General features: G+C 43.4%; 3 protein-coding genes and 1 pseudogene across 6 annotated transcripts; 2 read left to right on the top strand and 2 right to left on the bottom strand.

Moving 5' to 3' along the window:
* The first annotated feature begins 5,543 nt into the window (after positions 1-5,543).
* LOC116582262 lies at positions 5,544-9,818 on the top strand (annotated as a pseudogene).
* A 28,939-nt stretch (positions 9,819-38,757) lies between these two features.
* Positions 38,758-98,157, bottom strand: GNL3L (G protein nucleolar 3 like). 4 transcript variants are annotated; one of them, XM_032331825.1, is made up of 16 exons: positions 98,058-98,157; positions 62,791-62,856; positions 56,837-56,877; positions 55,799-55,906; positions 54,737-54,853; positions 53,894-53,977; positions 53,379-53,514; positions 52,362-52,465; positions 50,509-50,653; positions 47,513-47,600; positions 46,843-47,017; positions 46,613-46,755; positions 46,155-46,291; positions 44,295-44,422; positions 40,664-40,883; positions 38,758-39,093 (listed from the first exon to the last, which is right to left on the bottom strand). In XM_032331825.1, exons 2-16 carry the CDS (start codon positions 62,807-62,809, stop codon positions 39,023-39,025), a joined length of 1,716 nt encoding a protein of 571 aa, XP_032187716.1. In that variant the 5' UTR covers positions 62,810-62,856; positions 98,058-98,157; the 3' UTR covers positions 38,758-39,022. The 4 variants fall into 4 exon arrangements, with proteins under 4 accessions (XP_032187716.1, XP_032187715.1, XP_032187717.1 ...); XM_032331824.1 differs by lacking the exon at positions 98,058-98,157 and adding an exon at positions 65,092-65,228; XM_032331826.1 differs by lacking the exons at positions 55,799-55,906; positions 98,058-98,157 and adding an exon at positions 65,092-65,229.
* Positions 97,049-138,728, top strand: FGD1 (FYVE, RhoGEF and PH domain containing 1). Its single transcript, XM_032331823.1, has 18 exons — positions 97,049-98,132; positions 114,794-114,967; positions 115,274-115,451; positions 115,579-116,017; positions 117,315-117,404; positions 118,100-118,248; positions 119,669-119,825; positions 119,931-120,069; positions 129,061-129,119; positions 129,257-129,403; positions 129,773-129,865; positions 130,032-130,111; positions 134,113-134,143; positions 134,627-134,728; positions 135,102-135,227; positions 135,416-135,577; positions 136,902-137,045; positions 137,574-138,728. The coding sequence occupies exons 1-18, from the start codon at positions 97,826-97,828 to the stop codon at positions 137,877-137,879; spliced, it is 2,883 nt and encodes a 960-aa protein (XP_032187714.1). The 5' UTR covers positions 97,049-97,825; the 3' UTR covers positions 137,880-138,728.
* On the bottom strand, positions 138,458-143,903 carry TSR2 (TSR2 ribosome maturation factor). The gene is made up of 5 exons (XM_032331828.1): positions 143,595-143,903; positions 143,342-143,432; positions 140,512-140,603; positions 139,738-139,908; positions 138,458-139,507 (listed from the first exon to the last, which is right to left on the bottom strand). The coding sequence occupies exons 1-5, from the start codon at positions 143,901-143,903 to the stop codon at positions 139,373-139,375; spliced, it is 798 nt and encodes a 265-aa protein (XP_032187719.1). The 3' UTR covers positions 138,458-139,372.
* Positions 143,904-144,179: the final 276 nt, after the last annotated feature.

Below are 144,179 nucleotides of genomic sequence, written 5' to 3'. Positions count from 1 at the left end.
TCAAAAAGGTTATTAATGAGGTGCAATCAAAAATGGGGTTTCTACTCCTGCAGTGTTGGTGGGAATGCAAACTGGTGTAGCCACTCTGGAAAACAGTATAGAAGTTCCTCAAAAGGTTGAAAATAGAGCTACCCTACAACCCAGCAATTGCACTACAGGGTGTACATGCATGTGCACCCAAATGTTTATAGCAGCAATGTCCACAATAGCCAAACTATAGAAAGAACCTAGATGTCCATCAACAGATGAATGGATAAAGAAGAGGTTGTATACTAGCCATTAGGGAGATTCAAATTAAAACCACATTGAGAAAAAAGAAACCACATTGAGATACCATCTTACACACCGGTTAGAATGGCCAAAATTAGCAAGACAGTAAACAACATGTGTTGGAGAGGATGTGGAGAAAGGGGAACCCTCTTACACTGCTGGTGGGAATGCAAGTTGGTACAGCCACTTTAGAAAACAGTGTGGAGATTCCTTAAGAAATAAAAATAGAGTTGGGGCGCCTGGGTGGCTCAGTGGGTTAAAGCCTCTGCCTTCGGCTCAGGTCATGGTCCCAGGGTTCTGGGATCAAGCCCCACATTGGGCTCTCTGCTCAGCGGGGAGCCTGCTTCCTCCTCTCTCTCTCTGCCTGCCTCTCTGCCTACTTGTGATTTCTGTCTGTCAAATAAATGAATAAAATTTAAAAAAAAAAGAAATAAAAATAGAGCTTCCTATGATCCTGCAATTGCACTACTGGGTATTTACCCCAAAGATAGAGATGTGAAAAGAAGGGCCATCTGTACCTCAATGTTCATAGCAGCAATGGCTACAGTCACCAAACTGTGGAAAGAACAAACATACCCTTCAACGGATGAATGGATAAAGAAGATATGCTCCATATATACTTTGGAGTATTATGCCTCCATCAGAAAGGATGAATACCCAACTTTTGTATCAACATGGACAGGACTGGAAGAGATTATGCTGAGTGAAATAAGCCAAGCAGAGAGAGTCAATTATCATATGATTTTGCTTATTTGTGGAGCATAAGGAGTAACATGGAGGACAATGGGGAGATGGAGAAGAGAAGGCAGTTGGGAGAAATTGGAGGGGGAGATGAACCATGAGAGACTATGGACTCTGAAAAACTATCCGAGGCTTTTGAAGGGGTGGGGGTGAGAAGTTGGGTGAGCCTGGTGGTGGGTATTATGGAGGGCATGTATTGCATGGAGCACTGGGTGTGATGCATAAGCAATAAATTCTGGTACACTGAATATAAATTTAAAAAATTAAAAATTTTCCAGAACAGATCACATCCTGGGCCATGGATCAGGCCTCAACCAGTTCCAAAAGACTGGGCTCATTCCCTGCATGTTTTGAGACCACAATGCTTTGAAACTAGAACTCAATCATAAAAGAAAAGATGGAAAGAACTCAAACACATGGAGGCTAAAGAACATCTTACTGAAGAGTGAATGGGTCAACCAGGAAATTAAAAAAGAATTTAAAAATTTCATGGAAACAAATGAAAATAAAAACATAATTGTTCTGAATTTTTGGGATGCAGCAAATGTGGTCCTAAGAGGAAAATATATAGCAATACAAGCCTTTCTCAAGAAACAGGAAAGTTCTCAAATACACAGCCTAATGCTACACCTAAAGGATCTGGAGAAAGAACAGAAAAGAAAGCCTAAACACAGCAAGAGAAGAGAAATAATGAGGATCAGAGCAGAAATCAATGAAATAGAAACCAAAAGAAGAGTAGAAGATATCTACAAAACTAGGAGCAGTTTCCTTGAAAGAATTAATAAGATTGACAAACCCCAGCCAGACTTATCAAAAAGAAAAGGCAAAGGACCCAAATGAATAAAATCATGAATGAAAAAGGAGAGATCACATCCAACACTAAAGAGATACAAACAATTTTAATAACATATTATGGGCAACTATATGCCAGCATATTAGACAATCTGGAAGAAATGGATGCATTCCTAGAGACATATAAACTACCAAAACTGAACCAGAAAGAAATAGAAAACCTGAACAGACCCATAACCAGTAAGGAAATTGAAGCAGTAATCACAAATCTCAAAAAGTTGAAAATAGAGCTACCCTATGACCCAGCAATTTCACTGCTGGGTATTTACCCCAAAGATACAAATGTAGTAATTGAAGGGGCACATGCACTCGAATATTTATAGTAGCAATGTCCACAATAGTCAAATTATGGAAAGAACCTAAATGCCCATCGGATAAAGATGATGTGGGAGATATATATATATATATATATATATATATATATATATATATAACAGCCATCAAAAAAAAAATCTTGCCATTTGCAACAATGTGGATGGAACTAGAAGGTATTATGCTAAGTGAAATAGGTCAATCAGAGAAAGACAATCATCATATGATTTCACCAATATGAGGAATTTGAGAGGCAGCATGGGGGGTCGTAGGGGCAGGGAGGGGAAAATGGAACAAGATGGGGCTGGAGAGGGAGACAAACCATAAGAGATTCTTAATCTCAGGAAACAAAACTGAGGGTTGCTGGAGTGGAAGAGGGTGGCAGGGATGTGGTGATTGGATGATGGACATTGGAGAGGGTATGAGCTATGGTGAGTGCTGTCAATTGTGTAAGACTGATGAATCACAGACCTGTACCCCTGAAACAAAAAATACATTATATGTTAACTTTAAAAATCTCCCAACAAACAAGAGCCCAGGGTCAGATGGCTTCCCAGGGAAGTTCTACCAAACATTTAAAGAATTAATACCTATTCTCCTGAAACTGTTCCAAAAAATAGAAATGAAAGGAAAGCTTCCAAACTCATTTTAGAGGACAGAACTACCTTGATCCCAAAACCAGACAAAGACCCCACTGAAAAGAAGAATTACAGACCAATATTCCTGGTGAACATGGATGCAAAACCTCTCACCAAAATACTAGCCAATAGGATCCAACAGTACATTAAAAGGATTATCCAAACAATCTGAAGAGTTTGAAGTGGCGGGGGGGTAGGAGGTTGGGGTACCAGGTGGTGGGTATTATAGAGGGCACGGATTGCAAGGAGCACTGGGTGTGATGAACAAATAATGAATATTGTTTTTCTGAAAATAAATAAATTGAAAATATTAAAAAAAAATAATAAATTAATTAATTAATTAAAAAATTAAAAAAAGAAAAAAGAAAATTCCTATGTCTAGTATAAAAAAAAAAGGATTATCCACCACAACAAAGTGGAATTTAGTCCTGAGCTGCAGGGTTGGTTCAACATCCGCAAATCAACCAATGTGATACCATACATTAATAAAAGAAAGAACAAGAACCATATGATAATCTCAACAGATGATGAAAAAGCCTTTGGTAAAGTACCGCATCCATTCTTGATCAAAACTCTTCAGAGTGTAGGAATAAAGGGTACATACCTCAATATCATCAAAGCCATCTATGAAAAACCAACAGCAATTATCATTCTTAATGGGGAAAAACTGTTTGCCCTAAGGTCAGGAACACTGCAAGGGCTGTCCACTATCACCACTGTTATTCAATATAGTACTAGAAGTCCTAGCCTTAGCAATAAGGCAATAAAAAGAAGTAAAAGGCATCCAAATCAGCAAAGAAGTCAAATTCTCGCTCTGAAGATGGTAATATATATGTGGAAAACCCAAAAGACTCCACACAAAAACTGTAGAACTCATACAGGAATTGAGTAAAGTGTCAGGATGTAAAATCAATGCACAGAAATCAGTTGCATTTCTATACACCAACAATGAGACAGAAGAAAGAGAAATTAAGGAGTGGATTCCATTTACAATTGCACCCAAAACTGTAAGATATCTAGGAATAAATCTAACAAAGAGGCAAAGAATCTGTACTAAGAAAACTATAGAATATTTATGAAAGAAATTGAAGAAAACTCAAAGAAATGGAAAAATGTTCCATGCCCATGGATTGGAAGAACATATATTGTGAAAATGTCTAAGCTACCTACAGCAATCTACAGATTTAATGCAATCCCCATCAAAACACCAACAACTTTAACTTTTTGAGGAACCTCCATACTGTTTTCCAAAATGGCTGTCCCAATTTGCATTCCCACCAACAGTACAAAAAGTTTCCTTCTCCACATCCTTTCCAACACTTGTTGTTTCCTGCTTTGTCAATTTTTGCCATTCTAACTGGTGTAAAATGGTATCTCAATGTGGTCTTGACTTGAATTTCCCTAATGACTAATGATGTTTAATATTTTTTCATGTGCCTGTTAGCCAATTATATGTCTGCTCATGTCTTCTGCCCATTTTTTGACTTGATTATTTGTTTTTTGGGTGTTGAATTTGAGAAGTTCTTTATAGATCTTGGATACTGGCTCTTTATCTGTAGTGTCAAAACTTTATATATATTATTATACATAAAAATTTTTATATATATTATGTCAAAAACTTTATATATATATTATTATATGCTCATCACATGTAGCTACCATCTGTCACAACACTATTACAATATCATTAACTAGATTCCCTATATTGTACCTTTTATTCCCTAATTTATTCATTCCATAGCTGGAAACTGTATCTCCCACCTCCCTTCTACCCATCCCTCCAACTCCTTCCCGTCTGGCAACCATCAGTTTGTTCTCTGTGTTTATAGGTCTTATTCCTCTTTTTGTTTATTAATTCATTTGTCTTGCTTTTTTAGATTCCACGTGTAAGTAAAATCATAAGTAATCATAAGTAAAATCATAATCATATTTGTCTTTCTCTGACTGACTTATTTTACTTAGCATAATATCTTCTAAGTCTATCCATGTTGTTGCAATGACAAGATCTCATCCTTGTTTGTGGCTGTGTAATATCCCATTGTGTCCATATACCACATCTTCTTTACCCTTTTGTCTGTCAGTGAACACTTAGCTTGCATCCATGTCTTGGCTATTGTGAGTGACACTGCAAGAAGCATAGGGGTGCATGTATCTTTTCAAATTAGTGTTTTAATTTTCTTTGGGTAAGTCACTTTGAGTGGAATTAATCATGTGGTAATTCTATTTTTAATTTTATGAGAAATCTCCATACTATTTTCCACAGTGAGTGTACCAATCTACACTCCAACCAACAGTGCACAAGGGTTTCTTTTTCTCTACATCCTCAACAACATTTGTAATTTCTTGTGTTTTTTTTATTTCAGCCATTCAGACATGGGTAATATCTCATTGTAGTTTTGATTTGCATTTCCCTAATGATGAGGGATGCTGAGTATCTTTTCATGTGTCTGTTGGCCATCTGTATGTTTCCTTTGGGAAAATGTCTATTCAGGCCCTCTGTTTTTAAAATGAATTGTTTTGTGTGTTGAGTTGTATAAGTTCTTTATATATATTGGATGTTAACCCCTTACCAGAAATACTGTTTCTAAATATCTTTTCCCACTTAGCAGGCTTCCTTTTTATTGTTGTTGGTGATTTCCTTCACTGCACAAAAGCCTCTTATTTTGATATAGTCTCAAAAGCTTAATTTTGCTTTCAAAGATGTTTGAAAATATTTAGAAAAATATTGCTATGACTGATGTCAAGGTAATTACTGCCTGTCTTCTCTTCTAGGACTTTTTATGGTTTTAGGTCTTACATTTAGGTCTTTAATCCATGTTAAGTTTGTTTTTGTGCATAGTGTTAAAAAGTGACCAGTTTCATTCTTTTATACATATCTGTCCAATTTTCCCAGCACCATTTATTGAAGAATCCATCATTTCTCCATCATATATTCCTGCCTCCTTGTTGTAGATAAATTGCCAATATAGTTGTGGATTAGTTCTGGAATCTTTCTCTGTTCCCTTGATCTACGTGTGTATTTTCATGCCAGTGCTATACTGTTTTGATTTCTCTATCTTTGAGTTTATCTTAAAATACAGATCTGGAATTGTGATACCTCCAGCTTTGATCTTTCTCAAGAGTTCTTTGGCTCTTCAGAATCTTTTGTGGTTCTACACAAATTCTGTTCTGTTAAAAAAAAAATGCTCTTTTTATTTTGATAAGGATTGCATTGAATCTGTAGATTGCTTTGGGTAGCATGGACATTTTAATAATATTAATTTTTCCAACCAATGAATATTGAATATCTTTCCATTTGTTTGTGTCATATTCAATTTCTTTCATCAATGTTTTATAGTTTTCAGAGCAAAGGTCTTTTACCTTCTTGGCTAAGTTTTTCCCTAGGCAAAATTTTTAGCACAATTATAAATGAAATTTTTTGGGTGGTCCTGGGTGGTACAGTCAGTTAAACATCTGACTCTTGGTTTCAGCTCAGGTCCTGATCTCAGGGTCATGGGATTGAACCCTGTATCGGGCTCCTTGCTCAGTACAGAGTGTGTTTGAGACTCTCCTCCCCCTGCTCACTCTCTCAAATAAATAAATAAATATTTTTAAATGAAATAAAAATTAAAAATAAATGAAATTGTTTTCCTAATTTCTCTTTATGCTATTTCATTATTAGCATATAAAAACATTACTGGGGGCACCTGGGTGGCCCAGTCAGTTAAGTGTAGGACTTTTGGTTTCAGCTCAGGTCATGATCTCAGGGTAGTGTGATCAAGTCCACATTGGGCTCCACACACATCATGGAGTATGCTTGTCTCTCTCCCTCTGCCCCTCCCCATGCCCAAACTCTCTCTTCTCTCTCTCTCTCTCTCTCTTTAATAAAATAAATAAATAAAATCTTTTTAAAAAGAAACATTACTGAATCTCTGTATTAATTTTGTATCCTGAATCTTAACTGAATTCACTTATTACTTTCAATCATTTGGTGGGGGAGTGAAGTCTTTAGGATTTTCTATGTAGAGTATCATATCATGTGCAAATAGTGGCAGTTTAACTCATTCCTTATCAAAATGGCTGCCTCATTTTCTCCTTGTCTGATTGAGTTCATATCTTTAAAACATAAAGAATCATTTTTTATTGAAGCATAATTAACATATGGTGCTATATTAGTTTCAGATGTACAATATAATAATTCTACAATTCTGTTCATTCCTCAGTGCTCAATAGCATAAGTGTACTCTAAATCGCTTTTATCTATTTGTCTGATCCACCTACCCACCTCCATTCTGATGACCACCAGTTTATTCTATGCATTTAAAAGTCTGCCATGGGGTGCGTGGGTGACTCAGTCAGTTAAGTGTCTGCCTTTGGTTCAGGTCATGATCTCAGGGTCCTGGGATTGAGCCTTGTATCAGGATCCCTGCTCAGTGGGGAGTCTGCATCTCCCTCTCCCTTGCCCTCATTCATGCTCTCTCTCACTATCTCTCTCTCTCTCTCTCAAATAATTAAATATAATCTTCTAAAAAATAAAAGAAAAATATAACTCTGGAGTGTCTGGGTGGCTCAGTCATTAAGCACCAGCCTTCACCTCAGGTCCTTGGATTGAGCCCCATGTCAAGCTCCCTGCTCCATAGGGAGCCTGCTTTTCTCTCTCCCACTCCCCCTGCTTGTGTTTTCTCTCTATCTTTCTCTCTCTTTTTCTCTGTCAAATACATAAATTAAATATTTTAAAAATATAAAAAATAAAAGTCTGTCTTGGTAGGAATATGGGGACACCCAGGGTCTGGCTGGGAGCAGTGGAGAGAGTGGAGGTAGTGGAGAGTCATCAGGGGACTCAGAAGTGGAGGTGGTGCTTCCTTCCAACACTGCCATATCCACCCTTCCATGCCATCAAGGAGCCACTCTTCTGTTTGTAAAGATGAGCCAAGGGAAAGAAAAAAACACAAGGGTTTTAATCCTTCTCAGCCTGTAGAGATTGAAAAGACTGTGATTTTTTTCCAGTGGGAAGATGAAAAGTTGTCAGAGGCTAGATTTGCTGCCCAAGAAGCTCATAACCAAAGATGTCAGACTCCTCTATCCTGAGCACAGTGTGGGGAAAGTTACATGAAGTTTGTTGGGTTACCCTTGTCTCAGAGAAAGTTTTGTCAAAGATGTCAGCAGTTGCTTTTGCCAGATGATTGAGAAGAGCATCATGAGCATCAGGTAGTAGGTGATATTTCTATCACCCAATTGAAAACACACAGTCAACTTTGTTATCCATTGAAAAACAGAAAGACAAATACCCAGTATTTGTTTGCTGATAGGAGCTTTCAGTTCTTAATAGAGCTACTTTCTACCCTTGGATTCAGAAGAGTACTATGAGTTGGAACACCCAGATTGCATGAGCTGATCATGTTGAAAGCATCAGGTGACAAGAAGTCTAACATTAGGGGCACCTGGGTGGCTCAGTGGGTTAAAGCCTCTGCCTTCAGCTCAGGTCATGATCCCAGGGTCCTGGGATCGAACCCCGAGTCGGGCTCTCTGCTCATCGGGGAGCCTGCTTCCTCCTCTCTCTCTGCCTGCCTTGTGATCTCTTTAAAAAAAAGAAGTCTAACATTAAAAGCCTTTTATTGGATGCTGATTTTTATATTCATAGTTTCTAGTGGAAGATAGGTTTTGCCATTATAGCATGTATTTTTTTTAAATTTTTAATTGTTTTTATTTTTTATTTTTTATAAACATATAATATATTTTTATCCCCAGGGGCACAGGTCTGTGAATAGCCAGGTTTACACACTTCACAGCACTCACCAAAGCACATACTCTCCCCAATGTATACAGCCATCAAAAGAAATGAAATCTTGGGGCGCCTGGGTGGCTCAGTGGGTTGAGCCGCTGCCTTCAGCTCAGGTCATGATCTCGGGGTCCTGGGATCGAGTCCCACATCGGGCTCCTGCTCAGCGGGGGGCCTGCTTCCCTTCCTCTCTCTGCCTGCTTCTCTGTCTACTTGTAATCTCTGTCTGTCAAATAAATAAATAAAATCTTAAAAAAAAAAAAAGAAATGAAATCTTGCCATTAGCGACAATGTGGATGGAACTAGAGCATATCATGCTTAGCGAAATAAGTCAAGCGGAGAAAGACAACTATCATATGATCTCCCTGATATGAGGAAGTGGTGATGCAACATGGGGGCTTAAGGGGGTAGGAGAAGAATAAATGAAGCCATTATAGCATGTTTAACAATCATGTCTTTGATAGAAAGACTGCCTTTGAAGTATGAAGAACATTTTCATGGGAAGATAAAGGTGAGGGAGTCATTATGGTGACAGATCCTCCTTTTGGTGGTTTTGCTGAACCTCTGGTTATTACATTCAAGAAATAAATTGCTCTGTGGAAAGAAGATCAAAACCAAGAAAACCAACCACCCATATTCTGGATTTTTCCCCTAATTTTTTCAATCCCAAAGTTGTCTGTTTTTTCCAAGCTCCTGCATGCTGAATTACCAGATAGATTATGATAATTGTATACCTTATACACATGGAAAGACAGGTTGAAAACAGTCTCCTGTGCATATTTTCACCAATATTCCAACCAGCAAAATAATCCTTCCTATTGAAGAAGGGTACAGATTTTGCCTCTGTGTTAATGATGTTTCCTAGAAAATCAACACTGTGAGCACTGTAATCCTTATACATCCAAGGATGGCAAGAATGGAACCATTGCTTTTCCTGCATAAAGTGTCTAAAACCTTTCTGGATCCACTGTAGCATTTGCAGTCATTGTGCTCTTCCAGATCATTCTCACATGGGCCCCAAAGATGGCTGCTTTATTTGTGGTGAATTAGGTAATAAAAGTAGTACTTGTCCTAACATCTCTACATCTAAGAAAGTGAACAAAGCTATCAACATGCAGAAGCAAAGAAAAAGTAATAAGATGAAAATGGAGACCACTAAAGGACAATCCATGAATCATACATCTGTTACAAGGAAGAAAAAAAGGAGAGAAAGAGCCCATCTATCTTTGCTCTTAAATGTCCAGTGACTTGAGAATAAAGAAAGATTTAAACTCCAATCTTTGATGCCATTTTCTGAAAGTGCCACACTAGACTTAAATTCTGTCACTTTCAAGGGTATGCCTTTCAGAGGTATGCATCTTCCTAAGTGAGATAATAAGCAGGTAGTATTTGCTGGTTTATGGCCCACTCAGCAACCTCTATGATGACTTGGAGAGTTGTTCCATTCTTAGCTGGTTTACCATCTCTCTGTGTGTGCCTTTTTTCTCTCCTTAAATCTCTCCCAATCATATTATTTTGGCCTCTTTTGAAAAATGGCCATACAGCATTCTTTTGCAGAAAGTATCAGAAGAAAAATAAAAGTGAAAACTTAAGGTTTTGTTTACATTGAACAAGAGTATGTTGAATTAGATACAGAAATGTTTTTTTTTAGATACAGAAATGTTTTAACTTAAACATCAAAATATTGTATGATGACTTAAAACTCACTTTCAAAGAAAAGTATAATGAATAATTATTTATAGACAAAATCTAAAGATGATAGAAAGAATTTTGGCAAAGGTAGTCTAAAGATATAAAGCTTATAACTATGGTTTTATTATTAAACATTTGTTTTTCAAAAAAGGCTGTTTGTCTTTTTTGTTTTCTTTGTTCAATTGTTTTCTTAAATCCCATGGTATGGGAGTTACTAAAAAAATTTTTCTAAAAATAGGGGCCCTTGGGTGGCTCAGTCAGTTAAGTGTCTGACTTCATTCGGCTTGGGTCATAATTACAGGGTCCTGGGATTGAGGCTAAAGTTGGGCTCTCCATTCATCAAGGAGTCTACTTCTCTCTGTCTCCCTCTACCCCTCCCTCCACTCATGCCCCCTTTCTCTCTCTCTCTCCCACCCTCAAATAAATAAATAAAATCTTTTAAAAGTTTTTAATAGAATTATCAAATATTCTGAAAATTCCATTACTGGTTATTTCTCCCAAAGAAAATAAAAACACTAATTCATAAAGATATATGCACCCCTATGGTTATCATAACATTATTTACAATAGCCAAGATATGGAAGAGCTCAAGAGCTCCTCAATAGATGAATAGATAAAAAAATAAAAAAATAAAAAAAAGATGTGGATATATTGGGGCACCGGGTGGCTCAGTGGGTTAAAGCCTCTGCCTTCAGCCCAGGTCATGATCCCAGGGTCCTGGGATCAAGCCCCACATCAGGCTCTCTGCTCCACAGGGAGCCTGCTCCCCCCCTCTCTCTACCTGCCTCTCTGCCTACTTGTGATCTGTCTGTCAAATAAATAAATAAAATCTTAAAAAAAAAGATGTGGATATATACATATACAAAGGAATATTACTCAGCATAAAAAAATGTAAGATCTCACCATTTTCAAAATTTAGATGACCTAGAAGGTGTAATGCTAAGTGAAGTAACTCAGTCAGAAAAATAAACAGACCGTATGATTTCACTCATATGTGGAATTCCAGAAACAAAACAAATGAGCAAACAAAGGAAAAGAAAGGAATCTTTTTAATATAACCACCATACTGTAGCATATCTAAAGATTTAACAATAATTTTAACATAAATCCAAACTATTAAAATTTCCCCATTTTTTCACAATTTTTAATATTTTTTTTTTACTTGAAAGAAGGGTTTTTTCAGTTTTTATTTAAATTCCATTAGTTAAAATATAACATAAGATTAGTTTCAGGTATACAATTTAGTGATTCCACGCTTTGATAAAATACCCAGTGCTCATCACAGGAAGTGCACTTGTTAATCCCATCACCAATTTAACCATTCCCCCACCCACTGATACTCTGGTAACCATAAGTCTGTTCTCTATAGTTAAGAGATATGTTGACAAATTCTCCCTCTAAAGCTACTTTTTTGAGAGTTTTTTCATGAATGGATGTTATACCTTGTCAAATGCTTTTTCTGCATCTATTGAAATGAGCATATGGTTCTTATCCTTTCTCTTATTAATGTGGTATATCACACTGATTTCTTTTTGTGAATATTGAACCACACTTGCAAGCTAGGAATAAATCCCACTTGATCCTGGTAAATGATTCTTTTAATGTACTGTTGGATTCAGTTTGCCAGTATTTTATTGAGAATTTTGCATACATGGGGCATTTCAGTGGCTCAGATGGTTAAGCATTTGACTTTTGATTTCAGCCTAGGTCATGATCTCAGAGTGGTGTGATCAAGCACCACATCAAGCTCTGCACTAGGTGTGGATCCTGCTAAGATTCTTTCTCTCCCTTTCTTAAAAAAAGGTGGGGAGGGCTATGTAGCAAGATGGTTGGAGAGTAGAGGGACTTCATTTCATTGGGTCACTTAAATTTAGCTAGGTAACTGTCAAACCATTCTGAACACCCATGAATTCAGCCTGATATGTAAGAAAAAATATCTGGAACTCTACAAGTAGAAAACCAACCACTTTTTGCAAGGTAGGAGGTGTGAAGTAGTGAATCTGAGGGATATATTGGAAAATAAACAGAGGGGGGAGGGACCCTCCATAAGCTGGCTACTGGAAAGTGATATAGCCCCAGAGGGCAAAATTGAAACCCTTAGAAATCTGCCCCAGTGAGAGACATCCCTGCCTGAAAGGTGCTCAGGTGGTGAAAAGTTGAAGTCTAGGTGGGTCAGTGCGGTGCCAGGATAAGTGGAGTCACAGAAATACCGAGAGTGCTTGAGCCAGTGGAGTTCCCAAGCATTGAAGCCAGGAAACTGGTTAAGGTAGGGGAACCCTAGTGGGGGCTTTCAGCTCTGTTCATCTTTTTACTCTGGGTAAAGGCCTCCCGGATGTCTTCCACTCTTTTCTCAATCCAATTGAGTGTCCTTACAATTGTTGGTTTAAATTCTCCATCAGACATGTTACTTATATCTGTTTCACTTAGATCTCTGGCCATGGCCTTATCTTTTTCTTCATTTAGAATGAATTCCTCCATGTTCATATTTTGTCTAAGTCTGTGCTCTCTTCTCTGTGTTAAAAAAAAAAAAGCCATATATGTTTCCCACTCCTCATAGTAATGGCTCTATGTAGAAGAGTTCCATAGTGCCCCAGGCCTAGTGCTTCAGGGAGTGTCTCTGGTGTGTGTTGTGTTGTGTTTTGCAGCTCTATTTTTCAGGTCAGTCATCCACAGAGGTTCCTCTTGCCTGTAGTGGGCAGTTTTGGGTTCTTGCCCAGAATGTGGTGAGGGTTTTTTGTTGTTGTTGTTGTTGTTGTTTGTTTGTTTGTTTGTTTTAAATTAAATTTATTTATTTTCAGCATAACAGTATTCATTATTTTTTCACCACACCCAGTGCTCCATGCAATCCGTGCCCTCTATAATACCCACCACCTGGTACCCCAACCTCCCACACCCCCGCCACTTCAAAGCCCTCAGATTGTTTTTCAGAGTCCATAGTCTCTCGTGGTTCACCTCCTCTTCCAATTTCCCCCAACTCCCTTCTCCTCTCTAACTCCCCATGTCCTCCATGCTATTTGTTATGCTCCACAAATAAGTGAAACCATATGATAATTGACTCTCTCTGCTTGACTTATCTCACTCAGCATAATCTCTTCCAGTCCCATCCATGTTGCTACAAAAGTTGGGTATTCGTCCTTTCTGATGGAGGCATAATACTCCATAGTGTATATGGACCACATCTTCCTTATCCATTCGTCCGTTGAAGGGCATCTTGGTTCTTTCCACAGTTTGGCGACCGTGACCATTGCTGCTATAAACATTGGGGTACAGATGGCCCTTCTTTTCACAACATCTGTATCTTTGGGGTAAATACCCAGGTGTGCAATTGCAGGGTCATAGGGAAGTTCTATTTTTAATTTTTTGAGTAATCTCCACACTGTTCTCCAAAGAGGCTGCACCAACCTGCATTCCCACCAACAGTGGAAGAGTGTTCCCCTTTCTCCACATCTCCTCCAAGACATGTTGTTTCCTGTCTTGTTAATTTTGGCCATTCTAACTGGTGTAAGATGATATCTCAATGTGGTTTTAATTTGAATCTCCCTGAAGGCTAGTGATAGTGAACATTTTTTCATGTGTCTGTTAGCCATTTGAATGTGGTGAGTTTTAACTAGGTTTGCTCTGGTCCACTTGTTAAACAAGTCTTCATACTACTTCCACTAGAACTGAAGCCCTGCAGAACACTCTTGTTGGGAGACATGGTGTGGGCAGGTTTTGTGCATCATCTGGGGAAGAAGTCAGCTGCACTGGGACTGAGGCAAGCTTAACTGAGAAAAGCAATACCACCACAGGGCAGGGGGTGGGAATTGGCATAAAGAATTTAGACAGCCTGTGTGGACACTGTGCTGTTTCCCACAGGTGGCTCTGTGTTATGCTGAGGGAGAGAGAAATGGCACCAACCAGCTCCTTTGTTCCTGGAGAGGTGTCTCCATGAGTGCTGTCTCTCAGCGATGCACTCTGAGAAGAGCAAACTATCCTTCCACCCCCACACAGTGTGCCCCAAGAGTTCTTCAAATTGGTTACCACACCACTTGCCCACGGGTTTTTTGCCTGCCTTCTCTCCAGGAGTAGGGCAGTGCCCTCAGGGCTCTATCTCAGCCAAGCCTGCTGACCTTTAAAATTTCAGACTTTAAGGCTCACTTTTTGCAAGAACCCACAAAAATGAGCCCTTCTGGTTTGCCCAGCTAATGGCTAGGAGAGATGTTTTCCTTCTTTGTTCCTCTGTGTGATTTATACTCTCTCTTGCCCTTCTCTTCAACTACATCTCCCTCCTCTATAGCCCCCCAACCCATTTTTCCCCTAAACCACATCTCTGCACTTAACTTTTTTTCTCAGCTACTTTTGTTTTTATTTTTTTCCAAGTTTTTATTTAAATTCAAGTTAGTTTACACACACTGTAGTACTGGTTCCAGTAGAATTTAGTGACTCATCACTTATATATAACACCCAGTGCACATCACAAGTGTCCTCATTGATGCCCAACATCCGTTTAACACATCCTTCACCCACCTCCCTTCCAGCAACCTTAACTTTGTTCTGAATAATTAAAAGTGTCTTATGGTTTGCCTCCCTCCCTACTTTTATCTTATTCTATTTTTCCTTCCCTTCCCCTATGTTCATCTGTTTTGTATCTAAAATTCCACATATGAGTGAAATCATATAGTGTTTGTCTTTCACTTAACATAATACACTCTAATTCCATCCACGTCATTGCAAATAACAAAATTTCATTCTTTTTGATGGCTGAATAATATCGAATTGCATATACATATATACCACATCTTGTTTATCCACTTATCAGTAATGGACACTGGGGTTCTCCACATAGTTTAGCTACTGTTCACAATGCAGCTATAAACATTAGGGTGCATGTATCCTTTTGAATCTATATTTTTGTATCCTTTGGATAGATACCTAGTAGTAAAATTGCTGAATCATACAGCAGTTCTACTGTAACATTTTTAAAAGATTTTATTATTTATTTTTTTATTTATTTGAGAGAGAGAAAGAGCATGAGTGGGGGAAGGGTCATAGGGGGATGGAGAGTGAGGAGAAGAAAGAATCTCAAGCAGACTCCACCATGAGCACAGAGGCTAACACAGGGCTCGACTGACATGTCCCTGAGCCCATGACCTAATCCAAAACCAAAAGCTGGACACTTAATATAGTGAGTTATCCAGGTACCTCTACTTTTAACTTTTTCAGGAACCCACATACTGTTTTCTAAAGTTGCTACAACAGTTTTCATTCCCAAAACAGTCCATGAGGGCTCCCCATTTCTCTTCATCCTCAACCAACACCTGTTGTTTCCTGTGTTGTTAACTTTAGCCATTCTGAAGGGTATGTGGTGGTATCTCATTTTGGTTTTGGTTTGTATTTCTCTGATGATGAGTGATGTTGAGCATCTTTTTATGTGCCTGCTAACCATCTGGATGTCTTCTTTAGAAAAATGTATGTTCATGTCTTCTGCCCATTTCTTAACTGGATTATTTGTTTTGGGGGTGTTGAGTTTGATAAGTTCTTCATAGGTTTTGGATACTAACCCTTTATCAGACATGTCATTTGCAAATATTTTCTCCCATTCTGAAAGCTGCCTTTTAGTTTTGTGGATTGTTTCCTTCACAGTGCAGAAGATTTTATCTTGATGAAGCTCCAATAGTTCATTTTTGCTTTTGTTTCCCATGCAAGTAGCAATATGTCTAGTAAGAATTTGCTGCAGCTGAGGTCAAAGAGGTTGCTGCCCATGTTCTCCTCTAGAATTGTGATGGATTTCTGTATCACATTTATGTCTTTCATTTATTTTGAATTTATTTTTGTTTGTGTGTAAAAATGTGATCCAGTTTCACACTCATGCATGTTGCTGTCCAGTTGTCCCAACACCATTTGTTGGAGAGACTGTCTTTTTTCCATTGGATATCCTTTCCTGCTTCATTGAAGGTCAGTTGACCATATAGCTGTGGGTCCATTTCTGGATTCTCTATTCTGTTCCATTGACTTATATGTCTGTTTTTGTGCCAGTATCATGCTGTCTTGATGATTACAGCTTCGTACCATAGCTTAAAGTCTGGAATTGTGATGTCTCCAGCTTTGGTTTGTAACATTCCCTTGGCTGTTTGGGGTCTTTCGTGGTTCTGTACAAATTGTAGGGTTATTTGTTCTAGCTCTGTGAAAAATGCTGGTGATATTTTGATAAGGATTGCATTTAATGTGTAGATTAATTTGGGTAGTATAGACATTTTAACAGTATTTGTTCTTCCAATCCATAAGCATGGAATGTTTTTCCATTTCTTCGTGCCTTCCTCAATTTCTTTCATAAGTGTTCTGTACTTCTCAGCACACAGATCCTTTACTTCTTTGGTTAAGTTTATTTCTAGGCATCATGGTTTTTGGTGAAATTGGGAATGGGACTGATTCCTCAATTTCTCTTTCTGCTGCTTCATTATTGTTGTATAAAAATGCAACAGACTCCTCTACATTGATTCTATATCCTGCAACTTTGCTGAAATCCTGTACCAGTTCTAGCAATATGTTGGTGAAGTCTTTGGGGTTTTCTACATAAAGCATCATGTCATATGCAAAGGGTGAAATTTTGGCTTCTTCCTTGCTGATTTGGATGCCTTCTATTTCTTTTTATTACCCGATGGCTAAGGCTAGGACTTCCACTACTATGTTGAACAAGTGGTGAGAGTGGACATCATTGTCATGTTCCTGACATTAGGGGGAAAGCTCTCAGTTTTCCTCACTGACAGTGATTTAGCTGTGGGTCTTTCATATAAGGCCATATAAGGTACGTTTCTTCTATCCTTACTTTCTTAAAAGTTTTTTATCAAGAGAGAACGCTGTACTTCATCAAATGCTTTTTTTCCTGCATCTATTGAGCCAATCATACAGTTCTTGTCCTTTCTTTTATTAATGTGGTGTATCACACCAATTGATTTGCAGATTTTGAATGACCACTGCAGCCCAGAAATAAATCCCACTCAGTAATTGGAATAATTTTTCTAATGTACTGTTGGACTAGATTTGCTAGTATCTTGTTGAGAATGCTTGAATCCATGTTCATCAGGGATATTGGTCTATAGTTTTCTGTTTTAGAGGGGTCTTTGTCTGCTTTGGAATAAATGTAATGCTGGCCTCATAGAATGAGTCTGGAAGTTTTCTTTCCATTTCATTTTCTTTTTCTTTTTCTTTTTCTTTTTTAAGAGTTTGAGAAGAATAAGTATGAACTCTTCTTTAAGTGTCTGGTAGAATTTCCCTGGAAAGCCATTCAGTCTTGGACTCTGGTTTGTTGGGAGATATTTGATTACTGATTCAATTTCTTTGCTGGTTATGGGTCTGTTCTATTTTCTATTTCTTCCTGTTTCAGTTTTGGTAGTTTATATATTTTGAAGAATTCATACATTTCTTCCAGATCACCCAATTTGTTGGCATATAATTGCTCATACTGTTCTCTTATAATTGTACTTCTGTGGTGTTGGTTTTGATCTCTCCTCTTTCATTCTTCATTTTATTTATTTTTTTTTATTCATTTTATTTATTTTATTCATTCTGCATTTTATTTATTATTTTCTTTTTGATAAGTCTGGCTAGGGGGTTATCAATTTTATTTGTTCTTTCAAGGAACAAGCTCCTAGTTTCATTTGACAGTTTTTTTAAATTTCTATATCATTTATTTCTGTTCTAATCTTCATTATTTCCCACCTTCTGCTGTTTTTAGGCTCTATTCACTCTTCTTTTTCCAGCTTCTTTGGTGGATGGTCAGGTTGCATATTAGAGCCTTTTTTTTTTTTTTTTTTTTTTTTTTTTTTTGCTTCTTGAGGAAGGCCTGTATTACTATGTATTTCCCTCATATGATTGCCTTTTGTGCATTCCATGGGTTTTGGACTACTGTTTTATCATTTTCATTTGCTTCCATGTATTTTTTTAATTTCTTCTTTAATTTCCTGGTTAACCTCTTCATTCTTTAGTAGGATGTTCTTTAACCTTCATGTATTTGTGGGCCTCCCATATTTTTTCTTGTGGTTGACTTCAAGTTTCATAGGATTGTAGTCTGGAAATATGCATGGTATGATCTCAATCTTTTTTTTATGTATTGAGCCTGATTTGTGACCCAGTATGTGACATGTTCTGGAGGATGTTCCATGTGTACTGGAAAAGAATGTGTATTCTGCTGCTTTCTGAGGAAATATTATGAATATAACTTTTAAGTCCATCTGGTTTCAGTGTGTCATTCAAAGTAATAGTTTCCTTATTGATTTTCTGCTTAGATCATCTGTCCATTGCTGTGATTGGGGTGTTATTGGATCATTATCAATGACTTTCTTTACATTTGTTCTTAAATGATTTATATATTTGGATGTTCCCAAATTAGGAGCATAAGTGTTTACAATTGTTAGATCTTCGTGTTGGGTGGGCCACTTTATTATGATATAGTGCCCTTCCTCATCCCTTATTACAGTCTTTAGTCTAAAATCTAGTTTGTCTGACATAAGTACAGCTACTCCAGGTGACTTTTTTATGTCCATTAGCATGATAAATTGTTCTCCATCCCCTCACTTTCAATCTGGAGGTGACTTCGGGTCTAAAATATGTCTCTTGTAAAGGTTAAAGTTAACAAGTCAGGAAATGATAGATGTTGGTGAGGATGCAGAGAAAGGGGAACCCTCCTACACTCTTGGTGGGAATGCAAGCTGGTGCAGCCACTCTGGAAAACATTATGGTGGTTCCTCAAAAAGTTGAAAATAGAGCTACCCTATGACCCAGCAATTGCACTGCTGAGTATTTACCCCAAGGATACAAATGTGATCTGAAGGGGCACGTGCACCCCAATGTTTATAGTAGCAATGTCCACAATAGCCAAACTGTGGGAAAAGTGTAGATGTCCATCAACATATGAATGGATCAAGAATATGTGAGGTAGACAAACACACATACAAACACTGGAATATTATGCAGCCATCAAAAAGTGAAATCTTGCCATTTGCAACGATGTGGATGGAACTAGAGGGTATTATGCTCAGTGAAATAAGTCAATCAGAGAAAGACAATTATCATATGATCTCCCGTATATGTGGAATTTGAGAAACAAGGCAGAGGAGCATAGGGGAAGAAAGGAAAAAATGACAAGATGATACCAGAGAGGGAGCCAAACCATAAGAGACTCTTAATCAGGAAACAAACTGAGGGTTGTTGGAGTGGAGGGGGGTGGGAAGGATGGGATGAATGGATGATGGACAGTGGGGAGGGTATGTTATATGGTGAGAGCTGTGAATTGTGTAAGACTGATGAATCAGAGACCTATACCCGTGAAAGAAATACTACATTATGTGTTAATACAAAAATGAAAATGTAAAATAAAATAAAATATGTCTCTTGTAAGTAACATATGATGGGTCTTGCTTTTTTTTAGATCCATTCTGATATCCCATGTCTCTTGATTGAAGCATTTAATCCATTTACATTCAGAGTAATTATCGATAAATATGAATTTAGTACCATTGTATTACCTATAAAGTTGCTGTTCCTGTAAATTGTCTCTGTTCCTTTCTAGTCTGTGTTGCCTTTGGTCTCTCTTTCCTGCTCAGAAGGTCCCCATTAATGTTTATTGTACAGCTGGTTTAGTGTTCCCGAACTCCTTTAGTTTTTTGTTTGTCTTGGAAACCTTATATCTCTCCTATTCTGAATGACAACCTTGTTGGATAAAGTAATCTTGGGTTCATATTGTTCCTAGCACAATTTAGCACATTGAATATATCATGCCACTCTCTTCTGGCCTTCCAAGTTTCTGGAAACAGAATTGCTGCTAACTTTATGTGTCCACACTTGTAGGCTAAGGGTCTTTTCTCTAGCTTCTTTCATAATTCTCTCTTTATCTTCATACTTTGCAAGTTTCCCTATGATATGTTGTGGTGTTAACCTGTTTTTGTTGATTTTGAGGGGAGTTCTCTGTGTCTCTTAGACTTGAACGCTATTTCTTTTCCCAGCTTAGGGAGGTTCTCAACGATAATTTGTTGAAATTAAACTTCTGCCCCCTTTTTCTTGCTCATCCTCTTCTGGGACTCCTGTGATATGGCTATTTTGCTTTATGGAATCTCTAAGTTCCCTATGTCTATATTCATAATCTAATGGTTCTTTCCCTCTTGTTTTCAGCTTCACTGTTTTCCATAATTTTATCTTCTATATCACCTATTCTCTCCTCTGCTTCTTCAATCCTCATTATGATTATATCCAATCAGTCTTGCATCTCAGTTATACCTTTGTTTAATTTCAGCTTGAGTGGTTTTCCAGTCTTTAAGGGTAGCAAATGTTTCTCTGGTGTCTCCTACGCTTTTTTCAAGCCCAGCTAGTAGTTTTATGACTGTTGTTCTAAATTCTTGTTCAGATATAATGCTTCTATCTGTTTTGAGAAAATCCTTGGCTATGTTTTTTTACATTTCTTTTGGGGAGAATTCCTCTGTCTTCTCATTTCATCTAGGTTTCTGTCTTCTGCGTGTTATGAAAGTTTGTCATGTTTTGTGTTCCCAGGAGTAACGCTATATTAAGAAGGGGCCATATACTGTCCAAAGACTGGCACTTCAGAAGTGTTTCTAGTGTATTCTGTGTGCAGTCCACTATTGTGTCTTAGTAGCTCTTTCCCACAAGTCAGTCTTCTGCAGAATCCCTTCTTGCTTGTAGTGGGGAGTGTTTGGACCTTTAAATAGGTGTGCTTTGATTTGTTTGTAAAAATAAGCCTGGTAAAAGAACAAAAAAGTATGATCCAAAAGAGATAAAAGAGAAAGGAACAAAATAAGCAAATAATGAAACAGACCAAAAAACTATAAGCTTGACTCCAAAGAAAGAAAGAAAACAAACCCTGGTCTTATTTTCACCAGAACTGAAGCTGATGGCTTCAATCACTCTATGATCAGAAGACTTGATGCATGTGGTGGGCCTATGCTGATCCTCTGAGGGAGAGGCCCATTGGACTGGCTTACCGTGAGATCTGCCCTATTAAAGACACCATTGGCGGGGAGGGTGATGTAAGTCCCTCCAGTCTCCACTGGAAGCACTGTGTTACTAATGGGGAATGGGGAGGAAGATGGTGTCACCTTGCTCTCTCGTCCCCATAGAGGGGAATCTCATGACCACTGCTGTTCAGTAAGACTTCACAGAAAAACAAACAACTTCTCCTCTTGTGTCCCCAGCTTCTGTCAGTTCCATGCCCTCGTCCTGGTTATGTCTAGACCATTGGAACGACTGAAACCACATTTCTCCTGTGTTTTATCTCTGGCACATTGCTGGAATACAAAACTTCAAATTTTAAAGAACTCAGCAATGTGCAGACATGCTCCCCTCTCCTCCCCATGTTAGCCTCACAGCATTGTGTTAGGTGCTTTATTGTCACAGAAAAGCAGTCGCATAGCTGTGCAGGTGCTGTGCAGGTGCTTAGAGTTCATGGTGAAATACAGCAAAAAGCTGCCACCAGGGTATCTGCCCTTTGCCCCACACTTATGTCCCTTGTTGATGGATGGATGCTTAGTGGCACTCAGTGGGTCTTTTCTCCTTGGAGAAGCAGTACACCCTCTTCCAAATGTATTCCAGGAAGGGGAATGTTCTCTTCTAGTGTGACCCAAAAGCTCCTTACACCATGCTGTCCACTGCCCTTTTCTGGGGATCCACCCTCCCTCTCTCCAGGAGCCCCACTGCCCACCACGCTTGACTCTAGCAAATAGCATGGGCTTCTAAAACCTCGGAATTTGGGGCACCTGGGTGGCTCAGTGGGTTAAGCCACTGCCTTCGGCTCAGGTCATTATCACAGGGTCCTGGGATCGAGCCCCACATTGGGCTCTCTCCTCTGTGGGGAGCCTGCTTCCTCCTCTCTGCCTGCCTCTCTGCCTACTTGTGATTTTCTGTCTGTCAAATAAATAAATAAAATCTTTTATAAATAAATAAATAAATAAATAAATAAATAAATAAATAAAAACCTCGGAATTTGAACTCCATGGTTTGTAAAAACTTACAGTAGTCAATTTCTCTCAATTCCCCCAGTAAATGACTTTGGGGAAGTGTTTTTCTCGTGCAAACCCAATGTTCTGCTCTCTCCCCTTTTCTTTATCTCTGTCTTCTCTCCATCAAAAGGGTCTCACCTCTGTGGTAGTCATCTCTGTGATACCACAGCTTTTCTCTCCCCCAGTTCACATCTCACCACCTGCCATGATCTCTCCCTCTAATTGTGCAAGTTGTTCTCTCAATCCTCAGATCAATTTCCTAAGTGTTCAAAATGATTTGATGTTGATCTAGCTGTGTTTGAGGGATGAGACAATCCCAGGGTCCCCCTACTACCAGAAGGGAACCATCTTAACTCCCTTCTCCTTCATAACCCCTTTTATATGGCTTTTCTCTCCCTTTAGTTGTGGAGTTTTTTCTCTCAGTCTTCAGGTTGATTTCTGCAATATTTAGAATGATTTCATACTTACCTAGTTGTGTTCATGGAATGAAACAAAGTATATGGTCCTCCTACCTTGCCACCATCTTCTCTTCAATGTAAATTTATTACATTTTTTGCACAAATAAGAACTAAGATATGGAACATACCTTTAAAGAAAATATATTTTGTTAATCAAAATTTCACTAAAGTGTCTTTTTTCTCGGGACACCTGGGTGGCTCAGTTGGTTAAGTGGCTGCCTTCAGTTCAGGTCATGATCCCAGAGGCCTGGAATTGAGTCCCACACTGGGGTCCTTGCTTGGCAGGGAGCCTGCTTCTCCCTCTGCCTCTGCCTGCCACTCTGTCTGCCTGTGCTTGCTCGCTCTCTCTCCCTCTCTCTGACAAATAAATAAATAAAATCTTTTAAATAAAAGTGTCCTTTTTCTCTTAATTTGACTGCAAACTAGCAAAAAATTTGTCAAACAAGCAAAAACTTTATAACTAGCTGGTGTACAAGACTAATTATTAAAGACAAAGACAAACTGGTATTGGGAAAAAGTGGCATAATATTCACTCACTCAGCAATAAATAGTGTCAGATATCTATATCTACATATATGTAGAGATATATATATCTGATACTTTATGGTAGGCACAAGATAAACAAAACAATTATAGTTCTTGTACTCCTGGACCTAATATTCTAATAAAGTAAATAGACAATAAACAAGTCAACAAATAAATCCAGAAATATATCCAGAATAATATTAGGGTTATGATAAGTACAATGAAAAAAATGAATAAAGAAGATTAAGGAAATAAAAAGTGCTGGAGGCAGGATGTCAGCAAAGTGGTGAAGTAGGCAGCTTCAACCTGTTATTCTCCTGCAGAAATACTGAACACCAAGCAGAAACTAGCAGAACCAGCTTCGTCAGAACTCTGGAAAGCAGTCAAATGTTTACAATAACTGAGGGACTGCTGAATCAAAAAAAAAAAAAAAGACAACTCCAAAGTGTTAATAAAGCTTTGTGGTATTTTCACTTCTCTTGGCCTGCACCATCTCCAGTGAAGTGGTGATCTTATACAAGAAAGCCCATATCCCCATGTGGGACCTGGTTGATAGATTTGGAAGGAACAGAATAGACCATATGTGCAAATTATCAAGTATGTATATTCTAACCTGTCTGGGGTCTACCTGAAAGACTGACACAAGGCATTCATCTCAGTTTTATCTAACTCAGAACTCAAGTTGTAAAAGCAGTAGACATGGGTCAAAATCAATTCAAGCAGAAGTAGCAATATGCAGATTCCTGGAGTAAGAGTATGGTTGGAACATAAAATAGAATATCCCAGACATGGAAGAAAAAGCTGGTGAATGTTTCCTTGATAAATTAGGACATTCAAAAGCAGTCATGTATGTGGGAGAATTTATAAAGACAAGTACAAGCCTCATGCAAGAAACATGATCAGGAAAATCTTGAGAAGACACTAAATTTTCACAACAGTCTGATATCTAGGTTCAGTGGAAGTTAGTGTTGAAAGAGTGCCCTAGAACAAAGTGATTCTGCAAAGATGGGGAAGTAGAGCTTTTGTTTGTTTGATCGTTTTAGTTTTGGATTTTTGTGGGCATTTTTTTCCAAGGAAAACTAAAAACACTACCCAAGGGGGAGGAGTCAAGATGGCGGAGGAGTAACAGGCTGAGATGACATCAGGTAGCAGAAGATCAGCTAGATAGTTTATCAAACCATTCCAAACACCTATAAATCCAACAGGAGATCAAAGAGAAGAAGAACAGCAATTCTAGAAACAGAAACAGAAAATCAACCACTTTTTGAAAGGTAGGACATGCGGAGAAGTGAATCCAAAGCAACGGGAAGATAGACCGCGGGGGAAGTGAATGGCTCCCAGCAAGCAGTGGAACAACAGAGCACAAAATCAGAAATTTTATAAGTCTGCTCCATTGAGGGACATCACTCCAGAGCCTAAGCCGGGGTGAAGCCCACGCAGGGACAGCATAGTCTCAGGTCCTGTGGGGTCACAGAAGGATCGGTGGTGTCTGAGTGTCACAGAGCTTGCAGGTATTAGAGCAGGGAAGCTGGCTACAGAGATGGAGCCGAGGAGTGAGCTCTCAACTCAGGGTTACCTTAAACTGAGATCCGTGGCACAGTCAGACCACTGCTCTTTGAGCAGGGACCCCACAAGATTCAGGGAGACACCCCTGGAAGAGCACAGAGATCTACTGGGTTTGGAGACTCCAGGCAGGTCTGTGTGCCAGAGACAGAGAAGCTTGGTCACAGGCTGGGTGAGCTTGGAGCGCAGCTGGGAGCCAGCTTGGTTTACCTATAGGGGTAGTATTGATTGGGAAAAGGGGATTACTTTGAAGTTTAACTCCATATGAATATTAGAAAATTTTAAAAAAGGAATAAACTAGACTGAACTAAACTAAAATTTAAAAAAAAGAAATTTAAAAAATAGAAATGCAAAAGAAAAACACAGGTGTATGTATCAAAAAGTTCAGGTTAGAAGGTTATTATGGAATTTGATGTACTGGACATCTCACTCTGATGGTAAATAGGTTAAAAAAATATCTATATAAAAAAAATGAGCCAGAATAGTGGGAACGAGTTAAAAATAAAAGCTGTCCTATGAAGTAGTGGTGGTTGTTCTCTTGTATTCTTTTTTTTTTTTTCTTTCCTGGTTGGTTTTCTGGGGGAGGGGCCTGCCACGTGGGTTTTCAGTCAATGATGTTCCCTGAGTTAAGTCCTCCCGCCCCCCTCAAGGGGGTGAGCTCTGAGGAAACCGGTTTTTTCAGGCTTTTGTTCTCTGGAGGTTTTAATGTTTGTTCACTTTTTTTTTTTTCTCTCACCTTGACTGCTTTTGATGGTTTTTGTAGGTTTAGAGGAAAGCAAACTGCACCCTGAACTCCCTCTCAGAGAGAAGCCTCAGTTTACTCTCCTGTGGGTGCTGCAGAGCCCATATAAATTCCCCCTTGGCCGCTGGCAGAGCAGGTTCCAAGTCGTGGTCCCTGGGGATGCAGGATCTTCTGCTTATACCCAAAACCACAGCAGCAGAGGCTGTCTGGGTAGCTCCAGACTGCCAGAGAGGTTCCAAGCAGCAATCGCACACTGAGATTTTCCTGCTGGCCTGGGCTGGGAGTGCCTGGTCTTTCTGGTCTAAGAGCGATGGGCTTACGCGCACCTCTCGCAGGGGAGGCTGTGGGTCGTGTGTGCATCTCAGGCTCTGAGAGCAGGGCACGGGTCTGAGAGCTCCATCCTGGGCCTTCACGCACCTCTCTCAGGGGAGAGTTTAGGGCGCCCACGCATCTCAGGCTCTGAAACAATGGCGCGGGTCTAAGAGCACCAGGTGGGCCTTCACGCACCTCTCTCAGGGGAGGGTGAGGGGCGCGCATATCTCAGTCTCTGTAGCATGGCTCGGTGTTCTGCCATCTGGCGAGTCTCCCAGCCCCTCACAGGAGCCGGACTCCATGCAATCTCGGGCGCGCTGGTGGCTCGGGGACCAAGACCTGGTTTCTCCACCGCACTCTCTCTGGCTCAGCACCAGGGGAGGCTGTCCTGGGTGCGGGGACTAAATCCCCTGTCCCTAGCCACCCCGATTTCCACAGATTCCCCCCCCCACGATCCTTTACTCTTTCTGAGTGCTTTCAACCAGTCTCCAAGTTAATGCTGGTCCCCAGATGCAGGGCACTCTCATATTGGGGGTATTACTTTCCAATTGGTCACCTCTGGTGGCTCCTTCCCTCTTTTGTTTATCTTCCGATATCAGTAGGACATTCCCACTCTGCTTTACCTGCCCACTGGCGTCTTCTGCCCCTGTAGAGATCCAGACGTGTATAATTCTGATCTCAGGCTGATTTCATGGATGATCGGAGTTCTTTGGTAGGTGATCAGCTCACTTTAGGGTACAGGATGAAAAGGTGCCTCCTCCTACTTCCCCGCCATCTTGTCTCCCTATTTTTTTCTTTTTTAAATCATTTTTTTCTGAACTTCTTTTTACCCCCTTTCTTCCCCTCCATGATTTGGGATCTCTTCTGATTTGGTTAAAGCACATTTTCCTAGGGTCTTTGCCACCCTTTTAGTATTTTATTCTCTCCTTCATATATTCTTATCTGGATAAAATGACAAGGCGGAAAAACTCACCACAAAAAGAAGAAGAAGAAGAAGAAGAAGAAGAAGAAGAAGAAGAAGAAGAAGAACAAGAAGAAGAAGAACAAGAGGCAGTACAAGGCAGTACAAGGCCAGTTCAAGAGGCAGAACAAGGCTAAGGATCTATTCAATATGGACATTGGTAATATGTCAGATCTAGACTTCAGAATGATGATTCTCAGTGTGCTAGCTGGGCTCAAAAAAGGCAAAGAAAATAGTAGAGAAACCTGTCTGGAGAAATAAAAGCCCTTTCTGCAGAAATAAAAGAACAAAATCTAACCAAGCTGAAATCAAAAAAGTTATTAATGAGATGCAATTAAAAATGGAGACCTTATTTACCCCAAAGATACAGATGTCATGAAAAGAAGGGCCATCTGTACCCCAATGTTTATAGCAGCAATGGCCACGGTCGCCAAACTGTGGAAAGAACCAAGATGCCCTTCAACGGACGAATGGATAAGGAAGATGTGGTCCATATACACTATGGAGTATTATGCCTCCATCAGAAAGGATGAATACCCAACTTTTGTAGCAACATGGATGGGACTGGAAGAGATTATGCTGAGTGAAATAAGTCAAGCAGAGAGAGTCAATTATCATATGGTTTCACTTATTTGTGGAGCATAACAAATAGCATGGAGGACAAGGGGTATTAGAGAGGAGAAGGGAGTTGGGGTAAGTTGGAAGGGGAGGTGAATCATGAGAGACTATGGACTCTGAAAAACACTCTGAGGGGTTTGAAGTGGTGGGGGTGTGGGAGGTTGGGGTACCAGGTGGTGGGTATTATAGAGGGCATGGATTGCACAGAGCACTGGGTGTGGTGAAAAATAATGAATACTGTTTTTCTGAAAATAAATAAATTGAAAAAAATTTTTTTAAAATGGAGACCTTTACTGCTAGGATAAATGAGGCAGAAGAGAGAATTCAGTGACATAGAAGACGAAATGACAGAGAATAAAGAAGCTGGGCAAAAGAGAGACAAACAGGGTGCCTGGGTCGCTCAGTGGGTTAAGGACTCTGCCTTTCGCTCAGGTAATGATCCCAGGGTCCTGGGATTGAGCCCCACCTCAGGATCTCTGCCTACTTGTGATCTCCGTCTGTCAAATAAATAAATAAAATCATTTTTAAAAATAAATTAATTAATTTTAAAAAAAGAGAGAGACAAACAACTACTGGACCATGAGGGGAAAATTCAAGAGATAAGTGATACCATAAGACAAAACATTAGAATAATTGAGATTTCAGAAGAGGAAGAAAGAGGGGAACAGAAGACATATTGGAGTGAATTATTGTAGAGAAGTTCCCTAATATGGCAAAGGGAACAATCATCAAACTCCAGGAAGCAGAGACCCCCCTCCCCAAAATCAATAAGAATGGTCCATACCCTGTCATATAAAAGAAAAATTTACAAGTCTTAGTGACAAAGAGAAAATACTGAAAGCAGCCCGGGACAAGAAGTCTGTAACATACAATGGTAAAAATATTAGATTGGCAGTGGACTTATCCACAGAGACCTGGCAGGCCAGAAAGAACTGGCATGATATATTCAGAGGACTAAACGACAAAAACATGCAGCCAAGAATACTAGATCCAGCTAGGCTATCATTGAAAATAGAAGGAGAAATTTTTATTTCAGGACAAACAAAAACTAAAAGAATTTGTAAACACCAAACCAGCTCTACAGGAAATACTGAAAGGGGTGCTCTAAGCAAAGAGAAACCCTAAAAGTAGAAGAACAGAAAGGAACAGAGACAATATACAGAAACAGTCACCCTACAGGCAATACAATGGCAATAAATTCATCTGTCTCAATAGTTACCCTTAATGTAAATGGGTTAAATGCCCCAGTCAAAAGACACAGAGTATCATAATGGATTAAAAAAAAAAGACCCATCAATATGTTCTCTACAAGAAACTCATCTTAGACCCAAAGACACCTCCAGATGTAAATCGAGGGGGGGGGGCATTTTACCATGCTAATGGACATCAAAAGAAAGCTGGGGTGGCAATCCTCACATCAGATCAATTACATTTTAAGCCAAAGACTATAATAAGAGATGAGAAAGGACACTATATCATACTCAAAGGGTCTGCCCAACAAGAAGATCTAACAAGTTTAAATATCTATGCCCCTACCATGGGAGCAGCCAATTATATAAACCAATTAATAACAAAATCAAAGAAACACATCAACAATACTACAATAATAGTAGGGGACTTTAACACCCCCCTCACTGAAAAGGACAGATCATCCAAGCAAAAGATCAACAAGGAAATAAAGGCTTTAAATGATACACTGGAAAAGATGGACATCACAGATATATTCAGAACATTCCATCGCAAAGCAACAGAATATACATTCTTCTGGAGTACACATGGAACATTCTCCAGAATAGATCACATCCTGGGTCATAAATCAGGTCCCAACCGGTATCAAAAGATTAGGATCATTCTCTGCATATGTTCAGACCACAATGCTCTGAAGCTAGAACACAATCACAAGAGGAAAGTTGGAAAGAACCCAAACACATGGAGACTAAAGAACATCCTTCTAAAGAATGAATGTGTCAACTAGGTAATTAAGGAAGAATTGAAAAATATCAAGGAAACAAATGATAGTGAAAACACAACAGTTCAAAATCTGTGGGACACAGCAAAGGCCATCCTGAGAGGAAAATATATAGCGATACAAGCCTTTCTCAAGAAACAAGAAAGGTCTCACCAATAATCTGATTTACATAGACATAGGAATCTCAGAAGAAGAGAGAAAAAAAGAATATTTGAAGGAATGATGACCAAAAACTTCCCAAACTTCAGGAAAGACATGAATCTATGAATTTAAGAAGCTCTAACTCCAATAGGACCCATCCAAAGATATCGACACCAAAATACATTATAATCAAATTGCTGAAAGACAAAAACAGAATCTTGAAAGCAGTAAGACTAGTCACATAAAATGAATTCTCAAAAGTTTAACAGCTGATTTTTCAACAAGAACCCATGGAGACCAAAACAAGTAATAACATGAATTCCGCAATTCACATGATATAAAATCAGTGCTGAGAAGGCAGTTGCATTTCTATACACTAATAATGAAACAGAAGAAAGAGAAATCAAGGAATTGATCCCAGTTATAATTATACCAAAACCCATAAGATACCTAGGAAAAAAACCTAACCAAAGAGGTAAAGGATCTGTACTCTGAAAACTATAGAACACTTATGGAAGAAAGTGAGGAAGACACACAAAAATAGGAAAACATTCCATGATCTTGGAATAGAAGAAAAAATATTTTTAAAATATCTATGCTACCCAAAGCAATCTATACATTATATGAAATCCCAAAAAAATACTGTCAGTATTTTTTACAGAGCTAGAACAAACAATCTTGAAATTTGTATGGATTCAGAAAAGACCCCAAATAGACAAAGGAATGTTGAAAAAGAAAACCAAATCTGGAGGCATCACAATTCTGGGCTTCAAGGTCTATTACAAAGCTATAATCAAGACAGTAAGGTACTGGCACAAAAACAGACACATAGATCAATGGAACAGAATAGAGAACCCAGAAATGGATCCTCAACTCTATGGTCAACTAATCTTTGACAAAGTAGTAAAAAATATCCAACAGAAAAAGTCTTTTCAACAAATGGTGTTGGGAAAATTGGACAGCCACACGCAAAACAATGCAATTGGACCACTTTCTTAGACCATACACAAAAATAAATTCAAAATGGATGAAAGACCTCAATGTGAGACAGGAATCCACCAAAATGCTAGAGGAGAACACAGGCAGCAACTCTTTGGCCTCAGCTGCAGCAACTTCTTTCTAGGCACATCTCTAAAGGCAAAAGAAACAAGAGCAAAAATGAATTATTGGGACCTCATCAATGAATCTTGGAACACTGAAAAAAAATTTAAAAAAAAAAGATAAAATTCTTCTGCACGGCAAAGGAAACCAACAATACTAAAAGGCAACCTAAGGAATGGGAGAAGATACTTGCAAATGATAAATCATATAAGGGACTAGTATCCAAAACTTATAAAGAACTTATTGAACTCAATATTCAAATAACAAAAAGTCCAGTCAAGAAATGGGTGGAAGACATGAACAGACATTTCCTCAAAGAAGACATACAAATGGCCAACAGACACATGAAAAAAATACTCACCATCATTGGCATCAAGGAAATATAAATCAAAACCACAATGAGATACCACCACATACCCATTAGAATGGCTAAAATTAACAGCACAGGAAACAACAGATGTTGGTGAGGATATGGAGAAAGGGGAACACTCTTACACTGATGGTAGGAATGCAAAGTGGTGCAGCCACTGTAGAAAATAGTATGGAGGTACCTCAAAAAGTAAAAAAGACCCTATGACCTAGCAATTGCACTTCTAGTTATTTATTCAAAAGATACAGAAATTGTGATTCAAAGGGGCACATGCACTTCAATGTTTATAACAGCAATGTCCACAAGAGCCAAACTGTGGAATCAGTCCAGACATACATTGGCAGATAAATGGATAACATCGTGGTATATATAGATAAACAATGGAGTATTACTCAGCTATCAAAAGGAATGAAATCTTGCCATTTGGAAGGATATGGATGGAACTAGAGGGTACTCTTCTAAGTGAAATAAGTCAGTCAGAGAAACACAAATACCTATGATTTCACTCATATGTAGAATTTAAAAGATGAAACAGATGAACATAGGGTAATGGAAAGAAAAATAAAATGAAATGAAAACAGAGAGGGAGGCAAACCAAAAGTGACAATGAACTCTAGGAAACAAACTGAGGGTTCCTGGAGGGGAGGTAACTGGGTGATGGACATTAAGGAGATGTAATGAGCACTAGGTGTTATATGCAACTGAAGAATCACTAAATTCTACCCCTGAAACTAGTAATAATGTGTGTGTGTATACTAAATTGAATTTAAATTTAAAAACTTATAAGAGGCAAAGAAGAACAATATATATTGATTAAAAAATAAATTTATCAAGAAGATATTATAAGAGGGAGTCTGGGAAGGTAGCAAAGGATGATGACCCTAAGCTCACCACATCTAGATAACAACCACATAAGTACAACTAACACAGAAAATGAACCAAAGCCTGGCTGAATAGATTCATGGTTAATCATAGAGAAGAGGTCACATTGAAAATGGTAGCAAGGACAGAGTCCCAGTTGGGAACCAAACTACAGCCAAAACTAACCACGAATGAGAGGGACACCACAAGCATGGAGAAGGGAGAATTACAGACCCCACACCAGGCCCCCTAGACATGGTGGACCTGCACTGGGTAGATGAGTCCCCATAACATTTGTCATTGAAAACTAGAGGACTTTAACACCATGATTTTTACAGTTAGTGGAGCATAACACCAGGAACATTAAATATTATCAAGTTTGACCCCAGGAGAGCCAGAGGACAATATGGAACTGAGTGTCCCAACCTAAAGAGGTGGGATAACATTCATCCCCACCAAGACACAGCAGAGAAGCAGAAGGTTGAAAAGCACCTGGGGCACATGAGAATGATATCTATTTACTAATATCATAATATGCACTGGAGGGGCAGGGATCTTTAGGAAACTTCTCCAAAAACAAAAGACCTAGAGGGTATCATTTCTCCTCCTACCCTCAGCTTAGATACCGGAACACCTATGGTACACACCACAAACATTTTCAATAAAGCTTGCTAATATAGCACACCTTGCTCCCGTGTTTTCCTGCTTAATCTTCCCTATCCAACCCACCCCATTCAACAGGAGTCCCTCAAAAGTCCCTCAAAATCTTCATTCTGCAAGCAGCCCCAACAGTGATCAGTACAATTGTAATTTCACTCTTGTCCCTGGAGGAAAGGAAGATAACCACACATACGTTCACCTGCAGCCCCAGCAGTGAGCTAGGGGAAGACATCTGATCTGACTGCTGACCCCACCCACCAAATAAAACCGCACAGAACCAACACGAGGAGAGAGCCCTATAATTCAGGGTTACCACAGCACTGACAACTGGAGGCAGATATCAGGTCTGACCACATTCCCTCTCCAACCAACAAAATCATCTCAGGGGCCAACACAGAAATGACCCTGCAGTTCAACCCAACTGCAATCCTAATAAATCAGTTGAGGGCAGGCATCTGGTCTGACCCAACTACAAGTCCAAGGTGGCCCCACACTGGGCCCTTAACTGCACAAGGACCAAAGCCTGCTCACAACACTCAAAGAAGAACATGTCAGGCAACTAAACTGAAGGGAAACATGGTTCAAACACAACAGCAGGACACATAAAACTTATATAAGAGATACCCAAAATGCTTTTTCTGCATTAGTTGAGAGGACCAGGTGGTTCTTCTCTCTTATTGATTTGTTCTATCACATTGATTGATTTGAGAATGTTGAACCACCCTTGCATCCCAGGGATCAAACCCACCTGGTCATGGTGGATAATCTTTTTAATGTACTGTTGGATCCTACTAGCTAGGATCCTGTTGAGAATCTTGGCATCCATATTCATCAGGGATATTGGTCTGAAATTCTCCTTTTTGATGGGGTCTTTGCCTGGTTTGGGGACCAGGGTAATGCTGTCTTCAAAAAAAGAGTACAGAAGTTTTCCTTCTGTTTCTGTTTCTTTGAAACAGCTTTGGGAGAATAGGTATTATTTCTTCTTTGAATGTAAACATTCAAACATCTGAATCCATCAGATCCTGGGCTCTTGTTTTTTGGGAGGTTTTTGATCATGTCTTCAATCTTGTTACTAGATATTGGCCTATTCAGGTTGTCAATTTCTTCACGTTTCAGTCTTGGAAGTTTATAGGTTCCCAGGAATGCATCCATTTCTTCTAGGTTGCTTAACTTATTGGCATAATAATTTCTGATGATTGTTTCTATTTCCTTGGTGTTGGTGGTGATCTCTGCCCTTTCATTCATAATTTTATTAATTTGGGTCCTCTCTCTTTTCTTTTGGATTAGTTTGGCCAGTGTTTTATCGATCTTACTGATTCTTTCAAAGAACCAGCTTCTAGTTTCGTCGATGTGTTCTACTGTATCTCAAGTTTCTAACTCATTGATCTATACTCTGATCTTGATTATTCCCCTTCTTGTGCGTGGGGTTGGCTAAATTTGTCATTGATTTTTCAGTCCTTTAAGGTATAAAGAGAGTTGTTGTATTTGGGATTTTTCAATTTTTTTGAGCGAGGATTGGATGGCTATGTATTTCCCCGTTAGGACCGCCCTTGCTATATCCCATACGTTTTGGACCAATGTATCTTCCTTCTCATTGGTTTCCATGAATTGTTTAAGTTCTTTGATTTCCTGGTTGATCCAAACATTCTTGAGCAGGATGGTCTTTAGCTTCCAAGTGTTTGAATTCCTTCCAAACTTTCTCTTGTGGTTGAGTTCCAGTTTCAAAGCATTGTGCTCTGAGAACGCCCAGAGAATAATCTCAATATTTTGGTATCAGTTGAGCCTTGATTTGTGACCTAGTATGTGGTCTATTCTGGAGACAGTTCCATGTGCACTCGAGAAGAATGAGTATTGTTGTTTTAGGGTGGAATGTTCTGTAAATATGTATGAGGTACATCTGCTCCAATGTGTCATTCAAAGCTCTTGTTTCTTTATTGATTTTCTGCTTCGATGATCTATTACTGAGACTGGCATGTTAAGATCCCCCACAATTAATGAATTCATATCAATATGACTCTTTATTTTGATTTAACAGTTAGCTTATGTAGTTGGCTGCTCCCATATTGAGGACATATTTACAATTGTTAGATCTTCTTGGTGGATAGACCCTTTAAGAATGATGTAATGCCCTCCTGTATCTCTGACTACAGTCTTTAGCTTAAAATCTTTTTTTAAAGACTTTATTTATTTATTTGACAGACAGAGATCACAAGTAGGCAGAGAGGCAGGTAGGAAGAGAGGAAGGGAAGCAGGCTTCATGCTGAGCAGAGAGCCGGATGCAGGGCTCAATCCCAGGACCCTGGGATCATGATCTGAGCCGAAGGCAGAGGCTTTAACCCACTGAGCCACCCAGGTGCCCCTTTAGCTTAAAATCTAATTTATCCGATACGAGAATTGCTACCCCAGCTTTCTTTTGAGGCCCACTGGCATGAAAGATGATTCTCCATCCCTTCACTTTCACTCTGGATGTATCTTTGGGTTCCAAATGTGTCTCTTATAGAAAGCATATGGACAGATCCTCTTGTTTTGTCCAGTCTGCAACCCTGCACCATTCACCACTGTTGTTCAACATTGTACTAGAAGTCCTAGCGACAGCAATCAGACAACAACAACAAAAATAAATAAATAAAAGGTATTCAAATTGGTGAAGAAGTAAAACTCTCTCTTCGCAGACAACATACTTTATATGGAAAACCCAAAATACTCCACCCCCAAACTACTAGAACTCATACAGCAATTCAGTAGTGTGGCAGGATATAAAATCAATGCACAGAAATCAGTTGCTTTCTTATACATTAACAATGAAAATACAGAAAGGGTAATTAGAGAATCAATTCCATTTACTATGGCACGAAGAACCATAAGATACCTGCGAATAAACCTAACCAAAGAGATAAAGGATCTGTACTCGAGGAACTACAGAACACTTATGAAAAGAAATTGAAGAGGACACAAAAAGATGGAAAAGCATTCCATAGTCCTGGATCAGAAGAATAAACATTATTAAAATGTCTATACTGCCCAGAGCAATCTACACTTTCAATGCTATCCTTATCAAAATTCCACCGGCATTCTTCAAAGTGGTGGAACAAACAATCCTAAAATTTGTATGGAACCAGAAAAGATCCTGAATTGCTAAGGAAGTGTTGAAAAAGAAAAACAAAACTGGGGGCATCACATTGCTTGATTTCAAACTTCACAACAAAGCTGTGATCTTGACCAAGACAGCATGGTACTGGCACAAAAACAGATACATAGATCAGTGGAACAGAGTATAGAGTCCAGATTTGGACCCTCAACTCTACGGTCAAATAATCTTCGACAAAGCAGGAAAAAATATACAGTGGATAAAAGACACTCTCTTCAATAAATGGTGCTGGGAAAATTGGACAGCTATGTATAGAAGAATGAAACTAGACCATTCTCTTATACCATACACAAAGATAAACTCAAAAAGGGTAAAAGACCTCAACATGAGGCAGGAATCTATTGAAATCCTAGAGGAGAACATAGGCAGTAACCTCTCTGACATCGGTCACAGCAACTTCTTTCAAGATATGTCTCCAGGGGCGCCTGGGTGGCTCAGTGGGTTAAAGCCTCTGCCTTCTGCTCAGGTCATGGTCTCAGGGTCCTGGTATCGAGCCCCACATCAGGCTGTCTGCTCAGCAGGGAGCCTGCTTCTCCCTCTCCCTGCCTCTCTGCCTACTTGTGATCTCTCTCTGTCAAATAAATAAAATCTTAAAAAAAATATATGTCTCCAAAGTCAAAGGAAACAGAAGCAAAAATGGGATGTCATCAAGATCAAAAGCTGCTTCACAGCAAAGGAAACACAAAGAGGCAACCCACGGAATGGGAGAAGATATTCGCAAATGACGCTACAGACTAAAGGCTGATAGTCAAGACCTATAAAGAACTCCTCAAATTCAACACACAAAAAACAAATAATCACATCAAAAAATGGGCAGAAGACATGAACAGACACTTCTCCAAAGAAGACATACAAATGGCTATCTGACACATGAAAAAATGTTCATCATCACTAGCCATCAGGGAAATTCAAATCAAAACCACACTGAGATACCACCTTACCCCAGTTAGCATCACAAAAATTAACAAGACAGTAAACAACGTGCGTTGGGAGAGGATGTGGAGTAAGGGGAACCCTCTTACACTGTTGGTGGGAATGCAAGTTGGTGTGGCCACTTTGGAAAAGTGTGGAGGTTCCTTAAGAAATTAAAAATAGAGCTACCCTAGTACCCCGCAATTGCACTACTGGGTATATACAAAGATACAGATGTAATGAGAAGGGCCATCTATACACCAATGTTCATAGCAGCAATGGCCACAATCGCCAAACTGTGGAAAGAGCCAAGATACCCTTCAACAGATGAGTGGATAAAGAGGATATGGTTCATATATACAATGGAGTATTTTGCCTCCATCAGAAAGGATGAATACCCTACTTTTGTATCAACATGGATGGGACTGGAGGAGATTATGCTGAGTGAAATAAGTCAAGCCGAGAAAGTCAATTATCATAGGATTTCACTTGTGGAACGTAAGGAATAGCAGGAGGACATTTGGAGCAGGAAAGGAAAAGTGGATTGGGGGAAATAGGAGGGGGAGATGAACCATGAGAGACTATAGACTCTAAGAAACAAACTAAGGGTTTTTGGAGGGGTGGGGGGGTGGGGGCATGGGTGAGCCTGATGGTGGGTATTAAGGAGGGCATGTATTTCATGGAGCACTGGGTGTGGTGCATAACCAATGAATCTGGGAACACTGAAAAAATAAATTTAAAAAATTCAAAAAATAAGAAAACTATACCATCATGAACAGTGGAGGTGTGGGAATAGCAGTATAAGAATTAAGGGATTTAGTTGACAATAAAATGAAATTAAATGTGAAAAAAACTGAAAAAAGAGTGTATTTAAAGGGCTTGATAATAGAGGCTGGCACACAGTAGGTGCTTAATCAATGTTAAGGTGACAGTACAATGCAGAGGAAAGAATCTGCACATAGCTTTTTATCACATCTGGGTTCCAATCCTGGTACCAACATTTAATGTTTTGGTTATGTCCAAACAGCTTCCTGAGCCTGTTTGTCTTTCATATGGGGAAACTAATCCCTGGGAGAACTGTATTGAGGGTTAAAGGAGCTAACAGGTTTTTGGGGTTTGGTGCAATTTGTGCTCAAGTAGTACTTAATTCTCTTCTTTGGCTGCCATAGAATGCAGGAGTGGGCTGCACTTCCCTGCCAATCAGCCTGCAGCCAAGTGCTCCAGTCCATCATGTGGTTCTGATTTTAGAATTTGAACAGGTAGAACACCTGGGTTGCTCAGACAGAAGCATCTGCTTTTAGCTCAGGTCATAATCCCAGAGTCCTGGGATCCAGTCCTGCATTGGGATCCTTGCTCAACAGGGAACCTGCTTCTTCCTTTGCTTGCCGCTCCCCCTGCTTGTGCCTGTGCTCTCTCTGACAAATAAAGTCTTTTTAAAAATTGAATAGGTAAATTAGCAGTGACATCATGAGTAAAGAGTAAGATGATGTGGACGTTTGGAGTAGGGGGAAAGAGTAAAGTGATCTAACAGCCACTCCCTTCAAATGTGCTCAGTTTCAGTTAGATTATGTCAGCTAACGCACCCCAATACAGAAGTTCCCTTGAGGATGTAGGCTGTGAATAAATGGTACCAGAACCCTTCTGAATCATGGAATTCAAACACTGGTCCTGGATGAGAAGTGGTCATGGAAGGGTGGGGCCCAGCCAGAGTGCTTCAGTTCAAGGGCTCCTCCAACCCAATGTGCCTAAAAATGCCCCAAGGTATGATTTGCCCCTAACACATCTAGCCACAATACCAACACACACCTTGTTTTCCTTTCATGCAAACACCGTAGCACTTACAACAACCAGCCAGCCTTGTTTTCTTCCCTCTATCCCTGCCCCAGGCCCTTTTAGAGACAAGGCTCATCACTATTCCCCCTACCATCACTGCCACCCAGATGGGGACCTGCAGACTTGGTGGAAGATGTATAGCCTACAGCCCATCACAGGAATGTCTTGCCACTGAGATCTGTTGCACACTGATAAAGAAATAATCACCCTGCCAGGGAATCCCCCCACCCAGGTCTACCAGCAGCCTCGCCTCTAGTTGTACATTTAACTGTCCAAGACGGTTTTGTGAGAGTTACTCCTCAAACCAGACCAACCTACAGGATGAGGGACAAATCGTTAGCATCAGGGATCTGATGGTAATTTTATTTCTCTTGTAAAACAGAGTAGGGGTTAAATAAAGGATATGGGGTTTGCTAGTCCAGTGACTCTGAACTCTTTTTTTCTTTGAACAATGAAAGGGACAGTGAGAAGGGGCATGGTGGATGAAGAGGTTTTTTTTTAATATGCAGGTATTTCAGGGAGACGCACACCATTCCATCTGTATTCCCCCATCCCACTGGAACTGGTGCTTGGAGGGACAAGAGGGGGTGAGACTAGTTGATCAGTCATCAGTGTTGCCAGAGAGGTCGAGGACAGACATCATGGAATCAGACAACTTGCTGGCGAGTTTATCTGCAGATGGAGAAATACAGGTAGTCACTTGGTGGCTGGCTTGCCAACAGAACGCCCACAGGAGCTGGCCTAGAGCTACCCTGGTCTATATCAAACTCCCAAACTGGCTCACTTACTCCCAAGACCAAACAACAAAACAACTGGGTGGGGGGTATTAGCAGCCAGCATGCAATCTCACAGGTAGACCCATCTGCCTACCTGTGAAATGCTCACCCCAATATAGCTTCTATATCAGAGTGTCAGACTCACTGGTCTCCCAAGTATTTTTATCCCTTCCTAGTATCCAAACAGCAATTTTCTTTTACTGCGTTGAACTTAGCACTCTGTCATTACCCTTAAAGCTCTCATAGCAAAGGGGCAGCATGGAAGTAGGGACTTTAAGCCTAAATGCTCACCTCCCATCCTCTAGCCATACCCTACTGTCCCTCAGGGTTCCCCTCAGACATAACCTCCTCCAGGAAGCCCTCTCTGATCACCCCTACCCCACCACAATCCAGGTTAGGTTCACCAGGATGAGTTAGGTTTCCTCACTCTGCTTTCTGTGTCTGTGAATACTCCGTGTTGCCAATGTCTGTTTTCTTATTTCCTCCTCACTCTCTTATAGCAAGACCAGGAGTTCAAGGGTAATTCATCTCTGGATTTCCAGTACTCAGTGTGAAACCAGGCCAAGGGCAAAGAATTGGACTTCTGTGGTCAATGCTACGTTTACATTTTGGCTCCATTAAATAGCAGTTGTTTTACCTTGAGTGTGTCAATTAATGTCTCTGGGCCACAGTTTTCTCACATACCAAATGGGGATAATACTTGCAGTGAGTTAAAGATTAGTGGAACATGAAGACCTAAGTTAGCCAACTACACAACAGACCACCATTAAAATGAAGGAGGAAGTTCTTTTGTGAACTGCCATTAAATGGAAACATGATGTGGCAAAACTGTATGTTCAGGTGACTAGTGTTTGCATAGAAACAGAGGACAAAAAATATAGATATAGAGATATTTGCCTGTGTACCTATCTCAGAAATGAGATAGAAGAAATTAACTGGTCACTCTGTGAAGAGGTCTAGATGACTGGGAGATTGGGAGGAGAAAAACATTTTGCTGTATATCCCTTTGTACCTTTTGAATTTTGAGTATATCACCTAAGGATATAGTAAACATAACATAGAACCCGTAAGCTTCCCAACATAGAGAAAGCAGCTAAGAAATAAATGGTGGCTATTTGACACATAGACTAGGCCAATGGTTCTCCAAGTATGGTTCCCAGAAAAGCAAATCAGCATCAATCAGGAACCAGTTAGCAACACAAATTCTTGGGCCCAATGGCCAACATACTCAATCAGAAACTCGGGGGGGGGGGGTGCTCAGAACTCTGTGTTTTAACAAGCCATCTAGGCAATTCTAATAATGAGTAAAGTCTGAGAACCACTATGCTAGTAGGTGAGTCCCCTAACCCATCCCTGTCCCTTAACTAGGGTTAGCCTGGCACTGGACACATTCAGGAGCTCCTAATCGGGCCCAAGTGGGCGCTTTTTGGAGCATGCGAAGGAGGGGTATGATCAGATGTCCCCACCGGTACGCTTCTGCATCTTCTTCTTATTCTTCAGGGCAGAAGCAAGAGCCTGGCCCTGCTGCAGGGGATCGGTCTCCATGATCCTCTGCAGCACTGGGCGGCGGTCCACAGGGCAAATGTCCACTGTGCTACTCTTCCTGGGGTAGTGATCCACATTGCGTTTCGCCCACCCCATCTGATGTCGGTTCGGATTGGTGCAATACCCAGTGAGATCTCCAATCTGGAGAGAGAGAGGACAACAGTTAGGTCTGGGCCCCTAGAGTACCGCCAAGACTTCTGCAGAGGAGACAGGTTTGGTTAAGAATAGGAAGCCTAGAGCCACACAGAACTAAGCTCCAAGTGTGGCTCCATCACCAACTAGAAGGTGCTTAGTTAATTTCTCAGCTGTAGCTGGCTCATCTGTCAAATGGGGTAGACAATGGGTAGCTTACATGGCTTTTGCAAGAATAAAGTAAAGAAGCAGGGTTACTTGATCAATGACGGTTGGTATTATCCTTTTCTCAAGTGACCCTACAAAGTCTTACTCAATTTAAAAGTATTTTCCATTTTTCTCTCATTGAGTAAATTTATTTACTTATTTATAATTTTATTGTTATGTTAGTCACCATACAGTGCATCATTAGTTTTTGATGTAGTGTCTCATGATAGTATTTTCTGATGCCTATTCTGTGCCCAGCTCTATGTGGGGAAATGGAGAAACGAGTCAAATGCAGTCCCATCTTTGAGAAGCAACCAGTCTAAAGAGGATACAACCAACCAATACCACAAACCAAGTTAGAGTTTGTTAAGTGCACACCAGAAAGACACAGCGTTAAGTGGCAGAGGTTTTAGAGAAGGCGGTGATCAATATGCTTCTACTGATGGGAAGGTCATTCCTGACCATGAACAATGGAAAAGCACAGAAAATAGCTGGGCATGCAAAAGGGTGCCTGTCTGGCTGGAGTACATGTGGGTACACATGGATGGTAAAAGCAAACATTGATAGAAAGTTCACGGTGTCCATATATATGGACACATATACAAACTCATTACTTCTGCAACAGTGCTATGACAAACAAAGCACCTAAGGTCACAGAGCTAGCAAACAGGAATAAGTAAGAACCCTAGCAGTGAGGCTTATACTAATGTATGGCTACTCATTACACTATGATGGGGAAAAGGCAAGGCTACCACACTATACAACTCTGGGGCTGCAGCAGAGAGCACCATTCACAATATGGCACACCTAAATGGTTATCTCTCAGAGTTGTACAAGGAAGTGGCCCTGCTCAGGTTCCCTGAACCTGAGTCTGGAACCTATAGCATAGAGCGGGGAACTACTCTAGGTCCCTAAGGAAAAACGGTATGCTCTGGGGCTTATGGGATCACTGAGAAATACTACCAGACAGACTTAAGCACACAACTTTACACTGGTTTTCCTGTAAGCACCAGGGGAATCTTGAAAACTATGAGAATGAGAATGGCATGTCACCACCACACTGCAGGCTTCATCATCTTGCACAGAATATAGGGTGACAGTTTCCTTCCTATGCACCCCCCCACCTCCACCCCAGTCCCTTTCTTCCCAACCTGATTTTTACTGTGGCTGCCAGAGTGAAAGTGCCTTTTTTTTTTTAAGATTTTATTTATTTATTTATTTATTTATTTATTTGAGAGACAGAGAGAGAGCAAGCATGAGTCTGGGGGGAGGGGGAGGAGGATAGAGGGAAAGGAAGCCTGATATAGAACGCTATCCCAGGACCCCAGGATCATGACCTGAGCCACAGGCAGATGCTTAACTGACTAAGCCACCCAGGAGCCCCCTGAGTGTGTGTTCTAATACATGATGACTATGTCGTTTCCTTGCTTAAGAAAGCCTTCCAGATATTGTGGAACCATCAAAAATAAAGGATGGCTCTTCAGTAATCATGGGGCACAATCTACAAGATAAATTTGTAAGTGAAATAAGCAAAGTGCTGAATACAACTAGCATGCTATTATTTGAATTAAAATAGATCTATCTCTGTATAAGTATATATGCATGTGCATGAAAGAAAGAATAGCTATGAAAAAGACATTCAAGTCTGTGAATAGTGAGTGCCTTCAAGGAGGGGACAAGGCAGCTGGGAGACAGCTGCAGAAGAGAAAGTTACTTTTCACTGTATCCACTTTAGTATCTTTTAAATTTTATACCACGTACACATACTACCTAGTCAAAAAATAAATAAAAGGTATCTTTTTTTTTTTTTTTTTTTTTAAGGGAGCCCGATGTGGGGCTTGATCCCAGGACCCTGGGACCATGACCTGAGCCAAAGGCAGATGCTCAACAACTGAGCCACCCAGGCTCCAAAAGGTATCTTTTTTTATAAAAAATATAAAATATGAAAAACATTTTAAATAAACAAAATGGGGGAAAAACAGAAAACCCTTTGACAGAAAAAAACAACCAATTGTCAGTGTTTTCCTAACACCCCTGGTTTAAGGTCTAACTCAAGGACTGCTATGATCTGATTCCAGATTCATCTCTCCTTGCCTCCACTGTCACTCCAACCACCCCATAGTACAAACGTTTCCCCAAAACACCACTCTCTCTCCTCTTTGGGTCTCAGCATAAGCACCATCCAAGCTTCTGGCCACGGGCCGCTGCCTGACTCATCCAGAGAATTCCTCAGCCTCCAAGAAGTAGCACAAGGATCAAGGCCTTCAGGGAGACTTCCCTGACCCACAAGTAGTACAGGTTAGGGCCCGTGGATCCATGCTTTCCCAGCCTCTGCCCTCACCCCTAGTCTGCGTGTCTCCTGTAACAGTGCAGAGGTCTGTATGTAAAACCTATTGAACTGTGACCTCCTGAAGGGCATAGATAGGGAGACTGGCAGAAGCAGCTGAAAAAGCCTCCAGGAATCATAAGCAGGCATACTGACTTGATTTGATCACAGAGGTACTGCGGAGCCATGACAGGTGAGGTGACATGGCCAGACTGTGCAATTAGAAACCATGGCACATATGTTGAGGTGAGAAAGGGTTAGAAACTTGGACTAGGCTTATAGAAATGGCAGGGACTATAAGAAGCTGATAGCTTCTCAACAGACATAGGAGGGAGAAGCCACAGGACTTGTTGACTGACCATCTGGTATACTGGATGCTAGCTGGAGGGAAGAGTCAGGGGTACCTAGGTTTGCAACTTGAACAACTGAACGGGGATACCTGTTTTCTAGGCTGGAGCCAGGATGGAAAAGCTACTTGAGAGAGCATGCCTCCTCCTTGGACCTGCCATTGCCTGGTAAAGGATGCACACACCTGATGCCCACAGGGCCCACGGGGAGTGAATGAATGACCTACATTCCCCACCCTTACAGGCATACCTTGTAGAAGCCAGGCAGAAGGGACCAACTACTCCCCAGAGCCCTGGGTAGAGGAGAGGGTTACCAGGAAGAAAGGGGACGGGGGGCGCCTGGGTGGCTCAGTGGGTTAAGCCGCTGCCTTCGGCTCAGGTCATGATCTCAGGGTCCTGGGATCGAGTCCCACATCAGGCTCTCTGCTCAGCAGGGAGCCTGCTTCCTCCTCTCTCTCTCCTGCCTCTCTGCCTACTTGTGATCTCTGTCAAATAAATAAATAAAATCTTTAAAAAAAAAAAAAGAAAGGGGACGGGTACCTTGTACACAGTGGTTTTATTTTCCATGGCATCTGCTATTTTCATCATCGGAGAATGGAGCCACTTAATCTCCATTTCGAGTGGGTCCATGTCACCCAACAGTTCATCTGCTTCTCCAGTGGCCAAGCCTTTAAAACAACCAACACCACTGTCAGAGCCTAACTCCTCCCTGCTGCCAGGCCCCCTGCCAGTGCCCCCACCAACCCGTTCAGGCCTCAGTGGAAAGGATATGTGGACACTGCCCAAGGGAGTTGGGAGAGAATGCTCCTTCATTCCTGATGGGAGGCCACATGACAAAGGATTAAAGACATGGGTCTTGCCATAGGGCTTTCGCCTGCTGGGAGCTGATCTTGGAGCCTTAGCTTCCTCAACAAGAAAATAAGAATACCACAAGCCTATGACATGGGGCTGCTGTCACAGCAGAGGATACCTGAAACATACTGGCCTGAGACAGCAGCCACTGGGTTTCTGTCCGAGGACGAGGCCTCTCTCCCCTTCCCTCTGGCCCCTTGCCTGGAGCTGGCCTCCACTGCAAACCATTAATGTACACATTGCCCTGGGCCCATGCTATCCTCCCCCCTACTTCTAAACTTTGTTCCCATCCCCTTCCTCTAATTCCTACTCACTCTTCAAGATCCAACACTAGGGCCAACTCCCCTAGGAAACTCTCATTAACCTCTCCCTCTCCTCAATTTTCCAGACCTCAATCTTTTGCCAAAGCACGTTCTCAGAGATGAAGCCCCTCTTGCCCTCACATGCAACCAGGGTCAAGCATCATCATAGGAACACGCACTCTAATTCATCCCAACTACCCACATGGTAGAAGAGAGAAGTAAAATTCAGAAAGAGAATGGACCTGCCAGAAGCCATCTGGGGAATAAAGTCTGAAGCAGGCAAGTCCTCTTGTCCTCATCTGTAATCTAAGGACACTAGAAGGCCCTGAGAAGGAAAGCTAGTGGCCCTTAAGAGAAACCAGAAGCCAGGCCAGCCAGGGCTACTTCCAATGCCCGTATGTCCACAGACAGGCCCAGAGAGCACAGGGCACCTTTCTGAGGTGGGGTAGAGAAGGAAGGAGAAGCCATAAGCCAAAGTCGCAGATGGTAGTACCTGAAGAGAACAAATTTCCTATAGGAGTTTCTCAAAGCCACATCTCTGTACCCCAGCAAGTGATCACCATAATAACAACTAATATTCACCAAACACACACTCAAAGCCAGCACTGCTGTGTTTTTACATATTAAGTTAATCTTCATGACCATCTTACTGGGTGAGTGCTACTGTCTCCATTTTATAGATGATGCCATTGAGACTTGGAGAAATGAAGTAATGTATGCAGCATCACAGAGCTAACAGGAAACAAAACTTGAATTTAACTCCAGGCAGTCCATTCTTTTATCCACTTAGCTACTCCAGGCTGGGACAGTCTTAGACTACAGGGCAGAAGAGCTGCTTTAAATACTACCTCTGCCTGCCACTGACCATGCACCATTCAGGAAATACCAGCTTTCTGTGACTCCAGTGCCTCCCCACCAATGGGGGGTGAGAACAAAACTCTAGGAATAGACATGCAGTACCTGAGACAAAGCTTAGAGCAGCGAAGGGGTTTTGGAGTCCACTCCAGGTCCCAAGAGATGGGGAAAGGACCCTCAAATTTCCTGAGCACCTCACTGTGTACACAGTACTTTGCAGACTTTCTTTCCTATCTACCAAGAGTCCACAACCACCCACATGGCCCAGGTTAGAATTCTCCACCTTGTGGAAGAAAACATTAAGCTTAGAGTTGGTTAAATAACTTTCTATGTGCCTCCCACCTAGGGCAAGCAAAGTACCAGGCAGGCCAGTCCACTGGCCCCTACTTACATTCCATGGTGTCTTCATTGGCCTGCTCAGTATCCTCAATGTCAAAGACTTCAGTCATCTCCTTAATGATCTCAGCACTGAGATGGGCAGGCAGAGTGTGAGTGGCAGGTGGGAGTGTATAGAAGCTGATCTTCCCGCTGCATTGGGAGATAGGAGGAAACTGGCAATGTCATTAAGAGAACAAATGACCAATCAAAGAGAGGATGAGTTCCCAAGTCATAAACGATGAAGAACAAGGAAAACCCACAGTAGCTTCCAAACAGTAAGAAGCTGACTTGCTGAATAGTCACTGGCCACAAATTCCAAATGGGGACATGATCTGGAGCTTTGGCCTTCCCCTGACCCAGGAAACAGGATGCCAGGCTGCCCCACCACTGCAATAAACAGAGATGCACCCTCCCCACTTTGTGGAACCTGACTCTCCACATGTCTACCCTCACCCCTAGCCTTCTCCTCACCTCACCCAGTCAGCCAAAACAGCTTTGGCTGCCTGCTCCTGACTGTATATGCCTCCCTTCTTTTTCTTCCCCAAGCGGTGAGCCACCGCAGTCAGAAAGTGCTCAGTAGTCTGGAACCCAGAGATGCCATAATAGTTGGAAATCTGGTGAAGAGAGAATGAAAAATAAAACATGAGGAAAAATGAAGGGCCCTTGGAGCTGAGCAAGGCACGAGCAAGAGTCTTCTGTACCTCCTCCAGGTTACAGCGTTGGAGGATGGTCTCTACCGGGGTCACAGGGTCTATCAACTTCTGCACGTGGACACAGTTGCGCAGGATGGTGCCCACCTCTGAGTTCGGTCCTGGGACAATGCCTGGGGCATCCAGCAGCCGAATGAACTTGTCCAGATAGACCTCCTGCATGAATCTAGGACAGGGAAGAGGAGCTAAGAGAGACTGCAAGGCACTTATGAGCTGGGATGTATCTGGTATCCCCTAGGTCCCAGGCACACAGCTGGGAGAGGGGCGAAGGGCAAACAGCACACTGATGAAGATGGAGAGATGCGGGCCTAGGGGCTCTGGGGCCTATAGACCTGGGACTAATGCTCCTCTAGTCCCTGCCACTGGTGACTAAGCTGCAGGACTGTGAGCAAGCTCCTGATTCTCTGAGCCTCCGCTGCCCTATCCAGGAAGTGGAGTTGCTTACCTATAGCCCCATCTTGCTTGGCTAAGAGACTTCAAGGAGCTGTACCAGATCAAGGAGGTGTACCAGATCAATGAGGACTATTAGTGAGACTCCCGTGCCCAGGGAAGAATCAGAGGCTGGGCCAAGATAAGAAGAAGGGCAGGGGCTGAGGACATGATAAACGGGGGAACAGTATAGTCAAGGAGCTGTGGAGCTGGGGAGCAGGGAGGTGCTTACTTGGTGATGCCAGGAACGGCTCCCACACTGCATGCACGGCTGCGCTTCAGGCTATTGATCAGGCTGCTCTTCCCAACATTAGGAAGACCTACAAAGGAGTGGCAGATGACTCAGGCCAGGAAGGGCCCTCAGGAGCATTTGGGCCAGCCTGTATGTGGGCAGCACAGGAAGGGACAATGACCAAGCTATGGGGAAGCCAAAAACAGAGACTGGCCTCCTGCCTTCCCATCCCAGACCCTGACCAAGCCCCAACATGGCCTACCTACCCTTTTCCTCCATTTGTGAGCATACTGGGTAGACAAGTCCCTCTCTCAGTAATGACACTCACCTCCCACTTACAACCAGCCTGGGAAAGGTGCTCAACGCAAGGCCTCTGTAACACGATCCAACAGAAGGCAGACATGAAGAAATGTCTGCGGAACAGAGAACCATCTGTCCTGATGTAAAATTCACCTGGTGGGGAGTGGGAGAGCCCTCTCCAGAGGGCTGAACCACTGTCTGCCCGTGGTGTATGCTTTCTGTTCAAGCACCTATGAGTACCTCCAGGCCTGTGGATGTCTTTGTGGGCCACCCCCTCACCAGGTCTCTTGTTCTCACCATTCTCTGTATGCCAGAATTTATGCACATAATGCTCTTTTTAAGATTTTATTTATTTGAGAGAGCGAGAGAGAGAGAGCACTAGCACAGGGGCGGGGGGACAGAGGCAGAGGAAGAAACGAACTCCACACTGAGCAGGAAGCCTGACATGGGGCTGGATCCTAGAACCCTGGGATCCTGAGCTGAGGGCAGATGCTTAAGCGACTGAGGCACCCAGGTGCCCCCACAGACAACTCTCTTATGGATGATGGATGTGTCTATGTGTGTGTATCCCCCATGTGTGGAAGTCTCTGCACATCAATGTATATGTGTGTGTGTGTGTGTATGTGTATGTGCATGTGCACATCTCTTGGTTGTTCTCATTCTAAATATTACTCTTTTTTCTATGTTTACTTTCTCCCGCTCAGTCTTTTCCTCTACCATGTATTTCTTTCTCTGCATAGCTCTATCTATGCACCTTACTCTACTGGTTTTTCTCTTTGTCTCTCATTCTGGCTGTTGACCTTTCTGATTCTCCCCACCCCATCAATTCTGCCTGCCCCTCTTTTTATTTTTTGCTTTTTTAAATTTAAATTCAATTAATTAACATATAAGGTATTATTAGCTTCAGAAGTGGAAGTCAGTGATTCATGGTTCTTACATAATACCCCGTGCTCATTACATCCCGTGCCCTCCTTAATGCCCATCACCAGTACTCCATCCCGCCCACCACCGCCCCTCCAGCAAATCTGTTTGTCTCCTATGATTAAGAGTCTCTTATGGTTTGTCTCCCTCTCTTACTTCGTCTTGTTTTATTTTTTCCTCTCTTCCCCTATGATCCCCTATTTTGTTTGTTAAATTCCATGTATCAGTGAGATCATATGATAATTGTCTTTCTCTGATTGACTTATTTCACTTAGCATAATAGCTTCTAGTGGCAAGATTTCATTTTTTTAAATTCTGTCCCTCTTTGCCAATTTCCCTCAGTCTCTCTCTGTTTCTTCTCTCCATGGGCTTGTCTCTGTTTGTATGCCTCTCTGCACATGTTTCACTGTGCTTCCTTCTATCTCTGTCTGTATATCCCTAGCCTTCCCTGTCTCTATTTCTCTGTGAATATGTATTGATCTCATCATAGACACGTTTGTGTATTTGACTCCCTCTGTGACTCTAGGGATGTGACTGAGTCTGAAGGTCCAGTGTATCTGAGCACACGTGTCTCTCTGTGCCTTTATTTGCTTGCAAGAAACAGAGTTGGGGTGAGTACGTGCAAAGGACTTGGGTCTGCATGTGTGTTGCCTCTGGGTCTGGACATATCTGCACAAGTGTGGATCTGTACATATATTTGTGGATCTGTATGTGTTTGTAGGACTGTGTGTGTTCCTCTATGTCTACCTCTTTGTTCTGGTTCCTTCCCTGTGCACCACTCTCGGAATCTGTCTATCTGTGTCTGCCTATCTCTCCATTGTTTCTCTTGAAGGATTTTATTTATTTGTCATAGAGAGAGCGAGAGAGTGTGAGCACAAGCCAGGGGAGTGGCAGGCAGAGAGAGAAGCAGGCTCCCCGCTGAGCAACGGGTCCAATGTTGGACTTGATCCCAGGACCTAATCATGACCTGAGCTCAAAGTAGATACTAAACCAACTGAGCCACCCAGGTGTCCCTCTCTCATTGTTTCTTTGGTTTGTCTGTCTGCCTCTCTACATGCATAAAGTATCTAGCCCTCTTATGTCTCTCTCTGTAGGTCTCTATATCCTTCTGGTATGTTTTTGTGATCATTACCTCCCTCTCTTGGCATGCCTCTGTCGTTTAAATCCATCTTTCCTTTCCACTCCTCACCAATCCCATCATTTCCCAGTTCATTTTCTATGTCTGTTCAGGTCTGTATATCTCTACCTTTTTCTCAGTATCCAGCTCTCCCCAGTATCCTTCTCTTTTGGCTTTACTTCCTCTCCCTGACAGTCTATCTCTGCTTCTCTCAATTTCCCTCTTCTCTCTCCCATTATCCTTCCCTCAGTGCCCTGGGTTCCAGACATGCTCCGGTATGAGTATTAGCTCTACCTTGTCTCACACAAGGCTGCTCCCCACAAGTCCCTTTCCCTTCTCTGGGCCTTAGTGTTCTTATCTGTCAAAGAGATATGTTCACTCCTCCTTTCCACCACCCACAGCTCTGGTAGGATGAGATGGCACCAAATCCAAGCACAACCCTATGTTATTTGGTCCATGGTTCTAACACTCAACATATGGTGGTGACTCTCAGTATGCCTTCCTATGTTCACCAATACATATTACAAATCACAAAACAGTTCCTGAACTGCTCCTCTCTTCCCCAGAGGGGTAACACAAAGCTCCCAGAATCCTTTGCCCAGTGAAACCCCTACCCAAGGAATAGGACTGGGCCCCACAACCTCCCCACAGGTCTTACCCACAACACCCACACGGATATGGGTGCGCACTTCACCAAGGCGGCAATAGTTCCCCAAAACCCTCATGAGGTTTTCAGCTCCAAAGCAGGCTTTGCTTTTCAGCAGTGATTCAGAGGCCTGATCCACTGGAACAGTGCAACGATTCTGGAAAACGAGGGGTATTACAGAAGAGGCATCAGGTGGGAAATGCAGTCTGAGTCCAGATTTCCAGCTTTCAGTGAAACTTTCAGGGCCACCTCCCTGTTATCTCCAAAATCCCCAAGGCTGAAGCAGAGGGCTTCTCACACAGGCCCTGAATATCTACCATCTCCCTGCTTGTACAAGGCCCATTTTTCCACTGTCATTGCGTCTTCAGTCTTCTCTGTCCCTGCCTCTCTCTAGACACACGTATCTCTTGCCTCCCTCAGCATGGAAAGGATGGCACCCTGGCCTCTTGTCAGGCCGGGTTTGAGTTCCAGCTCTGCCTCTTACAGATGTATGTGCATCAAATCCTCCCCTTCTCTGGGGCCCAGTGCCCTCATCCACAAAACAGGGACACTGCCTTCCCTGCCTGTGGTGGGAAGACAGTCTCTGGCCCACAGCCTACCTTCTCTTATTTCCTCACTTAAGACAAGGCCATTTCAGCTTCCATCTCCTTACTCCTGATGTCACATCCTCTGCCCAGAATGCCTTTCTACCCCCTTCTCTTTCCTTACCCACCACAGCATTGCAAAATAGGAATTAAGCTAAATATCCATCAGTAATAAACAGGCTAAGGAAACAGATCCTTAAAGTGGAATACAAATGAAAGAGAGCTGTTAGAAAAGGATGCTCATCACATTTCTGCCATTGAGAAGGCTAAAAATTATAAATAAGGTTATCAGGTTCTCCCAAATGAGTAAAGATTAAAATGCTTAATGATATCAGTGTTGGAAAGGATGTAGGGAAATAAGCCCTCTCACACATTCGTCTACCCCAGTCGTAGGAAGATAAACTGGTACAGCCACTGGAAGGGAGGCAATTTGTCAGTTGTCTAGGAAAATGTAAAATACATAGCCACTCCACCTCTCAGTATCCAACCTATATAAACACTCATCTACCAGCCAAGATAACATATGCAAGGGTATGTGCTAAAGTACTGCTTTAATGGTTAAAAATTGGAAACTAATTTTATTTAGCAACAAAAAAGTACATCTCTATTTTAAAAAATCTGCCAAGGTCAAGGGGGAAAGCCAGCCCTAGAATGACACACAGGAAACTCCCAAACACTTCCTTCTCCTTACACATACATCTACATATATATAAAGCACAGAAAAAGATCTGAAAGGATATACACCAAGCTAACAACAGTGGTTACATCTGCGTATGGATAAAGGAGCCTAGAATTGAGAGTAATGATAAAAAATATTAAAGCTGTCTGTAATTGCTTTTACTTCTTCTATTTTATGTTTTCATAAAGAGTAAGTTCTACACCTAGAGCAAAGTTGAAAAATGTCCCCCAGCACCGAGTTTCTCTCCTCAGACACAATCAATGTTTCTGTAATACTTTAATAGTTTACAGCTAAAATGTATTTCTGTGTTCATTAGAAAGTAGTGTGATTTGTGTTAGAGAAAAATGGAGACACATGTTTTTTAAAGCTAACAGTTAACTACATTTTCCAAATTTTCTAGGATAGTATGTACTGCCTTTATATCTGGAAAGAAGAAAAAAAAACTTTCCCCAAAAGCTAAAATATAGGAGGAGTAAAGTAAAACAAGTATTAAAAGGCCATCTAGAAAGGTAAAAAGCTCAAAGTTGAAAGCCCAATTCAATTACCAAAGGGCTGAAGGCCCTAGTGCAAGTCATGCTCCTCTAACCCTGGCCCCAGCTTACCAGGTTTTTGACCTGATGCTGTGTGCTGGCCTTAAAAGCCACAGTCGGCAGCTCATTCCGAAGGTACTCCAGCCACTTCTCTACAACCTCTTTGGGGACCAGGTCTGGGGAAAATAGAACAAGGTAGGACTAATAAGGAGAATATCACTTCAATGGCTCAGTTCAAAGATATATCCACCCACTCCCAAGGCTAGGCCCACCTCCTTATCTCCCTGGCCCTATCAGTACCTGTCCAACTCCCAGGTTAAGATTAGAAAGGAAAATCTAGTCTAGGAGACCAGCTGGCCCTCCCTGAGAGGACCTCTGTCCCCTGGGGAAAATAAGAAAATTAGCTGCTTAGTCCCAGATACTTTCCTTCCAACCTGGGCTTCCTAAAGATCGCATTTCTCACTCTCTCTGTGGATCATTCTAGGTTGGGCCAAATGTCAAGAATAACTCTGATAAGAATATGGCTATCATTTGTAGAGTACTAACCATGCATACACCAAGCACTTTATTATTAATTCTCATAACGACCCTCTGAGATTAGGACAATCACAGCCCATTTTACAGCTAGAGAAACAAAACCTCTCAGGTGACACAACTTGTCCAAGATCCTAGAGAAAATTGACAGAACAACTGGGATAAGACCCAGACCTCAGTGACTCCTGAGCCCATATACTCTTCTGCCCTAGTCTTTGGGTTCCAGCTTGAGGCAGACAGGAACTCTCTGGGGTTGGCCAATAAGGCTCAAAATGGCAAGAACAAGGGACTAAAAGGCAGAGAGGCTTGGACCCCATCCCCAACTTCTGCTTCACTGTGTCTGTGTGTGCATGCACATGTGCATGTGTGTGTAGGTCTTTAAATAAGTGATTTCACCTCTCAGATTCCAGGCTTTACAAACTGAACACGAATTCCTACCTCACACAACTGTTTTAACTACCACTGAGCTGCTGAGTCTCAGGGTCTGGTCGGAGCTAGTCTTTCAAGAAGGTCTGGTCTCTGCCCTGCCTTACCCAATTCTGCCCCAACACCCACCAATCTTGTTCAAGACGAGGACCAGCTTCTTATTGCCTTCTGCCTGCAGGACAGCCTCCTCCATTTGGAAGCAGCGGCAGCCCAATGGGTCCCTGGCATCTAGGACTTCCAAAATCACATCAGAGTATTCTACCACCTGCAGGGCAAAGAACAGGGGATGAAGGCAGAGAAAGGACTGGGTATGAATCACGCAGGTCCATAAAAGAAAGGTCTCCACTGGGGCGCCTGGGTGGCTCAGTGGGTTAAAGCCTCTGCCTTCGGCTCAGGTCATGATCCCAGCGTCCTGGGATCGAGCCCCACATCGGGCTCTCTGCTCAGCAGGGAGCCTGCTTCCTCCTCTCTCTCTGCCTGCCTCTCTGCCTACTTATGATCTCTGTCTGTCAAATAAATAAATAAAATAAAATCTTTAAAAAAAAATTAAGGTCTCCATCTCAATCAGGAAAAATAGAAATGGAGAGGAGATGGGATGGGATTGGTGCCCTCCCTAAAGAGACTTAAAAAAATGGGTCCCATACCTTACGGAACTCCTTGTAATAAGCCTTCCTTGTCGCCTCATCATCCAACTGAGGAAACATATTTAATTCTTGCAGAACTTCCTCCTAAAGGAAAAAAAAGAAAGAATGGTCCAGCGAGGGAAAAGGGAGTACAAGTCGGGGCTTTGGAAACCGTGACAGGCTGGGGGAGCCATGGGAGTCCCACACCAAAGAGTAACTGACCAGCCAATAAAGCTGGAAACTGAAAGAATGGATAGAACCAGATGATGCACATCTGTGCCTATCAAGTATGTGTTCAAGCACTAGCTAGGGACCTGAGTATGCACCTGTGTGTGAGAGGAAGGAATGTGAGGGGGAGGTGTAAGTGAAAAAAACAACCCATGTGGGAACATGGGATAGGGAAGCCAAAATATGCACTTTATGCTAGAAAAGGAACTTTGAGCTAAAAAGTGCATCCTCTGTGAAATGAGAATATATTCTAGAAGGGCAATAAGTCCAAGGAGGAAGTTGGTATCCCCTTCACATACCCTCCTCTGTCAACCTTTCCCTCATACTTATTCCCTCTACCCCTGTGCCCTGGTCCTAGGTCTCCCCCTACTCCCAATCCAGTCTCTGGGGCCCAGCTTAGGAGAGGACCTATCCAAGGTTGCCCAATCACAGAGAAGGCTCAAAATGGCTCTCTGCTTCCCTCTCATAGCTCTCTCCCTCCATCCCCACTGTTTCTCACTTTCTCTGCACCCATCTCCAACGTCCCCCTGCAACGATCTCACATCTTTCCTCTTTCCCTTTCACAGGGTAAAGGCAATAGATGCTTCTGAGCAAACCCAAATGAGTCTAAACCAGAAGGGAAGGCTACTCTCTTACCTTATGCTCAAATTCCTCCTGGCGTTGCAGGACATCCTGACAGTAGCTCTCGATGGTCCTGCGTCTGTGTCTCTCTTGCTCCCGGGCAGCCTGCTGCTTCTCCCTCATCTCCTCAACCTAACAACGGAATACACAGCAGGACTATAGCTGACTAGGTCTGTAACCTAAGGGAGGGATGGGAGACCTACAGTAACAGGGAGCAGGTGACAGAGGGAAGAAACAGGGTTGACAGAGGTAGGAGGAGCAGGGATACAAAGAAAGAGCAGATATGTTAGCAGAAGATAAGGGGTTTGAGGGAAAGGAAACAAGAGATGAAGGAAGGGAAAGTGTGAAGGGAAGGGCATGTGAAGCGGAGTGAGAATGTGTTCTAGGCAAAGGGAATCAATTAAGACCAGATGGAGAAAGAGGACAAGGTCCTGGGATGCTCCGTCATCTAAAAAGCAGGAAAAGGAAGGAACAAAAGAGACTGGGAAAGAGGAAGGGGGACATCCAGGAGAGGGAGATAACAAGAAAATCAAAGTGAGAGTGCTTCAAAGAAAGCATGCTCTCAAATCCTGACAATTGGCTTAAAATGTTGGAAGGCAACTATCCATGAGTGTGAGGTCACAGAATGAACTGGTGAGGTTGACAGGTGAGGTTTCAGTGGAGAAGTGGGAACACAGCAGGGAAGCAATGGACTGGGAGGTGAGGGAGAGATAAGCAAATGGAGACACTAAATCAAGTATCAAAGTGACCACCTTTTCTTCCCTCTTCCGCAAACAGCCTCAACAACCCTAACAACTCTTGGGGCACCTGGATGGCTCAGCTGGTTAAGTGACTGTCTTTGGCTTAGGTCATGATCCCAGAGTCCTGGGATAAGCCCTACATCTGGCTCCCTGCTCAGTGGGGACCCTGCTTCTCCCTCTCCCTCCACCTGCTACTCTGTCTACTTGTGCTGTCAAATAAATAAATAAAATTTTTCAAGAACCCCTAACAACTCTGGTCTTTGCCCTTCCAGTTACCACTTCTGTGGACCTGGCAGTCAGGCCAGGCCCTCTTCCTCCCCCAAGTTCAAGGGCTTACCCTCTTCTTCTTTAATTCAGCCTCCCGACTGGCATGGTCATTGGAGTGAACAAATTGGGGAGCAGAGGCCACCTTGGAAGCTGCTTTCTTTCCGTTCTGTTTTGCAGGCTGGTCACCATACAAAAGGCAACAATGAAACAGAGCTAATGGACCCATGGAAATCACTCTTCCTGGAGGGTTAAAGCTGCTCAAAAATGTAGTTGTAGGGAAAAGAGAGGAATAAGCAAAAAGAAGAGCTCTGTCCTCAGAGGTCTGCCCATCTGGCTAAAAAGAGACCCTCCCTCTCCTAGGCAGAGACTGACAGAAGAACTCAAAGAAAGGTGGGGGCAAATGGAAAAGTTTCCCAAGTAAAGGCCAAGGGAAACACTAAAGTAGCTCTCAAAGTGTGGTTCTTGGACCAGAGCAGCACCATCACCTGGGAACTGGTTATAAACATGAATTACGGGATGCCACAACAGACCTAAGGAATCAGAAACTCAAGGGTGAGGCCCAGCAGCAATTTGTGTCTTAACCAGCCCTCCAGGTAATTCTGGGTAATCACCTAGAGGGCTGGTTTAGGTTTGAGAACTTTAACCATGTTAAAATTTGAGAACCACTGCCCTGGCCTATCTTATCTGTCTCCACCTTTCATAGCAGGACCAAGAGCTGGCGGCAATTATGTTTTGGCCTCCCTCCTCAACAAGCGCAACAGGGACTTGGCAATCAGACTCAAGTCCCAGCCGTGCTACCTTGAACCTAGGAGCTTTCTCACCGAGACTCAGTTTCTTCATCTTAAAAATAGAGTGATCCCTACACCAAGGTAACTCAAGCACAAAGCAGCACATGGCTTGTGGTGGAAACTTAATAAATGCTACTGATTCCCTACCACAGCCAACCAGAGAGGGAGGGAAAACCAGGTCCTCTGATTCCAATTTGCTGCTCTGTCTGGAATGACCCAACATCTACTGGGGTTTCTAGACCTCTTCTAGGACAGGGAACCTGTTCCTGACCTTACCCCTAACAAGGGGTATACCTTACCCGAGGGTCAAGCCAACTTACCTTCTTGCAGCCTTTGGAACCTTTACCTGGTTTTTTATTTTCTACAGAAAAAAAAAAAAAAGCCATTATCCACTTACCCAACATCTGTTTATACCTTAATCAAAGCCAGGCCACACTGGGAACCTAAGGAAGACTGAGACACCATGTTTGTCCAGGTCCAGAACAACAAAGACATGGAGGTAACAACAACAGGGTCAGAGGAAGTACTGGATAAAATGTTTGAGACATTATTTCAATGCAGACTGAAAAAATGCTTGTGGGAATCCTGTGAAGAGAGTTACTGTGAAGAGTGCTTGCTTTTAACTGTTCTCTCTCCCCTAACTTCTGGCTGGGGGCAACTCAATAATTGCTGCACCAAGCTCAAGTTGGGGGCTGATGGCATGGGAAGGTGATCTGAGGAGTCCCAGGTGGCTAAGCCAGGGCAGATGCCCTCAGCACATGGGGAGAGAACTGCTCCTTCCTGCTGACCCTGCTCAGGCCATTACCTCCAAAGGGACTTGCCCTGTTTAGCCAAACTGTGGCCTCCCTTGGATACAAGGAAGAAAGAGCTCATCTTCTTCAATCACATCTAAACAAAGCCCAAGAACTTAAGAGGCCTCACCCTCTTCATGAGAAGTCCCATCTGCCATTCCCTTTACAGCTGGCCTCTCGGGGAAGAATGGCTGCCTTAATTCTTACTACCTGCAAGGGGGCTAAAGGAATTTCTAGAGGGGGAGGTTCTGGAAGGTCAGGATATATACAAACAAATATAGGAGCAGCTTGGAATTACCAGAGAACATGCTCCCCAACCACATAAGGTGGTTCACACCGAAGCAGAGTTAATATAGGAAACACAATTTAAATACTATTGCAAATACTTAAGGAGATTCAAAAAGATACCTCAAAGGAACTGTGTGAGAAAAAAAATTCTCAAAACTTAATACTGAATAAAAATTCAACAGATGTAGTGAAAAACAACACAGACACCACTAATAACCAAACTAATAAGCTGGAAGATCAAGAGAAGAGCTTGCTTAAAGCAAAAATCTAAAGAAATGGAAATTACGAGTAAAAATTAAAAAATGGAGAATGGGCCCAGGAGAGCTGATATCTAAATAACAGGAGTTCCTAAAAGAGAAAAAGGCACAGATGGAGAAGCAATTATTTTTTAAAATAACAGATGAAGGTTCTTTCAATTGAAAACAGTCTTGAGCGTTCAGATTAGAAAGGCTCATGGAACACCAAGCCTAACAAAAAAAGACATACCATAGGGATACCCTGATGAAAATTCTTAACTCTAAGGATAAAAAGAAAATCTCATAAACTTCCAAACAGGAGTTTCCAACAAAAGCAAATATACAACTCTTAACATTTAAGATAGAATAACCATTACAAAGTTCTTTTTTAAAAAGATTTTTTATTTATTTGAGGGAGAGAGAGAAAGAGTGAGCACAAGCGGGAGGGGCAGAGGAAGGAGAGATAATTTGAAGCAGACTCCTCCCTGAGCATGAAGCCTGACAAGGGATTCAATCTCCCAACCCTGAATCCAAGAGCTGGACGCTTAACCAAGTGCGCCACCCATGCGCCCCGTACCAAAGTTCTGAAACAAGGAACTACATACCAAGCTAAATTACTATACTTAAGCAACAGATCACTTACAAAAAGTTAAAAAGCATTTTCAGATATGCAAAGATCAGCACCTGTGTTCTGGTAAAACTAGAGATGACCCTTGAACAACTTGAGTTTGAACTCCGCAGACTCACTTACACACAGATTTTTTTTTTATAAATACATGTAGTACTGTAATTGTGTTTCCTCTTCCTTCCAATTTTCTTAATAACACTGTCTTTCCTCTAACTTCTTGTATTGGAAGAATACGGTAGAGAGACATCTAACAAAATATGTGTTAATAGACTGTTCATGTTACTGGTAAGGCTTCCAGTCAGTAGTAGTAGTCTATTAGTAGTGAAGTTTTTGGGAAATCAAAAGTTCTATGTTGATTCTTGACTGCACAGGGGCTCGGGGTCCCTAACCCCCATGTTGTTCAAGAGTCAATTGTCCTTAAGGAAGTATACCAACAAAAATAAAAATTAACTCAGAATAAAGATCTAAAGCTAAAGGAAACAAATAATGATAGGCAGGAAATCTATTAAAACTTACCATTAAATTTTTTTAAAACTTACCATTAAGTCTTTAAAATGCTACTAATATAGCTAAAAACTCTAATACATTTTTAGAAAAGATTTTTAAAAACCAGGAAGCATATCATAAGGAAATAGCTCAGAACCAAAATACCAAATTATTTCAACAAAATCCTGGAATCAAGCAACAGGGGTTGGAGAGAAGTAAAAGAGAAGTAAAATCATGAAAGCATGATCTTACTTTGGAATGACAGGATAAAAAATAGTTATTACTTAACTTTGGTAAAGTGACAAGAGAAGCTGAAGTTTAATTATGTCTGATATAAACATGAATGCAACTACAACATAACTTTATAATCACTGGGGGAAACCTGGGTGGCTCAGTCAGTTAAACAACTGCCTTCGGCTTAGGTCATGATCCCAAAGTCCTGGGATCCAGTCCTTCATTGGACTCCTTGCTCAATGGGGAACCAGCTTCCTCCTCTGCCTGCCACGTGCTCTCTCTCTGACAAATCATTAACAAAATCTTCTAAAAAAACTTTATAATCACTGGTAGAGGAATTTTTTGAACTTGAAAAGTAAATAAATAAAAGACTAAGAAGAAATAAACAAAAAATAAAATGGCAGAAATTAGACCAAACATATGAATATGCACAGATCAAATTTCCCTGTAACAATAACAGACCTCGATGGAATCTCCTTCTCTTCCAAAGTACTCATGTTGCAATGAAAAGAATGTGAGGTTGGGAATGAACCAGGACTGGCCATTTTACTCAATAATTACTATCTGCCTAATGTCCCTGGAAACTGAGGGCCTGTGTCAGATACAGGGACACAATAAAAAAAAAAATACATCACTTAGTAAGGAGAAAACACTCCTTGCAGGGCTCCTCAATAACCTCCCCAGATTTGACCATTATCATTACCATTTGGGTCTAAGGTATTGCTGAGAGCTCAGACAGCTGCACCATGAGGCAGGCACCTCCCCCACCTTCCACTGCAGTCACTCCACTTAGCCTGATCATTACTTAATTGCAATTTGCCAATCATAGTCTGTGTTTTATGAGTACATGTAAAGTTTTTTTTTAATATTCACGATTTTTCCCACTCATGTAGATGTATATGATTGTTCTTTAACAGGTAATGGTCATACGGTTCCAAAATAAGAAGGTGTATTTTGAGAGGTCTTCCACACTTTTCCCTAACCACTTTCCTCATTGCAACAAGAAACCACTTATTAGTGCAAACGCAAATATAGGTAATCTTATTTCCCCCCATTTTCTCCTCCTGTTGACAACTTGCTTTTTTCACTTAACAAATCCTGGAGATCTTTCGATCAAATAGTTCTTCCATATAATAGTCTTTCTATATAATCTTTTCATACAGTACTTCCTCCTTTATTTTTTTTAATATAATTTTTTATTTTTTATAAACATATATTTTTATCCCCAGGGGTACAGGTCTGTGAATCACCAGGTTTACACACTTCACAGCACTCACAAAAGCACATACCCTCCCCAATGTCCATAATCCCACCCCCTTCTCCCAAACCCCCTCTCCCCAGCAACCCTCAGTTTGTTTTGTGAGATTAAGAGTCACTTATGGTTTGTTCTCATAGTTGGCACCTGGATGGCTCAGTCGGTTAAGCGTCTACCTTCGGCTCAGGTCATGATCCCAGGGTCCTGGGATCGAGCCCCACATCGGGCTCTCTGCTCAGCAGGGAGTCTGCTTCTCCCTCTCCCTTGGCCTGCCGCTCCCCCTGCTCATTCTCTCTCTCTCTCTCTCTCTGATATATAAATAAAATCTTTATAAACTACCAATGTTCTTTTGTATGCATATACTCCATTTAACCAGCTAATTACTATCTTTTTCATCACTATCAGTAATTTTATTGTCCTCTGGTATTTGATGTTCTTAAATAAAATATAATTAATTTTGTTCATATTTCTTGTGTTACTTGAAAAAAATGATTATTTGCTTTTGGTAGTCACCTAGCCAAAGTCTGATTCTTGTCAAAATTTTTGTATGATTATATAAAATAAGTGTATTGAATTTTTTTCCACCAAGCCCACAGAGGCAGGGCCACCATTCACACAGAGTATGGGATCACTGAGTTGCACAAGTCTTGTCTAGTCTATGTTGTCATTTTCTATGTGGATTACAGCAAGATAAAGGCAGGAAGCACAGAACCAGACCTGCACTAATGACCTTGCCTTCCCTCTTACACAGGAAAGTCAAGTATCACATTTGTCTTCTCTCTGTAAGCTTTAAGCATAGTGGGAGGAAGAGCACTATGGAGACATTCCAGTGCCTGGCACAAAGTTAGTACCAAATAGCTATGACCAGTTATGCTGGGCCCTTGAGACAAAAAGATAAACCAGGTATGAGTGAGAAGTTAACAGTGCAGTGGAGGAGACAGATCCATTTATACAGTGTCAATAGCCCCAGTTCCTAGGCGCACAGACCATGGAAACCAAAAGAGAAGCTTAATGGGAGAGATTCCTAGAGGAAGTGATGTGTAAGTTGAAATCTGAGAAATTAGCAAGAGTTATCCAGCTGAAGAATGAGGTAGAAGGGAAGAAAAGCATCTCGAAGGCAAAAAGAACAGCAATTTGTCCCCACTGGCATTTACTGCTATTCACCTCAGATCAAGTCAGTTAACTGTGCTGAGTCTCAGTTTCCTCAACTGTAAAATGGGAATGGGGGATAAGGGGAACACCACCCCCAAAGAAGTTGGGAAGACAACAATGATACCATACGTGGAAGACAGAGTAAATGATCTGGTACATACTGAGCAATTTTTTGAGTTTTTTTTTAATTATTATTTTAGTATAGTTGACACACAATGTTATACTAGTTTCAGGCATACAACATAGTGATTCCACAAGATAAGTCTAAGTCTATGCATTATGCTCTGCTCACCCCAAGTATAGCCACCATCTGTCACCATACAGTGCTACAATACCACCAACTCTATTCCCTATACTGTAGCTTTTAATCCCAAGACTTATTCATTCCATAACTGAAAGCCTGTATCTCTCACTCCCCTTCACCCATTTTGCCCCATTCCCCCATGCCATACAGAGCAATTTTTTAAAAATAGAACTAACCTAGGATCCTGTGATCACACTACTGGGTATTTACAAAAACACTAATTCAAAGGGATACATGCACCCTAATGTTTATAGCAACATTATTTACAATTATCAAATTATGGAAAAAGCCCAAGCTCAAGTAGCTAGCTGCACCATGAGGCACCGCCCCTCAACTGATGGATGGATAAAGATGTGGTGTATATATCCAACAGACTATTACTCAACCATAAAAAAGAATGAAATCTTGCCATTTGCAACGATATGGATAGAGTAAGAGAGTATAATGCTAAGCAAGTAAGTGTATAAGAGTATAAAGCTAAGCCAAAATAAGTCAGAGAAAGACAAATACCATATGCTTTCACTCAAATGTGGAATTTTAAGAAACAAAACAAATGAGCAAGGTTAAAAAAAAAAAGAAAAGAAAGAGAAAGAGACAAGCCAAGAAACAGACTCTTAACTACAGAGAACAAACTGATGCTTACCAGAGGAGAGGTGGGGGAAGTGGGGGAAATAGGTGATGGGGATTAAGGAGTGCACTTGTAGTGAGCACTGGGTGATGTATGGAAGCGCTGAATCACTATATTGTACACCTAGAACTAATATAACATTGTATGTTAACTTTCCTGGAATTAAAATGTTTTAAAGAAATTTAAAGAATAAACTTTAAAAAGTTGCCATGAAATACCACAAATAGTCATGAAAGCTTATCACTGGGAGGGGAGTGATAAAAGAAACTCACTGTGTCTATGTTTCATCATGATGACTGGCTTGACAGCAGGTAGGTTTAAATCTGCAGGCCTTCTTCCTGTCAGAATGGAAGAACCAATGTGAAGACAGGTGGAAGGCCCACAATGCCACAAACCCCCTTCCAAGCCCCTTACAAGCAAAATGACATGTGAAAAGAACTTGATAAGGAAGCCCTAACAATTGGAGAAACTAGGAGAAGAGGCTGTAATGGAGTTGGGGCCTGGTGTAGCTGTCTACACAGGGAAAGCAGCATCACACTATCCAAAAGGAAGCTAAGTCTAAACCTCTCTTCCTGGGTGAAGACAGTGCCTCAATTTATCAGATGAAATCCTTGGTCCTCAGTGTTATATGCCTTAGTACTAACCCTCTCCATGCTAAGGGGATGGGGTACACAAGGATGGCCTGTTTCTACATATTAATAGTACCTCCTTTCCCAAGTAGGGCGTTCTATATCTGATCTACCCTGGAAGTAGGGGGAAAGACAGATGGATACCAGGAGTCTACCTTAAGGAAATGGGACTGCAGAACAACACTTTTAATCTGTGTTTATTAAACTAAAGCTAGGAGTCAGTGCAAAATCTTGGTCGGTGGGAGGGGAGAGTGTATGCCTGCATGTGTGGTTGGGGTCTGTTCCTCGGTGAGTGGGGTAAGGAGATGCCTTCTGCTGCTCTACTCTGGGGTGCAGAGGAACTAGGAAAACCAACACAGTGGCTATGTGCATCTCTGTCACATGGGAGAAAAGTGCAGGTCTGTACATCTCTAAGTTGGTGGGGAGGAGTCCTGGGTCTCTTTACTCTTGGGAGGGCTGGGGTAAAGGAAGATGATATGCCTGTCTCCACTACAAGGTGACATTAGTTGACAGACTAACAAAGCGGGGAGAGGGAGATAGGCAGTTTTTCATGAATGGGGTCTGCGCCTTGCCTGCTGTGGGCTATTCTGGACCCTTCCATAGGGGTGGGATGGGGAACAATCTGTTTATCTTTTATATGGGTTGAAGTCAGCAGTGTGCTAACACTGATAGGAACAGGACCTCTGGTTCTCCGCATGGAAGGAACAGAGCTATAAATTCAGTGGACCAGCCCTTACACTTTGCAAAGAGGGGGGCGGTTACCCTGAATGGAGAAAAAGAGATTTGAGCTCATCTACCTTGGGTAAGCGGGGAGCTCACACACACAAAATATGTACAGTGATCAGTGATGTCACTGCCTCTCAACACTGCGGAGGATGCTGCACCTCTCTGCTCCCTTGGTGCAGGGGGGGGGGCTGTCTCTCATTTGCTACTTTTGGGAATTCCAAATCTTTGGAGGAATGAGGAAGGGACGGATGATCTTTGTTTACCTCAAAAGGAGAACAAATCTGAGCCTCTCCACCGCGGGGGGGCCCCATAAGGGGCAGATCTGACAACATTCAGGGTTAAGGATTGTTTCTCTTTGCTACAGGGCATTTTTGGGGCCGGGCCTTTACAAATTCGGCAAACCAGCGCCTCCTTATGGGGTGGGGTGAGGAGTCAGGTCTGATTTTCCACAATGGGGACTCACTCTAGGCAAGAGGAGGAAAATATGCTTGGTTCTCTATGGGCTGAGGCACGTGCCAACCACTTAGAAGAGGGGTGATCTAACATCTCTGCAGTAGTGGGGGCGGGGCTTCCACAATTAGTTACAGAGGTGCGAGGCAGGGAAGTCTCCATCTCTTCAGTCTCTGTATACTAAACGTTTCTAAGCTCCTCCGTACGGGGGTCCGGCCGGGAAAGGCGGGAGTGTATGTCTGCGGAGGAGGTAATACATCAAAGCCTCTGTCCAAAGGAAAGGGTCATGGAGGCGGATCTGTGTGCCTCCGCGCCAGTAAAGGTCCACACCGCTCACCCGAGGTGGGGAGGGCGGTATGTCTCTATAACCGTAGGATCAAAGTCGCCACATGGAGACGCCTGTCTACACTGGAAGAGTGCAGAATGGAGCCTTCCTATCCTGAAGGCAAGAGGGCACTCAATGCTTCTCCACACAAGTGGGGTCTGTGACTTTCTACATTTTGTAACCAGGGATGTACACCTGGCTGGATGGGATGGGACCGTGCTCCTTTATCCAGCGAGAGTGCATTTAGGCACACTGCCCATTTACGGAGCAATCCCTCTTCCTAATCTAGGCCCTTCTACCTACCATGGATGAGAGCCGGTTCTCTATCTGTCCATTCCAGGCTGGAAGACACTTCTAGCTTCCACCTTAAATACACGATCCCCACCGCGCAGCTGGCTGAGACAGCGCGCTCACGACGAGAAAAGAGGAGAGTCGTCTCTTACCTCCACTTCCGGCGGGGATCAGACGGGAGAGAATGGCACCACGATAGGGTTAGTCTGCAGGTTGCGCTCGCGCCGCTACGCTCCGACTTCCGGATCCCAGCCTTGCGGCGCCGATTTGCCCGCCTTGCTTCCCCCGCCCAAGGGGCGGGGCTTCGGATTGACGGCTCGCGCCCGCCACCCCTACTCCGCAGGCGTACTGGTCCCGCCTCCCTGATACCCCGTGAGGTGAGGAAGAAACCGGGAGGGGGTAGGGTGGGAGCGGCGGGTCGACTAGTGCGGACGTATAATCTACTTGTAAGCCAAGATCTTGTCTGTGGGCCTCTGCGTGAGCTCAAATATGCGTGTTCCCGGAGCATAGTGACCAAGCAGTCCCCACCACCGCATCAGAGAAGAGCGCTGGTCAGTCCCTTTGTCTACAAAGGAAGATGGCGACGGGCAGGGTGTGGGAAAATGGCCGCCTGGGTCACATGTCTTGCCGAGTGCTCCCCACCTAAAAAGTGACTTGGTTAGCTGTTCCCAACAACCTTTCTGGTTTGTAAGGCACCAGACAAACCCTGAGGCAGGCACTTTCAACTCTTTATGCGGAAGTTCAAATCCATGGTCAGACCCAGGAGCTGAACAACTAAATGTCTCTCCCACCCGTTTGTCCTCCTTGTCCTCCTCCCCCGCTCCTTTCTCCTTCCCTTTGGCCCCAGGGTGGCAAATAAAAAAGGGAATGAATATATACCTCTGAAGTGGGAACAAACAAGGATTTCTTTAGAAACCATCTTGAGGAGCTCCTGACGTGGCTGGTTAATGAGGTCACCCCTTAAGAACAGCAAATACTAGCCTGAAAGTGTTTTCTTTCTGGTAATTTAATCCCAGCCCCTTCTCTTTCTCAAACTTAAACTTTGGGGTAGGGCCCAGCCCCACTACCCCTAGGGTATGTTCCTCCACTTCCAGAATATCCAAGCAGAAAATGACTCCCTCTGCCCACTCCTACCCCTTGCATATGCACTACTCACTGCCCCTACATTGATGAAAGGCGTCGAACCTCTCACCCTGGAGATACACAAAACTGCGGACTCCATAGGAGCCCTAACCATCTTCTCCCTTACCCCTGCATTAGCAAATTCCTCCTGTTTCTTTAAGACCTAACTCTCGTCACATAAATGAACTTTCCCAGCTGAGTTAGAAACTCAGAACACCTTTCTGCATTTATCCCTTAATGCTGTAATCATTTATTTGGATGCATCTCCACATAAATGGAGATGCAGCCTCACCTCCTGAGACTAGGGGCCATATATCTTAAAGACCTCAACAGGGCCCTGCACAAGACTAGGTTCAAATCAGGCTTCAGCAAATATATGTGAAATGTGTGAGTTTGTAGGCCTGCACCACAAATCAATAGGAAATGGACAATTTCATAAATAGCACTGGGAAATTTGACTCACCATAAGGAGAGAAAAAAACTGGATCCCTACTTATTTCCATGTAAGATGGTGAGGAATTATCTTTGTCACCTACAACTGGGCAAAGACTTTCTCAACGAAGTCCCAGAAGTCCCAGTCCTTATCCAAAACTATAAGGACGAAGTCCCAGTCCTTATCCAAACTATAAGGAAAAAAATGCAACGAAATCCTTAATAAGAAAGAAATTGGTGTTACTACTTTGGAAAACAATTAGGAAATTATCCAGAATAGTTGAAGGTGGGCCCTGGGACCCTGCAATTCTACTGGTAAAGATATATTTAACCTCTAGACTTTAAGTCCTAGAGAAATTCTTACACATATGCACAAGGAGGCATGAGCGAGAATATTCAATGCATAACTGTTTATGATACAGAAAAAAATCTGAACAATCTAAAAATTCACCAATAGGAGAATGAATAAATAGCAGTACAGCCATACAATAGAATACTGAAGAGCAGCAGAAAAAATGAAATTCAGTTGCATATATCAACCCAGATAAATTTCAAAAAAACACTGCTGAGATAAAATATAAATTATAGAAGGACATATGATATATGAGACATTTACGTAGATTTTTAAAAATATTTAAGTAATCTGTACACCTAATGTGGGGCTTGAACCCATATGACCCCAAGATCAAGAGTTGGGTGCTCTACTGACTTAACCAGGCAGGTACTCCTATATAGACTTTTTAAATCTAGAAAACAATGCACTAAATTATTTATAGATTATATAAATATATAAACAATATTTTTAAAAGAGAATTAAATAGAAAATGCAGAATGGTGATTAGTTATGGGGAAGAAAGCAAAGGAACAGAAAGAGATACACAGGGAACTTCAACTGTTTGTCTAATATTTTATCTGGGTAGTAGGTACATGGGTGTGTGCTATATTATTCTCTATACATATTTGTATGCCTGAAATATTTCATACCTTTTTTAGAAAGAATACAAGGATCTGTAACAAATTTAGTGACGGTTAAATCTAGATCAGTGGATCTCAAGCTTTGGCCAGCATCAATGTCAGTGGGAGGGCTTGTCAGAACACTGATTGCTGGGCCCTATGCCCAGAGCTGTGTTTCAGTAAGTCTGGCAGGGCCCAGGAATTTGAATTTCTAATAAGTTTCCAAACGATGATGATGATGGAAAAGAAGCGGGGAGAGAGATGGAGAAGAATCACCTGGGGCTGCTAGTAGTCCAGGTATCATACTTTGAGATCTACTGACAGAGAAAATGAGATTATCAGTGAATTTTGTTGTCTTCATTGTGCTTTTCTGTGTTTTCCATAGTCAAAATGAATATGAATTACTTTACAGAGAGGTTTTTGTAGTTTTAAATTCACCTTAATCTCTACTTCAAACTCTTATTTCCCACATAGTTATCCATTCTGTGGTATTTTATGCAGATTTTTTGTTGATATGTGTTCCTGCAAAATACGTATTATTGTTTGGGGTGCATGTATTTCCTCAAAATTTTTATTTTTCACTTTTTCAAAATTCAGAACATTTGAAAAATAGTACAATGAAAGTCCATATACCCTTAATATTTTTCCAGACTTGTTCTACTTCTGTTTATGTGTATATGTATACCTTTTCTTTTTTGATGAACTATATGAAAGTTGCAGGCAATGTAACATAACACCCCTAAATAATTCAGCATACATCTACAAGAATAATAACATTCTCCTACACCACTACAATGCCATTATCATACGTAAGAAAAATTAACAATAATTCAGTAATACCCTTAAAGATACCCTATATTCAGATTTTCAAATTGTGCCCAAAATGTTGTTAGAGCTGATCATTTTTTGATCCCAGGATCTAATCAAGTTTTATGCATTATATTTGGTTGTTGTTTTGCTTTAACTTCTTTTAATCTGGAATACTACTATATTTTGTGTGTGTGTTTTCTTTTACATTGATGTTTTTGAAGAGTCTAGGCAATTTCTTATAGAATGTCCCACATCTAGATTAATCTGCTCTTTCCACATGATTAGATTCAGATTAAATGTTTTCACCAATAATCATTTACTTCATATTGTATCACCTCAGGAGGCACATACTATCAGGTTTTCCCACTATGGAGGATGTTTTATGTGTGCATTTTTATCTCATTGATATCTCATTGCATTGATATCTCATTGATATCCTACTTTTTTTTTCATTCAGCCTTGTGTTTTAAAGTCTATCCATATGTCTGTGTGTACATCCAATCCATTTCTTCTACCTGCTCATGCTAACCACAGCCTGCCTTCACATTTTCCCTGAATATTCCAAGGATAGACAGCAAGATTGCTTCCAGCTTGCTGATACCACAAATAAAATTTTGATGAATATTCCTGTATATGTCCCCTTATTGGCCTGTATGAGAATTTCTTTGAAACATACACTCAGAACTTATGATTGCATCATAAAGTGTGCATATACTTAGTTCGACTAAGAACACCAATACTGCTAGGTGGTTCTCTGGGAGCACTACACCATTCCACTGTTTTACCTTCAGTGTACAAGGATTCCTGTGTCCCTACGTGCTCACTAACACTTGACTTTTTCCGGATTTCTACTTTTTGCCAGTCCAAAAAGTATAAAGTATTATTTTGATTTAGTTTGAATTTCTCTGATTACTAATGAATTTTTCAGCATCACTTCATACGTGTGTTAAATGCCTCTTTTGTAAAGTGCCTGCTTATATAGTTGGCCCATTTTTTTCCAGTGAGTTTCCTATCTCTCCTATTGATTTGCTAGAGTTCCTTATGGAGTGTAGCTTCTAGTCCTGTGTCAGTTTCAGACATTGCAAATATTCTCTCCCTATTTTAACTTTTTTAAGTTAGTCTTAATAATAGAATAGATATTGTTGAATTTTAGTATCATTATTAGATAAATAAAATTTAGATAAATAAATAAATAAAATTTAGAATAATAGAACAGAAATTATTGAATTTTAATAGAAATTGTTGTTTTTAATGTAACCCAATCCATCAAATTTTTATTCTATGGTTTCTGGTTTGGGGGTTTTATTTAAAAACTAGTTCCCTCCTCTCAGATCAAAAGCTGTTCTCCTATTTTTTTTCTATTAACCTTATAGTTTCATCTTTCACCTTTAGGTTTTAATTCGTGTAGAATCCACTCTCATATGTACTGATAGATAGAGATGCAATTTTATTTTTTCTATACACAGTGAGCCACATTTCCCACCATCAAACACCAAACAAACCTTACTTTTTCATTGATTTGCTGGGCCACCTTTGTCACATGAGACACACACGCACAAGTCTGTCTCAGTTCTTGCACTAATACTGCCTTGCTTTTGACATTTTGTAATATAAAATGATAGGGCAAGTACCTCCGCTTTAGTCTTCTTTTAGTATTGTCTTAGCTATATCCCTACATAAATTTTAAAAAAGAATTTATCAGGCTCTTCAGAATCCAAGTGGAATTTTTAATGGGATCACACTAAATTTATAGATTAATTTTAGAGAATTGACATCAAAATAATATCCAAGAATATTGAATATCCCCTCATTTGTTGAATTCACCTTCTGTGTCCTTTATTAAGAGTTTCAAGGGGCACCTGGGTGGCTCAGTGGGTTAAAGCCTCTGCCTTCGGCTCAGGTCATGATCCCAGGGTCCTGGGATCGAGCCCTGCATCGGGCTCTCTGCTCATCAGGGAGCCTGCTTCCTCCTCTCTCTCTGCCTGCCTCTCCGCCTACTTGTGATCTCTGCCTGTCAAATAAATAAATAAAATCTTAAAAAAAAAAAAAGAATTCTTTTTTTAAAAAAAAGAGTTTCAAGTTTTCTCTTTGGAATTGTGTATTTTTACTAATTTAATTCCTAGTTGCTTTGTAGTTTTGTTACAATTGTGAATATTTTATATTTATTTATTTTTGAATAGATAATACACATACATTTTGAGTATCAAAACCAAATAAAAATTATACTTTGAAAAGTGTCACTCTTGTCCATTTCACCCAATTGCCACAATACCCACCCCCAGCAGTTACACACTTTTTAAATTTCTTATTGAAATATAATTAACATGCAGTGTTATATTAGTTTCAGGGATAATGATTCAATAATTCTATATATTACTCAGTGCTCACCAAGATAAGTGTACACCTAATCCCCTTTACTTATTTCACCCTTCCCCCCAGCCACCTCCCCTCTGGCAACCTCCAATTCATTCTCTGTATTTAAGAGTCTAGTATGGTTTCGTTTTGTTCTGTTTTGTTTAGTCTCCTTTTTCCTTTGCTCATTTGTTTTGTTTATTAAATTCCACATGTGAATGAAATCATATGGTATTATCTTTCTCTGACTTATTTCACTCAACATTATACTCTTTGTGTCCATCCATGTTGTTGCAAATGACAAGATCTCATTCTTTTTTATGGCTGCATAGTATTCCATTATATACAGAATATTTTATATTTAATATTTCTTTCTTTTTTCTTTTTTTAAGATTTTATTTATTTGTTTAACAGAGAGAGAGAGATCACAAGTAGGCAGAGAGGCCAGCACAGAGAGAGAGGGGGAAGCAGGCTCCCCGCTAAGCAGAGAGACTGACGTGGGGCTCGATCCCAAGACCCTGAGATCATGACCTGAGCCAAAGGCAGAGGCTTAACCCACTGAGCCACCCAGGTGCCCCTTAATAATTTTTTCTTATACTTGAGTTTACTTTCAACAATCAAGACAGACTCTATGAATGACAAGAGGTTCAAAGAAACCCAATATTTTAACATGCTTTTTAGAAAACAAAACATACATACTGATCTCTATCTAGTATCTTTGTACAGTCATTTTGGTACACAGATACTGATTTCAAGTTTCTTTCCACCTTAAGAATTGGGTTTTTTTTAAGTTCAACAAGGAACATTATGAAATAAGAATGGTACCAAAAAAGGGACAGCAATGACTGGAAGGAAAAAAGGAAGTAAAGGGAAGGAAGGAAGTAGAGAATGCCTCCTTAATTTTTATCTTTGTATATTGTTTCTTTAATGTATCAAATAGACAACCCAGTAACTGAACAGGCCATCTCCCCCAGAATAAGGAAAGACAAAATTAACAAATACATGGTATGTAGGTACCTTACAGTAAATCTCCCTCTTAGAATGTTCTGTTAATCAGATTCTACAGAAAAGTATCACATTATTGAAACATCCTAAATTCAAAGGCCAATGATCTATTTGATAAGAAGTTTGATTTTATACACACACACACACACACACACACACACACTACTATTTGATATAGACCACATCTTCTTTAACCATTCATCTATTGATGGATGCTTGGGTTGCTTCCATATTTGGCTATTATAAATAATGTTACAATAAACATAGGGATGCAAGTATCTTTTCAAATTAGTGTTTTCATTTTCTTGGGTAAATACCCCATGGTGGAATTACTGGATCATATAATTCTATTTTTAATTTTTGGAGGAGTCTCTATACTGTTTTGCACCAATTTGCATTCCCACCTATAGTTTTCCAGGATTCCTTTCGGTCCACATCCTCTCCAACACTTGTTATTTCTTGTGTTTTTGGTAACAGCCATTCAGACATGTGCGAGGTGATATCTCACTGCAGTTTTTTGTTAAAGATTTTATTTATTTTCAGAGAGAGAGAAAGTGCACAAGCAGCGGGAGCAGCAGGCAGAGGGAGAAGCAGGCTCCCTGCTAAGCAAAGAGCCCAATACAGGACTTGATCCCAGGAGCTTGGGATCATGACCTGAGCCAAAGGCAGATGCTTAGCAGACTGAGTCACCCAAGTGCCCCATCACTGTGATTTTGATTTGCATTTCCGGATGATTATGGATGTTGAGCATCTTTTCATAGGTCTGTTCACCACCTGTATGTCTTCTTTGGAAAAATGTCTATTCAGGCCCTCTGTCCATTTTTTAATTGTATTTTTTTTTCTTGGTGTTGAGTTCTTTAAGTTCTTTCTATATTTTGGATATCGATCCTTATCAAATCTACCATTTGTGAATATCATCTACCATTTAGTAGGTTGCCTTTTCACTTTATTGATGCTGCCCTTTGCCATGCACAAGCTTCTTCTTTTGGCATAATCCCAATAGTGTACTTTTACTTTTGTTTTCGTTATCTAGAAAAATATTTCTGTCACGGCGTCCAAGAAATTACTGCCTATGTTTTCTTCTAGGAGTTTTATGGTTTCAGGTCTCACATTTTAGGTCTTTATTTTGAATTTATTTTGTGTATGGTGTAAGAAAGTGGTCCATTTTTATTCTTTTTCATATAGCCATCCAGTTTTTCCAGCACCATTTGTTGAAGAGACTGTATTTTCCCCATTGTATATTCTTAAACCTCTTTTGTCATAGATTAATTGACCATGTAATCATGAGTTTATTTATGGGCTCTCTATTCTTTTCCACTGATCTATGTGCCTGTTTTTTTTTTTAATGACAGTACCATACTGCTTTGATTCACAGTTACCGGTTTTACTAGTTTATTTTTTAATTCGTCCAGTGTTTCTTTATGCAGATACAAACAAACATAAATGTATTTTACTGAATCTCCCCTTGCTTATACATGTATATACACGTTGCTTATTTCTCTTAATAATACATCCTGGAGGTCTTTCCATGTCAGAGCATTAGAGTTTCCTGTACATAGGAAGTCACTGTATGGAAGTGCAAGAGTACTCATTCAAAGTGTTCTATTATGTGGATATATAATAGGTTTTTTTAATGATTGCAGTCCCCCATTGTGGATGCTTGGGATGTTTTTAGTCCTTTGGTATTACAAATAGGTGCCATAATAGACATTTCATACATGCACAGATAATTATGTAGGATAAATTCCAATAATTATATTTGTAACTGGTAGATGTTGCCAAAATTCCCTCCATAGGTGTACCATTTTGTAATTATCATCCATGTATGAGTTTATCTGTTTTACCACAGATGCACCAACAAAGTGTACTGTTAAAGACTTAGATCTTTTAGAATGTAATAGGTAAGAAATTGTATCTTATGGTAGTTTTAATTTATATATCTCTTATTATGAGTGAGGCTGAGCATCTTTTCACATGTTTAAGGGTCAATTTTATATCATTTTTTTCTGAATTGTCTATATATATCCTGTATTCTTCTGTTGGATTATTGGCCTTTCCTTGATTTCTAGAATATTGTTATATAATTAGATGATATAATGAATTATATCATTTTTCAGTGTTTTTCCTCAGTTTGTTATCCTTTTGACTTTGCTAATGGATTTTTTCCAGGCAAGTTTTGTTTTATTTTATGTAAACAAATTTATGTATTTTTAATGCATTCTGGATTTTGAGTTGTTGTTAGTGATAGATTGCATTAATGACCCCAAGTGTTCATGTGTCTATGTTTCATAGTCCCCTGCTATATCGACTCTGAGTGTGCCCATATAACTTGCTTTAACCAACAAGCTACTGTTGCAAACTTGATATTAAGAAGAGACTTGAAAAAGCTTTTGCATATTCTGTTTCCTCTCTTGGACCCCTGCCACTGCTACAAGGACATATCCAAGCTAACCTTGGAAGGATGTGAGAGACATGTAGAAATGAGCCTAGTCTTTCCAGTCAAGGCATCCTATAGTATCTGGTCTCTAGCCAAGCCATCAGTCTTAGTGCAGACACATGAACTAGCCCAACTGAGATCAACAGAGCCTGATCCAGATTGTAGAACCTCCCAAATGACCCACAGATTTTAAGTTTTGGTACATAAATATTCATTTTGTCTTTTTACAGAGCATTAGTTGTGACCATAGTCCCACATCATTGCTCTTCCTTTTTGGAGATATCCTGCTATGCATGCTTGTTATTTTTCCATTTGAACTTTTAAAAAAAGATTTTATTTCTTTATTATTTGAGAGAGAGAGAAGGAGAGAGAGTATGTTCATGTGTGTTTGCATGCAATAGCCAGGAGAGGGGCAGAGGGGGAGGGAGAGAGAATCTTAAGTAGATTCCTGAAGCCTGAAGTGAACTCAATCTCACAACCCTGAGATCCTGACCTGAGCTGAAACCAAGAGTCTGATGCTAAACCAACTGAGCCATTCAGGTGCCCCTTCATTTGAACTTTAATTCAGCTTGTCTAGTTTCAGAAAAAGAGAAAAATGGTATTTTAAATGAGTTTAAACTAAATTTATAAATTAATTTGACATCTTTATAATTCTGAATCTTCTTATTTAATAACATGGATGCCTTTCCGTTTGTTCCTTCAGAGTGTTATAAATGTTTTCTCATAAAAGTTTTGAACATTTCTTATTAAGTTTGTTTCTAGGTATTTGTGGTAGACTAAACATTTGTGTGCCTCCAAAACTCGGATGTTGAAACCTAACCCCCAGTGTGATGGTATTTGGAGGTGGGTCTTTTGGAAAGTGATTAAGTCATGAGGTGGGAGCCCTCATGAGTGGAATTAGTGCCCCAGCGGGCCCAACTAGAAGATGGCTATCTATGAACCAAGGAGCAGCCCTCAACAGAGGTGGAATCTGTTTGCCTTGATCTTGGGGTTTTCAGCCTCTGGAACTGTGAGAAATAAATTACTGTTGCTTATAGGCCACCCAGTCTATGGTATTCTGTTATAACACCTACAGTGGACTAGGACAGTATTTCACCTTTTCTGTTGCTATTATAAATGGAGTCTTCTCCTCCATGTATCTTTTTTAAAAAGACTTTACTTACTTCTACACCCAACATGGGGCTCAAACTCACAACCCCAAGAGCAAGAGTGGCATGCTCTACCAATTGAGCCAGCCAGATGCCCCTCTTATATATATCTTCTAACTAGATGATTTCTATATATTAATTTTATATCCTTTTACCTTATCTTGTTTAAGGTAGTTTTTCTATTGATTTGCTTGGGTTTTCTGACTATATAATCTTATCTATAAATAATGATAGTTTTACCTCCTCAGTTCCAATTTTATACTTCTAAATTCTTCTTGTTTTTTAATTATAATGCTTGCTATCTCCAATACAATTGGAGGTGTACAATACAATGTTAAATTATAGTGGAGAAAGTAGACAACCTGGCCTAGTTTCAGATTTTAGCATATAAATGCTCCTAGTGTTTCCTGGTTAAGTGAAATGCTGGACTGCTGGATTTGGGGAGATATACACACAAACATATACATAATTAAATCATATCAAGGAAGAAACCCTATATTCCTCTTATTGAATGATTTTTATAAAGAATGGGTATTGAAGGGACGCCTGGGTGGCTCAGTTGGTTAAGCAGCTGCCTTCGGCTCAGGTCATGATCCCAGCGTCCTGGGATTGAGTCCCACATTGGGCTCCTTGCTCAGCAGGGAGCCTGCTTCTCCCTCTGCCTCTGCCTGCCATTCTGTCTGCCTGTGCTCGCTCTCTTCCCCCCTCTCTCTCTGATAAATAAATAAAATTAAAAAAAAAAAGAATGGGTATTGAATTTTGCCAAATGATTCTATAGCATCTCTGAAAATGATATGATTTTTCTCCTTAGATTTAATAATATGTTAGATTATATTAATGGATTTTATAAGAATGAATGATTCTTGCTTTCTCGGAAAAACCCCACACAGTCAATATTCTGTTTGTTAATATTTTATTTGGAATTTTGCATTGCTAAAAAAAGAATTTTGCATTGCTATTCATAAGTGAATATTGGTCTATATCATTTTCTTTATTTTTTTGTAGAATCTTTGTCAGGTCTTGGTATCAATATTATACTCAATTTACAGAAAGAATCTGAAAGTGTTCCTCCTTCATCTAGACTCAGGAAAATAAAAATAGCATTCAAATTACATGCTTTTAGTGTTAGTAGACTTCCCCTGTGAAAGCATCATAGTCTGGTACCTTTGGGGAAAAGTATCTCTTTAACCCTTTCTCTATTTCTTTCATGGAAGTTGGCCAAATGGGTTTTTCTCTTTTAGAGTCAAATTAAATTATATCTCTCTAGGATAGTTTCCATGTCTTCCAGGTATTTAAACAATGTGCATAGAGTTGGAAATAAACATAAAAGAAAGCTTTTATGTTTAAAATATCCTCTTATTATGCTTATGTCCAACTTTTCATTTTCCTAATTTGTATATTTGTGCTTTCTCCTTTTTTCTTTTTCTTTCTTTTTAGAGGAGGGGTAGGGGCAGAGAGAGAGAGAGAATCTTAAGCAGGCTCCATGCCCAGCACAGAGCCCAATGCAGGGCTCACCTCATGACCTGAGATGAAATCAAGAGCCAGATACTTAACTGACTGATCCACCTAGGGGTTTTCTCCTTTTCTTGATTATGCCGTTTACTGGATTACATATTTCTATTTAACAGAATCAGCTCATCAATTTATCAGTTCTACTGTTAACCTGTTTTCTAACTTAATTATTTGAACTTCACTGTTTTTTTTTCCTTCTGTTCTCCTTAACTTTATTATTTCTTCTTTTTCTAAATTTTTTAGTTGGATGCTTAGTCATTTAATTTCTCCCTTGTTTTTAATACAAATATTTTAAGGCTATGAACTTTGCTTTATTTGTATCCATGGATCCTGATATGTAGTATTTTCATTATCATTGTCTAGAAATTCAGGAGTTTTGATTTGATTTGATTTGATTTGATTTGATTCCCTTCTGACCCAAGAGTTGTTTGACAGAGAGATTTTACATATTCAGGTGGAAGATCCATTTTACATTGATTTTGGTTTTTTGTGTGTGATCAGTGAACATTGTATTAGTTCTAATTTTTGGAATTTGTTGAGATTTTCTTCTTGGCCTAATATTGATTTTGTTATTTAGTTTTTTTTAATATTCTTAAGGGTTTTTTGTTTGTTGTTGTTGTTGTTGATTTGATCTGTCCTGGAATGAGAAAGGTGAGTTAAATTTTTCCTGGTTTTAGTGTGTTTCAATCTATTCTCTATTTTTCCTATATCCCTTAGTATCGTAGTTTTATGAAAGCTGCTATGTTTTTGGTACAAAAATAGTCATAACTTTATAAGTCCCTTGTAATTTGTGGCCTTTTTGCCTCAATTAATGCTTTTTTATAGCAAACTTTATATTTTGGAATAATTTTAGATTTACAGAACAGTTGAAAAAATAGTGCAAAGTTTCCATATATTATTCACATAGTTGACCCTCATGTTACTATCTTTTTTTTAATTTTTTATTTATTTATTTGACAGACAGAGATCACAAGTAGGCAGAGAGGCAGGCAGAGAGAGAGAGGAGGAAACAGGCTCCCTGGTGAGCAGAGAGCCTGATGTGGGGCTCGATCCCAGGACCCTGGGATCATGACCTGACCTGAAGGCAGAGGCTTTAACCCACTGAGCCACCCAGGTGCCCCTCATGTTACTATCTTGTATGACATTTGTCAAAACTAAGTATCGGTACATTGCTATTAACTAAACACCAGACTTTATTCAGATTTCACTGATTTTTCCACTAATATTCCTTTTCTGTTCCAGACCCCAACCCAGAATCCCATATTGCCTTTAGTCATTATATCTCCTTCAATCTGTGATACTTCCTCAATATATCCTTGTTTTTCATAACTTTGACACTCTCAATGCCTTTGGTTTTGAGTTCCCGACTTGTCTGATAATTGAGATTGCAACCCACATTTTCTTTATTAGCATTTGACCAGTATACCTTTGTCCTTTCTTGTATATTTAACTTTCTGAATCAATTTTTTAATTGATTTCCTTTATTTATTTGAGAGAGAGAAGGAGAGAGAGAGAATAAATGCATACATGAGAGGGGGAGGAGCTGAGGGAAAAGACAAGCAGTCTCCACCCTGAGCGCAGAGCCCATCACAGGGCTGGATCCCCAAGACAATAACCCTAGCCAAAATCAGGAGTCTGATGCCCAACCAACTGAGCCACCCAGGCACCGCTTAATTGATTTTCTTGAATACACCATTTGGGTTTTACTCAGTGATCCAAAGTAAAACGTGTTTTTCTTTAAACAAATAAGTTAAGACCATTTATATTTATTGATATAAAAGATGTTTGATGTTAATATTGTCATATTATTTTAAGTTTTATTTTCCTTTTTAGCTATATGTTTATATATTAAAAGTATTTTACTACATAGTCTGTTTTGTTTGGTATTTTTGTAGTTACCCTAACATTTAGTAAGGTTTACATTTTGGCTTAGTGACTAAAATTAGGTATCTTTTTTTCAATTACATTTTTTCTATTTGTTTATTGCTAATACAAGGAAATACTGTTCCTAGAAAAGAACACAGGCATAATTTCTTTGAAATCACCCTTAGCAACATTTTTCTAGATATTTCTCCTAAGAGAGGCAAAACCAAAGCAAAATTTAACTGTTGGGACTATACCAAAATAAAATGCTTTTGCACAGGAAAGGAAACCATCAACAAAACAAAAAGATGACCTACTGAATGGGAGAAGATAATTACAAATTATATATCTGATAAGGGGTTAATATTCAAATATATAAAGAACTTATAACAGACCTATGAAAAGATGCTCAACATCACTCATCATCAGGGAAATGCAAATCAAAACCACAGTGAGATATCACCTCACACCTGTCAGAATGACTATTGTCAAAAAGACAAGAAATAACAAGTGTAGAGAGGATGTGGAGAAAGAGGACTCCTTCTGCACTATCAGTGGGAATGCAAATTGGTACAGCCACTATGGAAAACAGTATAGAGGAATCCATCAGAATCCTAGAGAAGAACCCAGGCAGCAACCTCTTTGACTTCAGCCACAGCAACTTTTTGCTAGACACATTTCCGAAGGCAAGAGAAATAAAAGCAACAATGAACTGTTGGGACTTCACCAAGATAAGCTTTTGCACAGTGAAGGAAACAGTGAACAAAACTAAAAGGCAACCTATGGAATGGGAGAAGATAGGGGCACCTGGGTGGCTTAGTTGGTTAAGCATCTGCCTTTGGCTTGGGTCATGATCCCAGGGTCCTGGGATCAAGCCCTGCATTGGGCTCACTGCTCAGCAGGGAGTCTACTTCTCCCTTTCCTCCCCACTTGTGCTCTCTCTCTCGCTATCTCTGTCTCTCTCAAATAAATAAATAAAATCTTTAAAAAAAAAAAGGAATGGGAGAAGATATTTGCAAAAGTCTTATCAGATAGAGGGCTAATATCCAAAATCTATAAAGAACTTACGAAACTCAACACCCAACAAAACCCACAAAAAATTCAGTCAAGAAATGGGCAAAAGACATGAACAGACATTTCTCCAAAGAAGACATACAAATGGCCAACTGACACATGAAAAATTGCTCCCCATCATTTGGAATCAAGGATATACAAATCAAAATTACAATGAGATACTAATTCACACCAGTCAGAATGACTGAAACTAACGACTCAGGAAACAACAGGTGTCGGTGAGAATGTGGAGAAACGGGAACCCTCTTAAACTCTTGGTGGGAATGCAAACTGGAAAACAGTATGGAGTCTCCTTAGAAAGTTAATAGAGCTACCCTACAACCCAGAAATTGCACTTCTAAGTATTTATACAAAGGATACAAACATGCACCCAATGTTTATAGCAGCAGTATCCACTATAGCTAAACTATGGAAGGAGCCCAGATGTCAATCCACAGATGAATGGATAAAGAAGACAGATATTACTCAGCCATCAGAAAGAATGAAATCTTGCCATTTGCAATGATGTGTATGGAATTAGAAGATATTATGCTAAGTAAAATATGTCAGTCAGAGAAAGATAAATATCACACAATTTCACTCATATATGGAATTTAAGAAACAAAACAGATGAACACAGAAGACAGGAAAAAATAAAAGAAAATAAGATGAAAACAGAAATGACAACAAACCGTAAGAGATTCTTGACTATAGGAAACAAACTGAGGGTTTCTGGAGGGGAGGTTGGGGGGGCTGGGATAACTTGGGATAGAGCATTAATGAGGGCACTTGATGTAATGAGCACTGTGTATTATATGCAACTGATGTATCACTAAACTCTACCTCAGAAACTAATACACTATATGTTCATTAAATTGATTTTAAACTTAAAAATTAAAAATGCAACTGCCATATGATCCCATAATTCCACTACTGAGAATTTACCCAAGGAAAATGAGAACAGTAATTGAAAAACATATATGCACCCTTATGTTTATTGCAGCATTATTTACAATAGCCAAGATATAGAAGCAATCTAAGTATCTATCAATAGGTGAACACATAAGAATGATGTGGTATATATATACAATGGAATATCACACAGCCACAAAAAAGGATGAGATTGTGCCATTTGGGACAGCATGGATGGACCTAGAGAGTACTATGCTAAGTGAAATAAGTCAAAGACAAATACCATGATTCCATTCATAAGTGGAATCAAAAAATGAATAAACAAAAAGCACAATCAGACCTGTAAATACAGAGAACAAACTGATGGTTTCCAGAGGGGAAGGAGTTGGAGTCAGGCAAAATGGGTGAAGGGGAGTGGGGTATACAGGCTTCTAGTTATGGAATGAATAAGTCAGGGGAATAAAATGCACAGCAAAAGGAATACAGTCAGGATGCCTGAGTGTCTCAGTCTATTAAGCATCCAATGCTTGATCTTGGCTCACATCTTGATGTCATGGTCGTGAGTTCAAGTCCCATACAGGCCTCTGCAGTGCGTATAGAGCCTACTTTTAAAAAAATAAAAAGAGGGGGGTCAAGATGGCAGAGGAGTAGCAGAATGAGATGACAACAGGTCACAGGAATTCAGCTAGATAGTTATTAAACCAGTACTAACACCTACAAACCCAACAAGATCGAAGAGAAGAGAAGATCAAAGAGAAGAAGCACAGCAATTCTAGGAACAGAAAATCGACCACTTTCTGAAAGGTAGGACATGCAGAGAAGGGAATCTGAAGTGAAGGGAAGATAGACTGCAGGAGGAGGGGCCAGCTCCTGGCAAGCAGCAGAGCAATGGAGCACAAAATTTGAACTTTTAAAAGTGCTCCACTGATGAACATCTCTCCAGAGGCCAAGTGGGGGTGGAGCCCTCGAGGGGACAGTGTGGTCTCAGGCCCTGTGGGGCCACAGAAGGATGCAGAGTGTCTGAGTATAGCAGAGCTTGCAGGTATCAGAGCAGGGAAGCTGGCTACAGAGACAGAACTGAGGAGTGAGCTCTCAGCTCAGGGTTACCTTAAACTGTGGCCCATGGCACAGTTGGACCACTGCTCTTTGAGCAGGTACCCCACAAGTGGCAGGTCCAGGGAAACCAACCTTCCTTCTCTGGAGGAAGGAATCTGCTGGGTTTGGAGACTCCAAACAGGGCTGTGTGCCAAAGACAGAAATGCTCAGTCACAAGCCAGGTAAGCTCGGAGTGTGGCCAGAGACTAGGGAGACAGGAGTGATTGCATGCTTTTCTCTGAGGGCACACTGAGGAGTGGGGTCCTGAGCTCTCGGCTCCTCCAGGCCGGAGATTGGGAGCCTGCCATTTTCATTACCATCCTCCAGAACTCTGTGGAAATCAGAAAGCATTCAGGGAACAAAAGCTCCTGAGAATGAACCCGAGTGGATTACTTAGCCCGGCCGCTGGCAAGGGCAGCACAATTCTGCCTCAGGCAAAGACATCTGAGAATCACTACAACAGGCCCCTCCCCAGAAGATCAGCAAGAACATCCAGCTAAGTCCAAGCTCACTGATCAAGGAGAACAGCGGAATTCCAGAGGAGGAGAAAGCAAAGCACAGAATTCATGGCTTTCTCCCCACGATTCTTTAGCCTTGCAAAGTTAATAAATTTTTTAAAATTTTTTTTAATTCTAATATTTTAATTTTCTCTTTCCTCTTGTAATGTTTTTTAACTAGTTTATCTTAATAATAACTTTCTAAAACAAATCTTTTTAAACCTTCATTATTATAGTCATATTTATCCTTCATTGTATCTAACTTTATTTTTTTGTATACATATGCGGTTTTATCTTCTAAAAATTTGGGGGGATAGTTTCTTCTAATAGATAAAAATATACCATAAATCACCACAAAAAAAAAAAAAAAAGAACAAGAGGCAGTACTGAATGCTAGGGACCTAATCAATATGGACATTGGTAATATGTCAGATCTAGACTTCAGAACGACAATTCTCAACGTGCTAGCTGAGTTCAAAAAAGCATGGATGATATTAGAGAAACCCTGTCGGTAGAAATAAAAGAACTAACATCTAAAATCTAACCAAGCTGAAGTAAAAAAAAAAAAAAGCTATTAATGGGGTAAAATTAAAAATGGAGGCTCTTACTGCTAGGATAAATGAGGCAGAAGAGAGAATTATGATATAGAAGACCAAATGATAGAGAATAAAGAATCTGAGCAAAAGAGAAACAAACAACTACTGGACCACGAGAGGAGAATTCGAGAGATAAGTGATACCATAAGACAAAACAATATTAGAATAATTGGGATTCCAGAAGAAGAAGAAAGAGAGAGGGGAGCAGAAGGTATATTGGAGAGCATTATTGTAGAGAATTTCCCTAATATGGCAAAGGGAACAAGCATCAAAATCCAGGAGGTGCAGTGAACCCCCCTCAAAATCAATAAGAATAGGTCCACACCCCATCACCTAATAATAAAATTTACAAGTCTTAGTGACAAAGAGAAAATACTGAAAGCAGCCCAGGACAAGAAGTTTGTAACATACAATGGTAAAAATATTAGATTGGCAGTGGACTTGTCCACAGAAACCTGGCAGGCCAGAAAGAACTGGCATGATATATTCAGAGGACTAAACGACAAAAACATGCAGCCAAGAATACTAGATCCAGCTAGGCTATCATTGAAAATAGAAGGAAAAATAAAAAGCTTCCAGGACAAACAAAAACTAAAAGAATTTGTAAACAGCTCTACAGGAAATATTGAAAGGGGTGCTCTAAGCAAAGAGAGAGCCTAAAGGTAGTAGACCAGAAAGGAATAGAGACAATATACAGGAACAGTCACCTTACAGGCAATACAATGGCACTAAATTCATAGCTCTCAATAGTTACCCTGAATGTAAATGGGCTAAATGCCCCCAATCAAAAGACACAGAGTATCAGAATGGATAAAAAAAACAAAACCCATCAATATGCTGTCTATAAGTATACCTCATTTTAGACCCAAAGACACCTCCAGGTGTAAAGTCAGGGGTGGAAAACAATTTACCATGCTAATGGACATCAAAAGAAAGCTGGGGTGGCACTTCTTATATGAGGTCAATTAGATTTTAAGCCAAAGACTATAATAAGAGATGAGGAAGGACACTATATCATACTCAAAGGGTTTGCCCAACAAGAAGATCTAACAAGTTTAAATATCTATGCCCCTACCATGGGAGCAGCCAATTATATAAACCAGTTAATAACAAAATCAAATAAACACATCAACAATACTACAATAGTAGTAGGGGAACACCCTCCTCACTGAAAAGGACAGATCATCCAAGCAAAAGATCAACATGGAAATAAGGGCCTTAAATGAAACACTTGACCAGATGGACATCACAGATGTATTCAGAACATTCCATCCCAAAGCAACAGAATACACATTCTTCTCTAGTGCACATGGAACATTCTCCAGAATAGATCACATCCTGCGTCACAAATCAGGTCTCAACTGGTACCAAAAGATTGTGATCATTCCCTGTATATGTTCAGACCACAATGCTCTGAAGCTAGAACTCAATCACAAGAGGAAAGTTGGAAAGAACCCAAATACATGGAAGCTAAAGAACATCCTACTAAAGAATGAACAGGTCAACAGGAAATTAAAGAATTGAAAAAATTCATGGAAACAAATGATAATGAAAACACAATGGTTCAAAACCCATAGGACACAGCAAAAGCGGTCCTGAGAGGAAAATATATAGCGATACAAGCCTTTCTTAAGAAATAAGAAAGGTCTCAAATACACAACCTAACCCTACACCTAAAGGACCTGGAGAAAGAACAGCAAAGAAAGCCTAAACCCAGCAGGAGAAGAGAAATAATAACGATCAGAGCAGAAATCAATGAAATAGAAACAAACAAACAAAAAAAAAAGTAGAACAAATCAACAAAACTAGGAGCTGGTTCTTTGAAAGAATTAATAAGATTGATAAACCCCTGGCCAGACTTATCCAAAAGAAGAGAAAGGACCCAAAGAAATAAAATCATGAATGAAAAGAGGAGAGCTAGGGGTGCCTGGGTGGCTCAGTGGATTAAAGCCTCTGCCTTCAGCTCAGGTCAAGATCTGGGGGTCCTGGTTTCAAGCTCCTGCATCAGGCTCTCTGATCGGCAGGGAGCCTGCCTCCCCACCGCCTGCCTGCCTCTCTGCCTACTTGTGATCTCTGTCTGTCAAATAAATAAATAAAATCTTTTTATAAAAATCTCCAAACAAACAAGAGCCCAGAGCCAGACAGCTTCCCAGGGGAATTCTACCAAACATTTAAAGAAGAATTAATACCTATTCTCCTGAAACTGTTCCAAAATATACAAATGGAAGGAAAACTTCCAAACTCATTTTATGAGGACAGCATTACCTTGATCCCAAAACCAGACAAAGACCCCATCAAAAAGGAGAATTACAGACCAATATCCTTGATGAACACAGATGCAAAAATTCTCACCAAAATACTAGCCAATAGGATCCAACAGTACATTAAAAGGATTATTCACCATGACCAAGTGGGATTTATTCCAGGGCTGCAAGGTTGGTTTAACATCCACAAATCAATCAATGTGATACAATACATTAATAAAAGAAAGAACGAGAAATATATGATACTCTAAGTAGATGCTGAAAAAGCATTTGACAAAGTACAGCATCCTTTCTTGATCAAAACTCTTCAAAGTGTAGGGATAGAGGGTACATACTTCATTATCATCAAAACCATCTATGAAAAACCCATAGCAATTATCATTCTCAATGGAGAAAAACTGAGAGCCTTTCCACTAAGGTCAGGAACACAGCAGGGATGTCCATTATCACCACTGCTATACAACATACTACTAGAAGTCCTAGCCTCAGCAATCATACAACAAAAAGAAATTAAAGGGGGGCACCTGGGTGGCTCAGTGGGTTAAGGCCTCTGCCTTCAGTACGGGTCCTGATCCCAGGGTCCTGGGATAGGGCCCCACATCAGGCTCTCTGCTCAGCAGGTAGCCTGCTTCCTCCTCTCTCTCCCTGCCTGCCTCTCTGCCTACTTATAATATTTGTCTGTCAAATAAATAAAGCAAGATTTTTAAAAATTAAAGGCATCCAAATCAGCAAAGAAGAAGTCAAACTATCACTCTTTGCAGATGATATGATACTAGATGTGGAAAACCCAAAAGACTCCACTCCAAATCTGCTAGAACTTGTACAGGAATTCAGGAAAGTATCAGGATATAAAATCAATGCACAGAAATCAGTTGCATTTCTATAAATCAACAACAAGACAGAAGAAAGAGAAATTAAGGAGTCAATCCCATTTACAATTGCACCCAAATCCCTAAGATGCCTAGGAATAAACCTAACCAAAGAGGCAAAGAATCTGTACTCAGAAAACTAAAAGGTACTCATGAAAAAAATTGGGGAAGACACAAAGAAATGGAAAAATGTTCCATGCTCATGGATTGGAAGAACAAATATTGTGAAAATGTCTATGCTACCTAAAGCAATCTACACATTTAATGCAATACCTATCAAAATTCCATCCATTTTTTTCAAAGAAATGGAACAAATAATCCTAATATTTATTGGAACCAGAAAAGACCTTGAATAGCCAGAGGAATGTTGAAAAGAAATCCAAAGTTGGTGGCATCACAATTCCGGACTTCAAGCTCTATTACAAAGCTGTCGTTATCAAGACAGTATGGTACTGGCACAAAAACAGACACATAGATCAATGGAACAGAATAGAGAGCCCAGAAATAGACCCTCAACTCTATGGTCAACTAATCTTCGACAAAGCAGGAAAGAATGTCCAATGGAAATAAGACAGTCTCTTCAACAAATGGTGTTGGGAAAATTGGACAGCCACATGCAGAAGAATGAAACTGTACCATTTCCTTATACCACACACCAATATAGACTCAAAATGGATGAAAGTCCTCAATGTGAGAAAGGAATCCATCCAAATTCTTGAGAAGAACACAGGCAGCAACCTCTTCGACCTCAGCTGCAGCAACTTCTTCCTAGATACGTTGCCAAAGGAAAGGGAAGCAAGGGCAAAAATGAACTATTGGGATTTCATCAAGATCAAAAGCTTTTGCACAGCAAAGGAAACAGTTAACAAAACCAAAACCAACTGACAGAATGGGAGAAGATATTTGCAATGGACATATCAAATAAAGGGCTAGTATCCAAAATCTATAAAGAACTTATCAAACTCAACACCCAAAGAACAAATAATCCAATCAAGAAATGGGCAGAGGACATGAACAGATATTTTTGCAAAGAAGAAATCCAAATGGCCAACAGACATTGAAAAAGTATTCTACATCGCTTGGCATCAGGGAAGTACAAACCAAAACCACAGTGAGATACCACCTCACACCTGTCAGAATGGCTAAAATTAACAAGTCAGGAAATGACAGATGCTGGCGAGGATGCGGAGAAAGGGGAACCCTCCTACACTGTTGGTGGGAATGCAAGCTGGTTTAGCCACTCTGGAAAATAGCATGGAAGTTCCTCAAAAAGTTGAAAATAGAGCTACCCTATGACCCAGCAATCACACTATTGGGCATTTACCCTAAATATACAAATGTAGTGATCCAAAGGGGCACGTGCACCCTAATAGCAGCCATGTCCACAATAGCCAAACTATGGAAAGAACCTAGATGTCCATCAACAGATGAATGGATAAAGAAGATGTGGTATAGATATACAATGGAATACTATGCAGCCATCAAAAGAAATGAAATCTTGCCATTTGCAGCGACAATGGTGGAACGAGAGGGTATTAAGCTTAGTGATATAAGTCAATCAGAGAAAGATAATTATCATATGATCTCTCTGATATGAAGAATTTGAGAGGCAAAGTGGGGGGTTTGGGGGGCAGGGAAGAAAAAAATGAAACAAGATGGGATGAGGAGGGACACATATCATAAGAGACTCTTAATCTCACAATACTAACTGAGAGTTGCAGGTGGTGCGGGGGGAGAAGAGGGTGGTTGGGTTATGGACATTGGGGAGGGTATGTGCTATGGTGAGTGCTGTGAAGTATATAAGCCTGACGATTCACAGACCTGAACCCCTGGGGCAAATAATACATTATATGTTAATAAAATTTTTAAAAATATAGAAGAAAAAGGAATATAGTCAGTGATATTGTTACAGTAATGTAATGGGGGAGAGGGTAGCTATCTATACTTGTGGTGAACATAGCATAATGTATAAAGTTGTTAAATTACCAAGATGTATACCTGAAACTAATGTAGCATTTTGTATCAACTATACTCAATAAAAAATGGGGGGGGGGAGGAATACTATTGATTTTTATAAGTTGGTTTGGTACCTGGCCTCCTCACAAACTTTTTTTTAAATTCTAATAATATGTCTGTTGAATCTATTGGTTTTATTTATTCTTTTCTGATCCTTATACAACTTACTTCTTTTGCTCCCATTATAGTATTGACCATGGCTTCCAGTTCTATGTTAAACAGTAGTGGGTGCGAGTAAGTATCTAGTCTTAGTATCTAAGTCTTATCCTCAGTATTTAGTCTTATCCTCAGTCTTGAAGGAAATGCATCTTGAAGGAAATGCAGTCTTGAAGGAAATGTATAAAATATGGTGTAATGTTTTGGTATGTAACCTTCACCAAGTTAAATTTGCCTTCTGTGGTGCCTGGCTGTCTCAGTTGGTAGACCATGTGACTTGATCTTAGGGTCATGAGTTCAAGCCCCAAGTTGGGCACAGAGTTTACTTAAAGGGAAAAAAAAAAAGAAATTTGACTTCTATTCCCTGTTTTTAATCATAAGTGGGAATGTAACATACTTATTCTACATTAATTGAGATAATCACATGAGTATTCTCCTTTAGTCTGTTAATGTGGCAAACTACATTGATAGATTTTCTGAGGTTGAATGAATTCTCTTTACATTCTTGGAATAAACTCGATCAATGTATATGATGTATTATATAACATAATGTTCAATGCAATTAGCTAATATTTTATTTAGGATCTGTGCATCTATATTCATAATTGAAATGAGCCTATAATTTTCTTTTATTATCCCTGTCTAGTTTTAGACTCAAAGTTTGAAGATTGTACTAAACTAATAAAATGAGCTGGGCAGCTTTCTCTCCTTTTCTGTTTTCTGGAATAACTTGTATAAAAAGAAAAGTAACTATTCCTTGTGAGTCTGGCACAATACACCTGTAAACTTATCTGGGCCTGGATTTGGGGGGAAAGGGATGATGTCCTTGCATACCATTTCAGTTTCATTAATACTTAGTGGTCTATTCAAGTTATTTACTTCTTGCTATTCCATTTTTGTCATTTTTTATTTTTCTAAGAATAAAAGTTTATCGACATTTTCTAGTTATTTCTGTCAAGTTCCTAATAGTCAGGTTTCTGGCTTGACTGCCTAGTGCCTTCATAGACAGGGGGGCACTGAAGGAGTAGCATGTCTATCATTTGGGGCCAGAGGAAGTTTGGCTACCTTTGTACTTCCAGCAAAGCAAAGATTTGTGTGATTCTCTGTTGCTTTGGAAATTCGTGATTGTATATGAATGTGTGCACTTTTGTAAGTGTATATGTTTACACATGATGCTCTAGTGTGTTTCTATTTATATGAAAATAGACCAAAAGAAAACAATTTTTCAAACAAAATTAGCAATGATTCTATGTGTAGCTATTTTTCTGTGTTTATTTGTATGTGTCCCTGAGCTGTGAAGGGGTAATTCCATGGGTCTCTCAGTGTCTCTGTGTATGTCTACATCTCTGCCAGTGTTGATTCTGTGTGTTTTTCAATGTCTCAGAGTATCTGCAGCTATGAGGGTTCGTGATTCTATGTACATCTTTATGTCTCTGCAAAAGTCTCTGTCTCTAAATGTGCGTGGGGGGGGGGTGGAGATTCTGTACGCATCTCTGTGTTTCACTGTAGAAGTATATGCATGGAGTGCACATGCTACGTGGCAAGTTCAGACTCTCCAAGTCTGGAAGAAACATTACAACAGGAAATGCTCTGGATTCCAGCTTCCGGATGGAATTTCACTCAGAAAAATACCCCTTCCTAGTCCTCCCAATAACTGCAGCATTCTTTGTCTTTTTTCAAGAGGCTGGGTTGAAGGGGTTTATGCTAACCTTGACCTCAAAGGCCTTGTCTTTCAGGAGGATTTGGCAGAGCCATGAAATTCCACACCCTGCCACTTGCCTCTTGCCAGGCCTACTTCTTCCTCCTAAAGCCTTTTATAGTTCCACGTTATCTACCAGACCAATTCTGATCCAAACTGTCCAGAGAGGCTTGGGGAAAACACAAGGAGATGAGGAGGAAAAAAAGAGTAAGATTTTTTGGAGTAAATATATAAATAAAGATTAGATTTGAGAGGAGAAGAACAGTTAAAGAAATGATAACAGGAAATAAAGAGACAGAGACAAAGAAATAGGGCCTGACAGGTAGGAGTAAATAGTCAGAAATAGAGATAAATAAGTAAGGATGGGGACAGAGAGATGGAGTGGGCAGGGTGGAAAAAGGGACAAATGGGGCAGGAATGTAGGGAGAGAGAGAGATGAGGTCAGAGAGGCAGCTACATAAAAGTTGAGGACTGAGAGGGACACAGAGATGATAACAGCCAGGTATATGGGAAGGGGATGTTTGGATTAGATAAACAAAGACAGAAAGAGATAGGGACAAAGATGAATAGAGGTTGATGATGTAGCAGTTGACATTTTTTGAGAATTTGTTATGTTTGTTACGTTTGAGGCATGGCCCTACAAACTGTGCATGTGTTAGTTTATTTAATGCTCACAGTAATGCCATGAAGCAGGTACCCTATTTCACAGATGAGGACACTGAGGCACAGCAAGTCAGAGGCATAACTAAGATCTGAATCCAAACAATCTAGCACCAGTGACAGTATTCCTGACTATTCTGTCAGTGATGAAGAGAGACAGAGGAACGGGGAGCTGGCAACAAGAATGCAAACAGAAACAGATAAAATTCACATAGGGACAGAGAGATGGAGAAAAGAGATAGGCACATGAGGAGAGCAACCCAATAAGAGAGATGGTAAGAGATAGAAAAGGGGTGATAGATGAGGAGAGAGTCATATAGGGAAACAATGGCAAAAAGACCAACATAGAGGGATAAGAGAGACAGAGACAAAGAGTATGTTACGGGGAGGAGGGGAGATGAAAGAATGGAACAGAAAGGCGAGAATAGAGAAAGACAGGTGAGGAAGAGAGACAGATGAATGCAGCAGTGCAAACAGGAAGAGGAGAACTGGGAAACAACCAGAGAGAAGTAGGGACAGAGTAATGGCGACAGAAAGGCAGACAGTAAAGAGGCCAAGGAGACAAAGGAAACTGAAAGAGAAATAGGAAAGACAGAAGTTCTGGAACACACAGAAATTCAGAAACAGATGAGGTAGAGCAATGTGGTATTATAAACACAGAGACTCAGACCAAGCTGAGAACTATAAGTTAGATAAGAACAGGATGGAGACAAGGCAATCCTCAACATACACAATATTTAAAAAAAAAAAAAAAAAGGAGCAAGAAGAGGAGAGAGATGGAAAGAGAATAGGAGAAACAGGAAAGAGAAACCACCAGAGAGATGTAAACAGAGAGACAAGAGAAAGCAAAATGTAGACAGAGATAGGGGTGTCTGAGAGGTGGCCAACTGTGATGCTGAACTTGGGGAGACAGTAAAAAATAAGAAAGAAATAGAGACAAAGATAAAGTCATCTTGATCCAACAACTTACAAGTCTCTTGAATACATCAGGGCTGGCACTGGGCACTGTGGTGCCCACTAGACTATGAGCTTAGGAAGGCAAGGCCCTGGTCTTTGTTATTCACTACTGTATCTTCTACCCACAATATAGTCCCACTCATAGCGGGGACTAGTGTTTTTTAAGCATTAGGTCCCAGAGAAAATGTATGCATTGCATGGATTTCGTCATTGAATCCTTACAACTCTGATGTAGTAGGTATTATTACAGATGGGGAACTGAGACTCAGAGTGTTGAGTAACTTGACCAAGGTCACACAGAGGAACTAGGAGTGAAGCCCAAGCCAGGTCCAATGGCAAAAGTATTTCAGGAGCCAAGGATGAAGATGAATCTTTCCCTGACCATGCACTTGAAGTACAAATAAATTCTAGTCTGCATGGTTTCAAGGTCTACACATTTGACCACCATGACACACTGCTTCAGCGAAGACTTGCTGACACTGATGGAAGCCTGCTGAGCCAAGGTGCACATGTCCTGACTCCTCCCCCTCTGTAGCTCCCTCCATCCAGTGGAGAAGACTAACCTGACTAGCTCAGAGAAACTTGAAAAAGTCCTGTGAGTGGCAGTAATAAACTGTGGAAGAACCCCAGCCTGGGGCAATCAGAGAATGCTTCCTGGAGGAGGAGGTAGTTCAAAGAGGCCAGAGGCAGATTTACACAGAAGTCAGTGAAGGTTCAGGACCCCTTATTTGCACAGGTCCCTTCTAAGACCCTGCTTAACAATCAGTGAAAAATCAAAGAGTACTAAGGATTTGTTACTCTGCAAGAGAACTGAAATGCCCTAAATCTTACAGCTCATACCTAAACTATCAGTAGTAGCTTATTTCTATCGACCATAGTTTATAGTTAATTATTTCTATCTAAATTTATTAGTTTATTTCTATCCACCACGCTATTAAGAAAGTCAATTTTTTTATTCTTTCTGTAGAAAATGGCCTTACCTCATGCTTCAATGACAAAATAGGAGCCATAGAACATCAGGAATGGTTACTAGGCCCTTATCTTCCCACTGCCATCTCTCTAAACCTCCCAGTAACTGTGTTCATTCTTGTCTTATACCTACGAGCTATAATGAGGGGCCTGAAGACCTCTCCTCCTTTTGCCTCAGATCCCAACCCCCCTCCTTTCCCTTTCTCTTCTGCATTTTTATCCTCTCCCTCTCTACTGGACCATTCCCAACAGCAAACAAGCACAGTCTAGTATCTCCTATCTTTTAAAAAAATATTCTTTGACCCTCCTCCTACCATCACCTTATCTGTCTGGGCTCTGTTCCCATTCACAGTCAAGTTTCTCAGTGGAATTGCCTATACACCTAGCTCTAATTCAGTGGGGATGAGGGTGGTGTTCTGTTCCCTCTGATCTCAGGGAGGGTCCTGTAACAAACTACACTCTCACCAGCACTCTACACAATTATTACTGTTTGTTAAATTATTTTATTTTTCATTACATACTTTATATATTTTAGAATCTACATATATAGACAGCTTGAATAAATAATAAATATCTGTGTACCCATCACCTAGCTTGAAAACCAGATCATTTTCAATGACAAAACCCCCTGGGTAACCCTCCCCAGTCACATTTCTTTCTCTTCCCTGAGGTAACCACTGTTCTGAATTTTTCATTTTTCATTCTTTGCTTTTCTGTATAGTTTTATAACATACAACTGTATCCATATATTGCATAATTTTTCATGTTTTTCATGTTATATAAACATATTCTTCTATGACTCTTTTGAATCAGCATTAGGTTTTCTTAATTTCATCCATGTTGATATGTGTAGATAGAGTCCATTCATTTTTCATTTCTTTATAGTAGTCCATCATATAAATATATCTGAATTTATTCATTCCATGCTCATTTCCATTTCTTGCTATCACTAACAGGCTTTGGTGATATACAGGCTTTTCTTGTAGGATTTCTCTAAGGAAGCAATGCTCATATTTTTTTTTTATCTCAGGACTTCCTTTACATTCTAAAAAATCACTGCAAGATAAATAAATCTTTTTAAAAGGCGGGGGGAGGATGGAGCCTGGATGACTCAGTAGGTTAAGCATCTGACTCTTGATTTTGGCTCAGATCATGATCCACGATCATGAGATTGAGGCCCCACCCCATACACGGGCCCTGAGTCTGCTTGAGGTTCTCTCTCTCCCTCCCTCCCTCTCTCTCTCTCTCTTTCTCTCTCTGCTCCTCCCCACACACTTGCACAGGCTCTCTCTCTCTCAAATAAATAAATAACCTTTTTTTTAAAAAAATCACTGCAGGACCTCAAAGAGCTTTCTTTCACAAAATGTAATATCAGTTGAGACTTGCTGCATTAGAAATTAAAACTACAAAAGTTTCACTATATTAAATTTTAAATAACAACAATAAATCCATCTTTTCAAATAAATAACATATTTTATGAAAAATAACTATTTTCCAAAACAAAAATAGTTCAGTGAAAAGAGTGGCATTGTTTTATGTTTTGGCACATCTCTTTATGTTATGGCTTAATAGAAGACAGCTGGATTCTCATATCTGGTCTGCATTCAATCTGTTGTGTTATCTAGAAAACTCCACTCTACAATCTTGAGAGAGTGAGAGTAAAAGAAGCAAATAACACCTTACTAGCATTATGATTTTGGCTCCCTGGCCCCCACCTCTGCCCCCAGGATAACCCAGACCACACAGGGAGAACCACTGCTCTAGGATATATACCTAAAAAGTCTGGGTCATAGAGTATGTGCATCACTGAGCTTTACTAGAAAACATCCAGCTTCTTCTAGAGTGGTTGTATCAATTTACACTCTTAACAATGGTGTAGCCATTCCCTCTTCATCCATTCTGGTGTTCACCCCACCACTCCACCAAAACTGCTATCAAGGTCACTTCCAATATCCAAGTTGCCATATTCAATGGACCCTTATAAACCTTCAACTTAGTTGACTTCTCAGTACTCTTTTTAAAAATCTCCAACACAACCTAGTAATGTCCCCATCTCTTTATCTCTTCCTCGGGCTCCTTGCCATCTCCTGCTCCTTTTCCCAATATCTAAAGTTGAAGTTCCTTGGAGCTCAGTCAAGGATTATCCTCCTTTCTCTTTTCTCTTTCACACTGACCTCTTCTCTCGTGGCTTTTAATACCATCTCTATAGTGACAACTCTGATTTATATCTGAAACTCAAACCTCTCCCTTGGGATGTATATACCATTACCTGCTTCGGCCTCTCCACTTGATTATCTTAAGGGAGTGTAGAATTCAACCCTTGATCTTCCCCCTGAAAACCTGTTCTTCTTTCTGTCTTCCTCATCTCAATGAATGACCTAGCCCACATCAGATCCATGGAAGGCATCAAAGATGCCTTCTTCTCCCTCCCTTCCTCAAGCCACCACACCAACCCCTTTCAGTTCTAAATATCTCCCAAATCTATCTACATCTCTCCATCTCCACAGCCACCACGTTAGTCCACTTGCTATTATCTCTGACTGCAGTAGGTTTCTAATCTTGCCCACCTCCAATCCAATCCACAGCAGCCAGAGTACTTCTTTTAAATCATACCACCTCAATCCCAAATTTAAAACTTTTCAATGTAGGGTATTTTAGCATTTGAGAGATGTGAATTATCTACAAAAAAGTTACTATTTCATCATTGCCCATGGTATATGCTCAAAAGGACATTCATCAAATGAGCAGAGATCTGAAGAACAAATAAAGTAGAATTGGGGAAATGTGGGGTTTTATACAGAAGCAACAGCATATACAAAGACTCAGAGGCTAGAAAGACTAAAGAATGGTCAAAGACTTTCAACTTAGCCTTCAGAATGAAGTCTGGAGAGGTAGGCAGGCATCAAATAAATCATCAAGGGTGTGGCTTAATCTTCCTTGTTGAAGAAGGTAGGCTTCCTTTTGAGCCAGTGGGGAATCATTGAAGGTTTCTAAACATGACAGTGATAGGAGTTGGTTTACCTTTTGAAAAGATCACACTGCCTACAGTGTAGAGAAAGGATTCCAGGGAGCAAGACTGAAATGGGGAGACCATGACAGTATTGCAGTTTAGACATGGTGCTGACTAGGGTTGTGTCAGCAGAGATGAAGAGACTGCATAAATAAATCTGGAAGATATTTGGGAAGTAAAAATGACAAGATTTGGTGATTGCACGGGGGTGGAGGAGAGAGAAGAGTCAGGGGTATAACTCAGGTTTCTGCTTTGACTAGAGTCATTCACAAAAGTAATATACAAAGAAAGACAAACAGGTTGGGAGGAGGATGCCTTGAGGTGACAAAAAACTGAGGTTTTAGGTGTTTCTGGAGTGCTCAGATAGAGCTGTCTAATAACCAGTTGAATGTGTCAGTCAGGAGAAATATCTGGAATTGAGGTATCAGTTTGGGAGTCATCAGCAAAGAGATGATAATTGAAGCCACAGGAGCAAATGCAATAATTGAAGGAAAGAGCACAGAGAGAGGAGAGAAGAGAGCTCAGGCCAAATCCCAAGGAGCACTACAATTTAAGGGTTGGACAAAGAGGAGCCTGGAAAATAAAGAGGAATTTGAACAAGGCAGTAGAAGAAAAATGTGAGTGTGGTGTCATGGAAGTGGTTTAAGGAGGAAGGAGTGGTCACAAGTACCAGATACTACCAAGAAGTCAAGTAGGATAACCTCTGAAAAGATTGTATTAGATTTTGTGAGGTAGGCTGTGGCAGACCTTGATGAGAGAGCACTATTAGGCAAGTAGTGGAGGCAGATTGGAGTGGGTTGAAAGATAAGTGGGAAGTGGGAAAATGAAGAGAGTTAAGTGTAGGCAAGTCTTTTGAGAAGCTTATGGAGAGGATAAGGTGGTGGTTGGAGAGGAAGAATTTCCAGCAATTGTTTACATGTTTTCCGATGGAAGAGACCAACATGAATATGTTTAGATGATGATGGGAAGAAGCAAGGACTCTGTAGGTTTGACAGCAAGAAGTCCAGAATTTACTTTCAGTGACTTCTGTTTACTCTGTGAAATAGGAGGTCGGGTCATCTGCTGAGGCTTGGGGGCAAATGGAAAAGCTGTGGGTTTGAGGAGAAGGGAAGTTTGAAAGGGCCACTGTGGAGCATGGTGCGGAAGAGCAGCCAAGGGACACAGTAGAGCTGTAGATCAGTACTGAGGACCTCGTAGATGCTGGGGACCATGAGTCTATAGTGGCACGAATCTGTGAGACTGAATAGTTTTCTCCAGCAGTGTTTAGCTGCCTTTGCACAGGCATGGAAAAAGCGGACAGTCGGACTGATCCAAGGTTGGGATACTGCCAGGCAGATGCAACAATTCTGAGAACTGAGGCTTTTGGCTAAAGAGTAGCCAAATTAAGGACCATAAGGTCTGGTCTGAGCGGAGTGAAGTGTATCAAAGACAAGTCCTCTATGAGCCAACCACTAGGGAGATTCTGGAACCTGTGGAAAGGTTTCTGGTAAAGAGACTGAAGGACGAGCAGACAGAGGAAGACCTGAGAAAAGAACAGAAAGACAGATCAGGGGTTTGAGCCCAGAGACTAGCCTGTGTGGGACCACGGACGGATGGGGAACGAAAGCTGAGGGGAATGTTTAGGGGGAGGCGGACCTTTGAGGGCGGTCACAGGGAGAAGCGAGGCGGGTCCGAGTTAGGGGGCGGAGCCAGGAGCGAATCCCGGGCGAGGGGGCGGGGCTGGGGTAACTGGGTCCCAGCGCCGCTGTGGCTGCGGCTGCCTCACCGAAGGCTCCCGCCTCCCCATCCCCCTTCTCCGTCTCCTTCCTGCCCGCCGCCGTGGAGACCTAGGCCGAAGCTGTTACCCTGCCCCCGCGGCTGAAGCATCGTCCAGAGGGATTGGCTGAGGGCGAGCCCCGCAGCCCAAGCGCGCGACGCACACGCGCGCCCCCAGCCAGCGCCATCCTCTCCTCCCTCCCTCCCCTGCCCTGCCCTCCCTTCCCCTCCCCTCCGCCCGCCAGCCTCCGCTGCGGCGGGAGGAAGAACCCTTTCCGACCAGTCAGAAGAGCCCAGATCGATTCCCATTTGGGGAGAAAGAGACCCCGCACACCGAACAGACCGACCGCTCGCCCCGGAGCCACGGAAGTGGCTTGCCTCTTAAGAGAGAGCCCGCGCCGAGCGCAGCCCCCCGACCTCACCCAGCCGCTGCCGCATAGACAGCGCTCCTCAGCGGGCCCCGGGCCCCGCCGAGCCCAATCCCTGCGCAGGGCCCGGGCCGGCGATGCCTGGCACGGCAGCGGCGGTGGCCGCGGCTGCTGCTGGTACTGCCACTGCTGCCACAGCTGCTGGCCCGGGCCCGGGCCGGGGGCTTGAATCTCCGCAGTGGGGCTGAGCCCGCAGCCCCGCCCCCCGAGCCTGAGGCCGTTGCTCCGCCGGGCGCCGGGCCTCCTCCGCCCGCGCCTCCGCCCCAGGAGCTGGAGCCAAGCGGGGAGCCCGGGCCCCGCGCCCAGGCCCGGACCATGCATGGCCACCGAGCCCAGGGGGGCGCCGGGCCTTCTGAGACCGAACACCCAACCACGAACGCCCCCGGCGCCGCTCCTCCGGTCTGTGTCGACACGGATCCTGGAGCCTCCGAGCCCGGACTGCCGGTGCTTAGGGGCTCAGGCTCCGCTCTCGGCGGCCCCCTGGATCCCCAGTGTGCCGGACCCTCAGACGCCAGCCTGGGCGCTGCTCCAGGCCCCCGGGTCTTACCCTGCGGCCCCAGTCCACAGCACCACCGGGCCCTGCGCTTCTCCTACCACCTGGAGGGCTCACAGCCCCGGCCTGGTGAGTGATCGAGAGAGCATGGGAGCCCGAGCCATGGGCCTGGTACTGGGAGCAGGTTCTTGTTCTCGGGCCCTTTAAGCCCCGCCTCGGAGCCGGCCCGCTCACCCTGGCCCTTCGAGTCTTCTCAACCCCCACCCCCTTCCCTCGCTCCTCTTCCGTCCAGTCCTTTCTGCCTCTGTCCGCGGTCCCCTCTCTCTGTCCCTTTGCCCCCTCAATCCTCCCCACCCCCTTCTTATCTATCTGCTGAGACTAATGGGAGAGGGAGCACTCAACGAAAAACGGTCAGAATTGCAAGGCAGTAAGGGGAATTTGGTAGGGGGAACGGAGTTTGGGAAAATAGGAGAAAAGGAGTCTCCCATTTGCTAAGCGCCTACATTGTGCCAGGCACTGGACTGGGTGCTTTATATGGGCTCTCATTTCATCTTCTGGAACCTCCTGTGAAGTACCATTAGCCCTATTTTGTAGGGTAGGAAACCGAAGCCCAGAGAAGTTGAGTAACTTGCCCAAGGTCCCACAGCTAGAATAGAGCCAGGATTCAAAACCAGATGTATTTGAGTCCAAAATCTGTGGTCTTTCTCTTTCCCCAAACTGAGGCTGGAGACCATGAAATTAATGCCAAGCCTTCTGCTTATGTGATTTTCTCCTCTACTGTTCAGCAGCTCTGGAGTATGAGTGGAAAAAAAAAAAAAAGAGGGATGGTGGATTGATCCAAGGTTGGGGTTTTGCCAGGGTGTGTGTGGCAGGAGGACAAGGGAAGAAGGGAGTAGAAGGTGCTGATGAACAAGATAGGTGGAGGAGGTGAACCTTGGGGATCAAGCGGGAGGAGAGGGCTGGAAAGGCTGATAGGTAGGGAGAGAGCAGAGGGGGTTGGGGGCAGCAGCCAGTTGTAGTAGGGCTGTAGATGGGTGGGGCTGCAAGGATGGTTGTGAAAAGAAATCAGGATGCTTGAACTTGAATTTGCAGAGGTGGAGCCACTCTAGGTCGGGCTGGGGCTACAGACTACTGCCTGGAGACGCATTTGCACTGCACAGACTTGAGTGTCTGAGGCGTCCAGCAGGGCCACCCCCATCTGGGTACATCCCATGTGGACCTGGGCCCAGGAGCCACAGAGAAAGAGCAGTGTATTTCTGGTCTGCCTTCCACTGGGCAACACTGACAGAGCTGTTGAGCCCCTGGGACCCCCACCCCCAACACACAGGGCTCACATCCCCAAGCTCCATAGGGACTGTGGTCCAGCACAGTTAGCAGTAAATGAAACATAAAGCACTGGCAAGATGTACCCCTTACTGCTTTTGTGACCTTGGGCTAGTCTTGGAACCTCTGGGAGTTTCCAGGGGCTCCCTCAGTGTAGGCTGGAGATATCCAGTTGACAAGAGGCCTTTAACACCCTGCCCTGCATGTTGCTCCTGCTGGCTTTCCAAACACCGCTTGACAGACACTGTGTGGAGCAGGCTACTTGCCTGCCCTACTGTAGCACCTTCTTTCAAGTCCCAAAACATGCCACAATGACTCCCGCCTCAGGGTCTTTGCATCTGCTTTTCCCTCTGCCTGGCAGCTCTTCCCCTGTGCCCTACCTGGCTTATTCCTCATCTTTCAGGTCTCAGCTCAGATGTCACCTCCTCCAAGAGACCTTCCCTGACCACTTTGGTGCGGGGGGAGGGGAGGACACTTGTGAGTCTCCGTCACAGCTTCCATCCTTGCCCTTAGTACAGTCTGAAATTATCTTATTGTATGTGTCCACTTGCTTACTGCCCATCTTTCTCCACTAGAATGTGAACTCTTTGAGGGCAAGGGGATTATATCTGTTTTGTTCAGTCTTGTGTCCCCCCAGTGAGTAGAGCAGTGCCTAGCATATAGTAGGTGCTTAATAAATCCTCACTGGACACATGCCTGAACAGATATGAAGGGAACACATAGTAGGCCCTCAGTAACTATTGTCTAAGAGAAGGACAGCAGAATTCCCGCCCTCCAGATGCTCTTGGTCTGAGTCAGTAACTGGGTGGTGTCTTGACCCTTGGTCTCTAGCCTCTGATTGATACTGCCACTGCTCCCACCTCACAGTGGTGATTCCGAGTTGTCTTCCCACTCCACCAAACCTGACAAATTACCAATCACAATACCCATCCGGAACTACTCCCTTCCTCCCCAAAAGAGCAAAACAAAGTTTCCAGGATTCTTTTTGGCAATCAAGTCCCTGTGTCTGTAATTGGTGGCTGTCTTTTATATATAAATATAAATGGCTGATATAGATAGATGATAGATGGATAGATAGATAGATAGATTCTCCAAATGGGGATTAGGAGTAAGAAGAGTGTTAGGGAAGGACCTGGCTTCCCAACCAACCATTCCTAGCTGACTCACTGTGTGACCCAGGTTGAGTGACTTCCCTTCTCTGAGCCTTGATTTCCTCATCTAGAGAATGCCTTGAGGAGTCTATGAGATACTGGTGAGAAGCCTGCAGAATAAAATTAATTTTTTTTTTTAAATAAGGGGAAAACCTTCTGAAGAGGAGGCGGAGGAATTACTCAGGCCCTGGCAAAGCAGGCGCTGGGCCATGTGATTCACAGCAGCATGGGGTGTGAGAGGCCTGCCTCCCCCACTGCCCAGCTGGCCCAGGTTTAGGCACAAGTGACTTGCTTCTCTCTCCACAGAACTCGCCTATAATTGGCCCAAAGAGGGCAGGGTTGGTGGTTGTAGGGTGTGTATCTGTGTGTGAGAGAGAGAAAGAGAAACAGACAGACAGAAAGAGAGAGAGTTCTCTCAATTAAAGGGTTGAAACATTTTAGTCCACATGCTAAGATTTCTGTGTGCCTGCCGACTTCCTCCCTCAGACTGCTGAGGCTTGTATTGAATCACCACCCTTAGGGACCAGTGGCCGAACCTGGTGGGGGGGGTGCTTAAAAATAATACAGTTGATGTTTGAACAATGGGGGAGTTAGGGTAATGAGCCCCCATGCCCCTACTTGCACAGTCAAAAATCTGTGTATAACTTTTGACTCCCAAAAACATAACTACCTAATAGCCTACCTTTGACCAGAATCCTTACCAATAACATAAACAGTAAAATAACAAATCATTTTCTATATGTACTATATACTTAATTCTTAAAGTAAGCTAGAGAAAAGAAAATGTTATCAAGAAATCATAAGGAAGAGAAGGGGCGCCTGGGTAGGCTCAGTCGGTTAAGCATCTGACTCTTGATTTTAGCTCAGGTCATGATCTCAGGGTGGTGAGATTGAGCCCCACATTGGGCTCTGTGCTCAGTGCAGAGTCTGCTTGGGATTCTCTCTCTCCCTCTGGCCCTCCTCTGACTTGCACACACACTCTCCCCTTCTCTGTGTGTCTTTAAAATAAATAAATAAACCTTAAAAAAAGAAAAAAATCATAAGAAGAAATATATTTATGGTACTATACTATATTGAAAAAAATCCACATATAAGTGGGCCTGTGCAGTTCATACTATGTTGTTCAAGGGTCCACTGTAGTTATATCTTATCCATGTGAAAAACCTTCAATTTCTTCAAAGTACTTTCTCTTTACCTGATTTCTGCTAGGGGGAGAGGGCAATTGTTTTTACACCAATTTTCCAGGTTATTTAAACCTGGAAAGATGCCAGAGAGGGCTTTCAGAGAGTCAGAATGGAGCCCCCAGCCTAGGTTTGCTCATAGAGATTTGGGGGAAACCCTACCCTATTCCTCAGTTTTGAGGCCTAGAATATCCTTCTGGATGCTAGGTGGGGGTAGCTTGGGGCCTGTCTCAGTCAAAATAGTTGCATCTAATGTAAGAGTCTGTTCATGGGCAGTGGGAGAACTAAGGCAATTGAGGGGGGCAGCAATAGGGCTGACTCCCCTCTAATTTGGAGCCTAGTACATCATCAGAGACTCCAAGAGTTAGAATGGGAGCCAGAAAGGGCCCTGGACACCATCTAGTTCTGGGTTTCCCAAACCGGGTGAACATCAGAATCCCCCCTTGACTCTGAAAAAATAAATGTGATTCCCAGACTCCACCTCAGAGCTCCAGAATCTTGGAGTTGCAATCCAAGAATCTATTTTTAAAGCTTCCCAGGTGATTCTGATGCACAGCCTAGAGTGGGAACTGATTTTTAGCTGGGGTAGTGGAGGCTCAGAGAGGCAGCTTATTCATGGTCCTATGGTGAATCAACATGATTAGAGCCAGGAAGATGTATAGGCCTCCCTTCTGAGGCCCTTTCCTTAGGACCTTATGTGGGCCTACCTCCTTTCCTCCCAACCCCAAAGGAAGGCAGGGGATCTAAGCTAAAGGGAATGAGTCAACCCCTCACTCACATATGCACAAACACCAGCTGCCTCAGTTTACCATCTATGCCTAACTCTAGTGAGTGGCTGCCATTTGGCATTTCAAGTTGGAAAGCAGTTGCAGTTCTGGGACTCTGGGCAGGAGAAGCCCTGGCATCAGCAGCACCCACCACAGGGCCTGGCCCAAAGCGAGGGCTCTAAAGGGTGTCAGCAAGGTTTGTAGAGCTAAGAGGAACATGGAGGGCAGATCAGGTAAGAATCTCAGTGGGAGCAAGGGTACTGAGGCTTGGGGCATGCTGGGAACTGGGAGTGTATTGAGAGGAGTAAGGGATAAGGCTAGGAAAGGAACTTTATCCTGAGGGCCAAGGGGAACTATGGAAGGGTTTATTAAGCAGGGGAATGATGGGCTCAGATGTGGGTGTTTGGGAGATCCCCATAGGTACAAGTGGAGAGTGGATGATAGGGATGCAGGATTGGGAGCAGGGAGACAGGCAGGTGGGGATCATAGTCATCCTGGTGACAGGTGATCGTAGCTTGAGTTAGAGTAATGGCAATAGGTAAGGACGATAAGATCTGAGAGACATTTCAGGGCTAACACGGACAGGCCTTGGTGGTAGCTTGGATGTAGAGACCAAGGAAGAAGTCCAAGATGAGTTTGGTTTGTTGTCTGAAACCAGCTACAGTGACCAGTGGATGGGTTTGGGGCCATCTACCTGCAAGAGAAAGAGCAGGTTTGAGGGAGGATATTGAGTGTGAAAGCCTTGGGGGACATCCACGTGGAAGTGGCCAGCAGGCGTCTGGGTGTAAGGTTGGAAAGCTCAAAAGAGAGAGGACTGGGCCAGAGGTGTTTGGGAATTCTCACCACCAATGAATACCGTGGATCACAAAATAGCTCATGGGGAGAAGTGTGCAAGGTTCTGGGGGCCAGTCCCATCCCTGAAGACACAGATATTGAGGTCAGCAGAGTCACATTCAGGTGGGTCATTCGTCATGTGCCCAAACTTTACCTTAGAAATGCCTTGGGGAGGGAGGGCAGTGTTTTAAAGCACATTTGTGTAAAGCTGAGACCCATTTCACAGATACCCAGGCTAGTGGCTGTTGCAAAAAACTGATGCAATACTCCTGAAACACAAATCAGACATGGGCAAAGTAAATTCCTGTGGCTCTCTTGATGTTCTCCCTTTTGAGGGCATCCCGAGAGGTCACAGAAGGAGCTTGCTCATGGAAAGAAGAGGGGGCTCATGACAGGAGGCAGGGGTGGGCTCTGCTGGGGATTTTTGGAGAGCAGCCATTTGAGATTCTGAGGGAGTGTCTGGGAAAAGACCCAGATTTGGTTCAGTCAGCCGGGGCCTTCCAAAGAAACACAACAAAATAAAAAGACTCTGGATAGCTGGGGAAAGGACTTCCCCAGACAGAACTAAAGGAATTGAAGCTTCCAAGGTGCAGGTGGTTGGCATCCCCATTTCTCGGCCCTTTCAGGTGCCTCTGTTCCTGTAGGATGGCCTGGCTGGAGCTACCTGCCTCCTCAAAGGTGAGTGGCAGCTGTATCTAAGACAGACTCCAACCATGGCTTTCTGGGGGCCAGTTAGCTAAATGCCTTAGGGAGATGTGGAGCTCGCCAGATCCTGGCTGGCTGGGGCTAGGACCTGTCTGGAATGAGGGCAGGAAGCACAGTCTGCCATTGGCCAGCCCAGCAGAGTTATGTTCCCTCCTCTGGAGAGAGCAGACATCTTTGGAGCACTAAGTCCAGCCTCTCGGGGCTCTAATACCGGTTCCTTGGACTTGGAAGGCACCACATCTCCAAAATGTGCTTCAAAACCGACACAGAGCTGAAGACAAGGATGGAGGACAGTAGCTGAACAAGCCTCAGGGCTCCTGGCTCTGCCACTGGTGCACTGTGCCCCCCGGACCTCCTTTCTCAGGACCTTAGTTTCCCCATTTATAACCCTGGGACCTGATCATCTCATTTGTCTGGCATATAACATTGGTAATAAATATTTGGCAGATAAGGGAAAGTGAACAAACATTTCCTGAAGATGGACTCTGTGCTTGGCCCCATGCAAGGTGCTTGGTGTGCAACAAGACAAGCATAATCCTTGGGCTCACAGAGCTTCTTCCTAGCAGAGAAGATCTACATGACAAGTAATTCTAAGCACAGACGCTGCAGGAACATATGAGGGGGGGTAAGCAGGGAAAAGAGAACACTTGAGTTGAGACTCCAGAGATAAATGGGAGTCCAGAGGTAAGGCAAAGCGGAAAAGCCATTCAGGCCATGGGAACAACGTGTGTCAGAGCCCCAGGCGGAAGAGAGCACTTTCGAGGAACAGACAAGAAACCATTGTGGCTGGAGGGTGGGGGCGGGGAAGTGTTCTTAAGCTGGGCCTTACTTGTCCCCAAGCTCAAGAGGTTGGAGTTCACCCGGGAGGCAAATGAGAGCCCTTCACAGGGCCGCAGGAATTAAAGCAGACTGTTTGTGAAGCTGGTTGTGGTGTGGAGAATGCCTTGCAGAGAGGATGGCAGGGAAACCAGTTAGGAAGCTGGAGAGTGGGGAAAAGCTTATGGATTCTAAAGCTAAGAAAGTCAGGTCTGCTAGGGCTTGGGGTCTGGCCTGGATGTGTGAGTTGAGGGAGAGGGAGGAGACATGGAGAAAGCCCAGCCTCTGGCTTGGGGTACTGCAGGAATGGATGTGCCACTCTTGGGATGGGGAAGGCAGGAGGAGGAGCCACTGGGGGCTGGATGTGGCTTGGGACGCCAAGAGGCTGAGTGAGCCTGAAGACAGGGGATGGGGTATCCAGGTGGCAGTGCCTAGCTGGCATGTGCTGTGCCCCCCTCGGCCCCAGAGTTAAAGGCAGGAGGGTGAGGGCACAGGTGTGTGGCTGAGGCCCACAGGGAATGGGAGGCTTTTCCCAGTGCTGGCAGCTTTCAGCCCTCTGTGGTGCTTTCCTATAGCCCAGGCACAGAAGGGGTTAAGTCACAGAGGGAAGGTACCTGTAGAAAGGAAAGGCGGGACTGGCAAGGGTAGCCCCAGGGAGCTGCAGCTGGCATAGCAGCCCTTCTCCTTGGGCCTGCTAGAAGCACAGCAGCTGTCCACACCACTACCTCTGCCTTCACCTTCACCTTCCCTGCTCCTCTGCCTTAGCATCTTCCCAGTTACCCTAGGCAGGGCCTCCCTGCCTAATGCATTCCAGGTGTTGACACAGCCCCAGGGGCAGCAGGAAGTGGGGCAGGGAAGGTGTGGGTCTCTCTTACTGCACGTCTCTTAGGGGCTCCAGTCTTCAGGCCTCACAGACTGCTTCTGTTCTCCAGAGAATTCCTTCAGGGATCTTTGGGTCATGAATCTCTGGCAGGGTCAGGCAGTGGTGAGAGGCTCCCTCCACCCCAGCCCAGACCCAGCTCCACCACTTTCTAGCTTCATGTGACCTTGAGCAAGTCTCATCACCTCCCTGAGCCTCAGTTTTAACATCTGTAAAATGGGGTTATCATGCCCACCTCTTAGCGTTGTCTTAAGAATTTGCCACAGGTAACAGAAACCCCATAGCACTCAGCATGACACATGCTGTGTTTGACAAATGGCCCTGGTCTGCCCTTTTTGTTTCTTCCCGCTTGCCTCTCTAAGCCTGCATCCCTCACTGTCCCTGTCTCCCTTCTGACTTGCCCTCACCCTTACGGTTTCCCTCTCTAGTTGTCGGCTCTCAGCAGTCTTCTCAGTCTTCCTTCTGGTCTTCTCCCTCCTTGTCTTGGTTTCAGTGCCTCTCTCTCTCTCTCTCTCTCTCTCTCTCTGCCTTTTTCCCTCATGATGCCTTCGTGTTACTAACTCTCAAATTTGACCAGGCTTCTGGTGAGAGGGGAAGTGAGATGGCTCAATCTTGGGGTCCTGGGGGTCACACACAGCAGCGACCAGAGGGGTGATCCCCTAGTGGCTTTGTCCTCACAGGAAGGGAAATCCCAGCCAGCGTGGCAGCCCCAGCACTGGGTAATTACTGCCCCATTTCTCCCAGCTGCAGCTCCACTCCCTTCCCTTCCCGTCCTCTGAAGTCCCCAGCCCCTCCTGGGGGTGGAGCAACCACCCCCATCCTTCTCTGGCCTCAGATCCAGAGACACAGGGAGGAGGTGGCCAGGCCCTTGCAGCAATTCAGCAACTGGAAGAGGGATGGGCTGCCTGTGCTCCCATGTGGCTGCGGCGTGTGTGTGTGTGTGTGTGTGTGTGTGTGTGTGTGTGTGTGTGTGTACACGTGCATGTGTGCACATGTGCCTGGCTATCTTTGTCCCCAAGGGTCTGTTTTGTGTGTATCTTAATGTTCTTATTTCTATACGTCCGTCTGTATGTTTGAGTGTGTGTCTGTATATATTTGTGTGTGTCTATGTGTATCTTTGGGTCTGTATTTGTTGTATGTTCCTATTTGCCTGCTTGTGTGTCAGCTTGGTTCTGTCTAAGCCCCTGAGAGTTTCTAGATGTTTCTGCACGTGGGTTTCTGTATGTAGGTCTTATGCATACATTTGTGTGTGTGTGTGTTTCAGTGCCAATGTCTGTCTCTGTATGCCCCCTAAGAATTCTGAATCTTGGTTGTGGTTGTGGTTCATGTGGGGGGGTGCAGGCGTGACTGCCTGTCTTTTGGCCCTTCCTGCTCCCTTCCTCCTGTTTGGGAACATTTTTACAAACGCAGGACTGTGTTCATTGTGCCCTCAAACATGCTCCTCACCTTCCCACCTACTACTCACACCTTTGCTCAATTTTTTCCATTGCCTACAGGACCGTGAACTCAAAAACCACCTCCTTTAGCAAGTCATCCCCACTCCCCCCACCTCAAAATGTGATTTCTTTACCAACTCAGCAAACATTGGCTGAGGATGTGCTCTATGACTCTGGACACAGACATGCTTGGGATCCCGTCCCAGCTCTAACTGTGTATCCACAGACAAGCTATTTTGCTTCTCTGTGTCTTGCTTTTCTTGCCTATAAAATGGAACTAATAGTTTTCAGGGTTGTTAGGAGGATGCCATACAGTATTGATACGAAGCCTGATGCTGAGTAGGTGCTTAACAAACAGTTGAACCCCCATACTTTATACCCTCCACTAAAAAGTGAACACTGTCAGTTCCAGAGAGTTTTGAAGGTTCTTGAAATCCCCTGCTCTCTTCAGGCATCTTGCTCAGGGCAAAGTGCAAATTGGACCAAGCAGAACAAAAGGATTCCAGTTCAGGGAACTGCTGACAAGTATTGCATGAGCCTGCTCTGGCTCAGAAAAGATTGGGCCCTAGCAGACGGTGGAAGAAGGGGCTGCCAAGGCTGCCACCTAAAGGCCAGAGCATGTCAGATAGGGCAGGAGGTAAACAACAGAGGTGGAAGGGGCCTTAAGGACCATCTAATTCAGATACCCCAAAGTGGTGGTCCCCAAGCTGAATTTGACTCACAAATAATTGGCCTACTCACTGTTTTCAAAATTAGGGGATTTCACATAAAGTTCTGGATTTCTGATTCTCTGGAAATATCAGAAGATCTGAAAACACAGGGCCCTGTGTCTGCAAAGTGACAATTAGGTAGAAGGGAGGAGCTATTATCCGTGCTTCAAGTGAGGCATGCGGTCTCCAATTTACCCCAGTCTCTATCATTCCCTAATGCCTGATACTGTTCCATTTTACAGGAAGGTCCTCACTTTACATGAGGGTACACATTTTACGGAAACATCCTGCACTTTACAGAGGGGGCCTCACTCTACAAAAGACTTCCTCCATTTTACAGAAGAGTAATGTTCGCAAGAAAGTCCTTCAGACAGGTCATCCGTTTTACCAAAAGGTCTTTGTAGAACTCTCCTCGCTTTATAGAATGTCCCTCCATTTTGAAGAAGTCTCCTCCACTTTGTAGAAATTTCTTCCATTTACAGAAGGGGCATTCTTTTTATCAAAAAGACCTCCATTTTGTTGAAAGTTTCTGTATTTTGCAGGAAGACTCTAGGAAACTCTTGGAAGTGGCTCCTACTTTCCAAAAGTGCCTTCACCCTGCAGAAGGTGCCTCTGTTTTTCGGCAGAGTCCTTATGTTCAGAATACCAGTCCACTTAAAGGAAGGAACTTTCAGATCTACCCAAAGGGTTCCCGTAGACAGCTCTCCCGGCACATCTCTCACTTGACAGAGCTTTGTGTTTGAACTTTCAGAGAGAACATCTGTGAGGCCAAGCAAGTCCTGGGCCACTCTGGCTGCAAAGGTGTAGGGCAGCAGGGCTGGACCTCCCATTCAAGGGGAAGGTGGGAAAAGTGAGCAGCTATGGCTTTATCCCCTGCTTTTTTCTCAAACTGAAGGACTCCCCTACCCCCCATCAGAGCTGGCTTTCCAAAAGGCACTTTCTTACTTGCTGTTGTTCTTTCTTCTCCACTCCCTCTGTTCCCTTTTTACACCCCCCCCACCCACCCCCCCCCCCAGGAATTCCAACTGTCCCTGGGGCCTACCTCTTAGCCTGGAGAGACAGAGATCTGGGGGCTGTGGGGAGAAGCATGCAGTGGGGGGTCTGGAGGCATGAGCACTGGGCCCAGCTTCTGCCCATTCTAGCATCATAATAGGTCCTCAAAATGAGAAGCACACACATATTCTCCCCCATTTTGCAGATGGGGAAATTGGGGTCCAGAGCTGTGAAGCAACTCCCCAGGTCACCATGGAGTTAATGACTGAGGTCCAGTCTGAGGCCCTATTAGCTAACTTGAGATGAAGCCAAGGCTACAACTAGGAGATGGGAGAGGGGGTATTGCTGACCAGGCAAAGGGGATGCTGGGAGCTTAAATTACAGAAAGAGGTGAGGGAGAGGCTGGGTCATTCCAGTGGAAATGGGCAAATGCAGGAGTCTTTATGTTCCAACCGCTTGAGGACAGACCTGCTTTGCCAGGAGCCCCAAAGCAGGTGCTCAGGGCACCTGCCAAGTAGGGGCATGCAGGAATCAGAAACAATTTTTGGAATGATTTTATCATTTCAGTAACAGTAAGTTGTCATGGAAAGATTCAAAACTCCATTATACTTCTGAACATTTATTTTACAGTTTCGTATGATTTGTGTTTTCAGTGGAGTTTGAATTTCGGGATGGGGTACCATTGTCTTTTCTTTGCCATGCCTCCTCTAGTAGGAATCTTGCCCTGATCTGAGGAGCTGTCGAGGAGAGTGGGGCTGGATTCTGTGTTCCCTCTCTGGCTGGGTTTGCTTGTGTTTCTTGGTGAGTCAATAGCTTTGTGTTAGGTTGCAGCCTGCAGCCTGAGAGTTTATGTACCTGTGTGCATAGTTTCATGTCTTCGCGGATATGTGGTTCTGTTGGCTTTCAAGTTTCACTCACATTGCTGTGTGGGTGGGAGACACTGTGCTCTTTCCCTTCTTTGTTTCATGGACTCCCCAAAATTAGGGGACTGTGATTACTATCTAGTTTTCCGAATAAGGAAACTGAGGTTCAGATAGATAGAGAGGCTTGCCCAGGGTCACACAACTAGTAAGTGAGGGTGTTGGGATTTAACCTGGGTCTCTATGGCTCCCAACCAGCTCTTCCTTTTTTTAAAAAAACAATAAGAAAAGGAGAAAGTGGGGGAGGCAAAAGGAGAGGAAGAGAGAACCTCAAGCAGTTTCCACGCCCAGTGCAGTCATGACCTCACAACCCTGAGGTCATGACTGGAGCCAAAATCAAGAGTCGGACGCCTGACCAACTCAGCCATCCAGCCACCCCTGAACCAGCTCTTACTAAAAAGGTGCCACAACACCTGAACACACACAATCTGGTCAGTGAGCACAGTCATGCCACCCCTCTTTGGGATAGTTTATCACAGGTTCTAAATGATCATCCTTGCTTTTTCTTAATAAATAAGACCAGATTCAAGGTTATCCCTGAAATAATATCACTGTCATGAGCACTTGGGTGCCCATTGCAGGGAAATTGGGTAGAGACCACAGCTTGCCTGAGGCTTAACTGGACGAGAGACTAGGGGGCCCTGGTTGCCAGGTGCCGCCTCAGAGGCTTGGCTTTGCTTCATTGACTCTAAGCCCTCCTTGACTGAGGTTGCTAAAATTTGCTCAAATAAAGTACAGATAGATTTGAATTTCACACATTTAACAAACAATATTTTAGTATGGCATAATACATTTTTAGTGTAAGTAAGCATGAGACATGGTTATCCTAAGAAATTATTCATTGCTGATCTGAAATTAAAATTTAACTGGGCATTCTATACTTTATCTGGTTGCCCTGGCCCTGGGGCCTCTCCCTCCCCTGAGCTTCCCCTGTCCCAACAGGCTGTCCCCCACCTCCCTCCCCCGCCTTGCACTTCCTGAGCCTCACTTAACTTTTTTTTCCTGAATGAGAGTCTCTTGTCTTTGAGATTGGGAGCTCCTTGAGGGCTAAGATCAAAATTACCTTGTGCTTGCTGAAGACTTGCTGGGACTGCACACCCCCACCCCCACAAAAGAGCTGGGACAGTGCCCTGGCACTCCTGGGGTGCCCAGGGTGTGCTTCAGGTCAATGAAAAGAGATACCAGAATGGCAGCCATGGTTGTGGGCGAGCATAAAGTGCCAAGCATGTTCCATAGGGACATGTGAACGACTCTGCGGCTCTCACGAGGTCTTTGAGGGCTGTGCATTGTCAATGTGTGGCTGGGTAGATTTTCACGAAAGTATCATAAGGTTGGGTGGTATAACTTTCTCTCTGTGGGGTGCGGCCCTTTGTGGCCTCTGTTCTAATGGGCCCTGGGGACTCTGGTAAACCCAGTAGTGGAGGGGGCAGTGCTGGTAGAGGACTCTGTCAGGGGCGCAAGTGTACGTGGATGAAAGAGAATGCTGTGGACTGTCAACTATAAAAAATGGGCTGGAGAAAACCAATGCAGGACCTAGCCAGGAGGGGATGGGACAGGGTAGTGGGAAAGGCTGTGGTCTTCAGGAAGGGAGACGGTCTCCCTTGGGAGCTCCCTAGGAGCAGAGATGGGATTTTCCCATCTTCTAGCAGTGAGTCTGCTAGGTTCAGAGTAGGGCTCAGAAATGCCTGGGGAATCTGAGCTAAGCCTAGGGAAAGCAGAGAGTTCACAGGATCGTGAGGTGCCATGGAGGCCTAGCTGAGAAGTTCCTATCCTCCCCATGGGCTGTGGGAAGTCACAAAAGGCTCTCATTCAGATACGTGTCATGCCCCGAGCTGGAGGTCCCTCCACCCATGTGGCAGGAGCAAGAGCTGGGGACAAGGGGGCCACTGAGGGAACCCATAGGAGGAGACAAGGAAATGGAGGCAGAGGGACAGGCATGAGGAGCACCAACACTGGAGAGGGGGGGATCTTGAACCTTCTTCCTTCAGCAGAGCCTCCACTGTTCTTGGCCAGGCCTCGGTTCCTGAGCTGGAACACTGATGTCATCTCCCAGTCGGTGGGCGTAGAGGTATTGTACTAGTTCACTAGCCACACTGCAGCTCATGACTTTCTTAAGCACTGGGGTACGACACTGCCTTTCCTACTTCCCCTCTTTTCCAGCTTATCCTTGAGGGGCAGGGTTAAGAAAGGAGTCCAGGGCAGGACCCACCTGCTGAAGCTCGGCTGTGGACTTGCCATGTGACCTTGGGCAAGCCACTGCCCCTTCTCTGCCTTCATCTCCTCATCTGATCCTGAGCTCACAGTCCCTGCCCCTCTCTCCTGGGAATGCAGAGTGTCCCAGAATATTTGAACCTTATCCAGCCTTCCGCTATGCAGGGTTGCCCACAAGGGGGCAAAAAGAAAGGAGAGCAGGCCCCCTGGTGGGCTCCCAGGTGAGGTGGGGGGAAAAGGAGTAGGAGGTAGGCCAGAGCAGGGCCATAAAGAATGGTATGGTCACCCTATCCCCAGAACAAGTAGTGGCATGAAGAGAGAAAAGCCCAGCCAGGGGCCCCCCAGCTGCTCTGTACAGATTGGGTAGGCTCACCCAGGAGGACTGCCTGCTTTGAGGTGTGGAGACAGGGTGAGGTGGAGCCCTAAGGAGGCAGACAAGGGGCACCTGAGACCCTGGCACCTGTGCCTGTATCTCGGAGTGGGGAGCTCTGCGCAGTAGGGTGCCTGGCTTTGCCTGCTGGATCTCTGGCACCATCAGCTACTCCGTCTCCCACCTTCTCTGGCCATGTGTCTCTCAGACTGAGTCTCCTCATGTGCCACCCTCTAAGTGATTCATCCTCTTCAACCCACACCCAGGGGGATGGTAGGGCAGGACCAGGCCAGAATGTGCTGAGCAGGGCAGGGTAAGCTGAACTGAGAGAAGCATGTCCTCCCTCCCAGTCAGGGCCCTGCCTGCCCAGGTGGGAAAGGAAGTGAGGAAACTGCACCCGAAGCAAGGTAAAGGGTGGTATGAACGAGGCTTGGCCTGGGGGCTGGGCCACCATGTTCCTTCAGGACTGGGAGGGGACCATGACCCAACTCCCCTGGGGCCTGCCTGGCTGGATTGGGGCCAGAGTGAGGCCAGAGACCCAGGGAAGCTGCTGGAACAGTGTGGGTTGGGATATTCTTTCCCTTCAGGACTGTAAGACCTAAAATTCCCTGTGATGATGATGATGAGGATGACTTTGCCCATGCAACCCCATAGGGCGTCTGCATGTTATACCTGTATGTTTTTGCAATGGAGGGCACCTGTGACACCATGACCATTTAGACCAGTAGGCAAATGTCAGGTGTGCATGTATGTCTGAGCCCCTAAGACCCAAGGCCACCTTGGACGTTTGTTTCATGAGTATAACACAGGAGTAAATTAGGCCATATGTCTGTGATCGTGTGTCTACGTTTCTGGATACATGGCGGTGTATGACTTTGTGATGTCATCCCACTGTGTGAGGTCCTATCTGACATGGTATAATGAACCTGCGTGGCTCTAGTCCTCGTAACTGCGCAAACCACTTGCAGGTGTGTGAACCTGTAACACCATATTACGGTGTGCATGACACACTGTTGCCCTGCAATTGTGAGATACAGTGTAAATGACTCTGTATATCTTTGTGACTCGGTGTCACCAGCTTTGAGGAGTATATATGACAGTAAATGGTTGGGAAATTATCATATGAAACTGCATAAAATGATAGGCTTGCCACTGTGTGACTGTCTTTGTGAGTGTGCATGACCGGGTTGGCCCGTGTATGTGATACTGTGGAGCTGTGTGAAAATATGAGTTGGTGACTGTGGGTCTTGGGGACTGTGTGTGACCAGGCTTTCAGGAGCATGACGGCATGTGATTGGGTATTGGAGTTTGTGTGGCCCTGCAGTTGACTGAAACAGTCTAAATAACACCATGTGGCTCAGTAACCGCATGGACCCTTTTGTGACTGGTCAGTGTGAGACTCTGTAACACGGGGTAACAGATCCTGTGGCAGTGAGAGACTGTGTGGCTGGGGCCCCGCAAAACCAACACCACATGTGGGTGGGAGCTCTGAGAGCTCTTGGCCGCCACTTACTCTCTTGTCCTCACACCTGTTTGCCTGCGTTCTTCCCTATGCTGTGGCCTTTCAGCCATGGCCTTTCATGACTTCCTTCTGCCCACAGGATGATCATCTAGCTCCTCAGCCCGCCTGCAGGGTTTGCCCTCTCTGCTTTGTGCCCACCCCCACACTGACTACTCAGTCACAGCTACCTGCCCAGCCAGGCCCACCTGAGCCCCACACTCTTTCCCTTTGGCACATGTCATCCTGGAGCGTCCCTCACTGTCTTCCGGATGGAATCTTCTCTCCCAAAGGCAACTGTCCTCTCTCCTAGAACCAAAGACAGAGGAGGACTTAGGGCACCCACAGTGAGGGAAGAGGGACAGCGCAAAAGGGCCTCCCATTTTCTGCATTTGTTGCCTGCCATTTTAAAGCCATTCCTGTGACCTGAACTCTGGGTGCTGGGTGTGTGGTTGTATGTGGGTGTGGAAGTAAAGGAGGGTCATACAGGTTAGTGAGAGGCTGGGCTTTTAAGGAGCAAAACTTTCGCTCATGAAATAGAATTTTGTCATTTTTGAGCACACTCAGCTGTATGAAATAGCAGACAAGGAAGGCCAGGTGTCCTCGGGACCTTAAAAAAAAAGGGTGAAGAAGGGCTTAGGCTCAGCATGCCCACTGTGGCTATATAAACAAGGGCTACAAACATGTACACAAACTGTAGGGTTCTCGCACCCACCCCTAGCCTGGTTAACATCCTAATAACAATGCCTGCCGACATACAAGGAATCAATGTACAAATCACAAAGAACTCTTGTCTATTGATGAAAACAGCCAGCCACAGCCCTGGGCCTGGCTTCCCATCTGAGGGCTATGGTAGGGGCTTTCCAGAAAGGCAGTATGCCCTGGAAAGGGGCTAAGGGAAACCCAGTACCCCAGTACCTGCTAAGACATACAGCTCCCCTGGCCCCTTTGGGGTAACATCAATTGTTTCATACCCAGGTTCTCCTTTTCTGCAGGGCTGCACCAAGGAAACCGAATCCTGGTTAAAAGTTTGTCCCTTGACCCTGGCCAGAGCCTTGAACCTCATCCAGAAGGTCCCCAGCGGCTTCGCTCAGACCCAGGCCCCCCCACTGAAAGCCCCAACCAGCGTCCTTCACCGCTAAAGCGGACACCAGGCCCAAAGCCACAAGGTAAGTGGTTCCAGCGAGGGGAGGAGAAATGGCCCGGGAGAGGGAATAGCGGAGGGGAAAGCTTGACCAGTGGCAGAGGAGAATCCTTGTTAGAAGGATAGGAAGCACCATGGTCTAGCAGCAGAGGGCTGTGGCCTGGGGCTGATGCACACACACACTGCCATTTTGCCTCAGGCTTGCTCTGTAGCTGCCTTGAGCAACTGTGCAGGCTGGGGGTTTGTGGAGGGCCTCGTGACCTAACTATGACAGCCACCTCTAAACTCAGCTCATTGAGATCTCCCCTCTCTCCCCTGTCCATTTCTCCAGTCCCCCCAAAGCCCAGCTACCTGCAGATGCCCCGGATGCCCCCCCAACCTGAGCCCATTCCCCCTCCACCATCACGCCCACTGCCTGCAGACCCCCGAGTGGCCAAGGGCCTGGCCCCCAGGGTTGAGGCCAGCCCCAGTTCTGCAGCGGTATCCTCACTGATTGAAAAATTTGAAAGGTGAGTCCGGTTCGCAGGGGTACCCTGTGGGAGTGAGGGTGGGCCTGGGGCAGGAAGGACAGCTATAAAACAGGACTCTCAATCAAGCTCATACCCTGCCTCCATGTGTGTCCACCACCCACCTCAGAGAGCCTGTGATTGTTGCCTCGGATAGGCCAGCCCCTGGCCCCAGCCCAGGTCCCATAGAGCCAGCCGTGTTGCCACAGCCACCCCCGCAGCCACCTGTGCCCCAGCTTCCCGAGGGTGAGGCCTCCCGCTGCCTGTTCCTGTTGGCTCCCGGCCCCCGGGATGGCGAGAAGGTGCCCAACCGGGACAGCGGCATTGACAGCATCAGCTCGCCATCCAACAGTGAGGAGACCTGCTTTGTCAGTGATGATGGGCCCCCCAGCCACAGCCTGTGCCCTGGGACCCCTGCCCTGGCCAGTGTCCCTGTTGCTTTGGCTGACTCCCACCGGCCCGGCTCCCAGGAAGTTGATAGCGACCTGGAAGAGGAGGATGACGAGGAGGAGGATGAGAAGGACAGAGAAATCCCAGTGCTCCCGATGGAGAGACAGGAGTCTGTGGAGGTACTGACCCATGTTTACCAAGAGACACGACCATGTGGAAAAACCAGGAGCCTGGCTCTTACACTTGGTTCTTCCCCAGCTTGTTATTCCTCAAAATAGGGTACTGTTTCCACTTTGGATGTTTGGCTTCCCTGGTCCCTGGGTACTAAAATATTAGTAGCAAACCTGTACCTCACCCTGCCCCCTTCACTGTAACTACCAAAATGACTATGCACAGTTCCAAATGCCCACTGGGAAAATTGTTCTCCCCTCATCAGAGAACCACTAGCTGGACCTCAGTTTTTCCATCTTAAAGATGGGCATCCTGCTTGGGGATCCTTCAAGTCCTACTTCAGCCGGAAAACCCCAAGACTCAGTAGCTCTGTGACACTGGGCAAGTCTCCACTCCTCTACCACAAGCTTCGGTTTTCGTATTTAGAAAATGGAAAGTTTCTCACATCCAGACTCCCCAGCAGCTGGCCACCAGAGGGACACAAGAGCTAGAGCTCCTCCTGCCCGAAGGACCTGAGGCTGTGGCCATGAAGGCTCTTGGCAGCAGGAAACCCTTTCTGTGCCCCAGCAGCCTAAGGCTGCTTTCAGAGGCATCCCTGAACTTCAGTTAGGTTGCAGCTGGAACCCGTTCTTCACCAGAGCCCAGCTCCAGTTCAGAAGCTGAGGCCAGCAACTCAGCAACCATGTATCTAGTGATTTGGAAACTGGGCCAACAGGCAATGAGTTGTATGTATTTTTGTACTTTGGTGTTTTCTACACCCCAAGTACTCAGCACGCCTTTGCTGCCTGAACTGAGTGGGTGAATAAATAACATTTATAGACTACTTAATCTGTAGTCTGCTATGTTTTACTTACATTCAATCATTTAATTATCTCAGTTACCAATGGACTTAGGTCCTATTACTATCAGTATATACAGATGAGAAGACTTAAATACAGAGCAGTTACACAACTTATGCAAGCTAATGAATGGCAGAGCTAGGATTTGAACCCAGGAAGTCTGACTTCCTGGCCCACACAATTAACCACTGTGCTATGCTAAATGGATAGAGAGGGCAAATGCCTGGGTGCATAAGTGGCCAAGTGAGAGAGTGTGTATCATCAGAATTGAGGAGTGGCCTTTAGGATACACTGGGGAGTCAGAGATTGAAGCTGGAAGGCTTATGGGTCCAGAGATGGGGAATAAGGTTCTCCAGGGTGGCACTGGGCTTAGAGTAGCATCTGAGCTGTTCTGAGAATTCTGTGGGCTTGGGTGAAGGTTAGGGTATGGGGTGATGGATGAGTGGCTGCCTCTTCTCCTTTCCAGTTGACTGTGCAGCAGAAAGTGTTCCACATTGCCAATGAGCTCCTGCAAACTGAGAAGGCCTATGTTTCCCGGCTCCATCTTCTGGATCAGGTGAATGACCCCTTGGAGGTCCTTGGGCCCCAGGACCTGGGAGGTGGGTGCCAGGGAGGAAGTAAGAGGGCCTGAGCCCAACCCTACCATGACCAATCTAGAGTTGGTAAGACCTCTTTCTGACCTTGACCCCCATCCTGTCTCTGAAGTCAGTTCTGACTGACCCCAAGTTTGATCTTTGTATCAACCCTCCTTCCTAACTTTGGGTGGGTACATCAACCCTGACTGTAGCTCTAACCTAAATCCTGAATTGACCCCATCTGTAAACCAGACCCTGATCGATCCTTATTCTAATCCTGGCCCTATTTCTGACCCCAAATTCACTAGAATCCGTAAGGGTAGGAATTCTGCTTGCTTTGTTCACTATGTCATCCCAGCCATTACAATAGCACACAGTAGGCACTCAAAAATAGGTGTTAAATGAATGGATCTGACCCTGAGTCTAATTCTGACCTTGACCCTGCTCCTGACTTCTCATTGTTCCAATGCCTACCTCCAGGCCCTAACCGTGATAACCCCAAATCCAGCCCCACATGGAAGCCTAACTCCATTCCCTCTTTCCTCAGTCTCGAGACCAGTGCTGATCCCAAAGCTCCAAAGAGCTGTCCACAAACAGTGCCCTCACTTACAAGCTGCCCCTTCCCCAGCCAAGCCCCAGGCCCATCTGGGCTGAACACGCCTGCCCTACCCCACAGGTGTTCTGTGCCCGGCTACTGGAAGAAGCTCGGAACCGCAGTTCCTTCCCGGCTGACGTTGTCCATGGCATCTTCTCTAACATCTGCTCCATCTATTGCTTCCACCAGCAGTTCCTGCTGCCTGAGCTAGAGAAACGCATGGAGGAATGGTGAGGGACTCCAGATATAGGCTGTCTACCCTTCTGTCCAAGCGCCTGCCCAACCCAGGGCACAGATGTCTCCTAGAGTTCATTCCCACCTGTCTTCTCCTACCACCTTTCACGAAGGGAATCAGACTGAAGTCCTGCCTTCTGTGCCCTCCCACTCTAATACAAAACACAGACCAAACCTCCGAAAGTTAGAACAGAATACACAGCCCTTAAGAGTATGAGGTTAGGAGCCAGATTGGCTGGGTTCAAATTTAGCTCTGCCATTTGCTAGTTTTGTGATATTAAGCAAGTTTCTTAAATTACTATGGTCCAGTTTCCTCCTCTACATAATGAGGATAATAATAATAGTCTACTTTGGAGAGTTATTTGAAGGATTTAAATGAGTTGACACATGTTGAGAGCATAGAACAGTACCCCGTATATAATATATGCTCAATGTGAGCTGTTGTTTTGGGGGTGGTTGTTGTTGTTGTTGTTGTTGTTGTTGTTGTTGTTGTTGTTTTTAAATCAGACCTATGTTAGAGCTGAGAACGGGAGGCTATGGGAATCCAGACAAATGGACCAAACCTAGTCTAGGATTAGAGAAGGGTTCAGGGAGGTGCTGATTCTTGAGCCAAGTCCTGAGGGAGAAGGGCAGGGTTTACAGGCAATCTCCCAGCCACCAGGCTCTCTCCTCTTACAGTCCATCCTTTAGAGTCTACGCCCCATGCCGTAATGGTCTTTCTGAACAATCAGACCGTGTTATGTACTACTTAGAATCATCTCCATGTTCCCCACCCCCATGGGATAAAGTATGTCTCCCTCACTAGACTGTCACCACGGAGGGCTGGTATGAAGCCGTTTCCTACATCTTCCCAATTACCCATTACCCCTGAGGGATAGGCCTGGCCTGGTTCTTGTGTGCCCCCAGCAGACCGTGACCAACAAGGGCTAAGACCAGGCCTAGTCCTGTGTGTCCCTCAGCTAACTGTGACTCCTGAGGAGTATGAGCAGACTTGTTCACTTTGTCTTCCCTATCAGACAGTGACCATGTCAGGGCTTAGCTCAGTGTGACTCACTTGTGTCTTCAGATTCCCTGAGCTTGAGGCTGGGCACAGAATCAATAAGAAGTGTATGAAGAAGTGGCCCTCACAGGGAGGTGAGGGCAGGTATCTCAGGACATATAACTCCTGGTACTTGAGAGGGCCAGAGTTGGGGCAGGTGGCAGCCTGGGCCATGGCTTCAGGTCAAGCTGAGTCTTTTGGCCTAATTGGCCTGTAACACAAGCAGCAATTGCAGAGGAGTAGAACTGGCCAAGAAGTAGATTTCCAGGAATGCGGTGAAAGTAGCTTACCTGGGACTAGAGGCCTAGAAAGAAGCCCAAGAGAGCTCTGGGGGACAAGGCTCAGCAGGACCATGCTAGCCCCTGCTTCCACCCCAGGGACCGTTACCCACGCATTGGAGACATCCTTCAGAAGTTGGCACCCTTCCTCAAGATGTATGGCGAGTATGTGAAGAACTTTGACCGGGCTGTGGAGCTGGTAAACACCTGGACAGAGCGCTCCACCCAGTTTAAAGTTATCATCCATGAGGTACAGGTAAGCAGCAAAGCTGGATAGGATGAACTGGGGAGGAGAGTTCTGCAGGGACCCAGGGAGGAGTCTGTGGCCACACCTGAGCCCCTCTGCTTCTGCCTGTCACAGAAGGAGGAAGCCTGTGGCAACCTGACGTTGCAGCACCACATGCTGGAACCCGTGCAGCGCATTCCCCGCTATGAGCTACTTCTCAAGGACTATCTGTTAAAGCTGCCCCATGGCTCCCCGGACAGCAAGGATGCCCAAAGTGAGTGCATGCCTCCGGACCCTTCCTTACCCCTTCCACACACACACCCCAGACTTAACTCAATGGGTCAGCCTTCCACAGCAACATAATGAGATCCCAGAATAGGATCTCCAGACTGAAAGGCCCACATTGAAGCTCTGCAGTAAGACCCCAGGATGAACGTCCAGGTTGAGACTCTGCCTGAATACCCAGGGAGAGCACTCAGGAGTCCCCCAGTCTGAAGTCCCCAACCGGAACCCCAGGAGTTGGAAGAGTATACCCAGAATGATCCCCTAGAGGGAGCCACGGTTTTCTAGGCCAAGACCCCAAAGCTCACCCCTAGACTCATCCTCAAATGAAGTTGTCCCAAGTCCAGAATGAAACTGAGCCAGAACCCCCAGGGACTGAGAGTGCCCAGACTGACCTCTCAGGCCAAGCCCTCTTTACTGAATCTCCACAGCTGAGCCTCACACAAGGAGACTTGTCTCATCGGGCCCCTGACTATCTATCATCCACATTTAGAGCTCCACTCTGTGTTGCCAGCTGCTACCTAGAACGAACCTCATAAAGAACCTCCCAAGTCTGATCAGAGCCCTACAGAATTACCTCTTCAGAACTGAGCACCCCTGACTGGACCCCAAATTTTCCACCGCCAAGATTTGGATCTCTAGGCTTAGATACTGTCGCCTCAGACTGAGTCCTCACACACAGAACCACTAGAAAACTATTTCATTCTGATTCCTCCAGTATGAGACCCACACCCACCCCAGGGTCACACCTCAAAGAGTACTTCCCCAGAGTCTCCCCAACTTCCCCCCACAACAGAGTATTATTTCCATTTATTCCTTCACTTATATAACAGCTATTTACTGAGCACCTTATTCTGTGCATTGTTGTAAGCACAGGGGATATGGAAGTGAACAAGACAGCAGATAATAAAGAGAAGTAATAAATCCACAGAAGAACATTGAATAGGTGCTACATGTAATTCAGAGAATAGGAAGGTGATGTGACAGGGGCTGGGGGGCTTACTTGAGGTTGGGTGGCCTCTCTGAATAGAAGATATTTGAGTCACACCTGAATGACAAGAAGAAGGGAGCCACATGCCAGCTGGAGAGGGCCATAGCCCCCAGAGGCAACAACAGGTACAGACTTCCTGGGGGGAGGAGAGGGCAGCTTGCATATCTTTGGACCATCAAGAGGGCCAGTGTGTCCTGAGCATGGTAAGTGAGGACAGAATGGTAGAAGTAGGGTTAGAAGGAGGAGCCAGACTTTAAAGGCCTAGATAAGGAGATGGATTTTTCTTTTCTGAGTACAGTGGGTAGCCAAGGGAAGATTTTGATCAGGATTATTTGAGAAGCAAGAGAGAGAGAGACCAGTAAGAAGCCTTTGCAATAATCTAAGTGAGAAAAGTCAGCTTGGACGAGGGCAGTAGCAGTGGAAGTAGAGAGAAATGGTTAGATTCAGGATATATTTTATTTGGAAGCAGCACTGAAAGAACCAGGATGGAGTGGGTGTGAGGCTTGGAAGAAAGAGTCAAGAATGACTTGCAGATTTTTGGCTAGTGGTGATTGTTCTTGAGGTGAGCTCAGGAGGTTGATTTTGGACGTGTTCAAAGTGAGCTGCCAGGTAGGTAGTTAGATGAGTCTAGAATCCCAGGGAGAGAGAGATGGGTGTCACTGGCTCATAGATAGTATTCAACACTGTGAGACTGGCCCCGATCACCAAGAGAGTGAATGTAAATGGAGAAGAAATGGGGGCCAAGGACAAAGCTGAAGGAGGTGGCATCAGCAAAGGACTTGAGAAGAAGCAGCCCTATAGGTAGGAGGAAAGTTAGGAGAGCAAAGAGTGCTGGAAGCCACAAGAATCAGGAGCAGACAGTTGTAGTCTGCTGCTGTGTCTACTTCCCAAATTGAGTCCCCTCCACCCTACCACATGGGGCACTTTGCTACCAAGCCTGGACCTCTAGAAAGAACAAGAACCCTAAAATGTTTGACAGCTGAACTCAACAGACATCTGCAGACTAAGTACCTCAGTCCTCTCCCTGACTGAGAACCCCGACTGAAATGCCAGGGTGAACTATATAACCTAAACCTTGAGAAAAAGCCTTCCAGACTGATTCCTTAGGAATAGTTCCATGGGCTGACATCTCCAACCGAGCCCTCAGGCTAAATCCAGTATGAGGTCCCAGTTATAGGACCCCCCCCAACACTGGTTTCCCCAAACCAAGATCTGGGCTTCCAGAATGCTCCTCCCACCCTGAGCTCTGAGAGAGTGTTCCCAGTCAGAGCCCTCAGCCCAAAGTCCCACAAGGAGATTCCCCCAGTCTAGTCTCCATGGCCACCATTCTATAAACAGGTATTGCCAAACATAGCACCACAGATTCATCCCCCATTTACTGTCCCTCAGATTGAGACATCTATCCTGAGCCCCTAAAGGTAGATTCTTTTGTCAGGGACTGATCCATGCCACAGACTTAGACCACTGAGGCCTCAGACTGATTTCTACAATCTCTCCAGCTGAGATCAAGCTGCCCGATCTGAGCTCCAAACAGACTCCAGATTGTGTTCTCCCTAATCCCAGTCCCCCAGACACCTGTTTTCCATCCCTTTCACTGCGCCCTGGGACTAATGCCCTACATTTTCCCCCAAATTAAGTCTGATCCTCCAAGTCTGATTTTCCCAGTCTTAACTCCACACTGACTCCCCACAAACAGTGCCCCCCCACCAGCTTTCTATATCCCAGCCTTGGATTCACAGATTGAGATTCCCAGGCTAAGTCCTACAGAATGAGGTCTCCAGACTGTGCTCCATATCGAGACCCAAGAATGACACCTCACCCCACCACACTGAGTCTCCACATTTTATAACCCTCCAACTGCGATCCCCAGAAGAAGCCCCCTGGCTCGTTTCTCCACCCAGAGCCCATGGATTCTACAGAATCATGTATCCACAGTGAGCTTTTAGGACTGAGTTCTTTCATTATTTCCACACTAGATCTCTAGCATGACATTTCCAAACTGAAATTTCCCAAATGAGCTCTCTGTACTGAACCCCCAAAGTGAGTTGCCAGTGTAATATTCCTAAACTGGGCACCAGGTAGAGTCCATTTTACCAACTATGTGTCCCTGAGCAAGCTGCTCGGTCTCAGTTTTCTCATGTGTAGAAGGGGGAGTGAAAAGGATACCTCCCTTGTAGAGTTGTTTTCAGGATGAGATAATCCAGGTAAAGCTGTCAGCACAGTGCCTAGCACATGGCAAAACCCCAATAAATGTTAACAGTTTTTATTACTGAATGCCCTGGCTGATGTAATCCATACTGAATGTCCATAAAATCAGCCCCTAGATTGAGTTCACCTAACTTAGGTTCCTATTTTGTACAAATATCAACCCTATCTGAGTCTCCAGAATGAACCTCGGAGCTTGGCCTTGTCCAACTGAGCTCCCCATGCTAAGCCCAAAAATGAACAATGCCCCCCCAACCACCACCCAAGAAAGAATTTTCCAGTCTGGTTTTCTGAGATGCTCTGAGTGCGATCCAGTGCAACATATGCTCACTAAGCTACCCAGCCCAAGATTTTGACCTCCCGATGTCAGTTTAAGTGCCTCCTCCCAGAAAGTTCCTCAAGGTCTGAGCCCCAATGAATCATAGCTCTCATTCCTTAGATTCACTCCCCCCACCTTCTACTCCCTAGACTGAACTCTGGAACCCAGACTCCAGACTGGGTTCCTCAAATAGGCCAAGGGGAACTGCTGGCCTAAACTGCCTACCCTGAGCCCAAGACTGAACTCCAGACCCAGGCTGCCAAAGACCCAACAGAGCTTCAGACAAGACCCCTACACCGACTTCCCCAAACCACACTCCCTACTCCAAACCCCCAAATGAAATCCTAGACTGACATCCCAGACAAAGCCTATACACACCAGACCCCTGGAAATACCAATTTGCACTCCATACAAGGCATCTCCAGACAGAACTCCCAAGAGCAAAGCCTCTACTCGGAGTTCAGTAACCTGTACTGGCCTGAGTGGGTATCTCACAGCTTACCAGAGTCTTCTTTCTGTCCCTTTCCTGGTTACCTCCTACCTCTACCACCCAACATGCCCCCTGCCCTGGAGTGGGGGAGATACAGAATGTGTAGGAGAAAGGGCAGATGGCCGAGCAGGTCCAGCTCCGATGTCAACTCAGCCACTTCCCAGGTATACAGCCTAAAGCCACCACCTCTTCTCTCTAAGTCTGTTTCCTCATTTTGGACAAATAGGTCCCAAATCACACCTATCTTACAGAGTTGTTGTGAGGACTGAGAGGAGCTAATTTATGCAAAGTATCTGATGGGGAGCCCTGGAGAGGGTGGGGGGACCCTGGCCCCATCCTAGGGAGTTCCTAGTCTACTGAGGGATGCAGATTTATCAATACATGATGGATACAGTGTGACTAGTGGGACAGAAGGGAGCGCGGAGGACTGTGGGAACTGAGACAGGGTCCTGACCCAGCCTGGGAACTCCAGACAGGTTACTAAGGGAGGTAAGCTGAATCCAGAAGACTGAGTGGCACTTAGCCAGATGAAACAAGACAGGGCGTGTTTAGGGAGGTACAAGTGGAGGAAGTTGTAGAGGAAAGCAGAGATTTCCAAGGGCTTTCAAGGCCAGGCTAAACGGCTGGGTTTTCCCCCTACAGATACAGGAGAGCTATTGATAGATTTAAGCAGAAGAGTTGTCACTCTGTCAAGCTGTATGTGAGAAAGATCCCTATGGCAGCTAGGGTTGAAGATTAGGGACTCCTGAAAGACCTGAGCTGGGTTAGCAGCTACAGATCTTGAGTACCAAGACTTGGTCATGGAGGCAGAGCCTCCTAGAAAAGCAAGACTTGGTTTCCCAGCCATATGGACCCTCTTCAGAAACACCTGGACTCCTCCATCACAGGCAGATTTTCTCGTGAGAAAATTCAGCACCCTATAGACAAGAGTGGGATGCAGGACAGCTGTAGCAGGGCCTCAAGTGTAGGCAGGATTGTTAGTGTGTGGGGATGTGTAGGGATTTATTTCAAGATTTTTTTCCCCCCGATGATACCTGGTCGCTATAGGAGATATGGAAATTACAGAAAAGATGAAAGAGATAGGGAAGAAAGATGGCTGTGATACAAGCCCCCAGAGAATAAGCACAATGAGCATTCTGACGTATTTTCTTCCCAGTTTTTTTAATACACATATATTTGTGAAATTGAGATCATTTGGTGTACACAAGTTGGTATCCTTTTCTTAAAATATCTTGAACATTTCACAAATTATGGAAAACTCTACATAAGCATCACTTGTAAAGGATGTTCAGCATACTATTCTATGAATGCACAGTAATTTATTTAACTGAACCCTTACAGTTGGACATTTTTTTTTGAGAGAGAGAGAAAGACAGTGAGCATGCAGTGGGGGGAGGGGGAAAGGGAGAGAGAGAATCTTTTTTTTTTAAGATTTTATTTATTTATTTGACAGAGAGAGATCACAAGTAGGCAGAGAGGCAGGCAGAGAGAGAGGAAGGGAAGCAGGCCCCCCGCTGAGCAGAGTGCCCGATGCAGGACTCGACCTCAGGACCCTGAGATCATAACCTGAGACGAAGGCAGCCACCTAACCCACTGAGCCACCCAGGCACCCGAGAGAGAATCTTAAGCAGCACCAAACAGTGTGGAGCCTGACAAACAGGGCTTGATCTCATGACCCTGAGATCATGACCTAAGCCAAAATAAAGAGTTAGTCACTTAACCTACTCAACCACTCAGGCACCCCTGTTTTTATTTTAATTCCAGTATAGTTAACATACAGTATTATATTAGTCTCAGGTGTACAATGCAGTGACAATTTTACACATCACCCAGTTCTCATCAAGACAAGTGTGTTCCTTAATCCCCATCACCTACCTAACCCTCCCCACCCCCTTTCCTTCTAGTCTGGAATTGTGATGCCTCCAAGCTTTGCTTATCTTTTTCAAGATTGCTTTGGCTATTCAATGTCTTTTGTGGTTCCACACAAATTTTAGGATTATTTGTTCTAGCTCCGTGAAAAATGCTGTTGCTATTTTGATAGGGATCATATTAAATATGTAGATTGCTTTGGGTAGTATAGACATTTGAACAATATTTATTCTTCCAAGGGCACCTGGGTGGCTCAGTCATTAAGCGTCTGCCTTTGGCTCGGGTCATGATCCCAGATCCTGGGATTGAGCCCCGCATCGGACTGCCTGCTTCTCCCTCTCCCACTTCCTCTGCTTGTGTTCCCTTTCTCGCTGTCTCTCTCTGTCAAATAAATAAATAAAATCTTCAAAAAAAATTGTTCTTCTAATTCGTGAGCAGAGAATGTCCTTCCATTTCTTTGTGTCATGTTCAGTTTCTTTCATCAGTGTTTTAAAGTTTTCAGAATACAGTTCTTTTACCTCTTTGGTTAAGTTTATTCCCAGGTACTGTGCAATTTAAATGCAATTGTTTTTCCTAATTTCTCTTTCTGCTTCTTCATTATTAGTATATAGAAATACAACAGATTTCTATACATTGATTTTGTATCCTGTGATTTTATTGAATTCATTGATCAGTTCTAGTAGTTTTTTGGTGGAGTCTTTTGGGTTTTCTTTCAATAGTATCATGTCATCTGCAAATAGTGAAAATTTTATTTCTTCCTTACCAATTTAGATGCCTTTTATTTCTTTTTATTGTCTGATTGCTGTGGCTAGGACTTCCAGTACTGTGTTGAGTGGAAGTGAGGAGAGTGGACATCTTGTCTTATTCCTGATCATAGGGGGAAATTTCTCCATTTTCCCTCTTGAGTATGATGTTCCCTGTGAGTTTTTCACAGATGGCCTTTATTATGCTGAGGTATGTTCCTTCCAAACCTACTCTGTTGTGGGTTTTTATCAAGAATGGATGTTATTCTTTATCAGATGTTTTTTTCTGCATCTATTGAGATGATCATATGGTTTTTGTCCTGTCTCCAGTTGATGTGATGTATCACGTTGATTGATTTGAGAATATTGATCCACCCTTGCATCCCAGGAATAAATCCCACTTCACTGTGGTGGATGATTCTTTTGATCTGTTTTTGAATACAGGCTGCTAGTATTTTGTTGAGGATTTTTCATCTGTGTTCACAAGGTATATTGACCTATAGTTCTCTTCTCTTGTGGTATCTTTATCTGGTTTTGGAATCAAGGTAATGCTGGCCTCATAGAATGACTTTGGAAGTTTTCCTTCCTCTTCAAATTTTTTGGAATAGTTTGAGAAGAACAGACATTTTTTATAGAAACACAGTTTTTCTTTTCTTTTTAAAGATTTTATTTATTTGTCAGAGAGAGAGAGAGAGAGAGAGAGCAAGCACAGGCAAGGGGAGCAGCAGGCAGAGGGAGAAGCAGAATTCCCCAAGCAAGGAGCCCAATGTGGGACTCGATCCCAGCATTCTGGGATCATGACCCGAGCCAAAGGCAGACGCTTAACTGACTGATCCACCCAGACATCCTGAGAAGAATAAATATTAACTCTTCTCTAAATGTTCGGTAGAAATTGCCTTTGACGGGACGCGTGGGTGGCTCAGTTGGTTAAGCGGCTGCCTTCGGCTCAGGTCATGATCCCAGCGTCCTGGGATCGAGTCCCGCATCGGGCTCCTTGCTTGGCAGGGAGCCTGCTTCTCCCTCTGCCTCTGCCTGCCACTCTGTCTGCCTGTGCTTGCTCTCGCTTCTCTCTCTATGACAAATAAATAAAATAAAATAAAAATCTTTAAAAAAAAAATTGCCTTTGAAGCTCTCTGGTCCTACACTTTTGTTTATTGGGAGTTTTTTGATTGCTGATTTAATTTCCTTGGTGATTATCAGTCTGTTCATATTCTCTATTTCTTCCTGCTTCAGTTTTGGTAAGGTTTATGTTTCTAGGAATTTATCCATTTCTTCTAGGTTGTCCAATTTGCAGGCATATAGTTTTTCACAATATTCTCTTACAGTTGTTTGTATTTCTGTGGTGTTGGTTGTTTTTTCTTCTCTCTCATTTGTGACTTTGAGTAGTTCCCCCCTTTTTTCAATGAGTCTAGCTAGGGAGTTATTGGTTTTGTTGATTAGAATGTGTATTTTCTTAGTATAGATTCCTATAATCATTATTATTGAGACAAAAAATAGGCTTATCTCTTTTTTTTAAGATTTTATTTATTTGAGAGAGAGAGGGAGGGAGAGGGAGAGAGAGAGCATGAGCGGCAGGGGTGGGGAGACAGAGGGAGAAGCAGACTCCTCACTGAACAAGGAGCCTGACATGAGCTCGATCCCAGGACCCTAGGAATATGACCTGAGCTTAAGGCAGATGCTTAACTGACTGTGCCACCCAGGCGCCTGTCTTTGTTTCTTTTTCTTTTTTCTTTTTTTTAAGATTTTATTTATTTGACAGACAGAGATCACAAGTAGGCAGAGAAGCAGGCAGAGAGAGAGAGAGGAGGAAGCAGGCTCCCCGTTGAGCAGAGAGCCTGATGCGGAGCTTGATCCCAGGACCTAGAGATCATGACCTGAGCTGAAGGCAGAGGCTTAACCCACTGAGCCACCCAGGCGCCCCACCATCTTTGTTTCTTTATATGGCTCTTTTTTATTATAAAAATAATACATGCTCTTTGTCAAAAATATGGAAAATACAGCAAAATCTAAAGGACATGACGAAAAGCACCACAGTCCCACCATTCAGAGACAACTTGTTAAACATGAGTATGTTTCTTTCCAGTTACCTATGTAATTGTTATTCTTATTTTTAATGGTAATAATAATCCTGTTAAGCTTGCATTTTATTCACTGCCAGTTATTCCATGTACTATAATTCTGCTGTTGTGGGATTAATTGAGATAGTTTCTGATTTTAAGTAATGTTGCTATGGATATCTCTGAGGCTGGTGCTTTCCAGGATGGGGAGGGTGTAGTCAGTCCAGGAGGAGGTATTCAAGGAGCAAAGAAGCCCCCAAGAGCCTCTTCTCTGCTAGTCTCCCGCTTGACCTCCCACTCTGCCCACAGAGTCTCTGGAGCTGATAGCCACAGCGGCGGAGCACTCTAACGCCGCCATCCGCAAAATGGTGAGTGGCCCTTCTAGCCCCTGCCCCTCCTTGGCCACCCACCTGTGGTGTCTTTGTCCTAGGGGACTTGTGACTTGTGGACATGTCAGGGGAGGCCAGCACCCCAACCCTGCCTTCTGTTTCCTGTCTTCTGCCAGGAGCGAATGCACAAGCTGCTGAAGGTATATGAGCTGCTAGGGGGTGAGGAGGACATTGTCAGCCCCACCAAAGAGCTCATAAAAGAAGGCCACATCCTTAAGCTGTCAGCAAAGAATGGGACCACTCAAGACCGATACCTCATACTAGTAAGTGCCAGGTGTGGGGTTGCACACATTGACTTGGTACTCACTCAAGACTATACCTCCTGCTAGCCATTCTTTCCTCTATTAATTCCTTGTATTTTCACTACCTACAGCTAGGAATATTTTTTCTCTACTCCAGAGGGAATGTAACTAAGACTTAGAAGTGACTTGCCCAAGGTTGCCCAACTGGGCAGTGACTCCCATGCCTAGGCTCTTTCCTTCTGACCCTTGTGCCCAACTTGCGCTGTGCTTTCTCCATCTATTGCCTTGATTCCCCAGCAATAAAGCTTCAGGAGACTTCTAAGGATAGGGAGCTGGGCCACACCTCTCCTGGGTCTTCCACACATACGTCCCAAAACTTTTCCTTCCTAGTTCAACGACCGCCTCCTTTACTGCGTGCCCAGGCTGCGGCTCCTTGGCCAGAAGTTTAGCGTGCGGGCACGCATTGATGTAGATGGCATGGAGGTGAGCACCAGGAAGTGGGAGATGGGTACCTGGAGTGGGGGCTTGGTTCTGGGAGGGATAAAGTTGTTCTGACTTTGACCACAAGTCTTTGTGTGCATGTGTGCAGAGGGTAAGGGTTCTGTGGAGTTTAGTTATCCTCACAAAGACTTTTTCTCCCTCCATTCAGCTAAAGGAAAGCTCCAACCTCAATCTGCCTCGGACCTTCCTGGTGTCAGGAAAGCAGCGCTCCCTGGAGCTCCAGGCTAGGTACTTGACCTTACCTATACCTTCCCTCCAGCCCCCTCTTTCCCTTCAGATATGAAGCATCTAGTTTCAGGCAACCTCGCCAAGGAAGAGATCATTCCACAGAAAAGATGGGCACCTTTTCCCAAAGATGCTTCCTTGCTCTTCTGATGGGTTTTGTTAGGGGAGAGGGGAGAATGAGATATTAATCCCAACAGGAATAACAACAATACAGTTTCTTGTAGATTCAGACATTGAAGAGAAATAACAACCAAATGCAATGCTTGGTCCATGATAGAGCCTAATTTGAACAAAACCCTAAAATACATTTGCAAGACAATAGGGAAAATCTAAGTATGAACTGAACAATAACTGTTGGGTAATTACTGCTAACTTTTTCAGGTGTGATAATGGTATAATTGTTATACAAGAGAATGGCCTTGTTTTTTCATGATGCATGCTGAAGATTTAGTATCGTGATACCTGTAATTTATTTTTAAAAGACTTATTAACCAGAAATATATAAAAACATATACATCATATATAACTATATGTGAACATATACATATATATGAAGTAAATATAGCAAAATATTTTTTAAATTTGCGTCTATATAGTAGGCATACATTTAGTGAATTTGTGCTATCCTGTCTGCTTTTTTGTATGCTTGAAATTTTTTATAATAAAACTTTTAAAAATAACAACATTTAAAAATAAGGTCTAGCCATTTAACAAAGAGGCTTTCATATCCATCCTCTACTTGGATCATTATAATAGCTCACATTTAGTGAAGACTTGCTCTTATGTTAGGCACTGTTTTAAGTGAATTTTAACTGAAACATTTTAAGTTTAACCTGACTAGTTGAATCCTTAAAACAACTCTTGAAGTAGCTACTGTTACCATCAACCCCATTTCACAGATAAGCAAACTGTGGCACAGAAGAGTTATGTACCTTGCCCAAGATCTCATAGCTAGAAAGCAGAGCTGGAAATAGAGCTCACATTGCCTTCTGAGGGCCCAAGTGATTAGGAACCGAGGTCAGGGTCAGGGCCAGAGAATGGATGCATATGGGTAGATGTTTTATTTCTGACAGGCTGCAAGGAAGTGAGAAATGACAGTCAGAACCCTCACTGCTGGTACTGTGTGGAGGCCGGAAAGAGAGATGAATGTTACCTTTGAAGCTCTGGGGGACTGAGAGAGCATCCTCGAGGCCTGAGGCCTGCAGCCAGGAAGCAAGAACAAAGCCAACGTGGGCACATCCAGGAGGGGGCTCAGCAGAACCTGAGTGACAAGTCATATGACTCAGACAGGTCTTCTGCTGGAAGGATGGGAAGGAGGGGGCTGCGGAAACAATGGAGCCAGAGAGGAGCACTAAGCAGTGTAGGGTTTCCTCCTAGTGGCAGAGGAAAGGCATGGAGGGTTTGCTTTGCAATTGTTTGTACTGCCCTTTAAAAAATTTAATGAAAAATTTCAAATATGCAGAAAAGTGGAAATACAATAAACACCCATATACCTACCATTTAGACAACTAGTGTTCAACCTTGGCAACACAGGGATCAACTAGGGAACTTTTAAAAAATGCTGCTGTCTGAAGTGCGCCTGTCTGGCTCAGTCAGCAGAGCATGTGACTCTTGATCTTGGGGTTAGAGGTTTGAGCCCCACGTTGGATGTAGAGATTACTTAAAAATAAAATATTTTTTAAAATACTGATGTCTGAAACCTACCCTCAAAGACTGATTGAATTTGTCTGGGCACAGCCTGAACATGAGGAGTTTTAAAAGCTCCCTTGGTGGTTTTAGTGTGTGCACCAAGGTTTAGAACCACCGACTTAAGAATCAACAATTATTGACATTTTGCCATATGTATCTTTGGCTGAACCATTTTAAAGTAAAGACATGATACTTCACCCCAGGCCTTTCCTTTCCTCTAGTTGCATATATATATGTATGTGTATACACAGATACATACACCCACATATACACACACACACATTTTCTTTCTATATTTTATTATGAAAATATTCCAAAATACAGAAAAGTTAAAAAAAATTATACAGTGAACAACTATAAACCCACCATACAGATTCTATAAGTGCTAACATTGTCCTATATTTACTTTATCACCAATGTATCCTTTTATCCATCCACCAATCCATCTGGTTTTTTTAACATGCATTTCTTTTTTTTTTTTTTAAGATTTTATTTATTTATTTGACGGAGAGAAATCACAAGTAGTCGGAGAGGCAGGCAGAGAGAGAGAGAGGGAAGCAGGCTCCCTGCTGAGCAGAGAGCCCGATGCGGGACTCGATCCCAGGACCCTGAGATCATGACCCGAGCCGAAGGCAGCGGCTTAACCCACTGAGCCACCCAGGCGCCCCTTACGCATTTCAAACGAGGTTACAGGCATCACTACACCTTATCCCTTAAAGACTTTGGTGTGCATATTATTAACTAGAGTTCAATATTTGTTAAATGTCCTCTCCTTTTCTTGAGGCCAAATTTTCACACAGTTAAATGTACAGGTCTTAAATGTGTACCATCACTAAGTTTTGATAAATATAAACATACATGTCACATTTTTTTTAAAAAAATGGAATGCTATGTGTATTTTATGTTTTTACTTAACATCAAGAGCTTTCTATACCACTTAACATATTATATTTCACGTAACATATTATAAACAGATTTCTATACCATTTATGTTGTCTTGACAGTAATGATATACCATCATTTCTTTTTATCTGATCCCCTGTTGGGCACTTAGGCTGCTTCCAATTTTTCATAATAAATAGCATTGCAATGGACATTCCTGCAGCTAAATATTAACTCCTATTCTTAATTTTTCATGAAGTGGTTCTAAGGATGTAGTCAGATTTTCATATTAGAAAAATACTTTCGGGCGCCTGGGTGGCTCAGTGGGTTAGGCCGCTGTCTTCGGCTCAGGTCATGATCTCGGGGTCCTGGGATCGAGCCCCGCATCGGGCTCTCTGCTCGGCAGGGAGCCTGCTTCCCTCTCTCTCTGCCTGCCTCTCCATCTACTTGTGATTTCTCTCTGTCAAATAAATAAATAAAATCTTTAAAAAAAAATTTTAAGTAAAAAAGAAAAATACTTTCGATGTCTGGTGTGTAGATGTGGAAGGGGATTAGAAGAGGCCAGGAAGGCGTCAGCCAAGAAACCCGGGTCCTGTCCCTAGTAAGCAGTTTATGGAGCTGTCCCAGCCTAGAGGCCTTGGAGACTCCAGGGCAGACAGGAGAGATGGGAAAGGAAGGAAAAAGGAAGAGGTAACTCACACTGATTGAGCACCTAGTGGACCAAGGATTATGCTAGGCACTTACCTATCACTGGTTACTGCTCAGAACAACCCAAACTGATCATTCTCTCCATGTAAAATGGAGAAGAAAATGGATTAAAGGAAAACAAGCTCCCCACCCTTTCTCAAATTTGCCATTCCAACAACAGGGAACTATTTATGGTCTCTTGTGCTCAGTGGGTTAAAGCCTCTGCCTTCGACTCAGGTCATGATCCCGGGGTCCTGGGATTGAGCCCCGCATCGGGCTCTCGGCTCCGTGGGGAGCCCGCTTCCTCCTCTCTCTCTCTCTCTGCCTGCCTCTCTGCCTACTTGTGATCTCTGTCTGTCAAATAAATAAAATTTTAAAAAAAACAGCCCCACCCAAATTCCAGGCTGAGGCAGGTCTCTCCTGGGCTTCTCAGCCCTATTTTCACTCCAGGTCACAGTGCTAATCCCCCTGTATTGTCCCTATCTCCCCTCCTAGACCATGAGCTCCTTGAGGATAGGGCCAGCCCTCTCTAAGCCCCAAGTCTCTAGCACAGGGTCTGGAAATTATTAGTAACTGCTGAATAAATAAATACAGGCTACATGACTTGCCTAAAGTTCATATAATAAGTTAAGGACCAGAGGGTCAAAACCCTGGTCTGACTCCAAAATACTGTTTACCACTCCAGTTGCTTTTGGTTGGCCTGCCTAACCCAACATTTTTCTTTCCCCCCCACCCCGCACCCCAAGGACTGAGGAGGAGAAGAAAGACTGGGTCCAGGTAACATCCAAGAAGGCTTTGTGGTAGGGGGCTGGAAGAGTATTAACAGGTCTCCTTGGGGTTTGTGGACTCTCCCCTAAACTCGTATCAGACCAGAATGGGCCTGGACACAGCTTTCCAACAAACTTTACCATCCCTGTTTTACAGATAAGCAAACTGAGGTCCAGAGGTTAAACAGAAATTCACAAATTCTCCCTTTAGAAAGCTGGCTCCTCTGAGGGTACAACCCCAGTGAGTTAAATCCTGTAAAACCTAAAGTCCAGACAGTGGCCAGGAAGACCTTCTGTGATTTTTCAACCACTAATCTGAGAATTGGATTTGGGATTGGGCTTGCTCAAGATCATATGCCTAACAAGGGGCAGAGTCTGGCCAAGAAACCAAGTTTTCTTACTCCAGGCTAGGTCATAGGAAGGTAAGGTGAGGGTGGAAGTAGGTGGGTTTTGAGGTGATCTGACCTCTTATTTCTTAAAACCTCCTTTATAGGCCATCAACTCCACCCTCCTGAAGCACGAACAGACGCTGGAGACCTTCAAACTGTTGAACTCAACAAACAGGGAAGATGAAGACACACCCCCTAATTCTCCAGTAAGAGTCCCCACCCTCTCCCCCTGCACTGGGACCCTTTCCAGGCTTCCAAGTCCCCACTTTACCTTGAAATGATCCTTGCCCCTTCCCGGAGAGTGAACACCAGAGAGGCAGAGTGCAGGACCTCAGAAGAACAGTCTTCTTTTGGTATGGCCACAGAGGAATCATGGGGGAAACTGAGGCCCAGAAAGTAAAAATGACTTGTCGTCAGTAGTATGGTAAGGTAAGGTCAGAGCAAGGACTCAAAGGCAGATCTTCTGAATGTATCTGCTGCTTCCCACTGATGATCCAAGCCTTCGGGCAGAGGGCAGGGGCTGGCTGGACTGGGCTGGGGAGTAACTATCTCTGACCTGGGACCTGGCCCTCTCTCCAGAACGTGGATCTTGGGAAGCGGGCACCTACACCCATCCGAGAGAAGGAAGTCACCATGTGCATGCGCTGCCAGGAGCCCTTCAATTCCATCACCAAACGCAGGCACCACTGCAAGGCCTGCGGGCATGTGAGTTTTGGCAGGCAGGGGCAGAGATAGGGAGGGGACAGGCTGGCAGCCCAAAGGCCCACTTTCTGAGTGGGTTACCTTCTAAGTAACCTCTAAGTGGGGGAGGCCATGAGTCCACTGTGGGAGTTGGTACACTGAAGGGAAAGACCTGCAGGAACCAGGCTGTTTTTGCCCACTTGCCACCCCAGGTGGTTTGTGGGAAGTGCTCCGAGTTCCGGGCCCGCCTCATCTATGACAACAACCGCTCCAACCGTGTGTGCACGGACTGCTACGTGGCCTTGCATGGGGTGCCTGGGAGCAGCCCGGTCTGCAGCCAGCATACACCCCAGCGCCGGAGGTCTATCCTGGAGGTAAGAGCCAGGTTCCCGACTAACAGTCCCACGCCAACCACATGGGCCCAGCAACCCACCGTGACTGACACACGCGTGGGCATCTCTGAAATGCTAGGGTGCTATGTGCTTCCACTGAGCAAGTGACCCAGGCTTGGAGTGAGTAAAATGAATGCAAGAGTGAATGAAAGACGAATTTTTATTTAAGTGCTTTAGCCATTTAATCCTCACAGTAAGTAATCTATCCATGCTATTTCTATCCCTGGGTTACAAATGAGGGAACTGAGGCTCAGGGAGTTATTTGCCCAAATTACACAGCCAGCAAGTGGCAGAGCTAGTACGTTTTTTCAATAAACAAATTATCTTTTCTTATTACAAAATAGGATATGTGCGCTGGGGAAAATTAGACAATATAAACAAAAATAATAAAAACACCATATTCCTTCCACCCACTAGATTACCACTAATAATTGTGCTGTAGCATACCATACATACATTTTTGGTTTTGTTTTTAACCAAACTGAGGTATTTATTTCACTTAACATTTAAAGAATGCTTACTCTGGGGGTGCCTGGGTAGCTCAGATGGTTAAGCGGCTAACTCTATTTCAGCTCAGGTTATGATCTCAGGGTCCTGAGATGGAGCCCTCGGGTGAGTTCCTCACTCAGGGGGGTAGTTTGCTTGAGGATTTACTCTCTCCCTCTGCCCCTAATTCCTGCTCACGTGCACATGTGAGCGCTCTCTCTCTCTCTCTCTCTCTCTCTCTCTCTCTCTCAAAAATAAATAAATAAATCTTTTTAAAAAAAGAATGCTTACTCCGTGCCAGGCACTCTTCTGAGCATTTTGCATACATTAACTCATTTAATCCTTACAACAGACCTATATGTTCTCCTTCCAAGTCAATACATTTTCATCTCAAGCTGGGATTCTAAGCCAAACTGCCTTACACAGCTACCCAATCCTCTTCACAATGCTAGGGTTGCCTCTTGCTTAAATCCAAGGCATGAATGTTATGATGAAATACAACGAACAGGGGGAGGTATAAAGGCATAAGTGACTTGAGGAATAAATCAACTGATGGAACAATGCCTGCCTGGCATCTAGGTGCCCCTGCTGAAACACCCCTCCCACCAACTCTTAGGAGGCAAGCAGCCACTGCAGTGCAGCAGACAAGCCTGGCTTTCAGCCTCAATCCTAACCCACAGGGGGTGGGGGTACTGGACAAATCCTTCCCACCATCTGAGCTTCAGCTTTATCAATCCCTATGCTGAGGGCATGTCAAAGCCAAGAGTAGCCAGGCCAGGCCTTCTATCAACACTGATGTCCCCTATGTCTCTGGCCACAGAAACAGGCCTCAGTGGCTGCGGAGAACAGCGTCATCTGCAGCTTCCTACACTACATGGAGAAAGGTGGCAAAGGATGGCACAAGGCATGGTTCGTGGTCCCTGAGAATGAACCCTTGGTGCTGTACATCTATGGAGCCCCTCAGGTGTGCATCCCATTCTTTCAGGGCCTTTCAGCCACCTGGCAAAACCAGGCTGCTCCTCTTCTCTTTCAGTCCTTGACCTCTCCTTGGCCTTGGGAGATTGGGTAAGGCTAAGGGGAAATCAGAACCCCTACCCCTTGTGAGACAAAGACCAGCTAGAGACAAGGAGTGACTATGGGCCAACACGTGTAGGGAAAAGCGGGGTGAGATAGTGGAGCTAGTTTCGTGGAGGTTAGGCACTGCTAGGTCCAGTTTGGAGCGGGGAAGAACGTGTGAATGGAGGCAACAGCTGAAACAAAGGCCTGCAAATATTATTTGTTATATGCTAAAGAGACTAGCCCAACTGGTTTTGGTTGTGGGAGGAAATGGGTATTTGAACTAGCCTGCATGCCTCAGTTGACATTTTTCAGTTGCTATCAATGGAGCCATGGACATTTCCGGAGGAGGGGAAGGAAAAGAAGGGTTCAGCTGATGCAAAACTAGTGAGAAGCCCAGCCTCGAGGTGACCCTCAGCTCTGTCCTGTTCCCTAGGATGTGAAAGCCCAGCGCAGCTTGCCCCTCATTGGCTTTGAGGTGGGGCCTCCTGAGGCAGGGGAGCGGCCTGACAGAAGGCACGTCTTCAAGATCACCCAGAGCCACCTGAGCTGGTACTTCAGCCCCGAGACAGAGGAGCTGCAGCGGCGATGGATGGCAGTGCTCGGTCGGGCAGGCCGTGGGGACACGTTCTGCCCAGGACCCACACTGTCTGAGGACAGAGAGATGGAGGAGGCACCAGTGGCAGCTTCAGGAGCCATTGCTGAACCCTCCGAAGCCCCCCAGACCCAAGACAAGACCTAGAGGGTTTGGGAGGAACTGGGGCCCGCTGCTCCACACTCTAGCTGCCCATGTCCAATTGGGGGCCCCAGCCCCCTCCCTCCCAGCTCAGTCAATACTTGAACTCCCATCACGGGCACTTTCAATCCCCAGTGCTGGGTCTTGGGTTTTTTAATTCATCTTTTCACAAAACATGGGCTTTAAAAAAAAATTCCTACAGTGATGTTAATTTTTTTTAAATCCCTGTCCCCAGGAAGGGTGGGAGCTGTTGCTAGACCCCCTTGAATTAGGCTGTTTTGTCCTCCATCCCTTCAACATCCTACAGATCCTGCCTCCACCCAATTCCCCCCCAAACTGGAGGCAGATTTGGATTCAAGTGCCAGTTATGCCACTGACCCCATGGCCCTGGCCCACCCCTGCTCCCTCCAGCCAGTGTATACACACATTACGTGGGGTGGTGACCAGACCCCTCCTGCCTCTTCCATGGCTTATAGCTTCTACCCGGCCCCAAGGCTACCCAGTATTTTATCGTCCAGACCCATGGCAGGGCCACAGGGCAGGACAGGGGAATGGGGGGAAGACAATGGATACTCTTTGTTTTGTTTTTTAAAGAAAAATACAGTTTATTTCGGGCTTATGGAAACTTTCAGAGTGCTGCTGTGTTCCATTTATCCACCTCTTTGTTCACAGTAACAGGCTGCTAGGGTGGGCCCAAAAACTGCTCCCTTACTGAGCTCTGAAGCCCAGCTCCTAAAAGGCTGATTCTAAGGCTCTTCATGGGTCAAGTCACAGATTAAATAATAAGGTACTATTTACTGAGGTTTTAAGCCTCATCCCTGGATTTGGGTAAGTATATGGAAAGAGGCTGGGGGAGAAAGAAAACAAAGCCCATGTCCCCCAAGCTCACCACCTAGCCAAACTCTTAGACTTCCTGAAGGAATCCAGGGCTAGAGGCTAAGCTGCAGAAAGGGAGTGTTCCTGGGAGGTTCCAATTTCTGGGCAGGGGTACAGAGCTGCTTTGTGTGTGTATGGGCAGGGGAAAAAGAAGAAGAGGTACCACAGCTATTTTCATTTACATATTCAACTCATCTTGCTTCTAGTTTGCAAGTTCATCTCAATATTCCTGACCCAGCAGGGCTACTGGTTCTCCTGCTGGTCCTCTCCCTTCACAGATCCACCTGGCCACTGTCAACCAGTGTTTAGCTTCTCCAGTCATGCCCTCACCTGTTCAACCCTCCCTCTTCATACTAACCACACCTGAGAGGCAATGTACTATGAAATCAGGCCCATCATGCAGACAGTAACTTAAGACCTAAGGGAGTGTGGTGAACCAGGTCACACTACCTTGAGAGCAAGGACCCTAGGGTTCTTCTTCCCCTGGAGGAAACTGAACAGGGGAACAGGAAGAGGGTGGAGATGGGGGAACCAGTCCAAGAGTCCACAACCCTCCCCAAAACCCCTACAGACAAGGCTCAAAACAACTAGCAAGCAAGGACCCAAACCATTTCCAGCCCCACTCATTTCTTTCTCCGGACAATGGTCCAGCCATCCTCCACTATATCCTCTTCTTTAATAGTCTGAGAGTCTGGACCAGAGGATTCAGGCTGGGGGCAAACCCCATCTGTAGCTGCCCCATCATTCGTAGCTGTAACCTGGAGGAGAAATACAGTAAAAAGCTAAATACAACACCTCCTGGCTATGGCCACTGGAGACCCAGGCTCTCTTCCCAGCTTTGCCAGGACTGGCTGTGTGACCTTAGGAAAGTTCCCTGCCCTCTCTGGATAATATATCCCCCCACCCCATCACTTCCTATGAAACTAGCTGATTTCCCAGAAAATTGAAGATATCTGCATCTCCCCACCCAAGGGGCACCCCCTTTCACCTCCATTTCCTCCACGCTGTCCGCATCATCTTCATCCGTTTCTCTGGCTGTTGTAACTGCAGTGGCTCTGATGCTGTACTTTCTTTGGGTAATGTGAGAGGCCATCTCCTTCAGAGCAGCCCCATCACCCCTCTGGAAGTGGTAGAACATGGTCTGTAGCTGCTGGCTCACCTACCAAGAAAACATTCAACTAGCTTGGATTTTTTGGAGAACCTACAATACAACCCGCATGTGTCTGCAGCGAGAGTAGGGAAGGGTTTGGAATTTTCCAGAAGAGAATGGAGCTCTTTATTCCCCAAGGAGTTCACTACTGAAGGAATCAGGAATCAGGAATCAGGAATCTGTTCACTACAGAAGGACCCAGGTAAGAGCCTAAAGTATGGAAGGAGAGCTTCCTAGCAAAGGAAGGCACTAGAACTCGGTTTGAAAGACAGAAGAGGTAAAAGGGAAGGCAATCCCAGCAGGGCTTGATGGGGAAAATGTTAACCAGAACAGGGGTGGAAATGTACCTGGCCTGACCTGCCTTTGGGATGGAGGTGAAGAATGGACCCAGTTGAGAATGTTGTATGGAGAGAAATGAAAAAGAAGAGGCAGAGTTTGGAAAGACCTGGGAAGACTAGACTTTTTCCTTTAGGCAAAAGGGAGTCACAGAAGGTTCTTGCACAGGACTCAAGAAAAGAATGGTTAGACCCAAGGTCTTGGCCTAAAAACAAACAGACAGGGAGAAGAAAGACTGCAGGCAGAGAAATGGGAGTTAGTCCACAATATGCTCACCTGGGGCAGACTTCCATCCTCCACAACCGTATCAAATTCGTTCGTCATGAGCTCCCCGAGGAAGTCCTCCACCTCATCTAGCTCCAAGTCAGCTAATAGGAAAGCAAAGACGAGCCACCTGAATCACTCAGGCCCACTACTATTCAATACCTACTTGGTGGGTCCACATCCGATTGGTGGGTAAAGGCCGCAACAGTGAGCCTTTTATTCACTGAAGTGCTCTGTACTACAGGTTTTTATGTGATTCTTAAAAACCAAACAAACGAACACTAAACATAAATACCTAATTTCCAATCTCCTGCATCCTACCAATCCCTCTTATTCCCAAAGCATCCCAACCACACTCACCCTCTTTCATCTGACCTATTTTAACTGGCCTCTTCTCTGTGACCTTGAACAAGTTACTTATCTCTGTGTCTGTTTTCTCATCTACAAAATGGGGCTAAGGGCAGCCTTCTTGAAGTTCTGTTATGAGGAGTCCCCTAAATAATGCCTAGCATAGGAGAGACCCATAATCCATGTTAATTTGCATCACTCAAGGGCTGAAGTTTCTGAAATGTAGAAACCCTTCATGACTGTAGCTCCACTGAACGGGATAGATAAGAAAAAATGGACGTTAAGTACTTCCAATGATGAAATCATCATAGCCCTGACATCAACATCCTATTGTGTGATTCTGGCTAATCTCCACCATCTAGGCTTCAGTTACCTTCTGGGCCCCTGCTCTACTTTTTCTGAATTAGAGAATTACTCAAGTCGGTCTTCCGGTCTTCCGCAAAGCTCCTCACTCTCCCTTCCCTCTGGGAGAGCTAGTTAACTCCCTTGACTTTCCCTAGCACTCTCATCTAATATCCCCCAAAGCCGTCTCCAACACAAACTACACTCTACCAATTTCACAGATGCCTCAGGCCCTCCACATCCAAAGCCAAACTTATCATCTTACCACTTCAAACCTACTTCTTGTCCTTCAGGGTTCCTCTATTCCATGTAAGGCACCTAATCCACCCAGTGACTCAAACCCAAAACCTGCCTCCTTTTTCCTCTCTCTTCACGACCAAACCATCTCCAAGGCCCCAATCCATTGCTATTGCCACTGCCCTAGTTCAGGCCTCATTATTTTCTACACAGAAATAACCTTCTCATCAGTCTTTCCCTCTCCAGTCCATGCTCCATACTGATTATTTTCTGAACTTTCTAGTAACAAATCTCATCCTATTACTCACCTTAGAAAGGGCCCATGAACTTTCATCACCTACAGCAGTGTTTCATATCCTGCTTTTCAGGAAGAGCTGTCCTGCTGGTTTTTAAAGAAAGCTATCCATAGAAAGCTAATGAGAAACAAAGGAAAACAGGCTTCTTTTTTGTTAGCCAAGCTTTTATTATGTTAATGTTACTGTGACTCCTAAGGAGGAGCTGCAGAAAAGTTCTTACATAATTTGACTGGAGAAGCTTTTTCTTCACTGAACATCTAACAGAACTATTATTCAATAGCCTGCATTTTGGCAAACGCTGGCCTAACAGACAAACCAAAGGCATGTAACATCTTCCACGTCTTAACCTCTTCCCAGGGCCTCCCCACCCCCCAGATTCATTCTCAACCACTCCTACCTACACTCACAAGCGCGCGCACACCCTTACTCCAATACTGAGCTCCCTGCCACTTTCCAAATATAACACATAATCTTCTCATACCACAGAACTTATTTGTGTGTTGCTCTGTCTCCCCCACCTAGTTAACTCCTTTTCATCCCTTAAGACTCAAGCCAATCACTACCTCCCTGAACAATCTCCAAAGGAAGCCTCCTCCTCAGTCTCAGGCTACCTAAGCACCCTGAGCTCATCCTTATTAGAACATCACCCCGACTGTAAATGCCTACTTACTTAAATGGATCCATTACTAGATGCAAACTTCCTTGTGATAACTCTACCTAATGTCATGTACAAGACCAAAAGAAAAAAACCTGAATAAAGAATTTTGCAGGGGCGCCTGGGTGGCTCAGTGGGTTAAGCCTCTGCCTTCAGCTCAGGTCACGATCCCAGGGTCCTGGGATCGAGCCCCACATCGGGCTCTCTGCTCGGCAGGGAGCCTGCTTCCTCCTCTCTCTCTCTGCCTGCCTCTCTGCCTACTTGTGATCTCTCTCCCTCTGTCAAATAAATAAATAAAATCTTTTTAAAAAAAAAGAATTTTGCAAAAATCTTACTACGCAAAAGACCCTCTGCAGGGTCCCTTATTCTTACATGACCTTAAAGACACATCAAAGGTGTAGATCTTTGCTGTCCAAATAACCAAAAGTCATTACTGAGCACTAAAAATATGGATAGACCAAATGGAGAAGGTGCTAAAAGTGTAAAATACCCACCAGATTTTGAAAACTTAATACTAAAAAGGGATGTAAAATATCTCATGAGTTATCTTTTATACGGATTACCTGTTGAGATATTTTAGATATACTGACTTCAGTAACATTAATTTCATCTGCTTCTTTTTACTTTGTTGAAGCGGCTGCTAGAAAATTTTCAATGACACGATGTGAGTTGCATTGTATTTTTATTGGACAGTGCTGAGGTGGATACTTTAATATCTACTTTAGACATTAAGAAACAGAGTCTCAGATAAAACAACTTGTCCAGAGTGATACCGCAGGTCAATGACACAGCCTCTAAGGCATCAGAACTCAAGATTCTGACTCCTAAAGCCTGTATTCATTCCACCTCGACCTTAGTTAGATACCATCCCACAACTGTTCAACAGGAAGTGCGCGCTCTACAGGACCCGCCTCCTCCTCCCCACGCCCGCAAAGACAGGTCGCAGCGCCTCACATTCACTCACCATTGCGGAAGAAGTACTCTTCTACTGCACCCCCCAGCCACTCGGCCTTCTCTTGGCTGTGCACGCCCCCGAAGCCATTCTCCACAGCGATCTGCGAACACAGGCCAGAGCCCACCACGTCAGCCTGAAAGCTGGCCTGAGGTGGTGTAGGGTTGGCTGCTTAAGCCGCCCAGTGGCGCCTCAGGCGCGTTGTCCAGCCAACTCTTGTTCTGCCCCAGACACTAACCTTTATCCTAGCCGTGGCCCTACTCACCTGCAAGGCCGGCCAGGCTTCCAGCGCCGCACGGACGCCAGCCCCAAAGAGCGCCCGCGAATCTTCCCCAACTCCGGCCATCATCCGTCCTCTGGCAACGCGACGCCCAGGAGGCCCAATCGCTGCGCAGCACAGCCCAGGCCAAATGAGCCGAAAGCCGAGCCTGAGAACGCAGATGCGCCTTTCCGCGGACCTGGCAGCAAGACTAGAGCAATAGAAAAGTCTATCAGAGCAATGAATGACATCACCGCAGTTAACTCCTATGTAATAAACCAAAGGAAGCCAGGAGTGGAGGTCGGGCGGGGCCATGGGTTATTGAAAGGTGTAGGGAACTTAATAAAGATACGGATTCCAGGCCTTGGGGCAGAGGAATCAACCTCAGGGAGCATAGCCTTAAAATTTGCATTTAAAAAAAGTAACATCTAAAAAAGTAACATCTAAAACACTGCACCCAACAGCAACAACAGAATATACATTTTTCTGAAGTGCACATGGAACATTCTCCATGACAAACCATATGATAAATTGTAAAGCAGGCCTCAATGGATTTAAAGGAGTTGAAATCACACAAAATTTGAAATTGAA

Source organism: Mustela erminea, chromosome X, assembly GCF_009829155.1.
Source record: "Mustela erminea isolate mMusErm1 chromosome X, mMusErm1.Pri, whole genome shotgun sequence".
NCBI lineage: Eukaryota > Metazoa > Chordata > Mammalia > Carnivora > Mustelidae > Mustela > Mustela erminea.
Note: the sequence above shows the minus strand (reverse complement) of the source record. Positions and strands in the feature narration are given on the sequence as shown.

What these genes read in the sequence shown, in the direction of transcription:
- GNL3L (XM_032331825.1), bottom strand. An exon ending in ATTACAAGGAGTTCCGTAAG is followed by an intron (nt 53,515 to 53,893) that starts GTATGGGACCCA and finishes TTTGCCCTGCAG; the next exon opens with GTGGTAGAATACTCTGATGT. An exon ending in GTTTTGGCTGACTGGGTGAG is followed by an intron (nt 46,292 to 46,612) that starts GTGAGGAGAAGG and finishes CTCCCAATGCAG; the next exon opens with CGGGAAGATCAGCTTCTATA.
- FGD1 (XM_032331823.1), top strand. Translation starts at nt 97,826, where the DNA reads ATGCATGGCCACCGAGCCCAGGGGGGCGCCGGGCCTTCTGAGACCGAA. An exon ending in TTATCATCCATGAGGTACAG is followed by an intron (nt 119,826 to 119,930) that starts GTAAGCAGCAAA and finishes TGCCTGTCACAG; the next exon opens with AAGGAGGAAGCCTGTGGCAA. An exon ending in TCCCTGGAGCTCCAGGCTAG is followed by an intron (nt 130,112 to 134,112) that starts GTACTTGACCTT and finishes CCGCACCCCAAG; the next exon opens with GACTGAGGAGGAGAAGAAAG.
- TSR2 (XM_032331828.1), bottom strand. Translation starts at nt 143,903, where the DNA reads ATGGCCCCGCCCGACCTCCACTCCTGGCTTCCTTTGGTTTATTACATA. An exon ending in AAGCCTGGCCGGCCTTGCAG is followed by an intron (nt 143,433 to 143,594) that starts GTGAGTAGGGCC and finishes CTGTGTTCGCAG; the next exon opens with ATCGCTGTGGAGAATGGCTT. An exon ending in ACAGCGTGGAGGAAATGGAG is followed by an intron (nt 139,508 to 139,737) that starts GTGAAAGGGGGT and finishes TTTCTCCTCCAG; the next exon opens with GTTACAGCTACGAATGATGG.